This window comes from Psittacula echo, assembly GCF_963264785.1.
Source record: "Psittacula echo genome assembly, chromosome: Z".
NCBI classification, from domain to species: domain Eukaryota; kingdom Metazoa; phylum Chordata; class Aves; order Psittaciformes; family Psittacidae; genus Psittacula; species Psittacula echo.
In genome coordinates, this window is record NC_137742.1 from 18,106,711 (window position 1) to 18,250,889 (window position 144,179).

Here is a 144,179-nt window from a genome sequence, read left to right on the forward strand (position 1 = left end):
TAAAATACATAATGTTAAAGTATGTCAGCTGAAGGTCTTTCACCCCATACACTAGATGAGACAGTTTAAAATAATTTAAAAAATCTCATGAAGAATAGGACAGGTGATGGTTTAAGCTATTGTTTCGCACTGTACTCTAAATCATTACTTCAGGTTTTATCACACAAAAATATTTAAAGCTTTATTAAGCATTAAGCAGTAGTGTTATTGATTACATTTTAACTGCCATTCTTTTTTAAAAAGCAAAGGCTTTTTATCATTCACCAGTGCTAAGCCACCAAAAAAAAATCAGCTAAGGTGCTTTAGTCACAGTAAAGGTCCCTTAAAATAATGATAGGTCCACCATGTGGTGTGTTTTAATCCAAGTCATGACAGACTTACAGAGATGGTCCAAAGGCACCAATCTACTTACAACTTCAATAAAATGATAGAATCATAGAACAGTTAGGGTTGGAAAGGACCTTGAGATCATCTAGTTCCAACCCCCCTGACATGGGCAGGGACACCTCACACTAAACCATGTCACCCAAGGCCTCATCCAACCTGGCCTTGAACACCGCCAAGGATGGAGCATTCACAACCTCCCTGGGCAACCCATTCATATATATATTTATACCTTTAATAAAATAAATCATAATCATGATTTGAGTGGCTTTGTATTCTGTTAAGGTCTGCTTTGGCTAAGGATTGGTGGCTACAAAGAGTGGCAATGACTACTTTGATGGACAACTGAGGGCAATGGTGTAGAGGACAGTTGACTTGGTATCTGTCTAAAACTGCAACAGGCTTAGATAATGAACCTTAAGAGTATTTACTTGAACATTAGATCATAATATTAGATTGTAACTGCTAGTAATAGTGTTCTAGTGAAAATCATGCTTAAAGCTTTAACATTTTCCTTACGCTTTGTGTCACTGCTCTTTTGGTGGGAAAAGGTAAGAGCTGCTCCTACATCTCTCACAACGTAGTGCCTGTGTTTTCAGACTTTAATGCCACAGCGTCATTCAGAAATGACTGTGTCATTTTGAGGTGGCTTACTGGAAGGGTAGCATTGTGCTTCATGCTGCAAGAATGGAACAGTATTGGTGCTTTAAACGTTCCACTTTCCAGAGCTCACCGTCTACAGACATCACGGAGCTTTGCTGTATTGGCAACTGGCAAAAGTCCTTGAGTCTGGAGAAAGGCAGAGGTTTAGTTTGTTTTGTACTAGAGTTTTGTCTGTAGAACATAAAAGTGGAGAAAGGATTCTGGTTTTGTTTTGGAAAGTTGAGGTCAATTTTGGGCTTTGGAGGGTTTTGCATTCTTCTGTTATTTCTGCCCTTTTGAATACTCTCCCATATTCAAAATATTTGACAAATGCCATATCAGATTGCCCTGAGTTCTGTACATTCTCTACAATGGCAAATCTGCATGTTTTCATTTTTCTTAGGACTTTTAATATGTGTTTGTATGTAACAGGAACGTGTTTAGAAAATATATAAAGAAGATAACTGGGAACAGAACAGGGTGCACTGATGCTCACTGAGACATTTCTAACAGCTTTACTAATAGGTGGAAAGAGTATTTTCCGTCTTAAAATAAAAAAAAATCTGCTCAGCCTGAAGCAGGCAGAACCCATCTATGAGCAGAAATTGGCTGACATGTGCATTTGCTCAGTAACTTTCTTAGTCACTGCTTACACATTATCTGGACACTTTCACCATGTTCTTTCCCTCTCTCTTTAGATAATTTTCCCCATTCCATTTTGAGCCAGTCTTCTCACATATATTTTATGATCATGTAGCTCCACGGATTGCAATTTCTTTTTATTTACACCACTGTAAATATTTTCAGGTTCCCAGGAATGCAAACATAAAAGTTACTTGTGTTTTGCTTTTTTTACTTAATTGGGGTAATCAGTTCAGTACAATCTGAGCTGAACTTGGGACAAAACTAGAAATTACATGAGCCAATTTTCCAGGCTGAAAAAGCAATTGGAAAGACATATACTGAATTCCCTTGAGTGAGGACCATTACTTCCAAGACCAACTGTCCTATCATTCATGAAATTACTTGTAAAGCTCTTCAGAAAGTTTCTTCAAGAGGGTGGCTGCTATAATGGACATTATTATAGGGACAACAACACACATTCAGATACTGTTGCAATAATGCTTAGGGTCCCTGGATGTCAGCAGCTTGTCAATCTTCACAAATGTAAGGATCAACTCTAAAGATCCACTTCACTTTTCTAACACTTCAATTTTCACTATTTTAACCACAAGAATCCCCTTAATCTATCTTTTTCTCACCAAAATCAACCATTTCCGGTTGTAATACTACTAGAGTCATCAGTAAATCCAGTTCTGCTAAAACCCCAGAAATTTAAGAGACACTTACAATAAATGTAATAAATAACCAACCATATTTCCAGACTTCCTGTTCTACCCAGTTGATGCTATGAAACCAGATACCAGCCACATTAGTTTTCTTGAAGACAGCAGCGTTTCTTTGTGGATGACTTCACTGTTACCAAGTCTATGAAAATAGTGTGAGGCTTAAAAAGGCGGTCAAAAATCATGTTAATTGACATGACACTGAGAAGAACCCTCTGATCAGATTAAGCTGTAAGCAGAACTGTCAGCACAAATATCCTGTAACTATCTAATAACCCCCCTGTCCTGATCCACATGGGAGGGATAACCTACAAAGTTGAGGACTAAAACCCCACCAGAATAAATCAAATTCTGATTGCATCTTTTAACAACGATTAAGGGGAAGGCAGCAAGCATGACTGCTGATGTCCTATCTTGAATATCTAGGAAAAAACTTCTAGAAAAGCATCTCTTGTTGACTGAGCTGGTGTAACTTGACTAAATGACAGTTTTACAATATTACACTCTCATTTCTGACTACAGTGACATGTTCCGTATCCTGCCTTGGAAATGTCTTGATGCAGTACAATCAGAGAGATTTGGGTTGGAAAGGCACTTAAAGCTCATATAGTTCCAATCCCCCTGCCATGGTCAGGGCCACCTTCCACTAGATCAGGTCGCTCATACAGAACTGGTATCTTCTGCTGAAAAACATTAGTGAGGTGTTCCCCATTTGCAAAGTACCAGGGAAAAAGCACGAGCTGTTACGGTAAAATCCTGTTCCTAACCATATGCAAATTTCAACCAAGGACAGAGTGACATGAAAGCATTCTTGTTCAACTTCCGAACTGAAAAGTCATCTGGAAATCTCCCTTCAAGTTAAATTATTTTCTTAGAATCAGAGAGTCCTATCACATGATGTATTGTAATTTCTGTTCTGTTCCCTCCTTCAGACACAGAATCTCATCGACATAGGAATGAATATAGAATCTTTTAATACTCACAGTTTTAGCCATTTCCATGTACGAACAACAAAATAACGACTGTGTTCCTGTGTCTGAAAACGATACATGATTAAGGCAGACTTGCTAAATGAAAAAAACACTAGAACAACAGAGCTCAATAATAAATAATCCATGGGAGATGTTTAGGACTGGGTGAAAACATAAAAACCGAATTTTGCGAATAGTCTTTCATTTTTTTAAATAGTTTCTACTACACTCACATCCATTTTTATTAATTATTCACTTCGCCCTTTGATGGAAAATGCTCAGTTTTTGCACACTCGACCACCCTTCCGAGTTATTTTAGGGTTATTACTAGTATCTCATCAGTGCCCAAAGCCTGGATTAGCGCCGACTCTGAGGCACGGTACCGACAAAACGACTGCGTCCTCTCCCTTGGGTTTGAGACAGACTGAAGGGACACGGGCACGATTAAAACCCGCGGTGGACGCACAGGGACGTGAGACCCGTTAATTTTGTTTTACTGTCTCGGCGTGCACGCATCCCGGTGGACAGGGCAGGGCGGAGGCAGGCAGCGATCGGCAGGGCAGGCTGCTGAGGCTCTGCTGTCGGGCTCCCTGCCCAGGAAGGGCCGGGCACAGCAGCTCTGCCTGCGGGGCCGGGCAGGAGCACAGCTGCCGGCGAGGAGAGCCGGAGGGACCGCGGCGGGCGGCCGGCAAGAGCCCCGGTTTCCCTGTGTGTCCCCCGAGACACAGCGGCAGACGGCCCCGCTCCTCCGCCCGGGCCCGAGAAGCTCCTGTCCCGCGGCGCTGCCCGCTGCCTCCCCAGGGCCGCCCCGCAGCCCGGCTCACTTGCCATCTGCATTTCTCCGCTGCTCGGGAGGTGGCGGCAGCCTATGCTCAGGGCTGGGGAAAGGGGGAGGAGGCGAGGGCCGGCGCCGGGGCCTGACCATCGATCCCACCGCCTCCCGGTCCGCCCGCACTGCTCTGTGCATCCGCCTCTTCCTTTCCCCGCGCCGCCTCCAACGGGGGAGCCGGCGGGGGCCGTACGTGCCGGGCCGGCAGCGAGGGGAGTGTCTGCGGCTCAGCGTCCCTGCAGCAGCGCCGGCGCCGCCGCGCCGACAAGGACCGGGTGCGGGCTCCGCCGCCGTTCCTCCGCGCGGCTGCTGCGCGGCCATCGCCGCTGCCGGCGGGAGGGGCCAGGATGTGAGCGTCGGGTCGCCTTGGCCCCCCCCCCCCCGCCCCCTTTTCCCCCCCCTTTTCCCCTCCCTCCCTCCTCCCTCCTTTTAAATAAGACTAAGCCAGCCAACCAACCCCAAAACCCCAGAGGGCGTGGGGAGGTGGGGGATCCCGTGTCGCCGTCGCCACCCTTCGCTGGATCCATTGTGAGGAAATTGCTGCTCGCCGGCAGCGGCGGCACATCTGGGCGGGCACATCTGGGCATGCAACATCGGTTCCCGCCGCCTTCCTCCCCCGTCCTCCAGCCGGCCGAGCGGATACCTCCGGGCCGCCGGGGACACTGCCGCTCGCCAGCCCCGGGGTCTGTCTTTCGGACCGAGTATTAAAAGCTGGCAGCCCCGGGGGTGGGGTGTGTGGAAATAAAGGCTGCTTTTTATTTTTTTTTCCCCCGGGATTTATTTCATGGGGATGTGTTCAAGACAAGAGAGGATTCAGAAGGATATTGACGTTGTGATCCAAAAGTGCAAGGCGGAGAAGGACTGCCTGTTTGCAGGTGAGTTTCAATCCCGGGCGCCAGGTTGGCGGCGCGGAGGCTGCCGCCGCCCGCCCCGGACCGCGCTCCCCCCGCGGTGCCCGTGCCCTTCGCCGCCGTTACTGGCAGCGGGGGCTGCCGCCGAGCCCGCCTGTGCCGGCCCTCCGCTCCCTTCCTCCTCCTCCTCCTGCGTTTCCGAGAGCATGTGAGGCCAGCTGAGACGGGGAGAGGGGGGATCCCGATCGCGGCAGCGGCCGCACGCAGAGCCGTGCGGGTGCGGGTGCGTGCGGCCGTTGCCTGGCGCAGCTCCTGGAGCCGCTTCTGGTGCCTCGCTGCGCCGCTGCTTCCTGGGCGGCCCGGCTTCACCCCGCCTGCCCGGCAACACTGCCGGCGGTGAACGTGCCCCTTTCCCGTTACAAACGTCCCTTCCCACCCATTCCCCGGGGTTTCGAGGCTTCCTCGGTGATCCGCCGCAGGACCGTGCCTGGCTGCTGCCTGTTGCCGTTCCCGACAATGGAGATCCCGGCCGTTGCCATAGCACCGGCACTTGTTGCGAGGGCCTGGGGGAGATGCTGCATCTCCCCCCGTTCACCCCGACCCCCTTTCCACCCACCCCGGGGTCGGTAACCGGAATGCGCGTCCGTAAAACCCGCCTAATTCAGCCAAAATAAAGACAAGTTGTAATAACACAGTTGTTTGTCTTTCAGATTTCAGGTACTCAGACTCCACCTTTACCTTCACCTATATTGGAGGCGCCAAAAGGTACTTTTTTCCGACAGTAGTGACTCCCTTCATTTCCTGCTGGTAGTGAGGTGCAGTGGTTCAGTACCATGGCAGGCATTTTTGTTTCCTGTTGCAAGGAGGGTCAGTAAATCACCTGGCTTGCCACAAACAGAAACTGAGGAAGAGGTGTTGAGCGAGGTGATCAGAAAGGTGGTCCGGGTTGTCAGAGGCTCGTTCCTCTGAGTGGTGCTCTGTGAAGTTTCACTGTTACTCCTTGATTATTTGTGAATATGTACGTAAACTTAACAGAAACGCAGCAAAGGCATCAATGTATGATACAAAGTTAATTCATGTTAAAAAATAGGGAAAGCAACAATTTTAATAACAAATAGGCCAAATTACACATCAGCACCTTACTTTCTCACACAAGAGCCATATTTAGTCCAGTGACAAATGCAAGACTGCAACTGACCAAATTCCTGACACAGTAAGTGGAATGTCAGTACAGTCGAAGAGGCTGGAAAATGTTTTCATTAAATGTTACTTTAAATGCTGTTTCTAACAGTCTCTGAGCTTTTGGGCTTTGCATGTACATGTTTTTAAACTGTATTTCAGTGTCTGTGGTATTTGTTTTCAAAAGTAAATTACGTAAAAGCTTGAGCACACATCCTTTTTGTTTCCCTGGCTGTTAAGTGCCTTTACTTAGAAAGGTGTTAACAGTACATGCTACGTCTCTCTCTTTTATCTGAATTTTATTACACAGGGCAAGAAGTCCTGCTTTTATTTGTTAATCTTACTTCCCCCCCCCCCCAATTGACCTGTTACTTTCGGGAATTGTTTTTCTTTCCCAGGGGATGTCAGGTTAAAGTACTGTCTCCCTTGCAAGCACACCTTCCGGTGCAGACAGCACTCCCACAGCCATGGGTTCTCCCTTGTGCATGCTTGGGGTCTGGCTGCAGGATCAGACTCCCAGATGGTCCCCAGGCTGTGGAATCACTCAGAAAAGTGCTTTCCCACCTCACTACCCTGCCTGTTCCTGCTAAAGGAAAAGACAACTTCTGTTTTCAGTTCCATTTTCAGTGGAGTAGAATAGTTCACCCAGCAGCTGAAAATCATTGTATTTTTAGGTTCCTCGTAATATATACTCTTTCATTTAGTGTTTTAGTATTTATTTTGTTTTAGTCTTGTTTTAAAAGAAGATTTTGAAAGGGTTGATTCAGTAAAAATTATCTAACATATTATTTACCATGTAATTAAAACAATTGGTTTTGAAAGTTCCTTTGCATTGTTTTCTAATACAAATATTGCAGCAGGGAACCAGGAAGTGAAACCTGTCTATTGTTTCTAGTTTCCAAGCTGAACAAAGTAAAAAGCCTAAGGGCATAACTGATTGGAAACAAACTGGTTTATAAATGTTGGAACAAAATGTCCGTTCTACAAGGAGAGATGGAAGGAGGCCTTACATCCTGCAGCCTTGAATTTTAGTGGTGGTCAGCATTTGCTGTGACACTGTTTACTGGAAACTAGTCTCAGGACCTTAAAAATTCAAACTGAATGGAGAAACAAACATTACGCTTATAGAACTGGGGGAAAGTGGGTTGTTACTTAGCGCATACTTAAATTTATCACATTTATTACATACTTTCCTTTTCACATTTTAAGGACTGTTAGAAAGCATCCTTTGACGTAGGGGTTTGGTGTTCTCCACTTGTTTGTATTATGACCTAGAAAGACATTTTACAATATCCTGATTGTACAGGGATATACTCAGTTGCAGGTTTATGGTAGTGAGCTCTCTTGTGAAGTACATAAAATGAAAACCCTAAGCCTTGACTTTACTTGAAAACCTCAGTTTCTCGTGTCAAGGATGAGTTAGTCATTTCTTCTCAGAGAAGGTGCTAGCTGAGCAGCAGCATTCAGGCAAGTCTCCACTACAGGATCAACAGCTGTGATGTACATGGGAACAGTTTAGGAGAGCACAAGGCTATCTTAAGGATCTTATTCTTGCATTTGGCCATGATTCTATGATTTTTTTCTTACTGCCATTGCTGCAGCTGTGGACTTCTTGAGTGGTGACCCAATTTTTTTGACTACTGTACTCAGGAATTGTCCCTAAATGACAAAACCTCTATTAGCTTGTAGTTATAGACTTGAATATTAGCCGACAGGCCCTGTCCAGTTACTTCAGATATGCAGGCTGATGACTTTGTTTTTAGAACCAACAGGAACATGGGCTTTTCAGTATTGGCCACAGGGGTGGATGTTCATTTCATGGATGTTCAAACTGAGAAACAGATTTAAATGAGTAAGACTAGAAATAGTGTGGAAGGAAGACTACAGTATGTAAGCAGTCATTAGCCGTGCTTGGAATGAAATCTTTTTCATGCTTTATTTCCCGTAGAATTTCCTTTAGGTCAGTGTGCATTATGGCTTTGATTTAGCCATAGTGGTTAGATACAAGAGCGGAAACTGTTAAAAGAAGGCAATGTTTTCCGTTTGAGAAGGAGGATTCTTTGTCTTACTCTTGTATAAAGGCAGGTGACAATACTAGCAAGTTAAACTTCACTGCGGGTTTTCCTCTGGGTACTATACTTGCATCTAGTGCCCACTATGTCCATTTATCAGTGGCCCCAATTCATAATTTCAGCTAGATTCTCAGTAAATCAGTGTAAATCCATGAAGTCACTGTGTTAGTATTACTTCAGTTATGATGAGGACCTAAAGTCTGGTTGTATTTGCTCTTTAAACCATTAAGTTTATCTGTAGGAGATTTTTCTTTTTGGGGCCAGCTTCTTTGACTTTACCTGACTTTTTCCTTGTTGCTTGCATTGATTGCACAGCCTCTTCTTACGTTAGTACTATTCAAATATTGAAGTAGTACATGACTACACTGCAGATCAATCCAAATATATAGGCCTGATCTGGAGCAAATTTATCATCTCTTCAGTGGAGTTAACATGTATTCCCACAGAAAAGTAGTAATAGTTCAGTTAATCCTTTTGGACTGTATTTCGCTGTACTTGTTTTTTCTTTAAGTGCATTACCTTCGCACTGCCAAATTTTAGAGTTGTTTGACACTGCAGAGATGCTTCCTGGTTTGGAAAGGTTGTAACTAGCAATTCACTAGAGAAAGGACATCTTTGTGCATAATATGGGAACTAAATACGGGGCAGATTTTTTATCTGTTTAGTAATTTTTAATTTCATTGTCAGAAAGCAAAAAGTAGGGTGATGGATTTTGTACAAAGTGAGATGTCCATTTGGGTGCTGTGGCTGTGCAAGATTTATTCTTCTTTAACTATGTCTGGCAGAATATCAGAAATGGCTGGATTTTTTACGCTTTTTACTGCAGGATCTAAAAAGGATATTAAACTGTGAACATGTTGAGCTCTCTCTTTTTTTTTTCTCTATTTTTTTAAAGAATCTCTTGTTCCCCTTTTCCTATTTTCTGCGCCTGTGTGAAACATTGCTCCTCCAGAAACCGTGCAGGCTCCGAACTGCTGATCTGTTATTTTTCAAATGAAAATGTGTGATGCCCTGAAGTTGTTTTCACTTTATATGTCATTTGACGTGGTTTACATAGAAGCAGTGCTTGGTTGTCCTGAAAAAAGGTGTTTCCTTTTCTTAGTGTTTTTCTCACCCCCACTTGTCTTTTTTTTTTTTTTTTTTCCTGAGGCTAAACAAGGACATCATATCAGTCCTAAAATACCTCTTTGTTCAAATATGTACTTAACTTTCACTGGCAACTAGGGACAGTGACAATAAGACTGTGTGGAAGAACAGATCTAATACTGCAGCATATTATAAAGAAACTAGGTAAGACCTGTGAGAACTGAACATGCAGATTAATTTTGTCAGCAAAATTCTCATCTCCTATTTGCACAGTGGATTCTTGTGTTCTGCTTTCTGTACTTTAGCACAGTGATTGTAACAATGGCAGTTCTGAAGAAGCAAAGAAAGTTGAATTTTATTCCAAAGCAATTTTTTTTTCCCTAAAATATTGGTGAAATTTTAACTTAAGCTGTATTCCCTTTGAGTATTTGGCTTCTTGTATTCTATTTAAGAGATTATACATAGCATTTAATATTGTAGTATCTGAAATTCTCATGAAAACTGATGAATTAATTCCCACCTCACTGTAGCAGTGAAATATTTCATAGCTGGGGAGCTGTGCTACTGAAGTAGTAACTAATCATTTGTGGCTTTCTATAGCTAGAGACGAAAACTACTATCTGATGTCCTAGCACATTATGTCTACCAGGTGTTTGAACGACTTGGTGATAAATAGAGATAACCTTTTTTCCCCATTTAGTGGTATGCCTGATTACAACTTGCGTGAATTTCATTAAACTGCCTGCATGAGAGATTTCATTTGTGAATAATTTTGAAATTCTCATGTCGCTCTAATGATGCTGAAAGCCTTCCACATACAAAAAAAGCTTTGAAGATAAATGGTTTTGGGCTAATTGATGTGGTTTTTAATCTTAAAATTTATGTTCAATTTATATTTACTTTAGCAAGAAAGGAGAGAATTGAAAAACATTTTTTAAACCAAAATGTAAAATTGTGTCCATCAGGAAATACCAAAATGGAACACTTTTCTGAACATTTTCATTTTTTTCTTTCCAAAATGATCGATTTTAATGTCAGCATTGTTTCGATAGGTTGTTTTTAACCTAGCTCCTCTGTCAGGTTCCTTGCATGAGTGTGTTTACTGGCTATACGGTGTTTGGGAAGAGATGGTCGAACGGTTCCTTTTGGAAGCAGTGGTGGCTTACGTAGTATGAAAGTTCCATGAAAATACAACCCAAGAAAATGAGAATAAGGTTTTTATGAAATCCGTTGCTCTGAATGGTTTCAGTTTAGCTGGAATAGGTTTTATACAGGGCTTAGGAAGGGTTTGTGCGAGGACAGTTCATCTTTTGTTGCTGATGGCTGTGCTTAACTTTGTGTTGAGGTTATTAAAGAGCGTAATTTGAAAAAATGAATTCCAAATGTTTGTGCCACAAGAAAACCTCTTTACCTGTCCCTCACTCAGAATTAGTACGAAATCCTAAGCTGAGTCCCAAAATGGTTTCAGAGTTTTTGCAGATATAAACGTTAGTTGAGATAGATATTATGATTTCTTCACAAGGACTGTTTTGTGAAAACACCTAAAATGATTGTATTGACTTTGTCCAGATTAAGACTGTGTGAAGTCCAGCCATTTTAGTATATGTGTATGCGAAACAGTGGAAAAAACAAAAAAAAAACCCAACCAAAACCCAAACCCAACACTTTCCAACATCCCCTCCCAACAAACACAAAGAACAAACACCCCCTTACACCCTGCCCCCGCCAAAAAAAAAAAAAAAAAGAGTTTTACTGTATTTACAGTGTTTCAGGCCAAAGCCATAACCTTCAATTACAAAAAAACTTCTGGAAAACATACTTAGTTAATACCTTAGTACAACAGTTATGAATACCATCAACAGCCTTCCCGTATGGATATGGAATTATATAAAGTAATCTACTGGTTTAATATGGGTCTGTGAATATCACATGGAATCTTTCATACATTGTTGTAGCTCTAATAGACTTTCAGCTGAAAACTGATAATATTAATTTCTTTTAATAGGGTGTAATTCTAAAGAATTATTTTGCTGTAAAGACTTTTAACCATCTTATAGAACAAGGCTGGTTAGGCTTGATGTAAAACATCAGTAGTAGGATTTTGTAGGCTTATAGGTTGAAGGACTCATGTTTTATCAGTGGATGACAAGAACAGTGAAATTGGATGTGTTTAGGTGGCAACAGAAGAAACATAGCCTCTTCAAGAATCTCCTTGGGCTTACACTAGTTTTGTTAACTCAAGCAAACAGAAGTTTTAATTTAGTTCAGTATTGGTCTCTAGAGCACAAAGTAAGGAGTCACAATAGTCAGCCCACCAACGATGAAAGCTCTTTCACCTTTATCAGACCTATGTGCACATACTTTATTTTTTTCCCTTTTATTTTTCAATAGCAGCATAACACAAGAGCATCATTGCCTTTGGCATATAGTCCCTATGCCAGATTTTGCTGTTGATGGAGTTTTTATAGCAAACGTTAGTGTTGGTTAAAGATGCTCTACCTTCATTACTGTGGTGAAATTGCATGCAACTAGCAGCCACCAGTTCTCCTTGTTAAGGCATTTTGCTAGGTAATCTAAGAACATTTACAATTCCGTGTTTTGGCTCTTCCATTTTACTTGTTTGTTTTGGAATTCTTATTTAAAATGGTAAATTGTGAGAAGTTCTAGTATTTATTTGGTTTTAGCTATTTCTAGTGAATTAAAAGAAATGCATTCTCCCTCTGAACTGCGCTACAGGGAGTAGATGAGAGCAGGGAGAATCCAGGTTCTTTCTGTACCTGAATATGTATTTTACGCATAAGTTATTACTTGTTTTATATTGTCCCCCTTGTGATGAATAACTGCCCACTATACTGTTTCTGTGTTTAAACATAAATAGATACTAAAAAATACTACTTCATAAAGTTTAAGCCTTTATTTAAGGTGTGAAGAAACACATTCATCGTGTATTTCGTTAAAAACTGACCTTTGCAAAGGGCAACAAACACTCAGAGATAGAGTGTAAATACTTTTTACATCTCGCACTGTCTGGCTTCAAGGCAGGCACGAATGTGTGGAAGATGCTGGCCTCCCAATGTGCTAATAAGGATTAGGCATTTGCCTTCCATAAAGAGAACAGGCATTGCAGTTACATAAGTCAGGTTAAAAGTTGTGAAAGCTATCGATTTTGTTCATGGAGGACATGGGGGTGTTGGTCAATGAGAAAATGAACATGAGCTGGCTTCAATATGTGTTCGCAGCCCAGAAAGCCAGCAACATCCTGGGCTGCATCAAAAGAAGCGTGACCAGCAGGTCGACGGAGGTGATCCTGCCCCTCTGTTCTCATGAGACCTCACTTGGAGTATTGTGTGCAGTTCTGGTGTCCTCAGCATAAAAAGAACATGGAACTGATGGAACAATTCCAGAGGAGGGCCACGAGGATGATCAGGGGACTGGAGCACCTCCCGTATGAGGACAGGCTGAGAAAGTTGGGGCTGTTCAGCCTGGAGAAGAGAAGGCTGCGTGGAGACCTCATAGCAGCCTTCCAGTATCTGAGGGGGGCTATAGGGATGCTGGGGAGGGACTCTTAGTTAGGGACTGTAGTGACAGGACAAGGGGTAATGGGTTCAAACTTAAACAGGGGAAGTTTAGATTGGATCTAAGGAAGAAATTCTTTACTGTGAGGGTGGTGAGGCCCTGGAATGGGTTGCCCAGGGAGGTTGTGAATGCTCCATCCTTGGCGGTGTTGAAGGCCAGGTTGGATGAGGCCTTGGGTGACATGGTTTAGTGTGAGGTGCCCCTGCCCATGGCAGGGGGGTTGGAACTAGATGATCTTAAGGTCCTTTCCAATCCTAACTGTTACATGATTTTATGATTCTATGAGATAAACAGATTGTCATTTGAAGTCAAGAAAAGCTTTTACCCTGGCTGCAAAGTCCTTCCTTATTTCCCCTATTAGTAATCCATAATCAGCCAACAACACAGTGGGTCAAGTCCTCGACTGAAACACCACTGTGAAAGGTGACAATTTCTGAAGCGTATTTCCAGTGTATTTCAGTGTATGTAACAGTTGTGGAACTTTTGACATGACTGCTGAGCAAATAATCATAAATTGCTGGTGCTAATGAGCATTTCACCATTACTCTGGCTGGTTACAGAGTATTCCCATCTGTATTTTGTCCCAAGTTATTTCTCTGTTGTGCTTTATGTGATATAACATGATTACCATATTCTCAGCTAATTTAAATTGACAAATTGCCATGGAATTCAGTAAAGTTTTGCCAGCTTACAGCACTGAGGACCTGTCTATAATTATAGTCATCTTGTTAAGGAAATTTGAATAGAACAAAGCTAAATATAAATGCAGTATGTTATCTTCATTGACTTGTAATAGCATAGTTTAATCTATGCATGATTAGTTACATACCAAAGTGACGTTACACATTATGTGTTTGCGTTTTAGGTGACAGGTAAGGACGAATTTCATGGAAGCTGAAAGAGTGAGCTATAAATAAAGTTCTTTAGGAGTGGCTCATATTGGGGCAGAATGAGATGAGATAGGGCAGACTAAAATGGGGCAGAGATATCCGGTGACAGAGACTTGAGAAATTTTCTTGCATAGCAAACAGCTGTTCTCAGCAGTGTGGCACTTGAGTCTCAGGTTTGCATGTGGTGCAACCCTGTAAGCAAAGGCGCTAGCCAAGACACCACAGTGGTCTCCTTTTTTATTTCCAGTGCTAAGGTGAGCTTGACAAAGTGCTTACCTGTTTGTCTGCAATGTAGATGTTCCCACGGGATCCCTCTGGCACAGGGAAGGTCGTGTCCCACGGAATACCACCCCTGCACCCTTCCTTGAGAGATAATGGTGACTTTAATCTGCGTAATTTAGAGAAGGTTTCACACCAACCTTGGTGTGAAATGGCCATATCCATTTCAGCCATGCTGCTGCAGAGCATAGGCTCCTTAAAATCATCTTTCCATTCTTTCCCAATTTGCCCTTTCCCACCCTTCTTTTTTCTGGCCTTTTGTTTTCCAGAGGTGCTCTACAAAAACTGGTGGTATCTGTTGTGTTCATACACAGACATGAAATAGTTGGTATTGAACAAGTGTACTATGCAGGTTAGGAACATGGAGCAGCTATAGATCACGTATCTCCCACATTATATATATATATATATATAATATATATATAATCTTTCCAGATTATATATATATATATCCTTTTTAATAAATGCTTGTTTAGGTTCTTGGGAAGTTTCACCAGAGTAAAAACAGGTGCTCACACTGTTAATCAGAGCAATCACATGTTCGCTGCTGTTCATTATTCTGGTTTTGGTGTCTAATATGTGGGTGGCTAGGAAAGAAATCACTGCTGAAATAATTGCAGCTGCAGCCTGAGTTGTTTGATGATTTAAGTTGAAAAATCTTTTTTAGCTGGGTTGTTTTTGTGGTTTCTGTTGTACCTAAGTAGGACTGAACAGAGATGTTTAGAAATAGTATGTATTCAGAATTTTCACTGCAGATGCTGTGCAGGTGTAAAAAAGCAATTTAGCTTGAACCAATAACATTTGAATGCTCTTTGTGCATTATAGAAAATGTTTTAAATAGAACAGCAAAGTTAACAATAAAAAAAAAAAAAGTTGCTTTCTACAGTTTCCCATTTTTCACCTTATAGGCTACTTACTCTTTATAAAGCACTTTTTATGGGAGTGTCTCTCTTTGGGAGTGTCTCTCCAGTAACTATTTTTAATTCTGCTCCCCCAAATATAGCAAACCTTTTGATATTTCCGTCAGTAACAATGCGCAGTTCCTTACGCGTATGGTGCTATTAACTGTCATTCTGTACTTCTGAGGCGTTCAGTACTTGCCTTTGGAATCATTAGAATGTTCTTTTCATGGATGTGTCCCCTAATAAAACTGGTTGAGGATGACTTTTTCCCTCTATGATACTGTTTGAGGTTTTCCTTTATAGGCTTCTGCCTTGATTTGTGATGATGAAAGTGATGGATGAAAGACTCATCCTGTTGCCAACCTGTAGGTGAAGTTTCACCAGTGTGAGCTGGACTCCTTGGGTATGTTTTTTAAGGGTTGGGCTTGAAAACGGTTTGCCTGTTGAGAATATCACCAGACCCAAAGGCAGAGGATGTGTGAAGTATGCCTTCAGCACCTGTGGGACTAAGGAAATCTGTCAAGTGGTGTACCAGTAGGTACAGCCAGAGGAATGGGCCGTGGGGTCTGCCCTGCACAACTGTGTAAGTGGAGGGAGGGTGCAGTCACTGAGCATACCCTCCCTTAAGGCTGCTCTTCCACACCTCGGTTGATAAAGCACTGGGATCATAGAACCATAGAATCAATCACAGAATCAGCCAGGTTGGAAAAGACCTTTAAGGTCACCAAGTCCAACCTCTAGCCAGGACTTCCAAGGCCACCACTAAACCCTGTCACTGAGGGCCTCATCTACATGGATTTTGAGCACTTCCAGGGATGCTGATTCCACCACTGCCATGGGCAGCCTGTTCCAATGCCTGAACACCCTCTCAGTGAATAAATTTTTCCTAATATCCAACCTAAGTCTCCCTTGGCGCAGCTTGAGGCCGTTTTCTCTTGTCCTATCACGTGTTATTTGGGAGAAGAGACCGACCCCCACCTCACAACAACCTCCTTTCAGGCAGTTGTAGAGAGCGATAAGGTCTCCCCTGAGCCTTTTCTTCACCAGACTAAACCCTGTCCCAGTCCCTCAGCCGTTCCCCATCACGCTGGTGCTCCAGACCCTTCACCATCTCCACTGACTTCTCTGGACCCACTCCAGCACCTCAGTGTCTTTCTTGCAGTGAGGGGTCCAGAACTGAACACAGGATTTGAGGTGCAGCCTCGTCAGTGCCCAGTGCAGGACAAAAAGGATCTACCTGAAGTGACCATCTTTGATCAGAGAGATTTGGGAGCAGGGGCCGTGGGGCAGGGCCTGGCAGCCTGCCATGGGAGCGTGGGCTTCATCACGTGTCAGGACAAGGATGACTGGCTGCAGGCTGACAGGGCCAATCGGAGGGAGTCAGATCAGGTAAAATAAATAGTTAACTACTTCCATGAAATAAAGGAAGGGAGGGGGGGTGGAGCTGTGGTGGAACCTTTGTTGCCATCAGAAAGCTCATCAGGCAAATGGGAGGAATTCTGTGAGTTCAGTATCTTGTGAAATTTGGTAAAAAGGAGCTGGAGATGGATCACAGACCTTTCTCATTGCCTCTGCTTCCCAGAGGGGTCAGAGTCCTTCAGGTTAAGCATAAAATATTTTCTCCTGGAGGGGAGCTAAGCAGAGAGTATCTCTTTTCATGTAGTCTTTTTATGTAGTAACCTAGCATGTACAAACCTGCAGCATATGCAGCCACTCCAGACCACATCCACTGCTTGCTTGCATGTTGGTTTTAGGCAAGTGGTGTCAGCTTTCTCTTTAGCATTCCATCTTTTCTTCCTCATAGGATTTATAGCTCTGAAAACATCTGAGCTCTCCATAATGAGGTTTTTTCTTTTCTGTTTTGTTTTTTTTTTTTTTTTTTCATTTTTCTCTGAGTCAAGTCTGTTTGAGTGTTTTAAATGTTGATGCAAATGAGTTTCGCCCCCCAGTTTCCTGGTAAGCTGCCACAATGGCCAGGAGGGTGGCAGAGGTTCTGCAACATTGCTCGGGGGAGCGCTAGTGTGTGACCGAACGGAGCAGAGCCTTGTCACAGGAAGAGGTTAACTGTTCTCTTTCTGTTGCTGCTGCTGTTGCATGAAGGACTGTAGAAGAGAAATCTGGAGAGCGCAGGGGAAAGAAAGAGCACAGGTTGGCATTCAGCTCTGAGTTACATCAGTACACAGCCTGGATCTGTGCGGCATCTTTATTAAAGATCTCTTTAATAAACACATCTTTATTAAAGAGATTGTGCATTAAACATTAAAGACAGAATAAGACGTAATTTGTTGCCATCTGCTTTCATTTGCAATTAATATACGTTTAAAAACGAGAAGCACAATGTAAATACCTGTTTTCTCATTATACGTTTTTTCTCAGAATTGTTTATCATTTGTTTTTAATGGTAATGAATAATTCTGAAAGGAGGTTGAAGCTGGGTGTCTTACATATTATGGCAGTATTATTTCTTTCAGAGATAATGCCAGGTTTTGTTTTATTTTGAAGGGCTGAGAATAATCAATGCCACACCTTATTCTAGTATTTCTAAATAAAATTTAACCCCCCCAACAATTTATGCATCTGACTAACATGCATGCAAGGCTCAGGCAGGTAAAACAGTTGAGCCGTTCTGTCCCTAGTATATTGAAGTTCCTTGTTGGATGCTGCCCATGGCTCTGCAGTGGCAGTACGTGGCAGGGACATTAGCTGCTACTCAGTGAGAATCCCTTACAACTCTCAAACTTCAGTGATTTCAGTGTCTAATGATTGCAATATGCTCATGATTAACTAGATAATATACTCTACTGAAAAATCTTTGAATTATGAGGTAAAGGCTGAGTTTGCTGGGGTGATGTTGGGACTTTCCTGCATAGATTATTTCTATTTTGAAATCAATCAGTCAAAACTGCTGTGGTTTTTATTCTTGTACTTGATAAGTTTCAGGAGATTATCCTATAAGCATTTTCATTTTGCTTCTGATTGATATTTTGACTGAAATACAATATGTAAAAGGTTTCTACATTTAACCTGTTACCCTCTACCGCTAGGCTGTGTAAACGGATGAGATGAGATGACATAAGCCTAACTAAAGAGAAAGCACAGTTTGATTTCCTTGATGTGGTTATATTTTACCTTTATCAGTCCATTTATGTAAGTCAGAGATTATTGGAGTAATTGAGGCTAATGTTTAATGTTTGGCCAAATTTTATTTTACAAGAATTCCATTTATAGTTCAATTGCTTTGGTGTATTTTGCCATCTTAATACCTGTAGCTGCAGTCATCTGCATAAAGCTGAAGCAATGATACTGGTTTTATTTACACTCAAAGAACATAACCCTGTGTAGATGCCTGGCCGCCTATCTAGCTAAAAACTCTCCTTATGTTTAGACATAGTGTATATTTATTTACAGAGGCTTCTGGTACTCAGTGATTCCTTTGGTGGTATTATTTTCATTAACACTGACCACCTCGCATGGCCAATAGCATTTTGAGAGGAGAATAGCTGGTAAGTCAGCTATCCATTAAATGCATTTGTGAGGGATTCTGCTTATGTGAGATTTCATCAGGATCCTCCAACATGTAACATGCCATGTTTATATTCCTGATACAAGCATATATATTTGTATTGACAACGGGAAGTTAAGTCACTGAACTTTCAGCTTTGATAGCAAGCTACTTACTTCGCATTTCCACTAGTAAAATGGCAGATGACCCTGCAGAGGTATCCTGAGAAACAACATGGTAAAAACCATTAATCTTTTAGAATAAAATCTACAAGAACTTTATTTTCCCCTGAAGGTGAAGATGGATGAGCATGCCAAGGAAGTGCCATGCACTAGTAACGAGGCAGTGGGACATTTGCAGCAGAGAAACAGATTTGCTGGCCTTTTGAACCATTCTCCAAGTATCTGTCGAGTGAAATTTATTTGTCTTGCAGCACCTGCCTTGCAAGGTGTCCTGGCCTGTATCTGTTTTCCTGTGCATTGGAGGTGCTGGTGTGAGGATCTATCTCCCAGCAGGACTGACAGTCTGCTGAGGTGAGGCTTTGCGAAGGGAATGTCCTGAGGTGCCCAGTAGGAAAAGCTGCCAGTCTTATGCTGGGACATGGACTCCCAGGGAATTTAGGTGCTTGCTTCCTGTCCGGAGTTGTGAGGCACTAGGTATCTATGCCAGCCCTTTTCATTCCAAAATATGGCTAAATGCTTTGTGGCAGTGCTCCCTTTCCTTTGGTAGTATGTGGTCTTGCTCTAGTCCCATAGTAGAGCTACAACAGTGAGACTCCACAGCACATCCAGTCCCACAATTAGGCTTCCCTGGTCTGAAAACAGAGCCTAAACATTTCTAACAGCCTCCATGTTGTCTAGGCACCTTCTTGTTTGTCATTTAGTGGTGGAGGCTTCTAAAATTTTGTCTCACTATCCAAAAAATCCTTTTGTATGCCTGTGGCTGATTGTGTAAGACTGTTTGGATGCTGGCGTCTTGGATACAGGCTCCAGAGCTGAGACATAGGTGCTTAGGGGACATGGCTGGTTAGGAATGGAGATGTCAAAAGACTTTAAAAATCATTCAAACTTCTGTCTCCTGGGTCAGCTAATGAGTTCCTTTTGTGAAGTGAAACTCATCTGATGTCAGCTGACATAGGTTCATGTATTTTTCAGTGGAATTTTGCTCTAAATCCATCTTTTAATACAAAGTAGTTGTGAGATTCTTGCCTCACTGTGGTGTTTTGAGTAAAACGACAGTTACAGCTTCAGCAGACCGTCTGTGTGAGCCGCTGAATTGTGAAGGATACATCAAGCCCTTGTCATCAAGGATATATTTCTTCAGTGAAGAAAAATAACAGCTTGCTTTTATTTTATTTTATATTTTTCCCCCTGGTAAATTCTGTGTATGCTGATTCCCAAATATATATATCTCATTCTTACAACTTAACCTCAAGCTGCCTTAGTGCAACATGATTTATAATCAGTTTCTACTCTTGTGTGTTCTCCTTCTCAGGTGGTATTTTTCAAAAAGGTTAGAGATAACGGAGAAGGTCTAAACTATCTTATATTTCACAGATGGGTACTGCCTTGATGAAACAATGTAATCCAATCATGAGTTTATGAACCCAAGCATCTGTACTGTATGAGTGCATATACTTGCATTCAGATACTTGAAATCATGTTTGAGGTGTTCTTTAATGGAATAGGGAAAGGTGACATACAGCTGCATCAGCATGGACATCTGCAGATCTCAAGGAGAAGTGCTGTTAGGTCAATTTTAAAGCAACATGATTATGCAAGTCTTACACTGCTGTAGCTTTGGTGCATGTCTTACAACCCAGTGAATGCTGTTGTCTTTTTCATTATGAAGACTACAAATGCAAAGGTTTAGTGGCATGAGGGGATGTCCCTGGCTTCACTGGAGCGCTCTGGGAGACTGCAGGATATTGTTCTTTCAGTGCCCCACATCCAGCTTCATGCCTTCCAGAAGCAATGCAGGTTGAAAATTTGACTTGGGACCATAGCTCAGCCTAAACACAAACCCAGTCCTCAGCAGAGTGTGTTGGAGGTGCCCTATCCAGTCAGAGCCAGAATGGGGGTAGAGAAAGAGGTAACAAGGAGACAGAGAAACTGGGGGAGAACGGGGAGCTGAAGATGGCTGATACTGATACAAAGGGCAGAGGAAGAGACAAGATGATAAGCACGTACTTTGGAAGGGGAAATGGAAAGGCAGGTGTGAGCGCTTGAGTCAGAGAGAAAACGCGGCCAATAAGAGCACGTGAGGAAAAGATCGTGTCTTGGAGAAAAAGAGAGAAACCCTCTTGAGAAAAAAGGAGAGGGTTTTAAAATCAGCTAAATTCTGAAGAAATGTACCATTCCATATTGTGAAAGAGTCAAGGAGTAAAGGAAAAAATGTATTTTGTTGTTGTGTTTACAGGGACAAAACAGACTACAGAAAAATAAAATAGAGTAAAAATCAGAGCTGTGTGTAATTGTGTATGTGTTCAGTGCAGCTGTATAGAGTGAGGCAGGTTTTGCCAAAATGTATTGTGAACAGAAGTCCATATGGACACGTACATGAAACGTTACCTCTCTCTTGCCAACTATCAAATTCTTAACCAAAAACATGGGGCCTCCAGGTCTTATAAAGGTCTTATATGCTTTATTCGTACAGGTAAAATCATAGTCTTTATTAGTCTCAGAATAGCTGGCTCATTTTAGATTTTACTTTTTAAAAGAAAGAAAACTCAAGATAGATAGTCACTTAGGAAAACAGCCTCTAAGACATTAGTCTGATAAAATCATAGGACATTTTTAATGGTGGCCACACTGTGTACCGTAATCAGATTCAAATTTGGCTTTAAATTAATTTGTGTCTCTATAACTCATGAGTCTGGTTGCAAACGATAATAGCAATCACTAGATCTAGCTCCTGGCCGAACTAGCATTTTCATTTCAGGCAAACAAATTAAAACTGTGTTAATTATAGAATAGCTTTTGGATGTACACTGCTTAGGTTTCTTATTAAAATACTTTACTTTTTGGCTGCAGTCTGGGAATTAAATACTTGCATATTTGCATGCATAAAGATGAAGAAGAGGTTTGTAACATCTGTCTAATTGTCAGTGGGATTTTAAATATGGATTACAATCATGATTCATGTAAATTTACTCTTATAAAGAGGTTACAGCGGGAGATGTTTAGGTAAGGATTCAGAGCAAAGTCTGCAGAAGTAAGTGGGGATGGTGATAGGTAGCTACCATCAGGAGCTGCAGTGAAGTATGGTCCTGTTGCTGGTCCTGTAATGCGTATTTTAAAGGCAGCTCTCATGGCATTCAAAAAGTAAAAACACCAAGCAAGACTGGGCATCACTGAAAAGGTAGTATCCTTGATGCTTTTGAAACTTCCTTTTAAACTGGAGACGTATAGTCTTGCTGGGACCTGCATGAGTTAAAATGGAGACGAGATGAGAAAAGTGGATCTGGATGTATCTGAAGATTTACAGAAATACTGGAATTTGGAGACATTTGTATTGCTAGAAGATACCTAAGTTTACAGCATATAGTTATGAGCTGCCTCCTGACACTGTACCTGTTGTGCGGTGTCTGTCAGGCATCTCCCCACATCCAGTGGGATTCCTTGGGGTCAGATGTGCTATGCCCCCAAAAACTCCTGCCCACCACCAGGCTACTTGCTGGTAGGGCAGCAGGAGAAGCAGGAATAGCCTTGATGCTGTATGAACACTGCTCAGGAATAACTAAAATATCCCCATGTTATCAACGCCATTCTAGTCACACAGCCAACATACAGCCCCATGCAAGCTGTTGTGAGGAAAATTAGCTACTATCCCAGCAAAAACCAGTACATACCACGCTTCTGTACTAATAGTTTAAGAACTAGCTAACACATAAGCTAAGAAGATCTGTGTCAGTCTGTACTGACATTGGCATTTATGGCAATTTTTCCTCCTACAGGAAGAAGGAAGGAAGTTGCTAATTATTTCACAGCTCAGCAAGTCCGTTTCTCCCCTCTCTAATGACATTTAAATTGTGAACAATTTCCTTAGAAATCAATAAAGTTTGATGGAACTATAATGAAGAAAAAAAAAAAGAAAAAAAAGAAACTTATTCTGTTTTAATCTTCTCATATGCTTCTTTTCCCACAATACAAACTGTAAATCACTTTGATCCTAAATTTTAACAATTCTTACCTACCTGGGTTTGCATAACATCCATAAAATGTGTTAAAGTGTACTGAAGCATGTTAAACAAATACTTGTATCTGTTCCTAAGATTGCTTTAATTTATGTACCTCATGTTTCATATACGTATAACTGCTAAATCATCATGAAACAGAAGTCTTTGTTACAGGGAGACACCAGGGGCACTTTTCCAGGTTCAGAGAAATTAAGTCAGATCAGGATAACATTCTACATTTTATTCTTTGGAGGGTTTATTTATCTCACTCTACTTCTCCACTGATTCACCTTAGAATAAACCTTCGAGCACTTGTGTTCAACTGACATGGAAAAAACGTATGTCTGAGGGAGAATCAGGTTGAATTCAGATTTTCCTTTTTGATTTAAGACTTCTGGTCGCAATGGGAACTCAGAAACATTTAGTAGGCTTGAAAGAAAGATGAATGGCATTTTTATGCTGCCATGTTTTTAATCCATCAGTGCTGAGGCACTTTGAAGTTAAAATATATGGTTCCATTAACTGTTTTTACTGGGTAGACTTCTTAAAGAGTGCCTGATGTGCACCATTAGAGCAGTGCAAGGCTGTGGGTTACAGCTAGTCATCTGTGTACAGAGGCAGTAGTGGGAACATCAGCCTCCTGTCTCCTGTCCTTTGAAGAGTTTCCTGTTTTCTGGAAGAGGATTAAGATTTATGTAAATGGCTGCTGCCAGTGCTGTTTCTTAGCAGCATCCGTTCCAAAGTGTTTCATTAAGATCTGCTGCTGAAACTGCATGATCACTGAGGTCTGTAGGCACTCACATTTGCAGGCAGAGCAGGAGCTCTGTGTTCTGCTGTACAGCTCTGAAGGGTGAAATGTGCCTGTCACACTACTAGTCTATCCTTTGCTGGCTTGCATAGGAAGCCCAGATGTATAATCAAATATTCTCTGTACCAAAGCTTAGACTCGCCTAACCTTCCTCCAATTTAAGCATAACTGCTCTGATTCTGCTCTGCCTCTGTCTATCCTGGGGTAACAGTTGGACTTGATGGTCTTAAAGGTCATTTCCAACCTAGTTAATTCTATGATATATTGATGTCTCTAGATATATAACACCTGTAGATACTTGTTTTTGGGTTTTTTTCCAAGGAACCCGAGGCTCTTCTGTTCAAAGTAGTTCTTGATATTGAATACTTTTCCCTTTGCAAGAAGCGTTTCTGCTGCTGCTTCTTCTGCATTGAAGGCATTTTATCTTGTGAATGTTGTTTTGGGTGTGTTTGGTAGAAATGCTTTGTCTCACAGGAAATGGTTTTCATGTATCCTAAAGATGCACAGTGAATTCAGGTGATCTCCCCTAGGGAAGTTAAACCTTCCTAGGTGATTGTTTTGTCCTTGGCTTTCATATACAGGTCTACCTGTTTTTTAAAAGTGTTGTGTCTGAGCAGTGTCTGGTAGGTCTCCCTAGCTAGATCCTAATCTTTCAGAGAGCCAAAGCAGTTTTCTGGGCCATGCCCTTTATATCAGCAAAGACTTTTCGGAAACAGGTCAGACTTCCTAGCTTTGTCGCTTGACTGATGTGGGTCCTCCTCCAAAAGTGAAGTAGTGGGGATGGCAGTAAGAAGAGGGTAAATCAGAACAGGGCATCAGATGTAAGGACACAACAAGCAAAGCTGCAGGGATGCTGTCACCTCTGCCCCTTCCTGTACGATCAGTGAGAGATGGAGTTTGGGTCGTGTAATTGTAGTTTCCATGTTTCTTTGGCTTTTGTAGAGGCTACCACTCTATTTATCCCTGTGTTCCCTGGTCTTGGGCACTCTGTTGATACTCTTCCAGGTTTGGGACCATGTAGCCTACAAATCCCGAGACTACTGTTGCTGCCTCAGGCTCTGTTCTGCTTATTAACATTTGTTTCCAGAGCTTCACTTCCAGGGTGGATTTACACTCTTAACAAGAAGCTGTCAAGTGCCAGGTAAAGGAAACAAGTAGAAGGGTAAGTTCAACATGAGTTTCTTGTCTTAGTTTTGTTTAATTTAGCCCATATTGCATAGATAGGCTGACTGGATTACTTCTTTACTGCTGTGAAACATACTGTGGCCCTGGATCAGGGCCTTTTTTGCTGGCTGCCTTCTGTGTCAACCAACTTCCCAGAGCCCAGGCTGACCCCAAACTGGAGGCTTGCTAGCCTGCTGGACAGCTCTACCTCCAGCCTGTCTCCAGCTTGGCACTTCTGTCCATGTGTTCTTCCCCATGGTCCCCCAGTGATCACAGAAGGCAGCACAGAAGGGAGCCTGGACTTTTTTTTTGTTGTTATGAAAGTTACTTATTTCCAAACTTAGTACCTTTTTCAGAGAAAACAGAAGAGCCATTTTGTGTTGAAGTAACCTTACTCATAACTTACTAACTCTTAATTACTGTGGTGTTTTGTTAGCTTTTTTTTTTTTTTTTTGGTGAAAAATTGATAGTTGTTATTCCTCTTTCAGTGGAAGGAGCACAGTTCCATACACTGTGAAAGTGAAAAGCAGCTGTTAGACATAAAAAGAGAGCAGTTCATAAAGGCAAAGCAGAATTCATGTGTTTTGTATATACAGATTCACCCGCAACACTACAGACAGCATTTTCAAGTTTTGCTTGTGCAATCTCCTTCTTTATGTAAAATATTTGTCATGCTTTCATTTGCACGTGCTGTGGAATTTTGAGGCTAAGATGCCCAATGCAGATGCTCTTTTTTCCCAAGTCCTTCTGTCTTGCATGTTGCTTCTGCTGTCTTGTCTTTCTTTGGGGTTTTTGTGTCAGAGTGGAGACTTGAAACTTGAGGGTGGGGATGTACCTAGCATTATGCAGTGTTCATTTCCTCAAGCTCCAGTTGCTGCCGTCCTGCACAACAAACCCCATGCAGAATCACACATGTCCTGTGCGCGAGAGCTGAAATATAGACTGACACACTTGTCAAGGAGGAGGATACCTCCATGTAGCAGTTTTGGAGAAGGAAACCATCAGTTTCAAAGGGATTACTGTATGGGTAAGACCTTATAATGTGTTGCCAGAATAAATCTGATGACCATAGAAGATTTTTATAAAGGCCGTTTCTTGCGTATGCGTAGGTTTTTATATAGTGACTTTACAATAGAGATGTGGCAGATAGGTTAGTATTTTTTAAGCACCGAAGAGATCCTGTTTTGTACTATATTTAACTGCATTAAATATATTATTTTTCATTTTTTGTTCCACTCAGCTGTCACATTCTTAATCTTTGTATGGTCAAAGAACAAATTATCTGTGTGGTAGATTCAGTTTGTTGCAGAAAATATTTTGTTCTTACAAAAGCAAGCCTGTAGTACATGCCTGAAAGCCAGAAAAGCATTCTGTCAACTCTTCTAGTACTTCCATTTCACCAGTATTGCATGGGAGTAATGTTACTTTACTTCATAGTGGTATTATTTACTTCATAGTGATATTAATTAGTTTATAGTGCTTTATCAGTACTAAATCAGAACTGTCAAAGCTTGCCATCGTTATAATATCTGAGGTTGAGGCAGCTTGAGCAATTGCAGTTTCAGCACTAGATAATCTCTGCTCTCCCAGCTGAACTCTGTGTACTCACCTGCCATGGCTAGTGTGAAAATTACAAGGTAGTCCATTTATCTGCCTAACAAACATCATTGTGTTTTCTTTTTAATTTTGTTTTTTTTTTTGCCTTTGCTTGTGCAACATTTAATTTTTATATATGTTTTTTTTAACTAAACATGCAGTTAACACTTTTTTGTGGATATATACCTTAGGACTTGACATTTCAGTGTTTAGCTTTTCAGTGATTTACAAGAAGATAATTTCACAGTTCATGCTTGTGGCCATGCTAGTTATTCTCTCAGGGGCTTTGACGTTCCTTGATATGTCTGAAAGCTTTTCATTACAGCTCTAGAACCAGAGGGGAAACATCTTCATAACTAAGATGATCTTTTATGTGTACAGCCATCCAGATTGAAAAATTTAAAGCAGATAATGCAAATTCAAGGTTGAAATGGGGAAGATGTTTAGGAAAGCGAGGGTGCAGAGGCTGTGCAGTTCCGGAGCTTAGTTACTTGTACATAATGAACCTAGTTACAGACTGCTGCCCAAAGGCACCTTTTTTTGCCCCCTGGTAAAGAGAGATATGTGGCTATATTATATCACTTCCCTCCACCAATGAGCTGATTTGTTAGGGAACTAATGAGTATGGGTGCAGTTTTTAGGTACAGCACAAAACAGAGATTAAATGGGTTGCTGGGTCTTGAGAGAAGCGAAAGCAATGAGAAGAGGGGAGAGAAAGGGATGTCTTTCTGGTGGTGGCCCACTGTTCAGGTCTAATTAAACACAGTATGAAGCTATCCTCTCAGGGACCTAGTATTTAGTTAACTGTGAGATCTTTCAGTGCTATTGTAACTCACTGTCCTTTTTGCACGTATCTCTGATATCAGAGCATTTTGCTGTCTCTTGGTTTTAGCTTGTTTTGCTTTATCCTTTATATTTATACAATTGTCATCCCAGACATGGCTGTATGCCATACACACTCTGATAGAGAAAGCCATAGCACCCTGCCTTGTTCCCCTGTGGCCTGGTTTGGATTTCATTAGGCATGCACCTTCTGCTGTTTAGTTCCTCTGATGCCTGAGAAGAAGCAATACACGCTGTTAAGATTTGCTCCTTCAGACTCATGTTTTTATGCAGAGAGCACATTGAGACAATCTCTCACTACCTTGCTGCAGCAGCAGGAACAGACACATCTTTGCTGCACGCAAACCAGTTAAGGATTCAGGAGCAGTTCTGCTCCCATTAGGCTCTGGTTATAGCTGGCAGGTTGAGAATTCGCTATCAGAAAATTCCCTTAGCCTTAATATTAATCACTGTAAGACAGCAGTGATGTTATTATGACTTCCAACTATCTGTATCTGGTAAAGCAGGTAACTGTGATAACTAGGCAGCCACTTCCTTGCACATGAAGATAGAAGAACTGGGAAAGGAGTGTTAGACATGCTTTGGGGCTTGCCTACCTAATAATACTACTGAGAAACAGATGGACCTTCTGAAGATGATATATTCTGGTGAGAGACCTGGCTGAAGCTTCAAATGTTGAACAAATCGTTTAGTACTGAATCCAAGATATTTCTGGGCAACCCTTTTGTGGTAATCCACTTTGCAGATGTGTAAATCTCCACAGAAGATAAATGAATCATAGAATAGTTAGGGTTGGAAAGAACCCTAAGATCATCTAGTTCCAGCCTCTCTGCCATAGGCAGAGACACCTCACTCTATGATGTTGAGAAACAGTTTCAGACACCTTCGTTTAGGTTATTAGATGTTTCTCTAATTTCCAGCCTAAATTTAGGTAGTAAACCAGCACCCATCCACTTGTTCTTGCACAGATGTTTTCCTTTACATTAAAAAGTTGCTCTTTAATTTGACATTCTGTCGTAGACAAGATACCTCATCTCAGCTTTGTTTTTTCTTGGCCTCATCAGCTGGATCCCTCTACCTCATCATTCAGTTTGGGAGTGGCTGCAGAGAACCTGGGACATCACATATGATTTCAGGCTGCAAAATAAATTCTTGTCTTTGTGTCTGAGTTTTGGATTCTTGTCTTAGATAGAGCCTTTTAAATCAGTAGTAAATGTTTATTAATTGCACCTTGGACAAGTATGTATGATTTAAAAGAAAGAGACTTCTAAATCAGAGATTAGTAACTGAATGCCATAGCATCTTGTTCATGGCTTTATTTCATTTGTTCTGCTCAGCAGGAAAAGATTTCAGCCATTTAAAAAGTGGCAGCCATTAGCCTGGCATCTCATAAGGGAATGTTTGCTTTTTCTCTTGAAGCATCTGTTCTTAGTAGAAGACAATAGTGTAAATGAAGGAACTTAGTGTTCCCTAGTATTATCTAACAGTCTCATTTGTTGGACTTGACTGTTCCACTGTAACAACTTATCTATAATATAGTTTGGTAAGGTGTAGATTTACATGCGGTAGAGGTAGAAGGAAGAGCCTGTGGAGTGAAGAAGTTTCTTGGTACTTTAGTACAAATGCATGTTGCACTGGGTTCTGCTAATAAAAATTGTATCTGGAAAATCTGGTCTAGTGATTAAGGGGATGGCTGTCCTTTTATATAAAAATTAGAAATGTTAAGATAAAATTAAGGCAAGTGCAAGTACATAGGAATACTTTATAATTCACATGGTTGGTTTTCTGACTTTGGTGGGGAGTCTCAATATGAGGCATGTAGACATAGCTCAAAAATGGCTGTAGAAGTGCTTTCTTTTGATGCTAAAAAAATAAAAGCTGTACCACCATTTTTTCTTTCACTGATGTGTATTTTGTATGTGAACCCACTATGGTATGTATTGCGCAGCTATACTTGGATTTATATTTAAAGGTTACCAACTCTACTTTGCATAGTAGAGCACTGGCATAAGCTGGTTCTGCATGCTTTACTAGAGCCACGGCAATGTATGAGCTGTAGGCTAAACCCTCAGCCAAGATTCACTTTGCGTGTGTGTGTTTTTGTGCAAAGGTGTGCCTTCATTTCTCAGGTCATGTCTTCAAATTTTGTAGGATTTCTTGACACACAGGTGTATTCCACCCAGCTTTAGCTGCTTACCTGGAACTGATGATTCTGCTCCAGTGGGTGGAATTGATGTCAAAAGTGTTAATTAATATAACTCCGTAACTTTCTTGAATTAATATAGTATTTTATTCTTTATCGAATTTACTGTCTCATATGTGTGCTTTATTGCTTTGGTCATTTGGTTTTGTGGTGTTTGACTATGTGAAGGGTGAATGATCAAAATAAGCTGTTTTTCTCTGCGCGTTCTCTCTTCAGCTGTTTTGTTTTCCTCAGGGAAAAAAACGTTTTTTCTCTCTGCATTTAGAATCATAGAATCGTAGAATAGTTAGGGTTGGAAAGGACCTTAAGACCGTCTAGTTCCAACCCCCCTGCCATGGGCAGGAGCACCTCACACTAAACCATGCCACTCAAGGCCTCATCCAACCTGGCCTTGAACACTGCCAGGGATGGAGCATTCACAACTTCCCTGGGCAACCCATTCCAGTGCCTCACCACCCTCACAGTAAAGAACTTCTTCCTTAGATCCAATCTAAACTTCCCCTGTTTAAGTTTGAACCCGTTACCCCTTGTCCTGTCACTACAGTCCCTGATGAAGAGTCCCTCCCCAGCATCCTTGTAGGCCCCCCTCAGATACTGGAAGGCTGCTATGAGGTCTCCACACAGCCTTCTCTTCCCCAGGCTGAACAACCCCAACTTTCTCAGCCTGTCTTCATACGGGAGGTGCTCCAGTCCCTTGATCATCCTTGTGGCCCTCCTCTGGACTTGTTCCATCAGTTCCATGTTCTTTTTATGCTGAGGACACCAGAACTGCACACAATACTGCAAGTGAGGTCTCACAAGAGCAGAGTAGAGGGGCAGGATCACCTCCTTTGACCTGCTGGTCACACTCCTCTTGATGCAGCCCAGGATACAGTTGGCTTTCTGGGCTGCGAGCGCACACTGAAGCCGGCTCATGTTCATTTTCTCATCGATCAACACCCCCAAGTCCTTCTCTGCAGGGCTGCTCTGAATCTCTTCTCTGCCCAACCTGTAGCTGTGCCTGGGATTGCTCCGATCCGGGTGTAGGACCTTGCACTTGGCATGATTAAACTTCATAAGGTTGGCATCAGCCCACCTCACAAGTGTGTCGAGGTCCCTCTGGATGGCATCCCTTCCCTCCAGCGTATCAACCGAACCACACAGCTTGGTGTCATCGGCAAACTTGCTGAGGGCGCACTCAATCTCACTGTCCATGTCAGTGACAAAGATGGTGAACAAGACCAGTCCCAACACCAGCCCCTGAGGGACACCACTCGTTACTGGTCTCCATCTGCACACTGAGCCATTGACCACAGCTCTTTGCGTGCGGCCATCCAGCCAGTTCTTTATCCACCGAGTGGTCCACCCATCAAATTGATGTCTCTCCAATTTAGAGACAAGGATGTCATGTGGGACAGTGTTGAATGTTTTGCACAAGTCCAGGTAGATGACGTCAACTGCTCTGCCCCTGTCTGTCAGTTTCGTAGCCCCATTGTAGAAGGCCACCAGGTTGTTCAGGCAGGATTTCCCCTTAGTGAAGCCATGCTGGCTGTCACCAAGCACCTCCTTGTTTTTCATGTGTCTTAGCATGCCTTCCAGGAGAATCTGCTCCAAGATTTTGCCAGGCACAGAGGTGAGACTGACTGGTCTGTGATTCCCTGAGTCCTCCATTTTCCCCTTCTTGAAAATGGGGGTTATATTTCCTTTTTTCCAGTTGTTGGGAACTTCACCTGACTGCCATGATTTTTCAAATATGATGGCCAGTGGCTTAACAACTTCATTCGCCAGCTCCTTCAGGACCCGTGGTCTTGTCGTCAGGTCCCGTGGACTTGTGTATGTTTAGGTTTTTAAGATGGTCTCGAACCAGATCCTCTCCTACAGTGGGCCTAGGGTCTTCATTCTTATAGTCCCTGCATCCTCCTTCCAAGACTTGGGTGGTGTGGTCAGAGCCTTTGCCAGTGAAGACCGAGGCAAAGAAGTCATTAAGAACCTCAGCCTTCTCCAAATCCCGGGTAGCCAGTTATCCTGATATCTTCCAGAGGGGGCCTACATTGTCCCTAGTCTGTCTTTTATTCACAATGTACCTACAGAATCCCTTCCTGTTGTCCTTCACATCCCTAGCCAAGTTTAATTCTAACTGGGCCTTAGCTTTCCTAACCATGTCCCTAGCTTCCCGGACAACATCCCAGTATTCTTCTCATGCTGCCTGTGTCTGCTTCCACCCTTTATAAGCTTCTTTTTTCCTTTGAATTTTCCTCAGCAGCTCCTTATCCATCCAAGGAGGTCTCCTGGCCCTCCTGCTGCACTTCCTTCAAGTTGGGATGCAACACTCCTGAGCTTGGAGCAGGTGATCCTTGAATATCACCCAACAGTCTTGGGACCCCTGCCCTCTAGGGCTGTATCCCATGGAACCTTACTAAGCAGGTTCCTGAAGAGGCCAAAGTCTGCTCTCTTGAAGTCCAGGACAGTGAGCTTGCTGCACGCTCTTCTCACTGTCCTGAGGATCTCGAATTCGACCATCTCATGATCGCTGCATCCAAGGCTGCTGTGGAGCATCACATTTCTAACCAGCCCTTCCCTGTTGGTGAGCACGAGGTCAAGCATGGCACCTCTCCTTTTCGGCTCCTCTATTAGTTGCAGAAGGAAGTTGTCTTTCACACAATCGAGGAACCTCCTGGATTGCTTGTGCTGGGCCATACTGTCGCTCCAACAGACATCAGGGTGGTTGAAGTCCCCCATGAGGACAAAGGCCTGCGAGCATGAGGCTTTTCCTATCTGTCTATAGAGTGTTTCATCCACAGATTCCTCTTGATCAGGCGATCTGTAACAGATCCCCACAGTAATGTCTCCCATCGCTGTTCTCCCTTTAACCCTCACCCACAAACTCTCTGTCGACTTCTCACCCATCCCCAGACAGAGTTCCATACTCTCCAGCCTATCCCTAACATAAATAGCAACTCCCCCCTCTCCGCCTGCCGAGCTTAGAGAAAGCGAGGAGTTACAGATCTCTCTTTTTTGTGTAAGCCTTTCAGGTTCCTGTATGAAATCGATAGGTGCTCTTCTCCTTGAAATCCATGATTTCTAGACTACTTATTAAAGTGAAAGCATTTAGCCTAGCATGCCGTATTAAGTGGTGCCATGCTGTAGCTTTTGTTTCAGTTCTGCATTGCTGTGCGTTGAGGATAATTTAGCATTGTTGACACAGTGTATACTTGTGTTTTGAGTTGTGTCAATAGTATATTTCTATGTGTAGAAAGATTTATTGAGAAAGGAATTTTAATGATGCATGGAGAAGGTAGGGGTTCTGCTGATGAGCAGACTCCAAAGTAACCAATAATTTAACTAAGATTCATTTTAATGTATTTGTAAGTAGGCATAATGTGAAAGATGTTTGGAACTCTAAGACAATTGTATTAAATAGCCTTAATAGTTTTTCAGTAGTATTATAATTTAGTTATTATAGAGACAGTGGGATTTGGGCTTTGTGCTTTACTTCATTACTTGACCAACATAGCAAGTCTTAGGGGAACAATAAATATACTGCCTATACCCTCAGGCTGTGGAGAGTTTTCTGTGCTTGCACTAGCATTATTACTATTTTTTATTATTTATTATCACTGACAGTTAGATGGGAGTTGTTAATTCTGTGTCCTAATATGAATGGGGGAAGAGGCAGAATACTAATTTAGTACATAAGTCTGTGTATTCTCTTATGAGGCTTATGCATCTCATCCCTTTTAGTGCTTTTGAGTAAATACTCTATAATACTTGGAATTATAGCCTAGGGAGAATTTTAATTGTGACGTGCAATTTTCAGCTGAAGTTTGTTTTTCTCTCCCACCATGAGGCAAAAAAGTCCCTGATGGAAGTGATGCTGAGATAAGTTTTAGAAGACTGAATAAACTGAGGGGATAGAGTAGTACTAGGGTTTCCTGACAACTTTTGTCAGACTTGCTTTGCTATGTACCTTGTTCCTTAGTCACCAGCATCAAATAAAATCTCAGGGAGAACTGGTCCTAGTTGTGTACCAGTTCTTATTGCGCAGAAATATTCAGTGAAGGTTATTGCATTTCGTTCACTGTTTGGTCTTCTGTAATATTATTTGCCATGGTGAGGATTTATCAGTGGTTATATGCAGAGGTTTGAAAAAATCATCTTAGTGCCTCCTTCTAGAATATAGATAGGATCTCACTGCTGAGTTTTATGGCTGTCACCATCTGGCCACCCATCCTAGTAGAATGGAAAATATAGTTGGAAGGTAGGTCAGTCATCTGTCCCACATACATGGGTGAACCTACAATAAAGCCAGAAAAGCCACAGTCTTACGGATTATATATTTGCAAAGGTCTGGTATGAACATTCTCTCCCTGCTTACATGCAGGATCTCCCATCTAAATACATGAGGTTTAGTCCAGCTTTGCTTGGGTAGGTACTTTCGTAATACATACCTGTGCAAGACACAGGGAGTCCCACTCTGAGTTAATGTTGTACAAGTAATTTAAGCTGTTCATAATTAAATACAATTAAAGTGATTTTTGGTAATAAATTGTCTAATTAGAAAAGCTTGTAAACTCTCAGCTTAGATACTGGCTTAATGTTATTTCTTGTCTTCCTTATTGTATTCTCAGCAAGGAAGTTGCAAAGCAAATGAACATTACTGTTCCTGTTGACCTCTGGACTGCTGCTCCTGTGCCCTTTGTGCTTGTCTTACCTGGCAGCTCAGTGTGGCAAAGTTCAAATTTCTCATTTCAGCCCAGGACATTTTGCACTTGGGCTCCCATGGAGCTTCTGTATTCATTTTCCCTCTACAGTTCCTTTTATTATCTCTTGCAATGAAATGCGTGGTTGGTTTGTTGGTCATTTGCCTAGGGTGATGTGCAATGGAGACATGATTTTCAGTGGAGAAATAAATTACAAGAAATTTTTAAAGCTATTCCGTTTAGCATAATGAACTATAGCCGGTTTAGAGCACAATGCACACCAAAAGAGGAGAAATTGTTGTGAAGAAAAGGTAAGCAAATAAAATACAGAAGAAAATTGGGAAGGAGGAGAGAATCTCATAGGCAAATCAGGAAGAAAGACCTCTTATGAGAGAGAGGACAATCTTAACCATATTAGAGTGAAATGAAGTTTGTATATCAGTAAGTGATTAAAAAGAACAGAACAAAAAGAAACAAAAAGTTGCTCCTTCAGTGATTTTAAAGCAATGTAATTTGAAGTGCAGGGATCCTTAGCAAAAGTAATTTTAATAATTTCTTTCATAAATAAATGTGCACTTTAGTGTTGTAAACATAAGTTATTAAAAAAATGCTTTCCACAGAATCTTCAGACTTGTATTTTCATGGCTAACAATGCTTTCCTAGTGTAATTTTGTATTTGAAATTTAGATTTTAGAAACTGTCAAATTAATTCCACTAAATTTTATTCATATGCTGAAAATATAGTAACTTACATTTTTTGAAGTTAAAAATAGTCCTGAGTATATTATCACTCAGGGTTTTTTTACTGGATGGGGGAGCAAATTGGCATAGAATATGAACAGTATTCTTTTCAGACTGCTCAGTTCTGATAATTAAATTAGTTGGGGATTTGGAAAACAAGTGTTCTTCTGTCTGCTGGCCAAGGGTGGCAGAGACCCCAGGCTGCCCTGGCAGAGATAGCTGGAATTCTCACCAAGCCCAGTGTTGCGCTTCATCTAAACAAACTGCTTTATACTGGAGGAGAGGGAAAGGTTGTTTTAATCTTAAAAATAATTCCTGAGACAATAGGATTGTTTGCCATTGGGTTGGTTCTATTTTTATTCAAATGCTTTTTGTTTCATTTCTGTTTCTTTTATTGATCATTGTGAAGTGCGTATAAGCAAAGATACTTCTGCCAGAATCCTGATCTTACCATATCTAAATGAAGTGCCAAGGGTGAAAAGTTTATCTCTCTGCAAAGGAGGTGACAAGCTGTCACTGAAAGTACAAGATTGCCATCTACATCGGTTTGAAATGGAGGGAAAGAGAAATAAACCTTTCTCCATTCTTGCATTAGAGTGAGGGTCATGCATGGATTAAAAAAAAATCTGAGACAAGATTTTGCAGATCTTTCATATTTTGCCTGAGAGTACTGTTCTGACCCAGCTTAAAAGAAATAAAGTATAGAACAATATCCTGAAAGACTGAGGAATCATGTAAGAACAGATCTTGTGTTCTTTTGTGTTACATTGCTTTGGAAGTTCTCAACTAAGGAGAGATTGATCAGCCTGCAAATATTTTGCATGAGTTGTGAATAGCCACCATTACTGGTTGGACTTGATGATCTTAAGTCTTTTCCAGCCTAAATGATTCAATGATTCTGTGACTACTCATGACTAACAGGAAATCTGAATCCTGAGTGAAGATGTCTTGGCAGTAGTCCAGTGAAACCTGAGCCCTCTGAAGTTCTACAGGTCTTCCAAAAATAGTTCTCTTTTATTTGGTAGATGATCTGTGTTTAGCTAGCGTTTCTGTACAAGAGACTCAGACAGATGTAGAAGCGCATGGCCCACGTTTATAACTGTAGACTTATATGGTGAATGTATTTATTATGGCTATATCCCTAATCCTGGGAGATACACTGAGGGTAGTTTCTTTGTCGAGGTCAGTAAAGAATAGTAACTTGTACTAGGTTTTCTTGGCTTAGCACCTACACTTGTCAAGATTCTGGAGGTGAAAAGGTTCACAAAGAGAAACAACCATCCATATATATAACTGCTGTCAACACTTTGACTGTGTCAGCAATTTCAAGAAAATCATGCTTGGGGTGGAAATGCAGTGAAGAGAAAATCTCAGTGCCTCTTCTGAGGCACTGTTTTGCAGTTTATGTTTTTGTTTCTTCATCATATCCTACAAGTATTAGTGAATCCATGTGGTGTTACCTGCCTTTGGGTCTGCATGCAGTAAAAAGTGCCCAGGTTATTCTTATGTTGAGAAATCTGGGAAATAAATTTGTATTTTCATATTTGGTACTGACCTGAGAGATTAAGAGTGTGAAAAGGCACCTTCAGATCTGTTCTCAGATCAGGAGTGGCTGGGTTAAGGAGTTTATACCCACAGGAGACTGATACTCCATTTGTATCTTTATGGCTGCTCTCACAAATGCTCTCTGAAAGCACTACTCTTTTTGGTATACCTGTGGTTGCTTGTGAACATTTTTCTCTCTGCGTGAAAGCACCTGTCCTCTCTGTGTGAACAAACCTTGATCTTTTCCCCTTATAAATGTAAAATCGAAGTCAGTCTGCAAGATTGTACTATCTTAGAGAGAGATCTGTGAGCCATGTCAAATATTTGTTATTGGACAGGTTTAACTGGACACCTCCGTTTTCAGTGGTTTTAACAGAGTGGACCTCACACTGTGTAATGTTTAAACCTGAACAAATAAATATGCTTATCTAGCAAATAAGAAAAGAGCATAGGAAGGAATTCCTGATTCATCACAAATGACCCTAAAAAGTGACGACTTTTTCAACACAGCAAAGCATTAGAGAAAATTGTCTCAAAATAACAAGAGGCACTTGAGTTTAAATTAATATATTTCCATATTTCACTGAAAATGAGCACAAATGGCTTCCCTCTTAAGCTGAGAATGAGGCAACTCTTGATTTATGTTTATGAACAAAGCGTAGGACCTGTTGAGCTAATCTGTGTTTGGATGGTCTCCTGTATGGAGAGAGTGCTTCTGCCTCCTTCACCATCCAGAAAACTTTCTTCTTTTTAATGCTTGCGCTTTCCATGGTGGCAAGGAGCAAAGCGCATGGGCCTCCCCCTCCTCCAGCGCTGTCCTCTTCTCCTCTGTGGCAGGGAGGGATGCAGACATGGGTAACAGCAGAAAGGATGCTCAGGAGGGTTCTTCAGGTTCTGCTGGAGGCGTACTAGATAATGGAGATGTATGGGAACAGGGTGGGATGCTGGAGGGCAAGTGATGCCTAGTCCTTCTTATCACCAGATTAGAGCTTTCTGATCCCCCTTGAAATTAGCTCCTCCTGACCCCCTGCCTTCCAAAAACCTCAATTTTCCTGTCATCCCCTTTCAACTCACTGGAGTTCAATTAAGAGCCACTCTGAATGGATGGGAAAGACTGTGCCTATGCTTCTGAGAAAGCGTGAGTCAGCTTGCTCAAGGGAAAGAGGAGGAGGTGAGGAAATCTCCTTTATTATGAGTCTTCCCACACTTCCTGCTGTTTCTGTTTTGGGCACACTGGTTCAGTAGCTGTGGGCTGTTTTCTGCCCGGCTTCTGAGCGTATTAAAATTGTTCCTTCCCTAAGACGTTCACCTACTTGTCCTGATACTAGGTGTCAGCATCCCATGCCTTTCCCCATCTACAACAGAAGGGATAATGTGTATCGTCTCCACTTGAAGCAGGGCATAGTATGGGGACCCTGGGACAGGAGAAAGCCTTTGCCAGGCTTTGTAGGGTTTCAGAGTCCAGCAATGTTGCAGAGGTTTTCTGAGGTACTCTTTACTCTGAGAGGCTGTTGTGTAGTTTAATCCCATGGGATAAATATATTCTCATTAAATGCATGGGAACTCTCATCCTAACTTAAGTGTGACTGAACTCGCAACACTAACAGCAGAGAACTTTTTGCAAATAACACACCATCAATTTGAGTAGTTTAAGCAATAAAACCCCTACTTCTGCATTTATGTTTGGAAGGTCAAATTCTGAGGGTGAGCATAACAATGCTGAAATGATTTTAATATAATACGCACCTGGATAAAAATTACAAAAGAAGCAACAAAACAGTGCTGCTCAGTTCACTTGCTGAAAACATCTTGCAAGTGCTTCATTTCTATTTCGTGCTGGAGTTTAGAGCTGCTACAATAGTGACAGGAGTTAAAAAATAGAATTGCTTCAGCTCTGTTCTCCCACCCACGGACATTCTTTAGTGTGGAAAATGAGTCATCAAGAAAAGATATTTTTACTTTGCAACAGATATCAGAGAATCGTTGATCTTCAGACAACCTGTGTATCAATTCATTTACCAGTCAAAAGGTCTGATCCTGCCTCCGTCCACTTACACACATCTTACTTTCTTTTGAACTGCTGGGAAGTCACAGCAAGAGGTGACCAGCATGAGCTGCCCAGAATTCACAGACAGCTCAGATTTGGCTCCCACTTTGGCAGTTGTATGACATGGCTGACATGATGTCTGTGCCAGCCTGCCAGGTTATCCAAGTCTGTCTTTGGAAGAAACCGGAGCAAATCCTCAGCAGAAATTGATTGTCCCGGGTCCTTTTGCAAGCGCTGCCCCAGCCCACCCTGTGGTGGCACAGTGTGTCTGCCAGGACGGGGAGCACTTGCTGGCTTGGCCTCAGCTCTGTGGGATGTGAGCAGGGATGTTAGCTGCTTTCAGAGGTGGAGGCTTGCAAACAGTTTTCTGGGACGTCTTCTGCCGCAGGTGAAAAGTAAGAACTGATGTGTGCTGGCCTCTTGGTCTGAGAAAATTATCAGCTGGGATCATATCATAGAACAGTTTGGTTTGGAAGGGACCTTCAAAGAGCATCTAGCTCAACCTTCTTACAATGAGCAGGGACTAGGTCAGGTTGCCCAGAGCCACATGCAGCCTGGCCTTGAATGTCTCCAGGGGTGGTGCATCTACCACCTCTCTGGGCAACCTGTGCCAATATTTTACCACCCTCGTTGTAAAGACTTTTTTCTTTACATCCAGCCTGAATCTCCCCTATTTTAGCTAAAAACCATTACCCCTCATTCTATCATAACAGGCTCCTGAGATAGGGGGAAGGCTGCTATTTACCTTCTGAGAATCTGGCCATTAACCTAATCTGCATCTTATTTTAGAATATAAGGCTTCAGTATAATGTGTAATTATATAGGCTTTTCATCTGTAGTTTTCAAAGCATTTTGCAGAAGCAGAAGAGGAAGCAGGAGGCTCAAAGCCATGTGAAGGTGTTTTCCAGTTGCCACGTGCAAAGCACAGACCTCATCCTCGTTTGTTTTCACTGGACCATGCTTTCATCAGTCTCAGCTGTTCAAAGGCACTGATGGCTCAGCTGAATGTAACGCTACAGCCCTACGCCCACGAACCAATATTTATCACCCAAAATTGTTTTCTGTCAGGCCAATGTGACTTTTATGTGAATAGTTTTCCTCAGTAGAAGTATAGATATTTTAGTATTTACTATCAGATATTAAGTTTACACAGGTAGAACATCTGAAAGCTTTCTATATTTTTCCATGGTAACTGGTCTTCAGGAGTTTGTGAGCTGTGAGGATTATAGTTAGGATGTCCTTCACCGTAGTTCTTCCTATTTGGATATCAGATGAGGAGCTGACAATTATTTGTGTAAATCCAGCACAGAGATAGTATGTGGCAGGAGCTGCTGACCCTGATAGACTGCCAGAGGTGAGGCTCTCACAGTGCCATGTCCCCAGGTTCAGCTGATAGCAAGGCTGAGCATGTATTCCCAGTAGGCACAATATGCACACATATATATATACACCCCCCCACTGACCTCCTATCCTGCTCACCAGCTACCCCAGCTTGGTGCTTATGAGAGGCCAGGCTACACTTAGCCAGTGTTGGGCATGGCCAGTCAAGTATACTGACCTGTTTGTTGACACAGGATCAACCTCTTTTATCCCCTGTCCCTCTGTTTTCCTTTGCTTGTTCCCCTCATCCAGACCACCTTTGTCGACCTTTGGTTCTTCCCATCATAAGTGTTGGTCAGTTCCAAAGCACTCTTCCCAGACACCTCATAATGTGTCTCGTGCCTTCTGGCCGTAACCCCTTAGTCAGCAAGATGGTTGCAGGGAGCCAGTCCCACTGACCTCCTGTGTCGGGTATTAGCCCCAGCCCATGGAGCCAATTGCAGGCTCCATTGGGGTTCCCTTGCTCAGACCAGGCTATTGGGGTTCTTTCACTCAGTAGCGTGACTGTGTATAGAGATGATCACCTAACCTGCCAGTATCAGGAGGGAAGTGCCAAGTGCCCTCATTCATCTTACAGCTGTTTGGTGCTTCCCACCATCAGCTCCAGAGAGCTGCGTGCTGCCACCAGTGCTTCAGCTATACACCTTGTTATCAGAGGCACCCATGATATGTGAAAGCTGTGGAGATCTCCCTCAGCTGCTGAATCATACTGACTCATTAGGCTGTTTCCGAATGGTTTTAGTTGTCTATTAATAAAGCATCTTGCATTACTTTCATTTGTGCCTAGGCAGAGCTGAACTCCTTGAACCCTTGTGTCTGTTTGTTTAAATTAAGTATGATTTGAGTGCAAACTGAGTCAGGCAGATTTTTTTTCTTCTTTTTTTCCCCCTGTATGGCTAGATTTCTTCATAAAGCAGCCAGTTCCCTTTCATCTCTCATACTGGATGTTCACCTTGTGAAATCTTTCCTTGCTTGATCCTCTGCGAAGCTTTGTAACCACACAGAAGCAGCTTTTCCCTATAGAAATGGATTTTGGGGCTCCCACTGGTTTTAGAAGCAGTTTGATTTAGAAATGTAATTGCTAAGCATTTCCAGTTCACATCTCTCTCTACATCTTTTCAGCTCCACACATGCTTTGGGTTAAAGCATACCCACTCCTTGCCCCTCTTCCCCTGCCCTCTCCTGTAAAATAGGAGGTTGGCATGTTGGTTTCAGTTCTTCCTTAAGAAAAGAGGTTCATTTATGCCTATGGATTTGAAATAAGAGTTGGACTTGATCATCTTAAAGGTCTTTTCCAACCTAGTTGATTCTATGATTCTATTCTATAAAATGAGAGGCAAAAACAACCTTTGACTTAGAATTCTGTTTCTGTGAAGTGACCACCGAGGTCACTGAAAGATTTGCGTGACCCTGGAAAGAATAGACTCCTAAATTAAACAGCTTACATGTGTAGACCTGTAGGTGTCTGAATAAGCTGTACCTTTTTTGTTCTCTTTTTCAGATTTAGATTTAGACCATAGTTTCTGCTTGCACAAATACTTTGATGAAAACAAATACTGCTCACTGGAAACACATTGTGTGTTGAAATGCCTGTGTTTGCCTACTTTATTAGGCGCAATTACAGTATGCTGCTGCATTTCTGTTTCTCTCCTGATCAAATAAAGTAAATATAGTGCATCAAATGCAATTAGCTTCATTTCACACTTACTCAGTAGTGGATCCAGTGCCCTGAAGGATCTGCTTTTTATTTTTAAAACAAATCAAACAAACAAACAAAATTTAGTTATTTCTCTGTAATTTCATTTCTTTCCAATCACCATTTTGAGAGGCAGTTGGTTTTTATGTTAGAAAAGTGTACTATGCATTATGCTGATGCTCATTAGGTTAGAATGACTTGGTGAATTCACAGAAGGTGAGGGACAACAAATTGTTGAAGACATTGAATTTGAATTGTTGTAATTTCTCATTAAAGCTAGGATTCATTAGTAAAGTATATCATACAAGAGCAGTTTTCTTATCTGTCAATGTGATTCATGTTGCAAAGAATGTTTTTTTTTTAAAAAAAAACCCAAACCAGAAGAAAATCTATAAGCAAAAAAAGTTTGTCTGTAAATTAGTCACTTAACTGCCTCTGTATGCTTTTTGCCCTGCTTTTGCTTGCCAATTTTCTATAGCGTTGCTGTATCTGCAAGCTCTGTACTGGCTTTGCTGTTGCTGCAAAGCTTATGGCAATGATGGGTTGGTCCTTTTGGTGGGACTGTGAAAGAGCACTCATGCTCAGTAAAGTCTTGTGTAAATGCATTGTCCTAGTTACAAGAGATTTTCTATACCTCTTATTCCCAATGGAATTACCTCTTGCTCCCATTGCCTCTTACACTACTTACAGGACATAATGTTAGTAAAATTTTCAAGCTTATAAAAATCAAACTGATCAATACTCATCTAATCCTATTTGTAGACAGTGTAGTGAATGTGAGGTCAGTAAAATCTGCTTGCTCTGGGAAGCAGTCGCAATTAAATGGTGAGCTGCTGCGACTGGTGGAAGTTTGGTAAAAAATGTATAGTGCATGTTCCAAAAGTAAATCTAAAAATGTTTCTTTTAAAGATTAAATTGCTATGAAAATGCATAGAAGTTACCTTCATGTAAGTCTTTCTACTTGGTTATTTCAAAAAGGAAGTGGCAGTTTGCAGAGGAGTAGAGCTGTGCTGTCTGAACTAGTTGGAATTTCATTGCACAAGATATTCCTAGCTAAATTAGGCACATAGTGGATGTGACATTTTGATTAAATATATCCAATGACTTGAAAAAATGTAGCAAAACCTCAAGTCAACTCTAAACCTTCTACTGGGGTTGAAAATACCTGTATTTGGCAGGTGTCAGTCAATAGGGAATATTCATATCCTGTGAATAATGATAGTCTTGCCAGCATTGAAGAACTTGATGGGAGAAAGGATGGTCTTCCAGCTGGTAACCTGTGATGGAAAAGATCTCTTATTACCTGCCACTGACTGTCTGTGTGAGCTGAAAGTTCAGCATCATTCCTGGGTCTTTGTTTCCCACATATAAAATAGGAGGGCTGTCAATGGCTTTCCTGCCAAGGCATTGTCCCAGCAGTGCCTTTTGATGGTGTTTCAACAGTGCTGGGGCCCAGAGAGAAGGAATGAACAAGAGCAGTAGGTATGTTCTCTGGTGGTCCACTAACTAGAGAAGTTGGGAGTGGGGGAAGAGAGGCTTAGTCCTATTTCCTTCAACTCCATCAGGGTTCTGCTTCTGGTTAATATGGGAGGTGAAATAGTCAGTTCTAAGTTGTTGTGTGCCAGTGTTTTTTTGGTTGTTTTGTGGTTTGTCTTTTTTTTTTTTTTTTTTTTTTTTTTGAAGCTTGAAGTATTTTTGCTTACATGACTGTGTTCTTGTTAGATGTTGTTAATAAAGCCTGCTTGATCTGATTGGGTCATTTAGCTTAAACTTAGGTTAGATTTTCCTTTGAGCACTAAGGGACCTATCCTGCAAAGTGCTAAGTAAGCATCCTCTGCTTCCACAGCGTTCTCAGTAGAGGGTGGGAACACACCAAACCCCAGAATGTGGCTTAGTCCTCGTGAGGCCCAGATCACAGAGTCTAGCATCACTTGAAAATACAGTAAAGCTTTTCAGACCTGATTTGATTTGTACATCATGGATTCCCCCACAGTAATAATCTCTGTGCCTCAATATATCGTTGTGAGCATTTTGTTAAGCAGTACAGTCTTGCCGTATTTTTCAGGCCCTCTGCTATACGTGTCCTGGTGTAAAAGGAGACTATTTTTCCTGTTAATTTGTTTGGTGCAAGTGAGTGATACAGCTTTACTGCTCCATTTCACCAGAGGCAGTAATTTCAGACAATTATCCCACTTCTCTTGGGCTTAATGACACTACCAGATGATGAAGAGTGAGTGACCTTTCTACATGGAGTCAACTATCATCACTCTGCCACCGAGCTCCTGATTTTTTGTGCTGGAGGAGCAGCCTTCGAAGTAGCCCTGTAGCACCCAAGGGAGCTGTGAAAGAAATAGAGGTCTTTATTGATAGAGGTGTTCTCATGGCTTATGATCACTGGTGCGTTTGGTGATAAACAGTTGTGAGAGCAGGTGAGCAGTATCAAACTGCCATGTCTGCTTGTACGTTTTTCAGGGGAATTTTTTTGAGGTGGTTAAAATGGAGTGTACCAGCTGAAGGTTTTTCTTTGTGAACTCTCCCTCCTCCAAGAAGAACCTGAGACCCTAAATTGTTTATGTGTACATTATATTGACTCTGCCTATTTTGAACTATTTGCCATTCGGTTACCTGGTACTGTGTATGTTTCATGTATCCTGACATGCCTGAGAAGACAGTTTTGATTTGGTAACACTGGCCCAGATTTTACAATGTAGATGTCTAAATCAGATTTTTTTAAATGTCTATATTTAGGTTGCTCAGTACAGTGGCCTCAGTAAACAGGGTGACAAGCACTTGCAGCTGCATTACTGCTTCCATTGATACTATCTCTGCTGTCTGGGGCATTGCTGGCTGAACAGTTCTTAAAGTCACTGCATGTGCACCTAGCATCAGTGAGACATCACGAAAGGAGGAGTTAGTCTTTGGCGCTGGATCCTTTTATCTTTCATTCTATAGGTTAATTAGTTTTGTTACCTATATAGCATCTCATTTTTCTTTTTGTTAGTTTTCATGGCTCTGTCTTTATTAAAGGCTCTGAGGAGATCTTCAGGTTAAAAGCTCTGTATTAGGTGCAAGATTTACTGGTTTTAATCTCAGATTAGCAGAAAACTGAAGTTTTCTGGCCACGTTTACTTCTGTAGACTTCCTGGAAATAGTCAATAACAGAATCTCTGATTACAAAATTTGCTTACCACTCACAGGTCATTTCCCATCTTCAGGTTGCCTTCCAAATTATGGTGATCATTTTGATGGCTGGGTGCTAAGCTATGCAGACAGCAAGGAGTAGGAAGAGATGAAAGGAGTACATCATCTCTGACAATTTTTTATTGCAGATTTGTTGTCCCAAAACCAAGGTCTGTTACCTGGTGTGCAATAGCAAATTCACTTAGAGATGAGGTATTTCCAAATACAAACATAAACAGATACAAACTATTCCATGGTTGTGCAAAAAAGGAGTGCTAGGTGGTGTCCTTCAAAGCTAGCACACACCCCATTCAAAATTCACATATTTATACAATTCAGTTCAGGTTAGTAACTCCCAGTAATCCACCATTTACCAATTGGTCAGTTAATTTACGTAAGATTATATCACTGATTTCTCGTTAAGCATGCTCTTTTAACCTGGGTCAGGGTATTTTGACCTGTAAGCGTGATTTTTAACATTTAAGTGATACCTTGATGATGTCAATGGGTTTTCAGGAGGTACAAGTCTTCAAGGATAGTGTTTTCTGATAAGAGGTTCCTTCAATAGGTTTTCAGGATGTACCAGTCTTCAAGGATGGTCTTTTCTGGTAAGGGCTTCCTTAGCCCTGTTTAATCCACCTGCACAAGGACTTTTTCAGGGCTATCAATTCTCCTCATTAGTCAGTGTTGCCCCTGGGTCATCCTGACCTTTTAGAAGGGCCTTGTATCTAGCCAGGCTTTTCCATTATAACACAAGTCCCAGTTTTAATTATGTGTTTACATAAGTTTCAGTTATTCTTAACTATATGCCTACTGCAGATTTGCTGATGAAGAAGCTGAGATAAGGGTAAATCTTCACTTTTTTTTTTTAAGTCAGTAAGGGTTCTGCCTGTTGAGTTTTATGGGGCCAGGATTTCACTGTGTATTTTGAAAATACTGTGTTTTGACTGCCTTAGCATGAGTCTTATTTTACCAGTTTCTCAAAGACATTTACATGCTGGCCTCATAAAAGGTGCTTAGGTAACACCTAAATTTCTGCAGACATCCACAGTAATGTGGACGTTTTCATACGTTTGTGAGTACATTGAAATGGTAGATCTGTACTGATAGGATTTTCAAGGGAATATAAACAGTTTAGGTGTCTAACTGCCATTTCTGCACAATTATTGTTGCCTAATTATTTTTTAAATCTAGACTGTAAGGCCTTGTTTTTCAGAATTGCTGATGGTTCCTGCTGATTTCTGCACACATAAAAAGGTAAATCGCTGTCTAGAAAGCTTTGCAGTTACTGATCGCCTTTTGAAAATGTGTGCATTTTTTCTTTCTGGGAGGCATATAGCAAGTCACTGTAGCACAGCTGGGAATAGAACTACCTCTGGCTTTGCAATAATACAGGGGCTTCCAGAACAGTGCTTTATCTGACATGTAATTAGTTTTTTGAGAAGACAGGGATCTAATTAAGACTAGCAGAGCAATTTTTTAATTGTTATCTTTAGAAATTAAAATGGTATTCAAAATCTAACTACATGTTGGGATAGGATACTAAAATTATCTTTTGGTTTTTTGTCCTATAGTTTGCTTAACATTTTCTGTAGGAATGTCTGCCAGACTATATTCAGATTGTTTGGGTATAGTATGAAATCAGTATTGTGTGAGCAGTCATGCCTATAGAAGCATTCTTTGGCCCAAAACCAGTCCATGTATTTAGAAATTGTTCCTTATTAGATGAGCTGTTACTAAATATACCAAAAGAAGAGAAAAAAAAAAAAAATCTTCTGTCATGAAGAAGAAATCGGTGTGCGATATTCAGGATCAACTAAAATTCATGAGAGGTTAGTGGAAGAACTGTTTCAGATCTTAGCCAATGCTGCCACTTCACATGCATAAAAAGCGCTTGAGCTGAAACTCCCTGCAGCTATTATTCTGCAAACTAATGGAATATAGTATAGGGGTATGCTTTGATTTCTTTTCCGTGAGTCACGGGAGTTATCAATATCATATTCAACCTACAGCTTTGTTCTCTGAGCTACTAATGAGAAAGGCAAGTGCCATTTTACTCATTCATAACTCATTGAAACTGGCAATGGGAAACATATTTATTAGTAACCTTGACAAAGCAAATTTTATTCTTTAATTTTACTTAAGGTCCTTTTCCATCCTGACTTTAAATGACTATGTGATTAGCTGTCTACCTCTTCCCTAGGAGACTAATTCACTGTTTAGTTGAGTTCTTCATTTCTGATTTTCAGCCAAGTTACACTTTTTCCTCTAATTTCATGTGAATGTGGCTTGCCACTTTCCCTTGGGCGATCGTGTAAATATGATACACATCTTCATGTTTGCACCCTGGAAAACATGTCTCAGCAGCAATCATCACACTTCCTACCACGCTTGCTGACTGATTTGCCATACTCTGTACACCTAGCTGTCTGAACCCATTTCTGGTTTGTTTTTTTTTTCTTGCTGGCCTGTTCTGCCAGATTGGTGACTGTTTCTTGAGGATTCCTGTACGCCCCTCAGTTTATTGACAATCGTGCTCATGCTAAGGACACCCAGGACTGAATGTTGTATTTGAAGTCTGTCTGTGCTCTCACACTGAAACTGTCATATCTGAAGAGAAAGGGGAAAAACGTAATCTTTTCTTCTTGCTGTCTCATTTTGACTTTTCCATTTTATTTGCTGTTTGTGAGTGCATGCTGTTCATGGCTGTAGTATAGTGGCTGAGATGTTACAAGTAATCCCAGTGGGGCTCCAGAGGCGAGAGTTTGACCTGCTGTTGTGTTTTGTGTTGTCCTTTGCAGCACTGTAGTTCTTCGGTGTTTTGGGCTGAGGAGACAAACCCCCCTGGCATTGCGGCTGTCCACATGGCAACTCCTTTTGGTGTCCCTAACCACAGAAAATGGTGTGGGTTTGACCATATTAAGTGTAATGGGACAGCAGGATGACCCAGCCTCTCAGATTGGCAGACAATCCTTGCAGCTGTGTGGCAGAGGAATTGGAAAGAGTGACTGTCACCTTGGATTAAAGCAGGATATGGGTCTGTGGTGTATCATAATCTAGCAATTTTCAGAGTTGCTTGACACAGCCTTACTGACTTGACCAGGAGTCTGTGTGTAGCCGTAAGCAATAGATAAATAACTGGCTGTAGGTATGCCAGTGGCCCTGAATTAGGCAAACACTTCATATTGAAATGAATAAACTAGGTAGGATAATTTCACAGGTAACATGCATTGAAAATCTTGCCCTATGCAATTTTGTTATGTTGAATATGTGCAAGAATATGCATTTTTAGCTTAGAATATTCCCAAAAGCTAGAGTATGATGTTCATATTCTATATTTGGAAGGTAAATATTGAGTTTGTATTGATGTCAATGGAAGCTGTATGTATGGACCTTACAGAAGAAAGTAGGTTTAGTCCTTAAATACAGTAATACAGCTATACCAAGAAGCATTGGGGACTTAATTGGGGGAGGGGAGAAGGAAGGGAAAAATTTGAATTCTGTGAGATACCTCAAAGAACTGAAGAGAAAGAGCATTTAAATTTGTTACTTTTTCCCTGCACAGCAGTGGCTGTCACACAACTCATTAGATAAACAAGCAAAATGCCAACTAATTAATGAATGTGTTGTGTGTTACAAGAAGGATGCCTGTGACTTTTCTCCTTTGCCCAACACTGCATGTAAAGCAAAGGAGCCGTTATGTTTGTTAGGGACATGATGACCTTAAACAATGAATGTCTCCAGGGATTTATATGGGCCTTATTTTTGTTTTTAATGATTGGCAAGATGCTGGAATTAACAACTAAAATGATCGGGTAAAACTTTCTATGACAAGATGCTGTCTTCTGTTGCCTTGATCACTGTAAGTGTTTCTTTTGCAGATTGCCTTGGTTCTCTGCCTTGGGATAATGGTTGTTTCTTTTCATGTTCTTTTATTTTTGTTTTGAAACTAAACACAGAGGTTTCATACAGGAGTTGGTCAAGGGGTTTCTATTCAATTAATCTGAATTGAAAACTGAGTTACTAGAATTACAGCTGCAAGAACAGCCTTCCAGAAGGAACAATGTGGACCAAAACCTTGTTGCTTTAAAATAGTGCTTAACTGTCTCCAAAAAGAAATTGACAGCAATGCTCCAAGATGAAAAAGAAGAAGCTGAACAGAAGAAAAACTTTCCCTCTTAAAATCAAATCAAAACAAAACAAAACAAAAAATCCCAACAAAACAAAAGTGTAGATGTTTATTATATATAGTTATAGATGTAATTATTAGGTAGTGGAAGAAGATGGACCCAGCTGTGGAAATAAGGTGCCCAAAGGCTATGGTCATATATTCTGCTCTGGCTGAACTGGATCAAGAAGTTACTGTCCTGGGTTTGTTCTGGGCTCTGTGTTCTAGGGAAGACTGAAATTGGACAAAGAGCTTTACCAGATGATGAAGGGAGAATTCAAGCCAGTGAGATCAGTGGAGAGAAGTAAGAACACAAAACAGGGGTTTAAAGAATAGCCATGTTAAGGGGCATCTGGACCTGATCAGACTGCAAGAAGAGGTGGCTTTCGTAGTTCTGGGTGAAATGGTCTGATTCTGATACAGTCTGATTGTGGACAACCTAGCTTTGCACACATAGCCATATTTGGATGTAACTCCTTCTAGAATGACACACAGCGCACACTATTTTTTTCCCCAAGTGTGCTCAATTTGCTTATTTCATACGTGCTAATTTTATTTTTAGGAGTGTCCTTGTGTTTATTGGAGTGATGGTTAATCCTGTAGACTTAAGTACATTTGCTAGAAGTTGCCGTGCCATTTTCATTGGATGCTTTGCAAAAGGGAAATGGTTAAGCTTCAGTCTTCTGTATCTCCTTTATTTGAATAACATGCTAAATCAAGCAGGGCTTTATGAATAATGTTCACTATTTGATTCAAATGCACTTCAGTTGTGTGAAAGGACCAGTAGTGCGATTATTCTTAGTGACAAATGCAAACATATAATAACTTTGACTCACTGCCTTTGTTACTCCCAAGTTATGTCATGAAATGAAAGCAGTGCCATTTTTGACGCATTGACACTGTTCATCTCTCTTTGGAATAGTTCTAAGTTGTCAGCAACAGATGTGCCTGGGACTTTTCGTATGTCACCACACATATGCGTTCTCCAAAATCCAGAAGAAAAGATTACTCAGAGTCACTTGTTATTCTTTTCTGTGTAATGCGTAATTGCTGGATCACCATGGGGAGTTTTGATGTAAAGTGAAAGGAGCATGTGTACAAATTTCACATCTTGCAAGCACCTGGCTGGAGCAGCAAAAAGTGGCAATGACTGATGCTGGGTCATCAGTTACTGGATCACTGGGGATATGGAAACTCATTGAACTGATGTGTTTAAGAAGGAGATGTAAGGCGGCCTGAATATCTGAAAACAAATTGCTGAGATGCAGGCATGCACATTTGAAATGTTTTAAAGGGTACTTCAAATGCAGTTTAGAAATCCATGAAGCTGTTTGAATCAAGAATCAAAAAAAAAAAAAAAAAAAAAACCAACAAAAAAAACCAAAAACAAAAAGAAAATACATTTTAATGTAATATAGTGAGATTATTCTTGCTGCTCATGATTAAAAGTCATTCCATGACTGTGTTAATATGTGCATGAAAGCTTAGGTCTACCTCCTTTTAATTTTTGTCTTATTTGTGGAGACTTCTAATTCTCTTTTTCTAATAGTGTTTTTCAATGATTGTTATTTTATAACATCAGGTTTTATACACTGCTTAAAAAAAGCAGGAGGCCTGTGCTTCAATAGGTATAGCACTGTGTGAAACAGCATAAAGCCTGTATATTTATTTGTATTTTAAAAGGCCCTATGCAAACTTTTACTTCAGAACCATGTCAAGTAACATGCTATCTTCTGTATTTCTAACTAACGGTGAATCTGTTCTGTATTTCTAATTTGTGTGTTAGCCTGTCTATCTGTTAGGAGATGCACGTCACTTTGTGGTTAGTGTTCTACGCAACAGGAACTTTTTTCAGTTCTATTTGTAGTTTTCTCAGACTGCTGGGACTGTATTGTAAAGGCATCATGAATGAATGGAATGCAGTACTTCCTGATTTGTATTGGCTAATAGTATTTACTTCAGTCATTAATGTGAATTGCAATATAACAAAATGTGCATTGTGTTATTAAAAATGTACATTTATGAACTAATTTTAAGGTTCTCCATATTTTTTTTACTAAAGACATTGTGAATGCTAGCAATAGTTGATTACAAAATGTACCTGATAGGAAAATTCAGAATGCAGCCATATTTTTTTTTGTATATTTCTGAACATGAGCTTCAGTGGAGCACTTCCTCAGCTGATGTATGCTGGGTAGGACGGAATCTTTCAAAAGCTTCAGAGTGGAAGAGCAAAGTTATTTTCCTGTATTGCAATTGAATTGTTTTTTAGGAACCTCATTGAAAGAGAATTGAGTGTTTCGTAGCACAGTAGTCATACATGCCAAGCAATGAAATATTTTGCTAGTTCACTTGTTCATAAATTGTCAAAAACCCTAACATTTATCATTCCCTTATGAACACCAAAAGGAGAATTTACATTGAGTTCCTGTGTCCTAGCTGTAGCACAGTAGTTATTTTTGCTTATTTTTCACCTGCTTTTATGGTTCTTTTGTTTGTTCTGTTGTCAGCATAGAGCAAAATGGTAGTCTAAGGCTGTGACTTGCAAGGCTTGTCTTTTGATGGTATCCATTAGGCAAAAGAGATCTTTTAGCGGTAGAAAATTACTGCTTCTGGCTGCTGGGTCTCTTCTGCTGTTTGCATGCATGTCATCTCTGTACAAATTGAAAGAAAGATTTGATACTGAAGCCTTCTGCAGTGTGTTTAACTATTAGTTTGGAATTGTAATTTTCTTGAGAGAATTTCCTCATTCATAAGGTCAACTACGGGGGGGGGTGGGGGAAGATCAGTGGATTTATTTTCCTTGTCAAGTACTGCCAATTTTTTGTGTAAATAGCCTACCTAGTTTTTCAGGTGGCAAATATCTGCGTGCCTTCATCTCCTACCAATCCTCAAAGCACTCGTTCAAAGGTCAGATATTTCAGGAATGCAATTTGAAAGTTTTGTTTGAATGGAATCTCACAGTACATTTTCTGAAAATCACAGTTTCCACCCTGTATTTGTGACATGACTTACTGCCAAGCTCTTATGTTTCAGACTGGATCTCAGACTGGTTACTAGAAAAGAGTGTGGCCTATGTGGTGGAATCCTTTTTGAACTAATTTTCTTCCATTTGGGGAAGAAGGCCTGTCAGAGGCAAAATAACATGAAGAGTCAGGTTTCAGGATCAAATGGTGGTCTTGTTGAACTGCAAAAGGAGGCTAAAGGCTGTGAAAGTAATGGGAATCCCCTGAAGAATTTGGAAGTAAACAAAGGTATATGAAGATGGGAGTAAGAATATTTTCTGTATAATTAGTGGACATTCACGTTCTGTTGTGGCATTTTATGTGTAAATACTGAAGGTGAGTAATAATTTTGGGAGTTGATAGCTAGAAATTGGTAAAATAATACAATTTCAGTTGTATCTGTTCAGTTGGACCTTATTCTCATAACTTCCTACTGCCTCACCTAGAAAAGAGTAGAAACATCAAGTCTGTATCGTGCTGTGCTTTCAGAAATACTATACAGGTCATTAAAAAGGCCCTTTGGTCCAAAGTTTTCACCTCTGTAATTGTATTTTTCTTATCAAGGTTTTCACTAATCTTTTCTTCAGTTCACCAACTTGTTTAAAAGTTGACAGTGGCATATAATCAGTGCCACAGTAGCATTTAAGCTTACATATTTGTCCACCGATTACTTTGCTGAGTCTTAGTATTTTTCTTCAGGTATAAAATTTTTTGAATCCTTTTAACTTGTTACATTAGTTTATTGATGAGCTAGATCTGGGATTTTGGATGCTGTAAACAAAAAATAATCTTTTCCAAATTTTGTAGCTCCAGATGTATTAAGAAAGTCCTATTTAATTTTTTCTCAGGTCTTGTTACAGATTGCCATTAGACTACCAAAAGATTGCATATGACAAAAAATCTTGTTTCCTTTCTTCAGCAAGTTTGCAAGCTGTAAAGTTGTAACATTAGCACATGGAGCTCTGGCTCTATTAGAAACAGCTAAAACTGGAATAGAAACTAGATCACAATTTCCACACTTAATAAGGCAGTAAGTCAGCTGTTGGCATAGGACAGAACTGGTTGAATTGTCATAACCATTCCATAGGCATAAATCTTAGACTTGCAGCAGATGCTTCACACTGTTCCTGCTGTGCAAAACAGCTGGAAATTCAGCCTAAAGGATTTCTTTACTTGAGAGAAACTACAGGTGGCATGGAGTTGAGATAACGTGAATATGATGGGAAGATACACTCCAGTCCTACGTACTGGCTCCAGTGTCACTGCTGTGGCTTCAGGATGCATGTCTGATCCTGGGATTTGTACCATGATCAGTAAAACCTGCAGTCCAAGGCACAGGAAACAATCTTTCAACTTTATTTGAAACTGGTTGTTTTCCTTTTTATGAATGTGTTTTGTCACAGTAATGTTTGCGTTCATGTCTTTTTCAGTTTCCATGGACATTTTTCTTTGCCCTGGAAATTTAATTCTGGGGTAATACTTTGCCTCATAGTAGAATCGGTTTGGACTCTGTACTCCTTTTTAACTAGATTTGAGAAATACAGTAATGTCAAATGCAGGTGAAGCTGCGTGTTCTGTATTAGATTGGAACAGTTTAATCTGAAAAACAGCAATCATCTGCTGGATTCCCATCAAATTGATGAATTAGGTCTTAATGGAGATGGACCTTTGCAGGACAATCTTCCTGAAGAAGGAACAGATATAGTTAAAACATTTTGGAAAATGCTTGCAAGGAGTCCCCTGTGAGGAGAACTGTTCCTAAGCTAAGGCTGTGGATCTGTGTGTTAATATTACTTCAAGCAATAAGAAGTTTACATTAAAAACTCATAAGCAGTGGAACATGACAGCTCTCACTGATTTCTCATATGATGCTTTACTGTTTGTTAAACAAAAAAAAATTTTACTAGGCCATTTCTAGTACAAAGCTTTTTCTGAGCTTAAGGATCGAGAAATGTGTACCATAGGATGCCTTTTGCAGAGGACCTAAGCAGAATAAAACAGAAATAACACCATAATTGAGTCTTTGTTTATGGCCAAGAGTTTAACGATGTTCGTGTAGCTATAGGAACATAAGTGAATGAGCAAGGACGATGGTTGGCTGGTTTGAATGTGTTTATAGGAATGGAAATAAATTATAGTGCTATAAGCTGTATTTATAGCAACGCAACTGCAGTAGGGTTGTACAGAGGAACAGCATTGCCAGAAGAAAAAATCACATCCCTCACTGGAATAATCATGTTGTGTGTGGGGGCCAGGCCTAAATTAATTCCAGTTGCATTTCTGAGTACTTAAATGAGAAAGCTGCTTCAGTAAAGGCTTTCTTTGGCTCTGATGTGATTTAACACTGAGAGGCATTGAACATCTATATCTTCGCTGAAGTTAGTTCTGTTTATGGTGCTTTAAGCCATCACAGGCCTGTGTTTCTGTCTTGGCTTTGAATCTCATTGAAGTCAGTGGGAAAATGCTTGGGTGGCTGCAGGATAGGAACCTCTTAAGAGACCTTTGTTAGTCTGGTGTATCTTACTTTCTGACAAAGCAGGTGCACAGTCTGTAGGAAGCTGTTTATCCTGACTGCAGAAAAGTACGCCCAACTGTGATCTTATATGACAGTCACAAAACCAAATTTTGTTCTTTTCAGCAGTTTTATTTGTGCTTTTTGCTCCCATAACCTGCACATAACTAACATAAGATGACAAGCCCAAGCAAAGCACCACCACTTTTTTCTGGGAGCTCAAACAAGCCATTTATTCTCTTCAGTAAATGGGAATGGGCAGTCTAAAAGGCTGTCCCCCCACAAGAGCTTTCTCTGGCATAAATACTTCACTAATACTTCTCTGAGCATGCTGGTCTGGGGACATATAAGAGATGACAGCACAGAGATCCAAACATGTGCTGAAGATGTAAATTTAGATTAAGACAATTAATTGTGGGGTTTTTTTTGGCATTTTGGGTTTTAATCTTCAGTTCATATCACCTTTGAACACTTCCCTCTGAAGTGGCAGCTCAGGCTCATCGATTCCATTGCTGTTTCCAGCGTACTATCATTTAATTTTGGCTCGGCAGATGATTTTCTGTTAAAGCTTTTCAGATGGAGGTTTGATCAGATTTTGATGGGTTTTTTTTTTTTCTGTAAGGAGACTTTTTATTACTAGGATCAAAGAATAATCTCACTTTATGTGTTTTTTACCTTCCTTTCTCCTCTGTGAGGATATTGATTTTAGTAGTGAGACCACTGCTGTATTCAGTGGACTCAAGATCGAATCCTGAATTTGCCAACGGCCATTACAGATCTGATCTGAGACTATTTCTAGCATGCATCTTCATGAACCTTTTCATTTTAATTCCATCTCACAAGACATACAGTATATTTTTTCTTAGTAGTTTCCATTTAACATCACCACAGATGCCAGCTGCTGCTGCAACAGATAACACATGATAAAGAAGGGAGACACACTTCCATAGGGTTTCTGCACATATATGCATAATTATGTGGTTGGAGGACCTGTGCAGACTAGCTGGTCCACCTGTCACTCAAAGCAGATGTTTGAAGTCCAGTTTCAAAGTTTGATGAGGTTGCTGGGGGCCTCACCTGGCTGAATTTTTAATATCTGCACTGATGGAAATTCTGTAACTTCTTCAGCCCCTGTTCCTGTTCTCAGCACAGGGGACTTTTTTTATACATATGTGGAATTTCCCTTCTTTCTTGTGGTTTTTAAGTTGGATCGAGATGTTCTTTAAATTAGAATATGGAGTTAATTCTAGAAAGATGATTTTTTTCGTGGAATAAAAATTAGTACTTGAAGATAATCCTGTATAGCAATTGTCAAGCAAACCCATATGCATCAATTCTGCAGGCAGCGAAGAAGTGTGCAAGCAGTCAGTGTACAGAGTAAGACTAAAGTACTTCTTTTGATAGTAGAAGGAAGAAGTCATGGTTACAAACACAGCATCTAGATGATGGGGTTTGGTAAGAACTGGTTAGTTACTTCATGGGGGTTTTATTGGTAGGGTTGGGGGCTTTTTTGCACCACAGGGCAAAATTCTCCACATATGACTGCACTGAGATAATAACTTTTCCTTATATTGGAATATTTGCCTATTTAAAATGTGATATTTTATGCCATGACAGATTAATTAAATTTAAATACCCAAATCTTTAGAGAAAATGCTCCAAGATGTGGGGATACAGATGCTGCCTATTCCACATATCTGAAAAATAATTAAAAGAGAAAAATCACTAAATGTTGAATATACACAGTGGTGGGATTTAACTCTGGCTTGAGTGAGGCTGTCAAGAGTTGTGGTTAAATCTGTTGTCAATTGTAATAGACACACTGTCTGCTTCTATCTATGAGAACGTTTGCAGCTGTTGAAGAAACAGACATCTTTGCTTCTTAGTCAAACAATACATAAAATGAATAGATGGTGTGCAAAAGCAGGTGACAGAGCTGTGCAGTAATTGAGTTATGGAAGAAAGTGCGAGGACCTACTTTTTCATATTGATCATCTCCTACTGTCACTGGATTATGAAAGTGGAACTCATTTAGTGGAAGACCTTGAGAAAGAAAAAGAAAAAAATCATACCTGTTTTTTTTTGTTGTAGTCTACGTGGAAGCTGTATTCATGCAATTTAGAAATATCCACTGAATCAATTTTCAGAGATGTACAGTACATACCAAAATGTATTGAGGGCTGTGCCATCCCGCCTTTGTCTGCCTGCTTAATTCACTACAGACGTGAACACATGCCATATATTATTTAAATGTGTAAGTTGATACTTACAATTTATAGGATTTAGAAGTGGAAAGAACATGAATTATACAACGGAAAGCTTTCAAAGTGTTGCACAGTTTTCAGTGCTAAATGAAGATGCATAGTAATGTTAAAAAAACATCAAAAGGAGTTGGTGGGTAGTTAGATAACAGAGCTGACTATTGCGCCTCTTCCTACTCTAAGCAGTGAAGGTCTCACTGAATGGTAGGTAAAGCACATGTGGGCTGAGCTGGAGGATCAAGATGGTGTGTTTGTATGACTGTTTTCTGATGAAACAGGTTCAGGTAATCAGTGTACTGAAGCTACCCTCTAGTGTGACCATGGCTCTTTCAAATTTGGTTTGAACTCACCTTGACAAAGAGGTTCAAATATCAAATAAAATTGCCACAATAAATATATGGGTTTGTTGACAGGAAGGAGGCCAAACCATCCAGAGCCTTTTCTAAGACTGAAGTGAGACTAATGTATAAGTGCTCTAGCCAGCAAGAAAGGCTTCCTACCAGAAACCAGATGCAGGAAAAACTGGGCTTTTCTAGCTCTGGTGTTAAAAGAGTAATGTTGGGGTTTTTTTAACTGTAAGTACAGATGTTTTGAAATCTTACTCTAAAGTGAATATAGTGCAGTCTTGATATTTTTTTAAGAAGGTTGAAATCAGAATGTGCCAATTTAGTAAAGTGAGCTTTCAAAATAGGCATGACGTAGAGCCTATTTTTTTGCTGAGCACTTCAAAAGCCATCAAAATAGCTGTACCTTCTGTCCTGAAAACTGTCAGGAACCTATAAATAAACATAAAATAATACAGGATCAGGAAAAAAATGTGATGCCAGCTGTTAATGCTGTTGTTATTAATTGCATTGTTTGTTGTTTTTTTCTTTTCACAGTGTATCCTATTCAGTGCATGTCTCTGAGGATTACCCAGGTACAGTGCAACATTCTTGTCCATGACACATGTATACATGTTACCTCAATTTGCTATATTCAGCTAAGAATACCAGAAAGGGTGTTGATGTCTTCCAGGTGCATCCTTGTGCTAATCATTTTTCATTAGTTGGGTTATTTTCAGTCATGTCTCCTTTTCAGGCATCATTTATCACCTGGGTTGGGGTGAGAAAACGTGGTTACAAGTTTACAAAGGTGGAAGCTTGTGATGCTTTCCCTGTCTGGAACCAACAGTGGTAGGAGTGAGAAAGCACCCAACTCCTCTTTGGCATGCTAGATAAGGCTTGATGTTTCAAGAGGCTGAGCAGTCTGGAGCAAGGCCAGCAAAGCACTTCTGAGTTAGACCTTAATGAGACTACTCACGTTTTTCAGATTAAGCCTGCAGGCTGTTTATCGATGCTTTGCAGGGTCAGTTGGAGCCAAGGGTTTGTGTATGGGTGTGTTTTTGGTAGAATAAGCTTGAAAGCTGTTCTCAGCTGCTCAGTTCTACCTCCTTTTCATACTCTGAGCTGAGCTTAAAGTCATTTGAGTGGCCAATCTAGACAAGGGGAATTACTTATATGAAAGACAGCCAGGCAAGAGCAAAAGCTAGTTTTTCAGCTAGCTTATTTATCTTCACAAATAAGACAGTATATGTATCTCAGTTGGCACAGAAGTTAGCAGAAGCAGGAGAGGGAAGTGGGGATGAGGGCAGACAGGCGCTGTGTAAGTAAAGGTATGTAGTAGTACTGTTGGATTGCACCACATTGTGTATTTTGCACCTGGGTTATTTAATAGTGTAAGTAGTATGAATGATAGGAAGCCCTCTGGCCTTTTTTTTTATCATTATCTATAGTATCTCTGTAATATCTCTACATGAAATATTTTTTGTCTCTTTTAGAATCTCTAAAGAAAGGAGACTTCAGTTGTCTTCACTGATAAGCAGTAGACTATGTTTGAAACACCAGAGTGCTTGAAGCAGATAGAGAAATAAGCATCAGCAGTGATGCTAAGTACAACGATTTATATGAAAGAATGCTAACATTCTTTATGAGAGATATTTTATTTACCAGTAAAAACTGGAAGGAAAACTGCTGCTGCTACCAATGTATTTAATATGTAGTAAGGGATGAAACTGAGATTCATAAAATATGCAGTCATACCTGTAATAAGTTTATTTACTGATAACTCCATTGACCTGACAATGAACAGAGGGACAAATAGTTGAAAGAAAGTCTTCATCATACTTATTAACAGCTTGTTTTATTATATATCACAAAACTTAATCTCTGTTCAACACTAACTAAATAGCAAGCTGGAGCACTGAACAAGCCATTAGTCCCACAGCACATGAGATCTCATCTCCTGCCAAACTGTTCTGTTTGACAGATCAGAAACTTCTCTTACAAATGTTGATTGCAGCATGAGTGCCTCTAAACCCTAATGAATATTCTCTGCTATCACCCCTATATTTGAAAGCCAGATAGAATTTTACACTGTAGCTAACTTGTGGGGGTGGGAGGTTGGAGGGAAGGCTAAACCAGCTGCATCTGTATATTGGTTAAAATCAAACTCTTCAGGGCTTTGGAAGACCTGATTCCATTCATATCTCAAGCTTTTGCAGGATGTGTGTTTGCTTTGTGATGAAGTGGTGTTCGGTTTGTTAGGAATGATAATGACTCTTTGCCATTTTACGGCTTTGGTCATAAAATAGTTGTTTTGACTTTGTGAGACAGATTCTTTGTCTCCGCACTTTGTCTTAAATCTCTAACTGAACATTACTGCTGACTGGCTCTCTTCTCTGGTATGTATGTTACGGGATGTTTCAGGAACATGTCAGGCTGGAAGGCTGTCAAGCCTGGGAAGCTCTGTGCTAATGTCCTCCTTGGCTGGAAGGTAGTTGATAGAGTTGATAGGTGGAAGCTAGTTGACAGAGTTCAGAGCAGCACATGCTCATCAAATTATATTTCTCACAGAATAAATCTTTACAGATCATGTTTTAAGTCCATTAGTGCATAGCTATACCAAAATTCTATCCTCTGGAAAGTAAGTGTGTCATACACAGTGGATCAAATTTGGAAATCCAGGAGAAAGCTGTTGGGATTTATCAGCAAATAAATTGCTAATGCATGCAATAAATATATGAAAATAAAAGACATTAAGTTACTATGCAAATGATGTTCATTCAGCCAAAAGTGATACCACCAGAAGTAAATTTTAGATACTGTAAGAAGAGTTTTGGGTAATGCATATAGCCTATCTGGCTGCATTGCTGGTATGTATGCAGTATCACCGCGTTGGCACTGATAACGGTGTGTAGTTATTACTGAACTGCTCATAAAGCATCAAAAGATTATAAACAGCTGAACATTAAATCATACCTAGGGGAACCATAATATGACATGACAACTTTCAGTAATGGAAGGTGTTTGGAAGTTTCATAATTATGAGCGAAAGGTAAAAATATGCTCACAGAGGCACCTTGAAGAATTTAATAGGAATAGTGTTGAGATAGTAATGTCCCAAAGTTATATCTACATTGCTGAAATTGTGAAAATATCACTGAAAATTTTAGAGGCAGGTAATAACAGTTCCAGCAAAATACCTCTGTAACCATCTTCTCATAACATTGACACCACTGGGGAAAATAATGCACCTAAGGAATAGTTACAGAATATAATGTCAATGAGTAGACTAAAGTCCCGTTAATATGAGTGGATCATGGCTCCTGCGAGAACCATTACAGCAGCAAGCATTTTGCTAATGAACATACGTTCAAAGTGATACGTGTGGCTGCCATAAACCTGTAGAACTCCCATACTCTTATCCCAGTGATCTGTGGGTTGCACACATATTAATCCTTTTCTTAGGCTTCATGAGACTGCAGCAGAGATGGAGAGAACCAGTTTGGCAGTTGGTTTGCTTCATCCCTCCACTAGGTCCAGACACTAGGTCCTGTGCTTAAACAAAGAGGTGTTCTTGGGTGTAGTGTGTTAGAAACTGGATGTTGAAGAAAGGAAACAAAACCCAGTATCTTAATTTCAAGTTTCATTAAACTGATGGAAGGAAAAGAAAAAAAATCCCTAACCGCTGCCAAATAGAAAAGGAAAGCAAAAACTTGGCAGTGAGAAACATTATCCAGCTGCCAAGAAAGAATGACAATGGACATAAAAATATTATTAAAATCTATAAAACCTGTAATTGGGCAGCCCTTTTTTCCCATATATGAATATCTTGGTCATTGTCTATTCTGTACAGCATGTATTGTTGTTTTTTCTACTTTTTCATGTAGCAGTAAGTTCTAGGATATGGATTTTCTTTTGCCAATCCATACATATGGCATTAGGCATGTTTAGAGTCAAATGGTACTTTCTGTTATTCTAGATCAGTAGACACTATAGCAGTAAGTTACATTCCCAAACCTAAGAAAGGAAGGGGCTTGTGTTACTTATACCCAGAGCCATCCAGCACAGTGGGGCTGACACTGACAGCGAGGTGGAGCATACCAGCAGAGGCAAGGCAGGAGTTTGAGAGGAGGGTGAGATGCAGCTATCCTGGAGGCATAATTCACAGCCTGTCCTGCTGACAGGCAGAAGTGGGAGAACGAGTGATTGCTGGCAGAGGGCTGAAGGGTCTCCATTTCATTTGCATGATGCTGTGGCTTTCAGACACCTCCCTGTGCCAAGCGCATAGCTGAGCAAACACAGACTGAGCTGATGGAGCAGGCTGCTGTGCCCACTGGAGCACAGTGCTCTGGGGAAAGTGGTGTCAGCCTCCTGCAGCAATTGCCTGTATGCTATGTATATATGTTGAGCCAAAAGCACATCACACACATTACCTCGTGGCACAGCGCAGGGGTGGAAGTAGGCGAAGGTGTTGGGATGGTGTCAGACTCGGTGGATGTGTGTGACTCTGGCAGGGAAAGCCCCAGGCTCCTGTCTGTGTGGCAGTGCTGCTGGTGGTCTGCAAAGGCAGTGTGGCAGCACCAGGGCTTTGTCTTCATGCAGGATGCTGAGAACCTCTGTAATACAAAGGGTGATGTGTCTGAATTTATTGCTCAATTGATGTTTCAACATTTCACTGGAATCTAAGTGAATCACTGTGGTCTAAGGCTTTGAGATTGCATCCATATGCTTAAAATTACGTGTGAGTTCACGCACTTTGCTGATATGGGACAGGAGTGTTTGGAATTATGATAGATCAAGCCCTTGTTTTACTTCTTTTATTTGCCTCTTTATCTATGATTATCTTAATTGTTAGTCTTTCTGCTCTAGAGCATAAGTTTTGATTCAGCCCGGATCAGTAGAAAACAAAATATTATTACTTTCATAGGCAGTTCAGAATTCACTCAAAATTAGCTTCTGCAGATAAAAAGCTTGCTGCTCCTTGTTTGTTGTTTCTAAACATTTGGTTGGAAAGCAAAGGAAAAGAAAACCAAAGGAAACCTCACCACACAGACCCCTCAGCCTAATCTGTACATTTTTAAGACAATTTGGGATAGACTTTCCATATTCATAGCCATACTTAGTATTTTTGTGAAGTGGGAGGAATTATTTTTTTTTATATTAATCAGGCACAAGAAAGGTTATCCACTGATTAGAAAATACTTCAAACAACCTTTATGTGACTAGGCAAAATGAGGCACAGGTATTTTGCATAATGGGCTGTTAACCCAGCTCTGAATGCAGCCTTCACTCTGCACAGCAGATCTAGCTTGTGTTCTAGTGTCAGACATAGCAAAAAGCGTAAAACATCAAATTCCAGGGGTTTGATTGTATAAAATTTGAGTCTGAATCTTTCATCCTTTATCCTTTTGGTATTTTTTTTTTTCATTAGCAGCCTCAATAGGAAAATGAGGAAGGTGATAGTGCTTGGCTTCCCCAGCCATCTGGGAAGTGGTTCCTTATGGTACAAGGGTGGGACAGGCAGTGTGGGAACAGGTTGGCAGAACACAACCGGGCTTCACCATGCACGGGTGTTTTTCTTTTGCAGATAACACTTACGTTTCCAGTTCCGATAATGACGAAGATGTGTTAGTTACAACAGAGCCAATTCCAGTAATTTTCCACCAAATCGCTACAGGTAATCTTATGTCCCAAGTGTTTTATCAAGTTCATACTTTGTAAGGAAAGATAGGATGTTGCCTGCCCTTAAAGGGAGATATGTTAATGTGTGCAGTTACACAGTTTGTGATTTTCTCACATTCTGCTGTAGTAAATTGTCGTGTATTTCATAATAGAAGAAATTAAAATATTTCTTTTGGGGATCACCACGATTGTGTAGGCAGGATGTATTTTATTCTTTTAATGTCTTGCATTCTGTGCTAAAGCAATTCTCCTTGGATATAGTTAGAGGTGCTTAATACTTCCCAATTATAAGTTTTCATGCTTGCTTGCTTAAAACTTCACTAAATCTTCATGACTGGGGATGAAACAGTCTATAACTATCATTGTCTCTCATGAATTATTTCAGGAAATTTCAAACAAAATGGTCCAGCTGTTTCACTAAATTAGACTATAAAAACCAAACATATTTTTTCCAGAGATTTTGGGAACCTCACATTTGAAATTGTCTCCATACTTTTAAAAAGTGTTTGATACATGAAAGGGTATGCTTCTCAGACATACAGGCATATTTATGCAATATATAATCAAGATTTGTGCATACCCCATAGAGACTTTTCAGATTCTAGCAGACAAATTCCCTGATGATTTCAGGCTGAGGAGAAGCTGCATAGAGCAGTCTTAATTCTGGCAGTTCTTCAGATAGGAACACTTGACTTTGCAGTCTTTTTATTATTATTACAATGCTTTAGGGCTTTTAGGGCGTAACACAAAATTACTTTGAATTCCACTGGAAAAACAGTATGATCTTCAGTCTCTAATCTCATTTTTACTGATGTAAATCAAGAATAATTTTATTAAAGTTGGTGCAGTGGCACCCAAACAAAAACTGGCCATTATAGTCAGAAGATAAATTTTACTCTCAAATATTTCTGTAACTTAAGAAGAAATAAAGCCTGTAATTTAAAATAGAATAAAAAACTATGTCTCGTGTAGAAGACAATATGATTTAATTTTGCTGAGGGAGTGTGATTTTTCATTCTTTAATAAAATATACAAAATTAATAAATGACACTAAATTGTAAATCACAGACTGGGAAAAATAAATCTCCTAGGTGGACCAGCTGAGTTTCATTTCACAGTTAAAAATATGAGTATTCTGAGATACAGGGGCTTCTATTTCACATTTTTCACAAATTTTCCTATTTTCCCTTTTTTTAAAAGAATTAAGAAAAACGAGTGATGTCAACTATTGCTTATCCATAAAATCAAAATTACAGAGGGAGAATGGAGAGGTATGTATTTCTTGTATCACATTTTAACAGAAGCTTTTTTAAGAAACCACAGAAAGTAATAAAGTGTGAATGTTTACTATATCATACCAAATGTATGCCTGTGCAAGCTCTACACATTTCACTTGTTATAAGATGGAATAGTTCCCTGAGTTTCATACCTAGATTAACCAGTGAATCACTTAGTTGGGATAGGGATGCTCCCATCCTAGGAAATACGGTTTTCACATTTATTTCATTTTTTGTTCAACATTGGTATAGACCCCATCTGCCTTAAAAATACATCTCTTCTGGAGAATTAGATCATGATTCCATTACCTTTTAATCTACTCTTTCACATAGCATCATATCCCATTTATTAGCTCACTGCTTCTTTGTCTGACCTACAGAAGCCCTGCTCAAAGCTCTAGACCTCTGCATGACTCTATTCACCATAAGTAGTGTCTGGGGTATTTAGGCCTTCCAGTCATGGTTGTATTTTTGTTGTACCTCTGGTATGAGTCACTCACCAGTCTCACAGAGACATTAGCTCAAGCACAGAGTGGCACTACAGTGAACTCCGCAGGGCTTGAGAGTGTTACAGGCTCAAAGAAAGTAGTACCACATAGGCTCCTACCCCAAACAGGAATTGACCACTGTATCAAGAATAAAGACTTCCCATGGTAAGGTTGGTTGCTACGTTTCTTGATGACTGTTTTTTAAGCATCTATGATTGATCCTGGAAAGGAAAGATAAAGCATGGCCAGATACGCTGAAGTGTATGGTTGGGTTTTTTAGTAGATGTGATCTGATTTGTTGTAAAATGCTGCACTGGAAGTACTTTGCTTCTACTGCCTTGTCATTGTATACAGAGCTTGGTAAACTAGAAGAGTTCAAATATAGGAAGAATTTACCTATTTGGTTAAAAGCCTGAGATATATTTAGCTTCGATGTGACAGAGTTTGAGCTTTTATTTTGTTTTAGTTGAACGTTGAAAGAGACACTTACATGTGACATTACTGGGGAAAAAAAAAACTTTAACACTGACTATTTCTATTGGCTAGAGGTTTGGTTAGGGTAGGATTGGTTTGTCACTGTTCTAATGTGAGAGTTTCATTTCTCTTGGGTTTGTGTTGAATTTTTGTTCTGTTGAGTTCTGTTTTAACACACACTTCCCCTTGAGCTAAGCTTATTATAAACAAAGAAGACTAAAGTCACTTCATTTCTTTTCAAAGAAGTAGAAGCAGATTTTTTTATGCCTTGTCACAGAAAATTGCTGTGAAATTGGCTGAGATACAGTTTTTGTTCTATAAATGTGTACAGTGAATAGAGCTGGAACTTAGAAGCAAAGGTAGGGAAATAGGATTAGAAGCTCTGACCATAGAAATTGATGATAGGGTATATTTGACATTTATGACTATATGGGATTTAGGGGTAACTTTAATTCTTTGATTTATGCATCTGATTTCCATTTCATTATAGCAGTTCTGTGCAGAACATAAGCACAAAATAAACAGGGAGTATACCATGGTCAGGTTGAATTGAAGAATTATGTCTTGAACAGGTGTTCTTTAGGGTATCCTTATCAGCATAAGGCCTAGAAATCATACATGGATTGTGTGAAACAAGAACTAATATCTTCAAGCAATTATATGATTATAAGTAAAGGTTCCATTGGTGGGAAGCAGAATATAACACTTCAGCTCATGCTGAGATGCAGTCTGTACAAGGATCAGTACTATTTACTTGAGTGCAATTACAGAGCAGCCTACTTAGAGTAGGTTTTACGTGAGTAAGCATATTACTTATCCTTCATTTTCAAGGTCTCAGATCAGAAGTAGTCAGAAAATTAAGTATGAACTTCTCTGGCAGCAGGCTGGAACTTCTGTTAAAAATAATAATTAAGCAGCAATCTGTCAGTTTTTCAGAGAAAGGAATTTAAGAGATCCCATGCTTGGATTTGATTAGCTTAAACTGTTCCAATTGATTTACCAGAATAAAGTAAATTAAAATTTTATTAGGTCACTGAAACACCAAATTAAGTCCAGAACCTGTCTTGGTGGGTAGATTATGCTTTGTTTAGCAAAAGAACAGAGTGAAGTATGCCTGCATAGTCTACTGAATTTCCCAGTTTCATAAAATACCATGCTGTGTCTGTAGCCAGACAAATTAATATATGTCCAGCTTATTTTCAGGGTATATTCAGGTACCCAGTTCGTAGGTGCTTATTTTGCCTGATACTTCACTGTTCTTAAAACAGGCCTTTAATACTTATCTGGAAAAATGGTACTAAAAGATCTCTTAAGAAATGGTACTATGAGCTTATTGGTAAAAACATAATTCCTTTAGTTATAATTAGAACTATAAATGCAAGATAAGCATATCGCTTGTATCATTGTTAACTATCGTTTTCCATTAAGGAGTCACGGCACAACAGCACAGTTGAAGAAGACTCTGAAGGAGATAATGATTCTGAGGAGTTTTATTATGGTGGACAGGTAATGGGGGAAATTTTTGCGCAAGTTTCAATAGATCAGTCTTTGAAAGCTTCTGTTATTCATTCCATTGTAAATTTATTATAATAATGAATTTCTTATGTTTATTCAACATCAAATAGAACACCATGGGTATATATACACAGTATTTCATAGCAGAAATATTGAATATGTTATACTGTATAATTATATCAAATTTAAAATTAGTTTGTTTACATTTGCAGAGCTCTTAGAATAGAAAACACGGGTAATCTTCAGAACATTTGAAAATAGAGGCCAGTTACTTACTTCCAGGAAATAGATACTCACTTTTTAAAGCTTATCCTGTTACTGATACAAATGGGAAGTCAGGCTGGATCCAAGTCTTTTTCCTTCTGGAGGAATGTCATTTTGTAAAGTCAAAACCACTGCAATTTAATGATGAAAATGGTTATTAAAAAACAATTTTGATATAGGCAATAGTCCATTCTTTTTCTGAGATGAACAGTTAAATTTACCTTGAAAAATGCTACTTATTTTCAGATGAATATACTGCTCAGTGTCTTCCCTTCTTGTTCCCTCAGCAGAATCAGTTATTATTACATTCTCTTATGTATTGGGAAATAAGATCTCTTAATCTCTTTTCCTTTTACAGTGTCAGTAGAGCGCTTCATGCTGCTAGTCTCTTTATTCAGATTTTTCTAATATTTTTAGTCTAACTCTTGCCCTAAAGGATTCATTCCTCGCTTGTGCTATTAGAACTGTATATTTCAATGAACATTTTAATGAATTATTATTGTTGTTTGTGGAAGTTGTTACTGCCTCAGCCTTGTGGCTGAAGCCATCCGTGCCCTGGGTGCAGAGCCAAGGCAGCAGGAGCATGCCAGCCGTGCCAGCCAGTTGGGTCAGTGCAGAAAGCGTGGGATGCTGATGAGCAGGACATCAGCGAGCCTCGTCTTTTGCAGAGCCAACAGTGTGGTGGGGTTTCAACACGAAATATATGTTGAGTTGCTTTATTCTAACAAAAAACCCCAAGCTTACACACCCCTAAAAGGCTGTTAAAAGTGAAACTGGAACTGAAAGACTGTATTTTCAGTGTCAGAAATAACTGACATGGGGTATTGACTCATGGTCGTTTTAGAAATGAGTGCAGGAATTGCTTCCTTTTAGCTGCTGACTCCTGCAGCCCCACAGAGCACAGAGGAGGACCATGTGCACATGCTTCAGTGCAAACAGCAATGTCTTACTTTAATCTTACCTGAGAGAAAAAAAAATCTTCTGATTTTCCCCTGTAGTGATGAGTAGTGTGTACCGGCTCCATTTTTCAACTATGGCAGAAAGGGCGGTAACCTGAAGGTGAAGGAAAAGGCAGCAAACAGTGCTTATTTCTTAAACCAGCGCTAATGCATTTGGTAAAGGATGCCTTCCAGAGCCCAAATGAATGAATAAATATTAACTCTGAGATACAAACACAGAGAGAAGTACATAATTTTGCAAGGTGTAGGAGAGCTGTGTAATAGACAGTACTGATTAGAATTTAGTTGCCTTATATTTGAAGTATGAGCTACATTATATTGCATTGTCATTTTCTAAAGGTAATACATTTAACTGAAGGAATTACAAATGGCAAAAACTCCCCAGTTAGGTCAGCAGTAAAAATAAAATATCAGATGACTATGAATGTCTTGAGTATAGGATATTCAAAAAGCAAAACAAGGAGAACAAACAAGAAGACATTATAGAAGGTATATCTAACAAGAGGGGAAAAGGGAAATTTTGAATTTAAAATTTCATGGTCAAAACGACAAAATTCTAAGGAAGACCTGTAGAATTAAAGAAAATGTTGAGGACTCAGAAAATAAATAAGGAAATATGGTAATGAGCATAGTCCTTTGAGAGATAAAGAAAGCGGTCCTTTTTCAGATAAAGTAATTGTAAGTGTTATTAAGTGAGTACCAAATATGTTCCAATGACAAAATAGGTGACTGTATATGTGGGGAACAAGCAAGGCAAACTGCTTCATTTGAGACAAGTGTCTGCTGTGCCCATAGAGAAAGGGGACAAAAATTCTGGCTTTAGCAACTAGAGGAAAAAGATGCCAGTGTAACTGTGTGCAATACAGTTGGGAAATGCGGAGGTCAGGGATAACTCTTACAATTTCTAAGTGTTTACAGCTGGAAAGACAAGAAAGCATCTGATGATGAAACAAGGACCATGGAAGATGAGAAATGGCATTTGATGGGCAATGAAAGCAAGATACAATCTTTTGGTCCTAAGTTAAATGTTTGTGTCTGTTTCCTAAGCACCTGCTTGTAATCCTCCCTAAGGATTTGATGGATAAATACTTTAAAGTAGCTAAGTGGTTCAATAGCCTAAGACTGATTGATTTACAGTGGGATTAAGGTTTGTAAATCACTTAATCTCCTTTAAAAACATAACCTTTTGTCATTAGGTGGGACAAAATAATGTACATCGGTCTCAGATTAAAAATGGAGAGTTTCTAATCGCAGACCTTTCAGATACAACAAAGTTACAAGATTTTTTAGCTTGTATATGCACTTTCTCTGAGACTGTTAATTCTCAATTTGAATCTAAGTTTTCTACATTTGCAAATGAGAATAAGAGATTGAAACAGTTATAGAGCTTCCTTTGGTGCTCTCTCTCCTGCTCTGTTGTGCTTCAGTTACAGGAATACTTGCAAATGCAGATACACGAAATTTGGCAGTCTCCTTTGCATACATAAGCATGTCTGTAGCACTAATTCAGGGGTGGAAAATATCATACTGTGGTCTTACAATTATTGTTGCCTTTTTGAGTTCATAACCTCTTACCATCAGAAAATAGATTGGAGAAAGCATTCTATTGAGCAGTTCAGTGTTCTGCATAGTGTTCCTTTTGGATTTTACTATTATTGATACATAGACTGATTAAAAATATGTGGTGTAGGTCCCACAAAGGTAGTGAGTGCACCACAGCTACAATTTGTGAAACGATTGCTGTGCTTTCTTTGCAAGTAGGACAGCCATTACTTATGCATCTTTAAAGAATTCATCTTTGCATGTAAAAAGGATTAGTTAGCTCCTACATAAAGTGGGAAAAAGAATATAATAATGGTTTTCTTTTTATACTCTTCTACTTGAAAAATTGTTCTGACATGCCTGCCCAAACAAAGGAGGGAGACTTGGCTTATATCCTGCTGGTCATGAATATCATTGATACCACTGATAAACATATGCCACTGGTATGCTGATGAATTCTGTGCCTTATATTTGAAGAGTTCTAAGTCTAATCAAATAATTCTTTGCTAATTTTTGCATGTAGAAAGTGATCAGCTGATTACTATTTTAATTCTATTGAAATCTATTTAATTAGATTAAAAAGTACATCTCTAGATATCAGAGCTGCAAGTGTTACTGCACTGGTCTACAGATTTGGATGTACAAATGGAAGAAACAGTACTGCAGTTAGATACGGTTGCTGCAATAGCAAACATTCTCTGCAGGAATTCCTGTATGAGGATATACATGTCTAAAGACATCAGTTACACTCTTGTGCTTTGCTTTCTGCATTTTTTTGAAGCTACGAGCCAAATCCTACTCTCATTTCTGAATCTGTCCAAATCCAGGGAGTTCATCAACTTTTGTGGAATTACTGTCATTCTAATTGTTGTAAAGAAATAGAATTAAGCTCACACAATCGAGAGCATATTGCTTAACAGGGAAGTAGTAATAGACTTTGAACAGATTGTTATAAGTCTAAAGAGGTATTTTGGTCCTTGTGAAAGATAGGAGGATATTAATTACTTTGACATCCTACAGTCCAGCCAAACCAGCTCACAAGTTTTGCTTATTTAACTAAAAGAGGGAGGATTCAGACTGTATGTAAGGAAGAAATTCTTTACAATGAGGGTGGTAAAATCCTGGCACAAGTTGCCCAGAGAGGTGGTGGATGCATCATCACTGGAGATACTTAAGACTAAGCTGTATGTGGTTCTGAGCAACCTGATCTAGATGAAGATGTTCCTGCTTATGGCAAGGCATTGGACTAGATAACCTTTGGTGGTCCCTTCAGACCCAAACTATTCTATGATTCTGTGATTCTGTACTGCAAGCACTAACATAATGTTTTCAGTTTTTTATGTAGAATTTGAAAAATATGGGAATAATTTCTAAATATATGTTTCTTTATACCTTCTCTGGTAAAATACTAAAAATGAGAACGTGTTCTTTAATTTTCTTTTTTCATTTGATACTGTTGCAGTGGTGGATAGAATACAGCCAGTTTGTCGACTGAAAATGTAACTTAGATGCTGTGACGGTATATAGAATACATTCATGCTTCTCTTGTTAAGCCCAAGCCATTCTGTGTCTAATACATATGACAGTGTGATAGCAAGCAAGAGGGATCAAACCTTTGGCCTGTAGTGGTTGAACTGGGGTGATATGACTGCTTAGATCTAGTTCTTCTCCTACTTACCGGTTTTAAAAATGCAAAAGTGCCCCAGAACTGATCCCAGGACAATATAGGACAGAGGATGAGTCATTTGCAGCTTCTCTTCCCACAAACAGGAGTGGGACCCTCAAAAAATTTGATGCAGGAGTGGGACCCTCAAAAAATTTTGATGCAGAGATGCCTGCTTTGCAAATCTCATTAATTAGCAGAGTTAGGCCACGTACATGCTTCAGCTTGTCAGCACAGTGTCTTTTCTAAGCATTGCATTAAGGAATCTTAATGCAGCATATTTTTGCAGGAGAAACTTTCAGGAGCCTACATCAGGTGCCAGTAATGAAATAAATAAGAACTCCCAGGATATTTTTCTCCCTGACAGGTTAGCTATGATGGAGAACTTCACAAGCACCCTCAGCTGGAGGCTGATTTGACAGCAGTGAGAGAGATCTATGGACCTAATGCAGTATCTCTCAGGTATGTTACCGATCTTTCCATATTGTGGAACCTTTAATGTTTAGGAGACTGAGTTCTTTCTGGACCTTCCCTGACTGCCAGAACACAAGTCTCTTCTGGTGATTTCTGCATATTGTATGGCAAAAGCAAGGAGCATTGCTGGCAAGCAATGATGCTTTCTTGAGGGGGTGTTGGGGTAGTTGAGTGCTGATATAACTGGCTGTGCTCAGGACAAGCCCTGGCAGCCTGTTACAAAGCATCATTGTGTTCTGCAGTTCAGTTGGTATTTGATCGGGCTGTTGTGTTTTGTTGGAAATTACTATTCAGTATTACTGTAAACCCTTGTTAAACTCCTGTTCTGTCATATCCTGTCTTTTGTCCTGGAGGTGAACAAGAGGAATTATAAGAGGTTTAGTAAATGTTTTCCCTAGGGAAAGATTGAAAGAATTGGATTTGTCTAGTCTGGAAAAAAGAGAAGACCTAATAACAGTCCTTCTTTCAAAGAAGCTGTTTGTAGATAGGAGGAGTGATCAGGTGTTCTCATCTTGAGAGAGACAATGAGAAACTAGCTGTGCTAGCAACAAACAAGAATTCATTAGGTTTTAGGAAAACTTTCTAACTGTGGTAATCTAAAGTATCCGACACAAGGAACTGGTGGAACTCAGTTGCAGGTGGATTGCCCAGGTTAATTATGCCAAAATTCTGTTAGACATATATGATATGGCATATGGCTCTATGATATTTTTATTACACTTCTGGTCTTTTATAACTTCATTTTCCATCTCTGTAATCTTAATGATTTCATTAAAATAGCACATAGGCAAGATATAGCAGATCTGTCAGATGTATTACAGAGAAAATCTCAAAGTTGTTGTACAAACCAAGTAATTAGATACAGAGAATATAATAAATTTAGGCATACATATATTGCAAGTAGCAATTCCCATTAACCTCTAAACAATAAGTTCTGTTATTTTTGTCTGAGAGAGCATGTATACAACTAAGGTGTGCTATGCCTTTTGAAATGAAATGGAACTTCCATTACATTTCGAGGACCTGGGGAATTAAAATCCAAATAGTTGTGTATGGGCTTAGGAGATGAATGAGATAAATGTTTAGTTGGCAAACTGATAACTATGAAATTGAGAACACCTTGTTGATACACTCCCTCAGGCTCCTAAAACTGTAATACTATAGGTAACCTTTCAAAAACTTAATGCATCTAATTTATTTTATCAACTATTTTCATTGGAAGCAGTGTGATCTCATTCAGCTCACTGTAGTAAACACTGGCATCTGTGGCTGCTTTTGGCATGTGAAAAACTTTCATGCTTCTTCCTACTCCATGGCAGTCGAAAATACTTCTAAATTCTTGGAAGGGAAAAACACATCATTAAGCATTGTTTCAGCCCTCTCCTGCAGCTCCACTTCTCTGTGGAGAGAAGTTTGTCTGACAGTGACACCCACTAAGATGCTCATTTCCTAGACTGTTGACCCTCTTTTAGTAGTCTCTTGCTGTCATATTGTCATAGTCTCTTGCAGTAGTCAACTGCACGTACAAAATATATACCTTCATGCTTTTCACAACTGCCCTTTGAAAACTGGCCACCAGAGCCAGACCTCTAACCAACTGATCCAAACTTCAGTATCTATTTACATTGCTTATGCAGTGATGGACAAAGGACCTCTGGGAGCTTCAAAATCAAGATGTGTTCATGGAGCTCCTGTAGGAAGCAGATCATAAGCTGCAGCTGCTATAAGAAAACACAATTTCTTCCTCACTTTCAGCTTTCTTCCTCCTTTTCAGCTTAAGGAAGTAAAACTAGAGTCAGCATCTTGTGTCTAAAATCCATTTCCTAGGGTCATAATAGAGTGGGGGCTCAGAGGTTTCAGTGATTATGGAAATTCTGCAGTTATAAATTACTTTTATCTTAGCCTGTCTTCCACTAATATTTCTGTGTTTCATTAGTTTAACTGTCCTCCTGTTTAATGTATGAAATTACTCTTGTTCACAGCCTTTTGCATCTCAGTCATAACATTAGTCTGCTTTCCTAAATATTATTTAAGACTTCATAAAGATCTGTTCTTTGGATCTTCAGGAAAATTCACAAAAAACCCCTGAGGCCACTGGTGTATAGAATAGTGGCTAGGCCGTTCAATAGGTGGAAAATTTGTGTGTTTCAAAGCCAGGTTTTTAGTGAGCTGTAGGAGGTCAGTGAGCACCTCTACAGCTTTGGGTGAGCTCTGGAGCAGCTCTCAGGGTAGCTGGGAAGCCTCCAGATAACACAGTCCTGACCAACAGTTTTCCTGCCCTGTGAGTGCCATGTGTGGACATATCTGATCTAGAGAGAGACTTTGCGTTTGCCCTTACCCATGAGAACCATTGGGATGCCAAGGTTTAGCAGAACGAGTTTCCTCCACCAAGCTTCACAAGAGGTTGAGGCAGGCTAGGTCCTACTGGGGGCTGAGAGGCCATTTTGATAAGTCATAGTTATAGTCACAATATTTTTGTATTTCAGAATTACCTTGTCAACTTATTTATGCACAACTGCTACTATGCAGTTAGTCTAGTTTAATAGAAAAGTGTGGAAGTCACTGTGAGAACAAGCATATTAATGCAGTGTTGTAAAGAAAAAAAAAATAGTGACTTGAAGCTAATCTGTGAAAAATTGAGAGTGATTGTACTTTTCCAATGTTGTCCACTTAAGTAATTTATATGAAAATGAAAGCAGGTTTTTTATTTAGGTTTATGAATGAATGTCTTCTATCCTTGTTCAGAAGTCTTCAAGTACTTCAAGTACTTCCCCTTCAAGTTCAAGGAGGGCAATAGAATGAGTCAGAAAATAAAAAGCGGAGAAGTCACACTTTAAATGTAAGATTTCAGATGCCAACGAAACACCTATGAGCATAAATTAAGTCTGAACCTCAGGGATCCCAGCAATACTACATATAACAGATAAAATAAGGTAACTATTGCCTAGAGCACGTTACAGGGCAGTCCTTATGTTTTGACAAACAAATGCTTGAATGCATAAAAGCAGTCTCACAGGTATAATATGCCACCCTCTAGGATATGCTGCATTTGTCGTCAGTGATTTATCACAAGCCTGTCCTTAGATTACTGGCTGTTAACCTGAAATACTTTCGCAAATCAAATAGGGTTTTCTTTTGTCATTTATAGGAGTAGCATGTTATTATAGATATGTTATATTATTGTTTTCTTGATTTATTTGTTCAACACATGAGACAAAAATATGTAACAGCAATGGAGAGAGAATTTGGGGGAATTAGTAGAAAAAGATTTAGCCTGTTTAAGCAAAATCCACTGAAAAAGTCAGTGCAGCAGTCAGTCACCCACTGTGAATATTGATCCAATCTATGTAAATGTGCATTTTATAACCATTCTGATTTTACAGACAAGATTATCCTTCATAAAATCTTCCCTGTTGTAAGTACTCCTGGGCTGAGTAGTATCTTAAAGAGCTGTAATGTAGTGTAATTCTTTCTTTCAGGGAATATGGAGCCATTGATGATGTAGATATTGATCTGCATATTGATGTTAGCTTTCTTGATGTAAGTAATCTAATCACAGTGTTACATAATGAACATTAATACCCATTTAATTCTCCTACAGACTCTCTGGACAGCCACCTAGACTTTCCTTTTTCGGAGTCTTGATCTTCACAAGTGGCTGTCACATTGTTGATTGCTACTTAGTGGAAAAGTTTCCTTTTCCTTTTATGACCACATTATTAAAATGCTTTATAGGCTTGTGCATTTTCTTTCAAGCATGCTTTGTGTATGATTTTTTAACTGATAGAATTGAATTACATTTATTTTTTTGCTGTCCTAGACATTAGTTAGGAGAAAGCAGTTCATAGAGTCCTGGAGGGAAGAAGACTAGAGCAATCCTGTGTGCTTATTAACATCTGCAGCTGACAAGGGAGAAGCTTGAGAGACAGAGGAGACACAGGACAGTGGTGCTGTAGGCAGGCAGCATGGCTTTTGTAACAGTTATGCTGTCATTAAGTCCAAACTTACGTCATCTGTGCAGTAGCCTCCAGCCCTCCAAATAGAGAATAAAAATCAGTGCTTTTAGGGATGGCACTAGCTTCTGCACACATATGTCATATTATCAAGTCAGCACAGCACATAACATAGTTGTTCTTGGGCTTTTCTAAAATATAAAAAAAAATCTGATCATACCTTATTTTAATCAGTCTAAAGGACCGGAAGTTTCCTTTGCCCTATGTTTTGGGATGAGTTTCCTTTCCATCTTTATTTGCTCCTTTGCTTCTCAGCTTTGAAACAGTATCTCTTGATAGATGGAAATGTGTCTGCTTGTACCCTAGATGTAGTTGTGTATAAAGCTGTGCTGAATTTAAATGAGCATACTTAAGAACTGAAAGCAGTCTAACACTACTCTTAGGGGCATCAGAAGGCCACAGTTTGTCCTGAGTCTCTAAAGTTAAGTAGATTTTCCACAACTGGGTAAATGGATGGATAGTGTTTATAACAACCCTAAGGTATACTGACAAAATGCATCAGTTCCTCATGATGGCTAATGGTGTCTGTTGTTTTTTTTATCTTAACCTAGGAAGAGATTGCTGTGGCTTGGGATGTAATTCGCACAGAGCCTATAATAGTGCGATTGCACTGTTCACTTACACAGTACTTAAATGGCCCAGGTTAGTCACCTGTGTATTCTTTGTATGCCTTGTATGGTGTCTTGGTCCAAACCATGTAAATGGTGATAGATACTCATTCACTGTCAAAACTTTGACCATACATGTGCTTAGATCTACTGCTAATCTACTTGAACACAGTCCCACTAGCATTGAAATTATACTTATATATGTTTGCATGGCTTAGGCCCTCAGTAATGACATGGACATCTAATTTAAGCTTTCATAGATTGATTTTTGGAACTTGTTTTCCTTATATCCTTTGGAATTCAGCTGCTTCCCCTAGGAACCAGGATTAAGGAATAAAGATCTACAGTTTCTAATATGTGATTTCATGATTTGGAAAGTCAGGCATCATCTGCACAGACGAGATATCACTGGTAATGTGGACATGCACAGACCTGTGCAGCACATTGATATGCATTTTTTCATACACCTTTGAAGAATCAGGCCATGATAATTACCCTTTCAGCTTCTGATTTCTGTATGACTGTGAAATTTGGGAATCTTTAGATTTGATTAAGTGAGTAAACCTTCCTCATGAGAGTAAAACTGGTCAACTTTTGAAGAATCAGCTGAAGATTTGAAAACATTCATATGCAGAATTCAACTTCAAATGTATTTTTACAGTGGGAAGTCAGAAGTAAGTTGCAACTCAGATCATAATTTGCCTGGCTTTGGAGGCTTCTAGTACAAGCTGTCAGTTCAGGCTTATATCTGTGGAAGAATTCTGCCTCCGGAAAATGAATAGATATTTCCAGTCATAATATGTTTAGAAAAATCTGTCCCCATGAGCTATTTTAGGATATGTTGCCTGCCGACACTAACTATAAGCTATATTCTGCTCATTCAAATAAGCATTTCAACACAGCAATCTTTTTTACTTTTTTTTTTTTTTTTTTTTTTTTTTTTTCTTGACTTTGGTCTTTTTGTCTCTATTGCTTTAATCTTTGTTTGTAAATATGCAGATCTTAAAATTTGTATTTGCTATAGCAGGCAGCGGAGTTAGCATTCAGAGTATTTCTATCAAAATGTAATTTAAAAAATAAAAATGCAGCAAATAAGAGAAGGTGAAGCGTGAAGAGCAGCATGCAGTAAGAAATGATCTAGTGAAATGAGAAGTAACATCAAAATATCTTCTGCACCGCTGGCAAGGTTAAAATGGGAAGCTTAGTTCCCAGTCCTGTAGCTGACTGATTGTGAGGAGTGCCTGAGTACCAAGAAAGTCAAGATCAGGGCCAGAGGCAAGTGCTTCAGGGATACTGGTTTTATGAGCTCAGCTGCTGTTGCAGCCATGTCTCTTTATTTATCAGAAAAGCACGGTGAGATCCACCTTCTTTTGTGTTTAATTCTCTGTGAATTCCTCTCTCCCCTTGTTTATGTTTTTTATTGAGACTACTGTATAGCTTTATGCTACATTTTTTTCTCCTATAGTACTTTCTGTTGATCAGTAAAAGAAACAGAAATGCAGTATACTACAAAGGACAATGGGGGTGTATTAGCACCACCTTGTAGCTGTATGGTATCTTGATTTTAGTCAGTCATTCTTCTAGTTAATAGCTTGTCTATTCTATTGTGGACAGTTCCTCCCACATGCCTTAGAAAACTGTCTTGAATGAGGATGAATCAGCTATTGGAGGTACTGAGATGTCTCATCTGGCTGTAGAGCTTAGTAGTCTAGATGTCAGAGTTTAAGACTGCTGTTCTAGATATGATGCTTCTCATTGAAAATATCACCCCACCACTGTGTATCCTGAATTTAGCGATCTAAAGACATTGCTACCCCTAATCAAATCATTCTTTCCTTTTGAGAAAGTCATCAGCTTGTTTTTTAAGGAAGAAATCATATTTTAATAATAACATCAGAGAAAGGCTATCTGCAGGGCTTTGAGCTACATGAAATTAGACAGCCAGGTTAGATATTTCATATTTTAATTTTAAACTTAATTTATTAAAGCAAAATTAAAGGATAAACTTTGACATTCTGAATAAAATCAGAATAATACAGATTTTTAAGTACTGATTTATTTTTTCTAATAAGATTTGAACCAACCCCATTTTTTTTGTTTTCATTCCTTTTTTATTTTACTGTAGTCATTACCATCTTATGTAATATGAAGTATAAAGTCTATTTGTGCTTGTACATGTTTTGGCTGTTGTCCTGCCTTGAGGACCTGAGGCACTCTCAGCAGTGCTTGATTCCATCTGCCACTTTTATCTAGTAAATGTTGTAAAGGACTTTAGTAATACCAGGAGCTAATTTCCAGCTTTCACCACATACAGTTTCAGTTTTCTGACAGATGAGTATGGATATACCAATGTTAGGATGGGTCCTGAGGAAAATTTAGGGTAATCCTTGGCCACTGGAATTCATATACCTGGCACTTAGATGAGAATTAGAGATCTTGTATTAAAAGGCTATCAGAAGGAAAGCCCAGATACTAATTAATTCAGTTTATTTCACTCTGGGTTTCCTCGTAGTCACAGGAACTGTACTGTGTAAAGACTACTTCCTTGGAATGAAGTTTAAGAGATAAGGGGAGATGAATTACCAGTCCAGATACATCTAATCTGATGCTGCTTTCTAGTACTTGAATATTGTAAAAAACGAAGATATGCTTTTGTAAATAAAATTAGTGGGAAGAGGTAGATCTGGACGAATTCAGTTTCAAGAATACTTATTTGTAAAATTACAAATTATGTTATCTGATATTCCAAAAAGGACCTTTCATTTCGTAACAGACTTCGACGACATGTCCACTTTCACCATTACTTCAGTGGCATTATCTATAGTAAAAGTCCAGCTAGAAACAGGGCCCTTATATATGACTTTCATCGTTATAAGTTCTTGATTATTGCTGTAAGTTCATATATCAACAATATCTCATTTTTCTGTAGTGCCAACTGTGGACGTATTTCAGATCTCTACCAAGGAAAGATTTGGGCTCGGACATCAGCTGAAAAAGTAAGTCTAGAAAAGTGTAAAGCCCTGTTTTTAGGCAAATACTATACTCTTTTAAATTCCAGGACCATGTCAAGTAGCATAAAGTTTACAGGTTGTCAAGTTGGTGAAATCAAAGTGGTTTGAACTTGTTTTCTTTATGTAAAAAATAACAGGACTTGCCTTTTTAAGTTCAGTTTTGACAGTTGTTCAGGAGAACCTGATTTGTGCTGCCTGCCAGGGTTTTCTGTCACTTTGCTGCCAGTTAGAAAGTAAGCTGCAGAAGTTCAAAAGACTGTAGCTGGGAGTGTTCAATTTCATGTTTCTGCTTAGCTGGTGAAGCCTTTGGAGAGGAATCTTTTTGAGCATCATGCTTACCCTAAAGGGGCTTTCGTGGTGGCCTCTAGGATGTACCACAGTAATTAGGCCATCTGCAATTTGAGGAGAAGAGAGAAGAACAGTTGGAAAACGTAGAAGTTTTGTGTGTGCATTTCATGGCACAATTCAATTTAATAGAATTTTGCTGAGTCATCTTTTCACATGTGCTTGTGTATGTGTAATAAAATTACAAGAATTTAATATCTTTATAAGGTTTAATATCTGACCATTACAACATTAAGAATCCCTTCAGAAAAAAAAAAAACAATCTTTTTCCTGTTTTATGTTTAAAGAAATACAGTACCTTACAAATGAATCAATGTTATTAAAATCTGTATCGTACATGACTTTAAAGGAAAAAAATGAAACATTCTCTGAACATCAACTGCCACTTTAAATGTTTCAGTACTTACACTGGCTCTGATTTGTGCACCGGGTAATTACTGAAGGTTCCCATAAGACATTTTCAAGGACATAGCTGCATAACTCACAGGTGAGCAGAAGTCAGAATACCCGTCAATCCTATGGCCCCTCATGGCTGTGACAACAGGATATTCATCTTTGAAGATTTACTGAATTTTCTGTAAACTGCCACCCTGACTGTATCACTCAAAGACTCCCACTGCTAGGTTAGTCACAAAGTAATTTGGCTTGGAAGGAAGTGCTGGAGGTCACCTAGTGCAACCTCCTGCTCCAAGTAACACAAACTTCAAAGTTAGATTAGTTGACTCAGAGTCTCAGGCAGTTTAGCTGTGAAATCTTCAACCTTTGTGGATAACCTATTGTACTTAACTTCTTGTGGATGTCTTCTATGTAGAGGCTTTATGGTTCTTAGCTTTCCTTGCTGCAACTTGTCACCATGGACTTTTGCTGTCCATCTCTAAGAAGTGTCCGGCTCTGTCTTCTCTGTAAATCCTCTTTGAGTAGTATAATATTCAACATCCCTACCTTCATGTTTGTGCCTTAGGAGAAGTTGTGAATGCTCCATCCCTGGCAGTGTTCAAGGCTAGGCTGGGCAGAACCTTGGGTGGCATGGTTTAGTGCTAGGTGTCCCTGCTCGTGGAAGGGGGTTGGAACTAGATGATCTTAAGGTCCTTTCCAACCCTAACTATTCTATGATTCTATGACTCTACTTGAGCAGCGTGAGTGTTCTAGTCTACCTTTGTAGTCCCTGGAGAGACAAAAGCATGTAGTTGTGTGTGATGCCTTTGAATCTGTTGTATATTTCTATAAGAGACATACCAGCATAAATCTTGCAGTGTTGTTGACATAGACTGTACTAAGTAAGAGTTCCATGTAAATTGATTTTATGTGGGGAAAAAAGCATCCAGCCATCAGTCCAGATACGTGCCTATAGAGTGAAGACATTGCATCATGTTCCCTACATGGTGAGCAGAGAGACCCTAGTATTAAAGTGAGTTATGTCTTGGCTAGGATGAGAAAACCTTTTGTTTTTCCTTGATTTGCAGAATCATGCAGACATTTGTTACACAGCAGTGGAAGAACAGCAAAGAGAAATCTAATGGTACGCACAATAAGAAGGTGTCTGACAAAAAGGTGAAATCCCCTCTGCACATCTTTTCTACATTGCGCAGGTAATAGCAAGCAAAATTAGCTTTTACTATCATATAGAGTTCTAAATCCACAGCAGACTTCACAAGGTGAAATGTTGACTTCTCTCCACAGAGAAGTGCTCTATTTATATCTTACCTCATGGGTTTCCAGTCCTTGCCTTGCGTGATATCAAAAGTGAACTAGGTACTGCAGCTTCTAAGACTATTTGAAGGCAGGGGATTTCAGTTTCCTGCTCCCTGAAACAGCCATGTTTAATCTAAAATTCAAAGTAATTAATTTTATTTTATTTAACTTGTATTTTTATTAGCTCGGTAGCATTTGGCTATTACTTGAATAGCAAGAATGTAAGCATGAGTGATATATACAAGTAATATACAGTTGTGTGTATTTTTAAGTTTTTAAAACTAGAATGGTCATTAATGGAAGACCCTCTCCGCTGTTTGAGTACATTAATGTTCACCACTTCTGAAATGCAGGCAGAGAATTTTGAAGAGCAAAGGCATTAAAACCAGAAGAAGTAGCTTGTGAATAGTTCATTTGAGTTTATTATGACTTCTGCTACTTACTCATACTTTTTAGTGTATGTAAAATCAGACTCTGATTTTACGTTTTCCAGGAATATGACTATTTTGTCTAGCATTTTTTTCTGCTTATGAAGGGTTGACACATCACTCCTGTGCATTTGAATTGAATTCTTCTTTGAACATTCATTCTTGTTGATGAATTTTGCCATTCTACATTCCATGTATAAAAAAGACGAGTACAGCTATCACTAACATTGAAGAAGGGAAGAATGCCAAAGATAACAAAAGATTATTTGTATTTTCAAAGGTAGAAAAGGAAGATGGTATTATGAATAGAAAGCTTACCCATTCCTTACTATATCAAACACCAGTGCCTGCTGCAGGCTGTAACTTGAGGTTTGGTTTTAGTCATTAAGGGCGTAAAAAAGCCAGCCCAATCTCTCTCCTCTTGATCTGGCTGCTGCTGCAGTGCCTGTCCAAAAATGGCTCATCCCAAATGCAGGGACCACCCCTCTCCCTAGAGATCCATCCATACCTCCTGTCTGCAAGAGAGTGGTAGTGAGCCAACTGCAACAGTGAGTCAGCAACCACCACGTGCATCTTCCACTGTTGCCACTTGCTAACAGGGTGAGGAAATCTGCCAGCCTCTTCCCTTGGGATTTCACTTCTGTTTGATCCAAGCCCAGACAATACTCCAAAGACTGGGGTTGCTTATGAAGCATAGAAAAATGATTCAGCATACCTGTTACATGTTCTTGCTTTGCCAAGGACAGGAGAATGTGAACCTTAGAGAAATGTGACAGTTCATGTGAATGTTGTTTCATCAAAACATTTTGTTCTTTCTGCATTCATAATTTAGGTCCCTCACGTCCTCATTTCTGGTGTTAGAATTTTTCTAAAACAGGAAAGAAGGGAGTCAAATTATCTTTCACAAAGCACCCAGATTCTTATGAGGGTTTTAAAAATAATGTTCACCTCAGCTGAGTTAAATCTGATTGATTGCATGCAAGTTTCATTGCTCATTATGTCTTCCATTGGATCTGGACATAGGATTTGTTATGCTGTATCCAGAAGACACTAACTTTTAATGGGATCATGCCATTGTGATTATATAGGAAAGGTAGATCTTCATATGGAAAATTTGTTATAATCTTACAGGAAGTATGTTCGTTTCATTTCAAAGATGATTTCCTGAATAAATGGTTTGTTTAGAGACAAGGATTTACAAATAGCTGTAAGGATACAGCTGTAACTTCTCTTTAAGTAGTTAGTCATCTTCTGATCGATGAGATTGTGAGTAAGGAGTAAGATGTCTATTTGGTACTGGAAAGTTATCCCTAGATACAGTTGTTCATTTTTTAATGTTGGGCTGCATTTATCACCAGTGAAATACATAAAGACAGGTAACACTTAAAAATTTTTACGTATGTGTGGTCTTGCTTAATTTGCACAGGATGTTGATTATTTTCCAACATTCTCCTCTTCTTTATTTTCAAGGTCGCCAAGTTATCCTCCGCCTGGCTGTGGTAAAAATAAATCAAAACTGAAGTCAGAACAGGATGGCATCTCCAAAACTCACAAGCTACTTAGAAGGACTTGCTCTAGCACAGTGAAGGCGGAGGATGTATGTACCACAAAATCCCACAGAACCTTTGGCCGCTCGTTGTCAAGCGACCCGAGGGCTGAACAGACAATGGCCGTTAAATCGCACAAACTGTTGAACCGATCTTACTCTGCGGCTGTCAAGCAGGAGGAGTGCATTGCTTTAAAGCCTCATAAGCTGTTAAGTAGGTCGTGTTCTGGGGATCCTCGATGCGAGCACAACAGCACCTTGAAGCCCCATAAACTTTTAAGCAGGTCCTACTCCAGTAATCTTAGAATGGAAGAATTGGATGGATTGAAGAATCACAAGTTACTCAGCAAGGCCTACTCCAATGCCCCTAAATCATCCAAAATGGAGCCTTTCAAGGAGTCCACCATAGCAGAGAGCAGGAGGCTCTCTCTTACCTCAGGGCTTATTGGTATCTTAACACCATCTTCATCATCACCTGCACAAGCTGCTGTGCGTAATAATTTATTTTATTCTGCTTATTTTCCTCCTGTTGTTTTCCAAACATGCTCTTATTCTTACTATGCAAATGCATTAATACTTACGTTAGTGAATATATTGGATATATTGAATATAGTGAAAGACGAGCAATATAGTCAGCTTCTTAAGGAGGATTTAAACAACTGTGCATGCACATCTATTTAAGTTACAAAATCAGAATTTGCTTAGGTCAAGACAGAGATTTTATACATAATATACAGCTCAGTGTACAGCTGCTGGCCATGGGAATAGTTCAGTTATCCACTTCCTTCTCTGCCTCTTCTCTTGCTACAGGAAGAAGGGAGTGTGCATCTGGCTTTGTTGTACAGGTTTTCTCTCATTTCCTTCTTTCCTTCTTAGGGAATGCAGTTGTGATTCAGCTCACTTCTTGCACATTTGTGCGTTGTGAAAGGTTAAATCTTCAAATGCTCTGGTGACAGACAGAGACTGGGGAAGGGATTAGGCCTACACTGGCTCTCTTTCTTTCCTGAGAGATGATCACTTAAAAAAACAAAGGGTAGCACATATTATGAAATTTAAGAAAGAGAAGACTGAGCTCTGAAAATTAATTTTTCTGCCTCTTAAAAGATGGCTTTTATACTTTAGAAGAAAGAGTGGGTCTGTCTGTACTCTTTCAAGACACCAGTCAGTTTTCTGTTATATTTGGGAGGAGGCACTTAAGAGATAGTTTTCTCCATTCCCTTAGCCTGGTTGGTACCTTGATGATCTCAGCTAAAAAAACCCACAAAAAACCAATAAAAGCTGATTCTTGCTTAAAATATCATACATATATTCAAAATAGTGCATTCTGAATAATGTAATTACATTGCGTGTCTCATGGTTAATTAGTTTAATAAGCTGTGAGCTATACTAATTGGGTCTAAAAGCAATGATATACTATCACAAAACCCTTTATATATGTGCTGTGTGGTTGGTTCATGTAATGTGCACAGTAAAATTGATATAAGGTGAGCCAACAGACTTTTTACTTGTCACAGTATAAAGATGCATTTTTTTCTGAATCAGCAGAGGATGTCTTAACATGGCAAGGCTTTTCTCTCCTGAAGTTAATAGGAAAAATCCCATTGGTTTTGAGAAGATAATGAAGAGTTGACTAAGTGGGTTAATTCTTGATATCAGCTTATAAGGAAGAAGAACAAGCCCTGCTTGATAGTCTGTAAAAGCTACCAGTAATTTATTGTGAGAATGCATTCACTTTAAGGGAAAATTATCACATACATGGGCAGGTGCAGTTTGGCTGATGTTACAGGAAGGGTGTCAGGAGTCCATTTCACATTCTACATGCAGACATTAGATATACGGGTAGCCTGGGTGCCTGACTGCGATTTCAAGTCAGTGGAATGTGGAAGTCATAAATAAAGACCCTAACTTCTCTTAATTTCTCAGCTAAAATATTTGAATCTCATATATGAGTGCCATTAGGATGGTTCCTCAGGAGAAAAAACGAAGAAGTTGCCCAATTAAACAGTTAGAGAAATTTAAAAAAAACCCAGCCTACAAACAGAAACAAACAAAGCTGTAAATGGAGCTGATCTGACTCTTATTCAAAACTAGGTTTAACTGAAATAAATTTCAGCCAAGAGGGTACTTTGTGCTTTACTGACTCCTGTAACAGAAGTTGCTTTTAATTTATGTTGCTATGTGTTGAAAGAAAAAGGCAGAAAGAGCACGAATGGGATCTGAGCACAGAGATCTGTTAGCATGGTGCGTACAAAAGTGAGATCTTGGTAAATAGAGAAGAAAAAGTTTTCCAGCTGTTCTGAGAGTTACATTAGTCTTTCAAACCTAAGCAGATAGCCCATATTTGGATAGACAATACACAGTTAAAATTTAATCAAAGTTACCAAGTGCTAGTTTATTAGAATGGATTGAAGGCACCAGTGTTTTAATTTAAATTAAAGGTTTTGGGATGCCAAATAGAAAACTTCATCAGATTTAAGAACTAAAAAGAAATGCTAAAAGACTACCTCACACTCAGCCGCAGTAGAAGGATTATTTGTAATGGCTGGTTTATGGAAATGAGGGATCTTTTTAGATGCAAATATTTTAATCAACATTTTGCACACCACAAAAAAAAAGAGAAGTTTTACGATTTCCTTATAATTAGTCTGCCAACACTGAAGTTGCCTCAACTTTTCCCTTGCAGCAGAATTGTGGTGCAAAATGCATTCCAGTACGAGACCGTGGCTTTCTTGTTCAGGTATGATATCATATCTTACCTATTTATGAAACACTGTGGAGCACAAGCTGACTGTTAATTATTTTTAAGCAGATGTTGTTATTCTCATTTTCATTGTTCTCAGACTATTGAATTTGCTGAGCAGCGGATACCAGTATTGAATGAATACTGTGTAGTTTGTGATGAACCCCATGTGTTCCAGAATGGCCCTATGCTGAGGGTAAGTGGTGTGCTTGTTGGGATAAACAATAAGTTTCATAATGGACCATACAAACCTGTTACAAAACTATTGAATTATTTCAGATGCTTTTCATCCTAATATCCTTTTAAGATGCAAAAATGTAAAGCAAATTAGCTAGATCTTTCTGTAATTAAAAAAAATGTCTTGCAGCCAAGGGAGACAGAAATCAGGTTTGTTTAATATCACAGAAACATAAAGGGGGGCTATATTTCACTGGACATGACTGTGCTAGTCACAGCCAAAAAAGATAGAGAAAGTGCATTAAAGTGCTTTCCTAGTCCTCTGGCATTCTTTTAAAAGCTTAGTGTCACCTTACTCCTGGAGCGCTTACCAAGCCATGACCAGGGTATTTGGATACACTGATGTTAATGCCACAAGGCTGTGAAGTTCTGACTGTCTTTTGCTCATGGGCCACAGGAATGAGCCATCCTCCATAATGTGGTAAAAAAGTTAGTAGAAAGAGATATTTTGTGAAATGTCTGATCTAGGAGTGGCCTAGTCCAGGGGCAGTGTTGCGGTTCAGTACTCCCAAAGTCTGGCCAGTTAGGCAGCTCTTCCTTCTTTTCATTCCTGTATAGCTGTGAATCAGGAATTTTGCTTGCTGAACGTTGTACCCTCTCATGCATTTGGTGAATGCATACAGTGAAAAAGAGTTAGGGTTGGTCATGAGAGACACACTCTGCCTGGAGCTACTGGATCAGTGCAGCTTTGTGAAAGATTGTATTAGAAGAATAAAATTCTCACCATTAGGACTGATCTTTCAGTTTAGAATCATTCTTACTTCACCTGTCCAGAATCCTATGGAATCCCGAGTAACCTGAAGACATGGAAAACTGTGTAATACCAGTGTGCGAATGGTCTCACACCAATTCACATACTTTCTCTGCCAATTTCTCCACAGTGTGGTGGGCAATTGTTGACTGAACCCAGGACAGCAACTACAATTAGATGAAGCAGACATCATCTGTGATAGTTCCATGAAACTAAATTCAGAGGAGTTATTGCTTACATAGTAGAAGAAGTCACTTCAGTGTCATCCCCTGTTACACTCAGTGGCACCATGATCAGGCATTCTGACTGCAGGCCGGTTATGCAAATAGGCTGCTAATAGGATTTGCAAAAGCATCTACATTTTCAGTTAATGCTGTTTTAAGTCATAGTTAAAGCTCTGTACTTTTGAAAATCCTATCAGGTAGTTTTTCGCCTCTTTGAGCTCCTATCTACAAAACCGAAGTTTTCTGCCAGGTTTATCAGCAATCAAACTCTGATTAGAGGCCTGGAAAAAAGGCATCAGTCCCTTGTTCATCTTTGAATGCACTGCTGTGCATATTACCTGTGGTAGGATGAGATAAGACAAAGTGAGTAATGTTTGGATAGTGACTAACATTTGTATAGTAGAATTATTTAAATTATTGGGGTTTATCTATTATCCTTGGGACAAAGCAAACAATGGATTTATTCCTGTTCACATGATGAACTACTGAAAAAAAATAGAATGGAAAGTCACCTGCTCTAAATTAAAACAAAAAAAATTCTTCTTGCTGTTCCACTTTAGAGATTAAAATCCCTCAGAATTACTCTTTTCTGTCTTCGGCTTAAAGAGGGTCATTTTAGTTATCTTAATCTCAAACGAGAATTTTTGGTACTTCAGAAGAAAGGAAAGCACAAACATGTTTGCCACTAAACATATATTCCCTAGTGCCCTTGCAAGCAGAATGACCTACCTAACTTTGCAAAAATGAAAGGGTTTCATTATATAACTCAGGGAGAAGAAGATAGTGGGAAGAAATGTAGCATGCTCTGTGCATGCTTGAACGACTCAGTAAGCCATATAGAACCATTAATGTGTTTGCAGTTCTGTAGAAGGTGAGAAAGAATCTCAGTTTGAATTGAGCATGAGCTTGCCAAAGTGTCTTAAGGGGATTTATGCTTCACTGTACTGACAGCTGTGGCAGAAGCAGCCTGAAGTAGGCAATTGTAGGGTTTATTTACATGCTTCAGCTGCACACATACATACATGTATATACAACGTATATTAAAAGAATAAAGAATGAGCCAACTGAAAGAACACTTTATGTTTAATACTGCTGCAATGGCAGACCTCAGAAATAGAGTACTATAGTAAGTAGAAAGCAGGGGAGTTTCATTTAAGGCAAGGCCTTTGGTGCTTAATGGATCCAATATTTATTAATCCTGGCTTTCATAAAGAGCTTTAGAGCGCTCATACTTTGGATATGACAGTAGCTTTGCCAGTTTTCATAATGATCACAACCACACTAAGGTCTGCTTATATTTTTAAATTCTGAGTCTAGATCCTGCTTTCTGCAGATGTCTGTATGTCAAAGTCATGACTTGAATAGGCTCTACGTGTAGCTGGTTGTATCATAAGAGGTGCCACAGACTAAGTAGTAGCTCTGAATGGCTCAACAGACTCTCCTTTAAAGAATAGTTCCTCCACATAGATGCACACAGTGTCATGTCTGGATGTACCTTTAATGATGAGTTTGTTTTCTACTTTTTGGACCTTTTTTTCAACAAGAAAGCATATGAAGTTATAAAAGCATAGCAAAATTATTTCTTGAGAAGTTATTTTAAAATGCATTTAGCCTTGATTTTCTGGTATGTAATGGAGTCTTACACAATTGCAAATAAGCCAGTAAGGAATTTGATTCTGCAACCCTCTAGTAGGTCAGCCTAACACCTTTCCAGAACTGTAATGTAGTTAAATCATCTTGAAATGCAGTTTAAATAATTCAACAATTGCCATCACACAATAACTACTTTGTTGTAATACTGTAAACTCTCTTACCTTGGTGTAGGTTTTTTTTTAATCATTTGGATAATTCAGATGTCTCATCCTCAGGACAGCTGAAGACACCAACTAAAACTGAGAGATGAAGTTTTTCCTTTCTGCAGCTTTGCTTGACCAGCTGTGTTCCTATCTTAGTTATAAAGTATCCTTAAATCAGTCTCTCTCAGTAAAAGCTTTCTTCTCAAAATCATGTTTCTTTTTCCTAGATATTTTTTTCCATGGGGTATTCTGGTTTTAATATCTATTTCAATTTACTTTGCTTTGTTGAAATCTTGACATCTTCTTTCCCATAAGAGCAACTCTATTACAAGATGTGTCTTTTTGTATAGCTTAATTTAGACACTAAATCCACATGGCAGACATATCAATGTAGGGAAGATGTCTATTGCAGAACAGCTGCATAACACAGTCACATACATTTGGCTTTATGCTCTTACAGTGGACACCTGCCCTGGTCCAGAGCCCGTGATACTAATCTAATCATGTAAGTGTTCAAATGTTCCCTGCTGGTTCAGGAATCCTGTTGTATGCAGGAATCTTTGGATTTTTCAGTCTATCTTGGTCACATATTAAGGATAAATAAAGAGGATACCTTAGTGACTTACTAAAGACAAATAAAGACAAAATTCTTAGATTTCTCATGGGGATTTCTTTAAAGTATGAATCTTTTGGAACAACCAATTTTCTTCTGAGCTCCAAAAGTTTCCCTTGGAACTCAGTACAGAAGACCAGAATCACAGTTCCTGTGTGTACTCCAAAATTATGTGTGTAGGTAAAAACACATTAGGTAGATGGGTACCTTTAAAACAGAAACCTAATGTTCTTGCAAGGAACTGCAGCTGTATTACTGTGCGGGGGAAGGACAGATGTTGTCTGGAATGGAGGAAGAAGTCTTGCAAACATACTATAACACATTATGAAGCTGCAACACTCTTTCTGAAGTTCTGTGGTACATTGCTTCATTCTGTCCCCTTTTTTAAAAAAAACCAGTAAAGTAGGCAATGCTTTCCTGTATTTATTAGCACCTTTCCCATGTGAGATGAGGATGAATGTACTTTCTCATCATAGCATTTTTCTTTATTATGTATTTCAAGACCATAGTGGGACTTAATGATTATTTACAGTGCACCCAAAGTTATAAAAGCTAAATGGGATGTTTAGAGACACACAGGTACATAGAATACTACCAAAACAAGCAAATTCACAAAAATCACTGTATGCATGATTGTAGTCTTTCTGCAAAACACAGGGAAAATTCAGTGAATACATGTATCTTAAGAGGAAAAAGAATTATTTAATCTCATGCATAACATAGACCATACTATTCATGAGGTTATTCCTAACAGTGATCTGAATCCTACGTATTTCAGTCTTCATAGAAGGATTAAAAAACAGCTTTGAAATCATTAGCAAGGATTGGAACTGCAGCATTTAGATCCAAATAGGTTCCTTATCTCATGTAATGAATCACAGTGCATCCTGCTGCAAGGCGACCTGTGCTGCACAGCTCTCAGGAGCAGTGTCATCAGTCTCTTCCAAAGTAGCTCTTTGCTCAGTTTCAAAAACCAGTGGGAAGTACAGGGTCAGACACAGGTTTTGTGCTGAGGAGAGATGGAGAAGGGAAGCTTGGTAAGCCTACTGAAAACAGCAAGAATCTGCTCATTTGAACCATTTGCCTCGTATTACTGTCTTCAAATTTCTTATCAACAGAGAAGTTGTTTAGATAAATGTGACATGGGCTCTTTTTGGAATTAATTGCTAGATTTTAATTGCTTCAGTAACATATTTTGAAATGTTTTTTCTCTGTCATTTTCAGTTGGTGAATCCTTCACGTATATGTTGTTAAAACACCTAAATAGATTATTCTGATTTCTGTCTACCTACCATACTAGACTAAATATTAGATGTAAACTTAGGAAATTTTAATGACTTCCACAAAGCCCTTTCTGAAGTACTGAGATGTTTTTTTATGGGGCATGTGTCTCTATTGAAAAACCCCTGAAACTGGAGCTTGTTTCATCCACTGTCTTTCATTGGCTTTTGAAAATCTCCAAAGATGAAGACTCCACAATGTCCCTGGGCAACCTGTGCCAGTTCTTGATAAAGCTTTAGAGAAAGATAGAATTAGCTTCCTCTAAAGCTTTAGATAAAGTTTAGATAAAGTTAGTCCTCTATGAGAGAACAAAAGCACCAACTGACCTCCAAAGATACTTTTCAACCACATGATTTGGTTCACCAAGCTAAATCATGTATCTTCCAAAGTAGATATAATGTACTCAAGAAACTTAAGCATTATTTGGTTATATATTAAAAGGCTATTAACTTTTTTTTTTAATGTCATATGAATTTTCTCTTGTTACTCTAGAGCTGATAATAATATTTTAGGGAAGGACTAAGTTGCATTTTAATAATGCAACAGTTTTGTTACTATAAGAAATATAGCAACAAAAGAGAGATATCTTGGTTTAGGAATTCAGATGTACTTTTATTACAGACATTTAAATATCATGAGATCAGGAGCCATTAACAAAAGTGGTCATTGTATTTAAGGATCTAATTAAAAGAAGTATAGTAAAAATACATTATCATGTATTATATTCGAAGACTGGAGGAAAACAAATGTCGTTCATTTCAAGAAGGGGAGGAGCCAGAGAGCTACAAGCTAATCACCCTTAGCTTGATTCCTGGGAAGGTGATGGAGCACCTAAGTCTAGAAGCCATTTACAGGCACATTAAGGAAAAAAAATAATCAGGAGTAGTGAGCATGACTTCACCAATGGGAAGTCATGCTTGACCAACTTGATTGACTTTTATGATGATCAGTCTACTAGATGAGAGGAAAGCAGTGGATATTGTCTGCCTGGACTTCAGTAAGGCCTTTGACACTGTCTCTCATAGAAATGCTGTTGATGCATGGACTGAATGGTGAGATAGTGAGGTAGACTCAGAATTCTCACTGAATGGCCAGGTCCAGAGGATGATGATCAATGGTACAAAGTCTAGCTGGAGGACAGTAACTAGTGGTGTACCTCAGAGGTCAATACGGGGCCAGTCCTATTTAATTTCTCTATTAATCATGTGGATGATGGTACAGAGTGTACCCATAACAAGTCTGCAGATGATACAAAGCTGGAAGAAGCAGGTGATACTCCAGAGCAATGGGGTGCCATTCAGAGGGACCTTGACAGGCTAGAGAAATGGGCTGACAGGAGTCTCATGCAGTTGAACAAGAAGAAGTGCAGAGTCCTGTACCTAGGGAGGAACAAAACTAAGCACCAATATATGCTGGGGGCCACCCAGCTGGAAAGCAGCTTGGCAGAAAAGGAGTGGGGGGGTCCTGGTAGACACCAAGTTGAATGTGAGCCAGCAATGTACTCCTGCAGTAAGAAAGGTTAATGGTATCTTTGGCTGCATTAAACAATAGAATTGCTAGCAGGTGGAAGGGAGTGGTCTTTCCCCTCTACTCAGCACTGGTAGGGAGTCTGAGAGAGCTGGGAATGACCAGAGAAGGGTCAGGTGTAATCTTGGTAATGTCTATGAATACCTGGAGGGAAGGTGGAAAGATGATGGAGCCAGGTGCTTTTCAGTGATGCCCAGTGACAGGACAAGAGGCAGTGGTCACAGACTGAAACACAGTTGGTTCCATCAGAACCTCATTCAGGAAACACATTTTTACCTTCTTCACCTTTTCTGAAGGTGACTGAACATGGGAGCAGGTTGCCCAGAGGGCTTGTGGAGTCTACATCTGAAAAGCCATCTGGACATAGTCCTGGGAAGCTGACTTTCAGGAGAGCCTGCTTGAGCAGAGGTGTTGGACTGGATGACCTCCAGAGATCCCTTCTAACCTTAGTAATTCTTTAAGTCTGTGATCATATTCAGCTTTTACGTAGTATAATTTGTGTGGTTTAATGTCTACCTTACTGTATGCCTTCCCAAATTCCTCATTTACAAATATTAAAGCCATTGATAAAACATCATGATTGAATGGATTTCAAAGACCTGTGAGACAGTTATACAGGAAAACAAAACAAAACAAAAAAATAATCTCAGAATATATTCAGTAAGGTAAGAAAAAAACCCCTCTCTCGGTATCAGTAATTTTTCTTGCAGTCAACAAGTCTCATTACAGTGCCATCTTGTGTTGAAACCTGAGACTGAGGCCTCTTTAGAGCAAAGCAGGAAACAGTAAAAAACTCAGCAAAACTAAATATTGAAGCTACTTTCCCTGGAATTTGTACTCTGGTACAGACATCTCTGCTGCTTAAAGTTTTGCCCATAAAATATGAATGGTAAAATACTGTAAAACAATATTTGAAATACCTACTGTTTTTATTTTGCTGTAAAAATAAGTATAATCTGGTAATTCTGATACATGTGTTCTTACATGAGTAAGCTTTTATTTTTAGAATGTTTTTCATCCTGAAGTGCTCAGTTATGATTTATTCATTAAGGGTGAAATTTTGGTCTTGATGAGTTGCTGGTGACTCGAAGAGGTCTTGGATTTGTCTGTCCTTTGAATATATGATTTTTAGCCGTCTCTGGAATACACTAGAACACAGCAGCATTGTTGTTCCAGAAATAGTACGGCACATGCAGTTGGGAGGTTTTTTTGGAATAGAATAAATGCTATTGGAGTATGGAGAAAAGTGTAGGTGTACAAATACATTTAGCGGTCTGGAGTTTAGCCAGAATGCTTGTGGAACCAAGATTCTTGTGGAACAATGCTGTAGTCCTTCTTATTACTACTCCACAATATAGGCTTGTTTTATCTCTTTTTATGAAAAAAGCCTCTCCAGTTACAACAAGTACTTAAGTAGAATAGATTTGAATCACTCCTATTTTTTACCAAGAGTCAAATCTCTTACCACTGTGGTATCTCCCATGTCTTTAGCAGCATGATCCATGTATCACTTGAATATTGTGAGATTACCTGATAGCTTTATAGTAAGATAAGGTATCAGAGAAATTACTCCTGCTCTCTGCAGTGTTTATACCTATGTAGAGATTATAGTAGCTTGACTTCATTGAGATTATAGTAGAGAATAGACAGGATAGACTTTTCAGTTGGAAGGAAGCTACAGCAACCATCTAGTCCAACTGCCTGACCACTTCATGGCTGACCAAAGGTTAAAGCATGCTGTCGAGGACATTTTCCGTATGCCTCTTAATCACTGACAGGGTTGGGGCATTGACCACCTCTCTAGAAAGCCTTTTCTGGAGTTTGATCACCCTCTTGGTAAAGAAATGCTTCCAGTCTGAACCTCCCCTGATGTAGCTTTGAACCATTCCCACGCATACTGTCACTGGGTACCAGGGAGCAGAGCTCAGCACCTCCCTTTCCAGTTCCCCTTCTCAGGAAGCTGTAGGAGATCAAGGGGATCATCCCTCAGCCTCCTCTCCAAACTAGACAAGCCCAGAGCCCTCAGCCTCTCTTGACAGGATGTTCCTTCCAGCCCTGTCACCAGCTCTGCTGCCTCCTCTGGACACACTGAAGGACCTCCACATCCTTCTTAAATGGTGGGGCCCAGCACTGCCCACAGTGCTCCAGGGGAGGCTACACCAACACTGAACACTGTGGCAGAATCACCTCTGTTGACCAGCTGGTGATGCTGTGTCTGATGCACCCCTGGGTGCGTTTGCCCTCTTGGCTGCCAGGGCACTCTGCTGGCTCACATTGAGCCTGCTGCCAACAAGCACCCCCAGATCTCTACCTGCAGGGCTGCTCTCCAGCCACCCCTCTCCCACTTCAATCTTGTGCCTGGCATTACTCTCTTCTGTGTGCAGAATCCAGCATTGGACTTGTTACATTTCATCCCATTAATGGTTGCCCAATGCTGCAATCTAGTTAGATCCCTCAGTAAGGCCTCTTGTCCCTCAAGAGTGTCAACAGCACCTCCCAATTTGGTATCATCAGCAAACTTGCTAATGGTGCATTCAACTTCCGTGTCCAGAACAAAAGATATATTGAACAGAACTGGCCCTAGAATTGAGCCATGAGGAATAGTGCTGGTGACCAGTGGGCAACCAGGTGTGTAGCTCCATTCACTACAACACTTTGCACTCAGCCCTTCAGCCAGTTCTTCATCCAGTGCACAATGAACCCACTCACCCCACAGCTGGACACCTTGTCCAGAAGGATGCTGTGAGGGGCAGTATCAGAAACCTTACTAAAATCCAGAAAAACCACATCCACAGTCTTCATCCACTAGGTGGGTGACTTTATCATAGAAAGACATCAAATCAGTTAATCAGGACTTCACCTTTGTGAACCCATTGCCTGATGATTGCATTGTTCTTTAAATGCCTTACAGTAGTATGCAGTACAATTGTCATTTTGCCAGGAACTGAGGCTAAACTAAGAGGTCTGTAGTATATAGTAGTCTGTAGTATATAGTCTATAGTAGTTTGACTTAATTTGAAAAGCCAGGACATGGGTGTACTTCTTGGTAATTGTTTAGTTTTAAAGCAATTCCTAAATCAGTGTAAGTGGGTAAATACTTAATTTGATTAAGTTTATTTTTAATAAATGTTTTAGTATAAAGCAAAAACCTTTCAATCAAGGTTATTAAAATATAAAGGTGAATTTAAATTTTAATAAATCACTTTCCTTTCCTTTTCCTTTTCCGTTTTCCTATATTCCCTTTCCCTTTCCTTTTTTTTCTTTTTTCCCTTTTCCTTGTCTTTCCCTTTCCTTTCCCTCCACCTCACCTCACCTCTCTTTTTATATTTTTCTTACATCTTCAGTATTATTGCTGCTGTGTTACTTCCTCATCCTTCTGGTGAGTGTAACGAAATGAAAGGGAGAAGCTCCTCCTATGGAAAGACTAACAGTTACCATGGTTGAAAGTAGGAAACAGAACAGAGAATTGAAGTTACATCTCCCTGCCCGTTGCTTGTTAGGAGGGAGATGGTTGCTAATACTTTTACCTTTTCCATTTTTCACATTTGCTGTAAGTCAGGCTGTGAGCCTTCCCTGAGTTTCTCTTTTTAGATCAAGAGTTTTTAGGTATGTTAGTCATTCTGTAGCCTCATTAGTGTATGTGTGACATCCCTCAGGATACAGGAAGAGTTGGCACATTGCTTTTCTGAGCACAGCTGCAGCACACATCAGAAAGAGAGATCGGTATCAGCTATGAAAGTTTCGGCTTTTTTTAATTGAAAGAATGTCTGGAAAATATTTTAAGTACGTATCAGTCCAACCGGAATATGTCATAGTACTTAGGTGGCCTGCCTATGTGCTCTTCACAGTCACTGCTGCAGGAAGTGACACTCGACTGTGACATGCAGAAACTCTGATTGAGACCTTTGGCTATTGAAGTGGCTATATAGCTACAGGGTTTGGGTTATTTTCCCCATTACACTGCAAAGCCAAAATATTCAGTGTGCAGAAAGGCTCTTAAAATACATAAAGTCAAAAGAATTGTAGGCTCTCACAGTAATGTCTGTTCCTCTTTTCAGAGCTCAAATTTTGCTGTCTTGCTTTTCCTCGTATCTGCAGTTCTCCAACCTTAAGATCTTAGCTTCAGTCTCAGCCTGAGAGAAGAAAGGCTTTTCAAATGTCAGACATAAGCACAATGACTATTTTCCTAACTTGCCTCTTTCAGATTCTCATACATTTCTGGCATCATAACAGAGAAGGGAAAAAAAAATAAAAAAAAGAGCAAAGATGACAAAAAGTGTTCCTTTTGCCATCCTAAAGTCTCAGAATAACTTACTTTGTTGAGGTTGTAAACAGAATGTCAAAAATTAGTACTTTCTTAACACTTTGCTTCAAGGCAAGCGTGGTTAAACCTAGATTGCTCTGCTATTCCAGGGAGTCTGTGTATACTGTTGATTATGATAGTCAAGGTAGTGCCCCCATGCTTCCAACTAAGCAAATAGTTTAACCACCTTCTAAATAGGGTTTAAACCTAAGAATAGTGACAATAATAAAGACTTTTTGTCTAGCTTGCCATGGCACAGCGAATTGAATCATGTTAGGCTTTGTCTGCTGCCTAATGCAATGTAACATAGCAGATAAAATAAATCAAATGGGTGACACTCTATTAGACTTGAAAGATGATAGCTCTTTCAAAACAACTGATGTGAGAATATGTCAGTGCAGTAGACTTCAGATATTTATTGAAGTCTTGCATCTTTGAAACCCAGCAAATGCAAATTTTAAGGGCTATGAAAGAAGTGACTACAAATACAGCAGTATGCTTATTACTGACAAATCTGTTGCCTGAAACAGAATTCAGCTGAACTTTATGTTTTCTTTGTGTGCTCCATTCATTTTTTCATTTCTGAAAGTGCTTCCTAGAGATGTCAGCTTGAACTTCAAAGCATACTGCTATGAATGCTTTAGTGATTACTGTGGTAATTAGACTAAGAATTTTAGTTACTATAATTCAGTAGTGCCTACCAAAGAGCATTTCAAGTTTCAGTGAGCTAGGATTTAATAACACATATTCAAAGAAGATGTATCCAAAAAAACATTTTTATTGTTTCCAACATTGCAATAAAAAGTTGCGTATATTGGGGCCAATTTTAAGGAAGGTTTTAGTTTGTGTTTCTTTCTTGTATTTCTTTCAACTGTTTGTTCATTTTGAATGCTTAAAACAATTCAATGTGTGATTTGTTACTTGAGCCTTTAAAAAGTTGATCTGGTAATTACCTTCTGGTAAATAAGCATGGGATTGCTTTAAGGGTTGTAACCAATTGCGAAGCCTATGAAGTCATGCCTATTCTCTTCATGTAAAGGTGTGTTCTTTTTGTTTCTGATTTGTGTGCTTTATGAAGGCGGAATGCTCAATTCTAACTCAATATGCAGTTTAAATAAGTTTTTTATTTGGTCATGTTGATGGCATTGTGAATTGAATCTTTCAAAAATACTGCAAAAACCTGGTTCAACAGCAACTGTTGTTTTATTATTTTTTTAATATCTGAAAGAAGAGTGGAAATGCTTTCATTTATTAAAATAACATGTGGCCTTCCCAAACATGGTCTTTGTTTTATACAAACATAATGCATTTTCTTAAAGCTTACAAATAAATTGTTAAATTAATTAAAAATTCAAAGTAGCTTTTTTAAGAAATCTGCCTTCCAGATCAGATTTTCATGTGTGTTCTCAACAGCAGAATAACAAGCTGTGATGGACAATCCTGCATTTATGAAGGGAGTGTGCCCTCATTAGTTTATGGATTTGTTCTCCATTAATTTTAATTATTTAGGAAGTTTCCACCATCTGATAGGATAGAATTAAGGGCATTTGGGTACTATGACTGTAATTTTGTTTTTGTAATGTTTGGATTTCTCTGAAGTTCAGCTTCTGTGAGTACTTACAAGTTTTAGAGTTCTTCATACTTGTTCTTTAGATTATTAAAATGCTGCTCTAAAGTATCTTCCTCAATATTTGACATGTATTCATAATTTGAAATTAACGTTGCAGTTAATATTTGGAGAAAAAAGTCAACATTAAATGTCTTTGGGTTTTGTTGTAGGTGTTACAAGATAAAACCAAGAACCCAAAACTAGAACAAAAATACAATTAACTTTCTTTCTCTGTGTAGCCCACTGTTTGTGAACGGGAGCTCTGTGTATTTGCTTTCCAAACATTAGGAGTGATGAACGAAGCTGCTGATGAAATTGCAACTGGGGCTCAGGTAGAATTATCTAATGCTTATTATATGTCTGATTTTCTGTAGTACACCCAGTCTTCTCAGTCTCTTTTAGTACTTATTTTGACTTGTATTCCCCATATGAGTACTGTTGGGTAAGTATTATTTATTCATCTACTGTTTTATGCATGGCATTTTCAAGTAGTACTAACGAGGTGTTTCCATTGTTTTGCTTCCATGTAATTAGAGTAACCCTGTTTTCTTGGGGTTTTGTATTCAATTACGTCACCTGGATTGTTGATAAAGGCAACCATTGTCATTCGGAGATAATTCCCATTTATTTTCACCTAATGAGCCATTACTACTCTTGCAATTAATAAGCTACTTCCTGTTAATGGAGTTGGGATGCAGCTATCCACTGAGCATCTGTTGTTTTGATCATTAAGTAACAGTGGAAGGTCCTTACTGAGGTTGCTACATAGTTCTTTTTCTCTTTTTTCAAGTATTAAGAATTTAATAGAAACTTGCTTTCTGACTCCAAGTTGGTTTTTATGTATTTATAGCCATATCATCATTTTCTTTAAAAAAGTATTTTAAAGTATGTTTCGAAATCGCCATTTAACCTTAGATTACAGTAAATTCAAAAGTTAAAAGATCTTATGTTTAAGATCCTTTTAAGATCTTAAAAGTTTATATATGTTACAGAAAAGTGCATTTCTCTTATTTCCTAGTCATATGTCACTGTGCATTTGTGTGGTAAGCAATGTGTTTTTTTGGAAGAGCAAACGTTTGGTTCAGTTAACTTTAATGAGCACTAGTGAGTCTAGACACTGGAAATAAACTATTCAGGTAGCAGCTTGAATATTGCCTGTGGGCATACCCTCAAAGGAAGCAGTGCTCATCAGCTTCTTCACCTGAGGATATGACTGTGGGATCTGAACATCAGCTCTTCGTCTGGTGTCTGAAGACTGTTGCATAGACTGTTAGAAGACTGTTTGTAACATCTAGCATACCAAACATTGGGATACCTCTGTAACCTTGTAGGAAATTGAGAGAAGTGTACTGATGAAGCCCTTCCTTTTCCTCAATCTGCAGTACTCTTAGACCTCAGCTGTGGGATATCCTGGTTTGCCCCAACCCAGGTGCAGGACCTTACACTTTGTCCTTGTTGAACTTCCTGAGGTTCACATGGGCCCACTTCTTGAGCTTGTCCAGGTCCCTCTGGCTGGCATCCCATTCCTCAGGTGTGTCAACCACACTAGTCACTTTTGTGTCACCTGTGAACTTGCTGAGGGTAGGTTTGGCCCCCCTGTGTGTGCCATTTATGAAGGTAATAAAAAGTACTGGTTCCTTTGACATCACATGTCACCAGTCTCTATCTGGACATTGAGCCATTAACCAAACCCCCGCTTTTTGCCTTAAGGTCTATCCACTTGAGAAGTGTGGGAAGAGAGTTTGACAGTGAAGACTGAGGCAAAAATGTTGAATACCTCAGCTTTCTCCTCATCTTTTGTTACCAGTTTTGGGGGCTGTGTTTTCTTTGACCTTCCTCTTCTGGTTGACAGACCTGTAAAAGCCCTTCTTGTTATTCTTTGAATCCCTTGCTAAGTTCATCTCCAGCTGCGCCTTGGCCTTCCTGATCCCATTTCCATACAACCGGGTACCATCCTCACACTCTTCCCAGGATACCTGCTTTCACTGCCTGTGCATTTTCTTCCTGCCCTTTAGTTTGACCAGCAGGTCTTGACTCCACCATGCTGGTCTCTTCCTTTGCTTTCCTCTCCTGATTTCTTACACCTGGGGATGAAGAGCTCTTAGAATCATAGAATGGTTTGGGTTGGAAGGGATCTTAAGATCATGTAGTTCCAATCCCCTGCCATGGGCAGGGACTCCTCACACTGGATTGCCCAAGGCTCTGTCCAGCCTGGCCTTGAACGCTGCCAGGGATGGAGCATTTACCACTTCTTTGGGCAAACTGTTCCAGTGTGTCACCACCCCCACAGTAAAGAATGTAGTGAAGGAGCATAAATATAGATTCCTATTATTAGAAATCACATCCTGTTTTTTTCTGCTGCACTTTCACACAGGAGTTTCCTAAGGTATACACCACTACTTTGTCACTCCCAATTTTCTGATAGCTCTTCCTTAACAGTAAGTAAGGGGTTGTACTTCCTAAAATTTTCAAGCCTGAACTTGCCTTATTTTAGTCGTATAGTCAAAATGCCTGAGAATTAAATGTCTTGATTTGTTGATAGTTCAGACTCCTTGTAATCTCTCTGGAAGAGATTGATGTCATAAGAGGGAATTGTCATCAGCAAGTGTCATCTTGTCCTCTTTGAAAATGTTTTAGTCCTTACTTACATACTTCAGTACCTACTGTTAAGGAAAGGAGTTCAGGCCCAGCTATAAGGGTATGTACTATATCCACAGCACTTCCTGTTAACAAAGGACTGCATATACAAGTTTGTATTGTAAAGTTTGTATTAGACTTATCTCCTAGTTGAAGTTGCTCTGTGTTCCACCAGTTCAAAACCACGATCTCAGGGGAAATCAGGGCACAGTTTCCCCTATACAGGGTAATATGCAGATATCGTGGTGAGAGACAGTATAGAAGTCAACAGTTGGTTTAAAAGAGGGCTTTGGCATGGTGTTCTAAGAATTGTGCCAATTTTAAGTCAAAGTCCCATAATGCAAATCATAAAGCAAGACAACTTCAAGTAACTGTATTAAGAGACGTGGACTCAAACAACTCTTCCCCAGCCCTGTTTTGTAACTGGAGGCTGAGAAGTGTTTCTGAGAAGCAGGGCATATGAACTGAGGCTCAGTTTCATGGTAATACATTTACACAGTTGCAAGCCTGTTGCCTGACCTGGCTGTGTATGCAGACTCCTGGTCTCCTTTGCAAATGCTAATGCAGATGCCCTATTTTGAAACATTCATCACACAGATATTATAAACTGGAAAGTAATCAGAGCACCATGAAGGAAAGGATCTTTATTTAAATAACTTCATTTTTTAGTATATGTGAGATACTGATTAACTGGAACTAAGAGAACATTTTTAAACTGATGGAGAGAATTGTCCATTCATGCTAAAAGAGCAGAGGAGAATGGCAACATCATGATGCACCACAGCACAGTTCCTTTTCCCTTTTATCATGATTATTATTTTCATTCTGCTTCTCTAAAGAGCCATCTTTTTTTTTTTCTTCCAAATAATCAGATATAATGGCAGGTATGTAAAAACCTCTAGGACAGCTTGAGCTGTGAGATGAGATATGACCCATGTGGAGTTGTGCAAGGAACCAGGGATGCTTATTAAGTACAACTCATCTCAGCTTTTCCTTTCTTGCATGGAAAAGTCTGTTTTCACATAGGAATGTTTTCAGAAGGCACAGAAAAAGAAGAGGGGAATGAGCTAATTTGCAGCTACATTTTTATGTAGCATCTGAATTTCATTGTAAGCTGGATTTAGGTTTCAGAGCTGCCAGAAAGCTGCATTCTTTCTGGTTTGTGGTTACTGTATTCTATTTTGAACCTCTGAATTATGAATTTTGGAACAACTGTATATGTGCCTATGTGCACACATGTGAATACAGCCTTGTGTACACATTACATGTATGATCTTATGGTGAAATCTTGAAATCATAGATATTGCATGTTGTAATTTTGTATTATAGGATGGAAGGAAGATTTCCCAGTGTGAGCCTTGCAAACAACTGTTAAATCGCTGCATTGTTCTGTCTTAAGCAGAAGCAATGTTTACAAGTCTTTCTGTGATTACAGTCTTAAGGAAAACATCAGGCAGTGGTATAGGTTTCACAAACCTTTCCTCATTCATGAGCAACTTCTTTCATTGGCATCTACTGCACAGAGATATACAGATCCAGCATGACTTCATTCCCCTAGAGCATGAACTTCATCCAGGAATTAGCACATATATACAAGAGAAAGCAGGACTGCAAGCAATGAATTTGACATGATAATAACATTTAGGACCAGGTACTGCTCCTACTTATGCACCTGGTATAAAACATCCGGGCTGAACCTTAAGCCTGTTGAGGTCAATGGAAAAATTTCAGTCCTAAACTATGTCCTGTCAATAACAGTTTGGGTAATATAGGTAACAGTGAAATATGGTATTGCTAGAATATATTAAAAAGGCAGACTGGAAGATACAATATGAAATAACATCTATTGAATATTTTTTTTATACATAGGTGGTTGATCTGTTAGTATCCATGTGTCGTTCTGCGTTAGAGTCACCTAGAAAAGTTGTCATTTTTGAGCCATATCCTTCTGTAGTTGATCCTAATGATCCTCAGATGCTGGCCTTTAACCCCAGGGTAAGTAGTTACCTTTCACTATATCATAGCTTGGTTTTGGTCATGCATGAGATTTCAAAGCAAAGCCTTTTTCTAGAAGTCTTTACTATAAGAGATAGAGCTCCAGAACATAGCACAAGCATGTGGCTATTTTCATGGCTTTTTTAATCATCTCTGAGAAGGTATTTGAGTATAAACTGTAAGTTGTGTTCGAAGTTATGTCAAAACCAAGACATTCTTTTAGGGTAAGAGTTCTAGATGCAGAATTTTATATTCTTTGTGTCTTTCAGTGTACATTGAACACAAAGAGAAAGATGGCCTTTGGGAGATGTAGACCATGTAAACTAGGGGAGTTCCAGCCCATCTCTTTATTCTTAAAGTGGTTATTTCTGTCATCTCATTTTCTCCTTGCAAACAATTATGTCATTAAATGTAATTTTATTAAATGTTGACATAATAGTCAAGTTTTTACAAGCATGCATTTTGAAGTAAAGAACTGTGCTTGCATTGTGTGGTTCTCAGGCTGCAAATGCTGCCTCTCAGTGCAGCTCTCAAGAAGGTGTGAACCATTACATCTCACTTGAGCCATTACACCCAAGGGTGTAAATGAGAACTTTGGATGTCCTGCATTGGCATGCATTTCACTTTTTCTGAGCAAAGGCCAGTTAGCAGTGGTTGTTCCTCAGGAAGGAGTGTTTCCTGCAGCATATGAGAAGGAAGACTTGCTTGGAAGGGGACTGATAAGGAGACAGCTGGTCTGGTAGCTGGGCAAGGTGGGAGTTTGAAGCAAATGAAGGAATATGGAAGAGAGTCACACCAGAAAAGGAATGGAGAGAGAGCTCCTGAGCTGGCAGGGCCCAAACTGCCTCCCAGCTTCTTGCCAGCACAGGCGAGGTGAAAGTCCATGGGCAGAAGTTGGCAAGACCCAAAGATGGGGAACAGGGAAGCGTGTGTTGGAATTTCCAGTGAAATTCAATCATGAAAAACAATCACAACAATAATTGAGGAGGGTGGAATTTTCCTGGACTATGAATGAAAGAGTCTGTAAGGTGGAAGGAAGCTAGTGGTTAGAAGAGTTTGAAAGGATTGGTTTGCTGACCAATCCTTTCATCCTAGCTTTGGTTTTATACACACTCAAAAGAACTGGGGTTTTTCTAGAGCCAAAGACTAACATTCTTTTAATTTATTTGCTTATTTTATGCTACATCAGAAGAAGAATTATGACCGAGTCATGAAAGCACTGGACAGTATCACTTCAATTAGAGAGATGACACAGGTGAGTTTTTTAACCTAACTTAATAGCTATTTCTAGAACGAGGAAGATGTTTATATTACCTGTGTTGGGTGGGGAAGTCAATATGATAATCTCTTTCCTATAGGGTTGTAATAATATTAAAATAAGTTTTAAAAATAACAGATGTAGAGTATCCATAATGGCAGTCAAATAAAAGTGATGAAGTAGAACTAAGATCTTTTGAAGTTTAAATAGAAGTTAATAACAGCAGAATGGGACATGTAACGAGATAATCACTAATTGCTGGAAATACCAAAGACAAACTGGGCCTTTATTTCCAAAGCAAAAGCAATTGATTTTGTGATAGTGTTTTGAAGGATAGCTTTATTTCTAGTATAGCAAAATTCTTGATCGGCTAAGTATTGCTAGGGACTTAGAAGGTTAGGTCTCTTGGGACTGCTGCCATATGATTTCTCAGTATTCACAGTGGGACAGATAGCCGTACTTATGTTTATTGTTACACTTCTCTTCCCCAAACAGCCCACCTGTTTATGACTGATTATTGAAATCTCTCCCATGTACCTTACTTTTGCAACTGGCGTATAACTGTAACGTCACAATTTATAAATCTGACTTTATATGTATTTGTGAAGTACTTTAGGATTCTGGAATGAAGAATCATAGAGAGAAGCAAAATAAATTAAATATTAAATTTCACATACTTCTGTTACTTAATGTAACATCTTGTAAAAATTTAAAAAGCCATTATCTCTGTTACCTAATATAATATCTGGTAAAAATAAAAATTACCACTATTTTACTTTCTTTAGTGTTAAATAATTCTTGGACTTTGTTTATATGCTGATACTGTATCTTACCAGTTTATACCATGAAACATTTAAAAAAATGGAGTGGGTTATCTTGGAGTATTTTGAAAGACTTAATTCTGTGAAGTTCCAGTCCAATTTCTTAATCCAAGAACCAAACATAAATAGATGTCTTCTGCTGTTTTCCCTGAGACCACCAATGTTTGCTATAAAATAGTCATTTTGATGCTAATTATATGCTTATTATGTTACTCCAGGCAATATAATTGCTATATTAATTCTTATTGTTGTCAAAACACATTTATAACTCTACAACACTAAATATCAGTAAAACTGTGAATCGAGCCTAATAATGGATCCCATGTATTCATTTTAATAGATGAAATCTTGGGCAATCTAACATGCAGAATTTAAGCTTATGATTTCAACTATAAATAAAGAACATAATAACTCTTTTCTAGGCACCTTACTTGGAAATAAAGAAGCAGATGGATAAACAAGACCCGCTTGCACATCCTCTTCTACAATGGTATGAAATTGACTCACATGAGATGATAATTATTAAAGTATCAAGTGTAATGAATAATCACTTCACCAGTGTGATTTGGTATAAGCTCACTGTAAGAATTAACGTTAGGGTTGACATTTGCAACTGCAGGTGTTTCTGAACTGTTTCTGGACATCATCTAGGCCCTATGAAAACACTGGAAAGACTCCAGCTTGTTTGTAAGGCCTTTGAACTTATTTTCTAGTCAAGATTTGGTCTACTTCCGTCTCACAGGCTCAAAGGGCTGCAGCTGGGTGCTTTGTGGTGTCCATAATACATTTTTAAGAAGAAAAGTTCTGTTTGGTTACCATGTCTAATAATACATCTAACTGTTTCTTTTAGGGTTATTTCTAGTAATAGATCACATATTGTGAAGCTACCAGTGAATAGGGTAAGTGTCGGTGGGTTCTTTATTATTTTCTCATTTCTCATGGCTCCTATTAGCATTTTAGGTGGGAGAGTCTTCTAGCCAGATGTAGGTGTCTACATTCAAACTAATCACATGAACTCCATCAATAGACAAGGGTGAGAAATAGGCAGTTTCAGTTCAAAACTTAGAGAATCATGTTGTGAATATCTGAAATATGTCAAAGGAATAAAGTTCATAAAAGCCTATTTGAGGTGAGTAGCTCAGATACAAGTGTCTACCTTGTAGTCATCTGAAATTGGGTGAGAATAACTTCACTATTTGTTTTGTTACTCCACAGAATATTAGATACAGTATTGTACAGAAAGCAGTGTACACAAGCACAGTGTACCTGGATATAACACATATAAGTACATCTCAAAAAGAGGTCTTGAATTTTAGAAGGATGGTGCTGCGATTCATTTCTGAGTGTGTGCCTCTGATGCTCTGATTAAGGGCATAGTAATCTGCAACCTTTTAGATCTGAACCTTAGTTCAAAGACAGCTTTGATCAGAACACTATGATGAATTTGTTCAATTAATTATCTTACTAGAGCCATATTAGGCTGAAATCTGTTTCATTATCTTCCATAGTTTTCATAAACTGAGAAACATTTTTACTGTTTGATTTTAGGTTAAAACTATGGTAATAAGACCAATTTCAACTTGGTTCATGTAGTTACTGAGATGCAGTCATGTATTGTGCAAAATAGCATGGTATCTTAAGAACTTCCGTTCTGTAAATATAATGCATTTATGTTAATCAACTTCTTTTCACTTGTGCACTGTTATGTTTTACAGCAACTAAAGTTTATGCACACTCCCCACCAGTTCCTACTTCTCAGCAGTCCACCAGCCAAAGAATCCAATTTCCGAGCTGCTAAAAATCTCTATGGAAGTACCTTTGCATTTCAGTAAGTGTATATATTCGTACTAATCCAGGGTTATCAGAATACCATGCTATTTTTTCATTCTTGCTGTTTAAGGTTTACATCTGTGAATTTATTGTTTTAAAGGATTATTGATTTCATTTGGCATTTTATGCTGTGGATTTTAATGTTTTATTTTTTATTTTTTTAGTGGTTCACACATTGAAAACTGGCATTCCATCCTGAGGAACGGCTTAGTTGTTGCTTCCAATACGAGGCTGCAGGTAAATAGTAAACTAAATAGACTTTAGCTAACCTGTATGCTGGATTAGATACCAGTTTAGGCACATTTCAGGGGGTGTGGTTGTGGTAGTCATATATGTGGAAAAAAGGATGATTCCATTACCCTCTTCTTTCCTGGAAAAGGTACTTCCTGATGCAATTAAAGTGAAATAATGTGGCTGCTAAAATGGCTAGAAAATCCCATTGCTAGAATCAGTGCTTCAGTTTTACACTGCAGAGCAGCACCTCCAGCATGCTTAGCTCTTAACTGCTTAAAAGCTGGGTTTGAATGAAAGTTTAGAGCTACCTAAACTATCTCCATGTTGTAGGATCGAAAAGCATACTAGATTCACAGGACCTGGGTTTGCAGCATCTTCTCTTCTCCTCTGGTTTCTTTGGAAATGGAAATATGAGTGTACTGGCCAGGAGGGAGCTATAGCAGACTTCAGTGTGTTTTCTTGGACTGAATCTTCAGGAGACCATTGTTGAAGAGCAAAGCAGACAATACCGGAGGGACTGGGGAGCTGTAACTAAGTGTATTTTAGCATCATGCCTTTGACAGCTCTGGATCCTTGGTACCTTGAAGGAGGATCGCAGGGTGCTGACTAAGGACTGGGGTACACAGGAAACTGAAAAAAAGAAAAATCGAAATCTCTGCTATTTCTCTTAGTGGTTTGGGTGTTTTTATTAGTATCTTTGGAAGGTACTAAAGCAAGCAGGATCTACACACAAAAATTCGTCAAACCACTTTGTTTATGGTTGGGTTTTTTTTTTGTTGATGGTTGAAATACTGGGAATAATAAAGTCCAATTTTATACAAGTGATCATTTTTAGATCTTTCACACACCTAAGGCATATCCTGAACCCAGTTCGTATTTACCCCGGTACCGAACAGTCAGCAAGTTACCAAGAGTGCCTGTACAACATTGTAGTATCTGGAGGAGTGAAATCATGTATGTGTGTTCCTGTGAGAGCTCTGGTACATTGCGGAGACAATGTAAATACCATTGGGTCAGAGGAAAGAAGTAAGAGTAAGTGTGACTCTGAAGCCCAGTGGTCATAACATCTATCAGACAAGAAAATGATTGCAGGGCTAATAAAAACTGTTCACTTTTGCTGCTTAGCCCAAGCTTCATGACATGAAACAGTGATGTTGGTGAAGAAGAGTCTTCCCTTTCCTCTATTCTTTTCAGACAGATAGTAGTTTTATTGCTAAAGCACAGTCCTGCAGTGATGGGATCTATATGTCTGAATTAACTCAGGCAAAGTTTGATTGAACCCATTCCTACAGTACTCAGGCTGAACTAGTGACTAAATTTTTCTGTAGCATCTGACCAGTGTCATCACTATCTCTTAATTTCTTACCTTAAAGAAAACAAAAGCAGCTGTTGCTGCTGTTAATTCACAGAGGCTGGCTTAGGCTGTGCTTCCTGCCAAGGTTTTGATGTGACACACGTTGAGCTTGCTCATCCTTGTTAATGCTGAGGTGTACCTGCCTATGTACAGAAGCACCCTCTGTAGACATTGTCTCTGGTAATGATACATTTAAAATCAGAAAATGCAATTTTATATATAAATCTGATGTTTGGGTATTTGGATATGGTGCCCAGAACATACAGTATTTTGGCTGTGTATTTGCAGCGTGATTTCTTTAGCATTTTCTTTGAACACTGTTTATTACCAGGAAATAAATTAGTGCAGTGGGACAGATGCTTATTGACATTACGTCTTGCTCCTATCATTATTTTGTCCAGATAACCAAATTAATGTTAAACAATCATTTTGCTTTTTTCCAGCTCCATGGTGCAATGTTTGGAAGTGGAATCTACCTTAGTCCATTGTCAAGCATATCATTTGGTTACTCAGGTGATACTTATAAATCACTCTAAAGCTGGAGAAATATAGGGGGATATTTTAGTCTACTGCTTTTCTTACCCAGCTTCACTGTTTACAAAACTGTATTAAATTTTATCTCTGTAGGCTGCAAATTAACTTATTAAAAAAAGGGAAAATCTAAATTCCCTTACTAAATACTATCCTAATTGTCCAAGGTGCTGGGTATCTTGAAACTGTTATTGAAGAGTAGCTAATACTAGATGCTGTGTATAATGGAACAGGTCTTGATTATGCAGTGGGAATCCAGCTTTTTGTATATTGTTTTTTGTCAGTATCTGCCTAAGTCCATCTAACATGGACAACAGATATTCATCAATAGATGTGTTCAGCTGTGTATATTTAAGACTGTTCCCAAGTATCACCACGTCAGGATTACAAAGAAAGTACAGAACAGTGTGCTTACTTTAGCATAAGAAGGGGATGGATCATAATTTGTCCCATTAGTAAACGCAAAGTGAGTCATGCAGAGTTTTCCACATAAGAATTGAATCATAAATAGAAACATAATAGAAACAAGATACACGAATGTGTATTTAAGAAACTTTAGAGATTTTAAGATACAGTGACTTTTTCCTTTAGGTATGTTGTGTTTATCATTTACACACATATGAAAGTACTGGTGTAGTGGAATGCATGTTTTTGTGCATTTAGATAATTTTGAGAGTTTTAGTTATGCTTTCAAATTTTCAGTATTTTTAGGTAATGTCAAAATTCATTTCAAAAGCTCAGCATTTTTTACTACTATTTATTGAATTTCAATATCAATAATTTCTAAATGCACTTTTAGCTTTTCAGAGATGACTCGAGTATGGAAACTTTTTAGAACTCTCTAAAGTTGCAGGTTTCAGTATCATTATGTGACAAAATGGCCAGCCGGCCAGCATTGCTTTGTCAGCTTCAGTGATTTTTCTCATCTTTTTACTTTTCTTGGTCCTTCCATCCAGTCTTCTTTAGAAAGGAGGCCTGTGTTGCTATGAAGTATGTCATACTTGATGACAGTGAAAACCACAGAAGAATCCTACACTCCCTTTTCCTTCGAAGAGTTAAATTTCTCCATGATTCAGTCTATGTTTGCAAACTTCCAAGAAATATGGGATACTGGAAAGGCAAGGAAGCCTGTAGCAGCCAGGATACAATACAGGAATTTTATATAAACCAACATGAGGAATAGAAAAGAGATCTGACGCACAAGTGTGGTCTTTAGTGGACCCAGTGTGGCTGACAATTTAATACTTTTATGTGTAGATAAATTAACCAAGATAGACTTTAAAACTCGAAATAAATTAACTACTCTTAAAAATTAATCAGGCTTCCAATAAGTCTAGATAAAGTTTCTGTTTCATTCTCTATACTTAACTTTGCTTATTATGGTATTTATATGCCAGAGTATTTTACATGACTTTAATATTCCTAGGGATGAACAAGAAGCAGCAGAAGGTGTCAGCTAAAGATGAACCAGCTTCAAGCAGTAAGGCCAGTAATACATCACAGGTACAGTACAGCAACCATCTCTGAAAGACTTACAGTTTTATGCTTGGGAACTTGAGAGCTGAAAAGGAGGTAATACTCCCTTTGTGAGAGCTAACAGTTTTATTTTATTGAACATTATCAACAACTTCAGAGATTGCAAACATCAACTACAGCCAAACTGCTTTAGTATCAATTTATGGAGTGTACTCCAGGTCTTTTCTGTGCGCTTCTTTTCCAAGCAGAAGTATTTGGGAAGAGAAGGAAAATGAAATATGGATTGCATTATAACCCTTAGTATGTCGTTGCTTTCTGAGTTCTGGACGTACCAAAAAAATGAAGCAAAACGAATTGAGAGTGGTTAGTTATAGGAAGTCAGTTTTTCTTTTTCACGGTTTTTGCATATTAAACCATTCCAATTCTGCTTTATCTAAAGCAAACTTATAGCATTTGTGTTTAGGGCTAAATTTTGAGAAAAAGATCTTGAATTTGTCTCCATAGTTAACACATAGAAACTACAGAATAATCTCACTTTGGAGACAGATTGGTATGTAACAGCAGAAGCCCTCAGAAATGGAAAAACTAGTAAATTATCAGGGTAGTGGTCAAAGAATTGGTGGTCAAATTCACCTTTTTTTTCTTCTGCTGTCCATTTTTCTATAAGTAACACTTGTAAATTTCTAATGGTATTACACATTCTGTAATAATTAGGAACTTTTCTTTCTGGATAAAGGGGTTCAAATCCTGCCTACAGTAATCCAATCAAATAACATAAATGTTTTTAGAAATTCTGTTACATTTAGAAATACAATAGAAAAGTTTTATAAAGTCTGCCTGTGTCTTTGTTCATTAATAACCCACTGAAGATAGCAGCCCTCTCCTTTGTTACTCTTTCACTTAGTTTGTCTTACTGCACTAATTAAGTTTTCTCATGTTTTTACATCCCAGTCACAGAAGAAGGGACAGCAGTCACAATTTTTGCAAAGCCGTAACTTAAAATGCATAGCCTTATGTGAAGGTAAGCTGAAAGCCCTTGAAAAACTGTTATAGTCATGGATACAGTGTTACTGGATGCTAATCACTGAAACCTTTAGTTCCAGTATTGGTTTTAGGTAAGACGCTACTGGTGGGTGTATGAGTACTTACTTAACAGTTGACCTTTGTATTTCAGCTTGGAACATTTCCCTCTTCAAACAAATCTGCACATGCTGAATGAATATGTAATAATCATGTGCATATAGTGACTGATCATTTGGTCTGACTTTCAAATGTGATTATATACGTAAACCATCAAGATGACACAAGTCATGGCTTTTACTTGAAACACTGACTTCTTGCAAGGTCTTGACAAATGCATGAAATACCTAAAAGTCAGAAAAAACAGCTTTTCTATTGAATTTCCAAATAATTTCTCACTGCTCAGGCAAATAGACTGTTCATCTGGTAAGCAGTCTGTTCTCTCTGACTGCTTCAGAAATTTTGTGAAGTTAAAATCTGGTACATACTTGTAAAAGTATTTCTTGAATTGAAAGAACTTAAAAGAAGTTCTTTGAAAATTGACTTGAAAGACTTAACTATTCTCTTACTAACTAAGGAAACCTCAGCAGGTTTGGAGAACAAAGGATTATGAAATCTGAATAAGAATTGTACCAGTAATTGGTAATTAGTCTCACTGGCAAAACAAAAAGAAATTATACTAAACTCAGTTTGCCCTTCATTTGGAGCATTTGTTTATTTTTAGAAGTAAAAATTAAGGCAGTGGAAAAGATATTACTTTCAAAATGAAAGCTTTAAGATATACTCACTACTTTTTTAGACGTATATATATTTTGAGGATGCTAAAGGGAAATATTTAACGTGATTAAGGAGATGTCAATCAGCCTGAAAATTCAATTTGAACTGGACAGTTCAGTTTAGTTTAGTTCTAAAATTTTTAGAAGAAGATATGAAATAAATCTAGTGTTTAGTAGAATTTACTTGGCCTTTAATGCATGAATTTTCTTAAAAAAAAAAAAAAATTGCATCTTTAACAAGGACTTTTTAATACCATTAATCATAGCCCAGTATATTGGCTATGATCCCTCTGCAAGGCCTATTGTCCCTCGAGAGTTTCAGCAGCACCTCCCAGTTTCGTATCATCAGCAGACTTGTTACTGGTGCATTTGACTCCTGCATCCAGATCATCGACAGAGATATTGAACAGAACTGGCCCTAGAATTGAGCCATGAGGAATAGTGCTGGTGACCGGTGGTCAGCCAGATGTAGCCCCATTCACTACAAAACTTTGCACTCAGCCCTTCAGCCAGTTCTTCATCCAGTGCACAATGAACCCACTCACCCCATAGCTGGACACCTTGTCCAGAAGGATGTTGTTTCAATACATTTATAGAAATCTTTTCAAATACAGATTGATGGTATAGCTTCTACCTATAAAATCTACCTGCCTACCCTTTATTTCAATAAAAAGGTTTCTTTTCTTTATTGTCCTCATTCTGCTGGTAAACAACCTATCATCAAATACATTTCTATTTTCTGAACACTGAGCAAGTTTTAGCAAGCTTCATGATCCCCTTGAGTCATAATTTCTTTGCTTACTTTTTTAAAAAAAATTTGGTAATATTTCAAATCCCAGATATGTCATACCTCAGTTTCAGGCTTTGTCTTTACTGTCTTTTTTTTTTCTTTGGCTCAGCCACCATCAAACAGAAATATCTCTGTTCCAAAGTCTGATTAGTTGACTCACATCCTCCTTAACAGCCCTATGGCCATTTAAAATCAGTTTTTAATACATAATACTTTTTCATTTTTCATTCCAGTTAACAACTGGCTCACATACATCAGACATTTGTGTTTACTGGAAAATATAGTATATTTAGGAAACAAAGATTAAGTTCATCTCCCTGTTTGTACTAACAGCCAACTCAGATTCTACACCACATTACAGACATGCATTTGAAAACTACACTTTCCCAGAAGGCTATTTAAAGTATATAAAAAGGCAAATCTTTTAAAGTGGTATTTTCCAGGCATGTTTTCATCGCAATGAAATTTATTCTTTCCCCAATAGTGATAACTTCATCCGATCTGCACAAACATGGAGAGATATGGGTAGTTCCCAATACGGATCATGTGTGTACAAGATTTTTCTTTGTGTGAGTACAAAATTTTAACATTAATCTTCAGTTTGTCCTAGACCTTTTCCCCACATTCCCTCCAACAGATGTACTTGAAGTAGATAAAAGATGTTTCTTCCTACTTCTTTTCAGTATCAAGTTTTTATCTTTCTCTGTATGTACTTTTGTTAGGTTTAGGAGCTGTTTTGTTACAGAATAAATGAATGGAGAGTTACTGATTTTTTCCACTCTGTAGCAATACCTCATGTTACAGTAAGCCTACCCATATATTGTAAAATATCATTTCTATTCGATTGTATGTTTTAAAGTTGAGGAATTCATTAATTCATTCCTGTTTATGGTGTGAGCTTTTTCCTCTTGACCCTTTGGGTCCTAGTGGCTTACTCGGCATCAGGGTTTCAGTGACAGTGGCAGACTTACCCACCCTTCACTGTAGAGTTTGGGATCTCCATATGGTGGTGAAGTGCAGCAGTACATTTTAATAAAAACATATTAACATAAGTAATAATCACTCTTGATTACTGAATGAAACAGTCGTGGATGTTTTTAGGTAGCTTAATAAAACACTAATTTGATTTTATTTTCTTTACTTTTTTTAGTTATGAAGATGGTCAAGTGGGTGATACAAGTATAAATACACAGGAACCAAGCATTCATAAAGAGATTCTTCGAGTCATTGGCAATCAAACTGCTACTGGTTAAAAGGACCACTCTTATTTAATTGATGTGATTTGGAAGCCTTCCTCAGTCTCAAAGCTGGATTTTGAACTGAAGAAGATGCAAAAAACTAATTTGTTATTATTAAAAGCAAATTAACCCTTTGAATACTTACTGTTTTCTTACTTAGTATTTCTTATCTCATCAAAATACCTGCGATGGTATGAATTAGCAACTGTAGGGGTGCAAAGTCTATTAATATACTACAACTAATAATAATTAAGCAGGCATTTGGGTTGCTCACAATAAACAGACTTTAAAAAGGAGTTTTGTGCTGATATTTTTATATTAAACTTCAATTGGAGGTTTTAGTACTGTATACTGGTATTTTAAATTTAGAATGACTGAATTACAAGTGAGAGAGAAGATTTTATAGCGGAGCACCTGTATTATGCAGGATACTTTGCAATAAGTAAAATATTCTCATATTTAAACATAATAAAAGGTTGTCTGGAACATATCAAATTAAAGAGATTGGTTACCTGCAGCTATCTTCGATTGATTTTATTTACACAAATGCAGCTAGGATTTAGAGTCAAAGCTAAAACAACAATATTTTTTTTATGTAATGGGTGCAACAAAACAAAAAGTAACAAATGTGATGGTGTATATTTAGTTTTCTTTGTCTTCTCTGGAAACACTGTCTATCCATTAAGCTTAGCAAACATCTGGAAATCCTGAAGCTCTTCTTTTTTACAAATTTGGTTTTTGTATACTAGATTTTACAATTCCTTGATATCAACAAGATTCTTTAATGCTTTCATCATAATTTCAGTGAAACTGGTCTGTGGTTGAATTTAGCAACATATTTAAAAGTACGTGCTTAATTGACTTGATTGTTCACACATCAGAAAAAAACAAAAAAAAAGTCAGTCAAATTTTTACTGATTTTCTCTGGTGAAGTATTTTTATTAATTTATTCCTAAGGGAAAACAGCCCAATTTAAATCACTCTGCCCTTTAAGTTAAGAACTTTTTTTTCCAAGTGAGCATGATGACAACACAGATAGGGAGGGACCCAGTCTCCAAGTCATAAGGCATATCCTGTGCCCTCATCGGTGCCCTTGGTGGCCCTCACGGTAGCTGTTCTGGAGCATTAATCACCCCCTTGACTATGGAGAGCAGTTCAGTTTACTCATCTGTGCAACTATTATAGGCCACCTCAGAAAGCAAAAATAGACTGAATCCTCTATTATGCTATTTTTGTAATAAAGATACTGACGCACAGGTATATTTGGTTTTTTTCAAACAGAAATACATTAGATATGTTGTAATGGGTGATTCCTTCTTCCTGGTTCAAGGTACACTCCCTTACTACTTGCTGCAATTGAGGTTCCCTACAATTAGAATAGTATTATTGGGCCTAGGAGCATATACTTGGACATGTCTTTTAGCATTTGCAACTTATTTACTGGGGACTTCAGTTTTTCCAGGTTCACATTCAGACTTGTAAAGCCAATCCTGTTTGCATATCCCTATTTTGCTATTGAATTTCTGTTAACTTTCACCCCCATTTGGTGAAATCCTAGATTGAGAATCACTACTCTAATTGTTATCTTTTGTGTTGGGACAAAAGTAACTTCTTGAAACAAAGATTCCTGAAATTGTCAGTCTATGTAAGGACTGCCTTAGGTTGTGTAACTGCACAAAATCACTATAATTCAGAAGTGGAGCTGAAAGCCCGGAAAGATCATCTCTGTATAATTTGTCCTGCCATATTTATCTAACTGCAATGGTTTGCATAACAAAAAGAAACCAGGAAGCAAGTTCACAAGGATACCCTATGTTGACCTGCAGGTCTTATAGTGCCACACTCTAGGAGGCCTTCTCAAAAAACTAGTTGAAAATAAAGGTGATCATGAGTGAACTGGAGAAGCCAAGTAAGCAGTGATCTTCCCTGTCCCATCACAATGCACCAGTGTCACAGGTGAGCCCCTTGAAGGAAGAAAACTGGAATGTAGGTATGACAGCAAGTCAGCCTTGGTTTGCACAGTGGGGTCATAATACCGGCCGTGAATGGTGTCCTCATTAAGTACATGGGAAAATACATCTCTGGCAAATTTTAAGACTACTCAGAGGTTTGTTTTAAATGAATGAGCAGGAGTAAGGGACAGCATGGAGGAAAGTAGGGCTCTGAAGTGTATGGAGGACTTCCTGTTGTAAGATGCCACTTCAGGGAATACTGAGGTGAATGACTTATGCGTGGAGGAGAGTGGCCAAGAGTAGAAGGCAGAATGTGATGAGCACAGGTGTTATAAAGCAGTGGTTGAGGGCAGAACTTTTCAGGGAGAAAGGATGTTCTAAAGGGACAAGGGGGTTGCTTGTAGGAATGAAAACCAACTGAGGTGCCACTGCGGTGCCACCAAATTACTGATAGGCAGCATCAGCAGATCAGGCCCCACATGGTGCATGGCAGGAAAAGGGACTAGGAGAGCGTAGTTGCAGTGTGGGGAAACATGGGCATGGGGCAGCACCATGCCCAGGGAAGCTGGGCCACGTGGGAAGGTGTCATGCTGCAGAGGACAGTGCAAGGACACAAGCCCAGTGTCACATGCAAACAGCAATTAAATTAAACCAAAATTCACTCCATACACAGTAACTGAGTCACTTTTTTATTTAGCCAATATGTCAACAGAATACTTCTTTTAAAGTGCTATATTATCAGCAGGTGACCAGTCGTCTTCAGCTCATTTAAACATAGTATTAGTTTTGATTTTTTAAAGGTGAGGGGAAAGAGGGAGGCTCTTCTGGGGTTTATTACTCAAAAATAAATAACCCTTCTATAGCAAATCTGAAAGTTTAAACAAAGACTTTATCACAGAGAACTTGAATGAAAAAGCCCAAGGATGAGATTTTCCTTGAAGAATTTTTCCCTTGTGGTTTTATCCAAGGGCGGAAGTTGCATATTGCCAAATTCTTCCAAATACTTGCATTCACATGTATTCCAGGGGATGGAAATGAAAAAAAGCCATGGTCATCTGAGTAGGGACTCTGTGTTGTCCCCAGAGCCCTTGCATTTCCCTTCTTCTATTACCATGCATACATATTGGTGAGAAAGCAATCTTTCTAACTCGCACTGTAAAGATGCAGGCTTTCCACAGATAGCTTTTAATCAAAGAAAATAGAGCCCCAGGCTCTACTATCTCTCGTGGCAGAAATCTCCATGAACCCATTGCTATCTAGCTGTGACCATGTTCAGCATGGAACAACCAAGGGAGTTCTCCGGGAAAAACTTTTTTCTACATCCCACAACAGATTACAAGCTCACAAATAAAGAAGGTTTGACACAAAAATTATGTTAATGCCTTAATGTTGCACCCTAATTATGAATTGACATATTGAGAATGGAATCAAAAAATATGATTTTTAACCTTTCTTGAAATTCAGGAAAATATTTAGCATTCAAGGGGTTAAGCAATTTGAGTTATCTTCTCCTATGATATGAATCAGCATAGCTCTGTTTTCTTCAGCAATCCTACAATCTTTTGATAACCTGTCATTGGCTCCATAATACTTACCATAAAATGACCAGTTTGTGTAATATTCTACATAATATTTTACAGAAACTAGTTGATGACACCAGGATTGTTTATGCATACATTTTTCTTCTAAAGCCATTGAAAACCTGGTATTAATGCTGTATAATTTTAATATTTTAACTGTTGGTACTAAAAATGTATCCAATGAATAATGCTAAGATGATGCTTTTGTTAATACAAATACAAGATCACTCCAAATGAAGACTTTGTGCTTAGATCAGTTATCATTTGCTTCTAGTCCACTTACTACTGCAGAAGCAATTGGAGTACTTCCAATGTGGCTGAGTACAAAGTGCAAAAAAACTCTGGAAAGGGACAACTGAATGTAGAGATAAATGATTTACAGACAAACACTAAAAATCCCCCTAAAATATAAAAACTATACTCATTTAAGTATTATATTAGTTTCTTTGCTCTAGAAAATGTAAGTCAGATAGACACAAAGAGTATAAGCCATGACTGACAGGGAGGTAATGCTATGGGAGCAAAAGTGCTCTGCCACCATAGCATTTTCACAACAGATGGATCTGGGGCCAGATCCTCTGCTGTGCTGAGCACCCATCAGAAGTGTTGAGGGTCAGACCCTTGAACAAACATGGGTAGTTTTTGTACCAGCTACTCCTCACTCTCATGTCATCTTTTTAGAAGCCACTGAGGCAAAGGGCCATTGTGATGGGGTCAGCGTTCAGATGTGAGCAGAACTCAGCTTCTCCTTGATTGCATGATGGTGAGACAGCCCCTGTGGTGGAAGGATGAAGAGAGGAAACTACTGGGAGGGCCCTGGCAGTTGCATCCAAGCCTCACCATGCACAGCCCCTCTGCCATCTGCCAGTGCAGGGGCAGCCTGGAATCTGACTGGCCGCATATCCACTGGTCTCTTGGGACATGCAGGGTCCTATGGTGATTTATTTGCAAACCCAGGTCATTAATCTGGTGTCCTGTGCAATTTCTTTGTTACAAACACTACCTCAAGGTGAAAGACGAGCCTGTTGACTAAACTGAGCAAGGTCCATTGTCTGGAGCAGTTAAGATTAGGTGTAGCACTGAAAGTTGTCAGAAAGGATCTTGCGTCTAGTCAGCCAGGGCTGTGATAATAATCAGATTTATTCCTTAAAGTGCTCAGAAGTGGTGGAACACTTGTGTTTCAGAAGGGGATAATTAAATATTGTAAGATTTACTCAAAATAGGCAGTTCTGCATGCATGGTGTAGTACAATATGCACAAGGATGTTGCCAGTAGTTTGAATTTCCAGATTTGGCTTTGGAAATGCCCAGTTGGAAGGCGCTGGCCTCCTCTGTCTATCCTGGGGTAGCAGTTTCGTATCCCTGCTCACCGGCTGGAGGAACAGCCACTGGCAAGAGTGGGGGAATAAAACACCTTGAGCTGCTGTTTCATAGTATTTTGATTGCATGTTCCTGCTAAGTTTCAGTCTATCGCAGAACAGCTACGACGTAAATTACTACCCATTATGCTTTACGCTGGGATTTGGTATACATACTAGGTATAAGACTTTTGTAAGGGAAACAAAGAAAAAACAAAGAAAAAAAATCAAGTAGTTTTTAGAAGAACATATTTAGTGTGTCAAAAACCTGTTGAAGAATAGACTACATTAAACATTTACCAGCAAGTCATTAAAAACAGTCCTTTGACCCAGACATTCAGTATAATTTAATGCTCTAAAATAATTTTTGAACTTACCCAGGATGTATTGTATCTTTGAATTTTAAGAAGCAGACACTCCTTTATGTAAACATAAAATATGCCTATGTTTCTTTTAACTCTGCAGCCTTTTTTTTCTCCAAATAAATTTATTAAATTCCATGCACAAAATAGTACTGCAGCCTGCTATTTAGCCTATGGTGCCTTAGAGTTACTACAAATATTTAACAAAATGTATATAATGTAAATACTGCCAGCAGATCGCTAAGGCCAAATATTTTCTCTATTCACTTTTTACTGCACTTGCTTTCTATTGCTATTTAAGCTTCTTTTATCCAGCTTTGTAACAGTTATAACATTGTAGCCAATGTAAATGTTTACTTTCAATAAATCAGAATTTGTTCAACAAGCACTGTGCATTTGGGCACTGTTTTGAGAACTCTGTTCGAAGTTAAACAGTCATCTAAGAATTAAACCATGTTTGAAGCAGTTTCTTGACTTCAGCTAACCTCAACAACATCTAAAGGTTATGCCATACTTTCACGCATAGTATTGGAGTAAGATTTTTCTTCAGTGATCTCTTTAAAAACACTTAGATGAACAGTAAAAACAGCTTTCCATGCTGTGTTTATCTAAATGGGTTACACAAATGGTTAAAAATAGAGATACTGGAATTAAAGCAGTATTTTGCATGTACAATATCATATAAAATGCATGAGGATGTCTAAAGATGCATTTTATAATGGCTTTTAAAGAAGTCCTCAATTTTTCTGTAGAGCTGTTTTGTCATGAAAACACAGCAAATATATGACAAACCATGTTGTACTCTCATATGGGCATGTTTAAAGTATAAATGCACATCTGCAGCTCATAAAATATGCAGACATTTGTGGGACTGGTTATTAATTCAGTGAGTGTACTATTTTTTTCACTGCCTGTGAGTTCATTTTAATTGTATGGGTGGATATTAACGTGAGTCTTTCGAAAGTTTTTGGTTTTGCTTTGTTAAATTTATTATTCTGTTTTCAAGGAATTTGGATTGGAAAAGTCAAAGTAGGACTATTATTTTGAATGCTCTTAAGTATCTTACACAAATGTAACTGTGGGAGAGAGGAAAAAGTACATCATTGCTACCCTAAATGACTTAGATTTTGCCTGTGATTGGAGTGTACAGGCTACAGCTTTAATTCTGTAATGCAGGAGATATTCCATATTTTGAGGAAGTTTGAAGAAACAGTGACTTCCAAACTTGCAAAACTAAATTAGTGGTGAAATCTCAGACTTCACTAAAGTCAGTACCCAAAGACAAGCACAACAGGCAGGACTGATATCGCTTTGGCTTAACTGTTACTCCATTTCCAAGTCCTTGAGTCACAATCTCTCAACATGCATCATCAGTTTCCAATTTAGAAAGTTTATGCCATATTGTATTCACCTTTTGAACAGTTCAGTGTGGGATCCAAGAGATTAATAATCCAAACATTAATTGACAGCAAACCGAAATCATTGCAACAGACAAAAGCTGCTTTCAAATGCACACATTACCTTTTGACTGAGAAAGAGCAGAAAATCTTCTAAGAAAATACGGTCACTGGAAAAAACATGTGCTATATTCATTAAACTCTGTTTGTACTCTTGACCGTCTTCTTTTTTGTGAATTACTATGGAGTGCAGATTGCAGCAAATAATTTGGCACTGGTCACACAGCCTGGGCCCCCTCCAAGAGGGATTTGTCCATCTGAAGTACTGGGAGATTGCTTAAATAGAGCTGCATTAAATGAATGAAGGCAATAGTAGCTGAGGGCCAAAATTTTGCTATGCCCCAGCTCTCAGCACAGTTACAGCTCTTCAGTTGCTAGAGAAAAGAAATCTGAAGTAATATAAGAAAGGCTTAATTTAGGTCTCAGTGCCTTGCAAAAGCCTAGTGTCAAAATAGGTGACAAAGAGGAACAGCACATTAAAAAAAAAAAAAAAAACAACAACAAAACAAAACAAACAAAACCAAAAACAAAACAAAAAAAATGGCTTTTTTTTATTAGGCTACATAATAGCTCCCTCAGGATCATTTTCTGAAATGTGGCAAATGTTTTCCATTCACATTCAAGGGAGAGAAAGTGTAATTCAACACATGAAAACTGAAGCCTCTGAACAGGGCATAAGAGCCTTTTAGTAGCAACACTGGATGTAGCAAGCCCCTGTGCAAGGCATCAGCTATTGGATTTCAGCCAGTTCCAGAAAGCTGGCATTCTGCAAAATGCTGAAGCGGTGGGAATAACACTAGCAGCAGGAGCAGCGACTGCTGCAGAAGCAAGAGCAGCAGAGGTCTCAAGAGATCACGTCTGGAAAAAAATACAGGAACTCCTGGCTTAAGGTTTGCTCAACAAAAGCCAGAGCTTATCATCAGCAAAGCAACTCTAATTTGTAACCTGTAAAGAGAAAGCTTTCCATTGTTTGGGAGAAATGAGGGGGTTCTCTTAAAAAAAAAAGCTAGTTTTCTTCAACCTGCTGTCCTGTAGCTGTATAGCTCAGCCTAATAACATGCTTGGGTCAATGTCCCACACTATTTGTATGGAGTAGACTTACAGCAGTAGCGACTTTCTTACAGATCTTGGGCAGAATGAAAAATGACTTGGTTAGCTGACAGTTCCTTGGACCCTATCTCATATTTTATTTACATATTCTGAAGGAGTCTGTACAGGTAAAACTGTCCAGGAAGGGAATAAGTGACTGATACTTTCCTTGCCGGTTTTCAACTCTGATCAGATTATCTTTCCCATGTGAGCTGTTGAACGAATTATTTTGATGACTGTTTAAGAAAAAAACTTGCTGCCTCCATCTCTCCTAGACAAATAGCTTCAGGCTTGGGAGTACTTCTGCTTGTATACACCTACCACAGTTAATTCAGTAGGAAGTTAATTCAGTATGAAGTATGAATATGATGATGAGAGGACTCAGAGCCCAATCAAGCCAATTTAAACTTATACGTTAATGTAAATATGTAAGTATATATTTAAAAGTAAACATATGTGCATCTACATATGAGAATATAAATAAAAACACTTCTGTTAACTCAAAACTAAGGATCAGGATATCACTGTTTACAACACTTTTGACAAATGCAGTGCATTACAAATGCAGTTTCTGAATACCCTAATGTGGTAGTGCTTGGTAGGTCTGACTGGCCGTTCTTTCGGCAATTACATGTTTCACTAGAGGCTTTTAAATTCTTGTCCATTGGGACTTCCAAGTGCCCAGGCATGCCTGCTCTGTACGTGTTAGTGTGTAGCTGGCATGTTGCTCTTCATGCAATATTCCATCTGTGTGAAATTGTATTATTCCACTACTTGGCCCTTTATTTTCTTCTGCAAACTTAGATTTCATGCTTGCCATGCTAATCAGTAGCACATAAATATCAAAAAGCTCAAGTCTTTTATGTGGCTGCTGAGCTGCTCCTACTTGTAACATGGTTTTTTTCTCCTTGAAGAGTATCTTGATATATGGCTATTGTTTGTGAAGGAAACACCAAGGTCTCCCTTACTCCCCTGTAGTATCAACATTTCCTCAGATGCATTCAAACAATGTATGCTTTGGACCTTTTCATCTTTTTTTCAGTTGTATCTCTTCACAGCACCAGTAGCATTTGGTCCATTTTATGCCCTGGTTACAAAGGATGGGTGCTAAACAACTTCCTAAAACTGAAGTTCAGGCCTTGTTTTGCCTTTTTTTTTTTTTTTGTTTATTTATTTTTAATGTAAGTCTACAATAGTCTCGTCCACTACCAAAAAGTTACACAAAAAGAGAGGACTTGTTAGGGAGATGACAGTTTAGCTGTTTGTTACGTTGTGCAACGATTCCATATTCTCTATAGCTATGCTAATGTGACCTGAATTTCTCGTCCAGTGCAGTTCTCCCTGTCACTCACTCTTTTGGTCACACAGCCAGCTTTTTTCAGAAAAGCATCAATTATTAGCATTAAAATACAATACTGAGGACATTTCAGTGAAAATGCAAAAATGTGCACCCACAAATAAAAGTATTGAAATTACAGTTCTACAGTATGAAAAGCATGTGTACAAACTATTAACTTATACATGAGAACAAGAATGTGTGGCTGAAAGAGTATGCCAAGAAGGATGCTGTTAAAAGCTAAGGAGTTCCATATACACAATTTCCTATTACAGTTTCCTTTCAACTAAGCAAAATTGGCAGTGTAAGTTTAAAATGCTCCCTACCTGTAGTTCTGGCTCCAGCTGTAAATAGGGTTCAGCTTTGTTTGCTGGTCTTTCTTTCCCAGATTCTTCTTTTTCTGTGTAGTTATTAGGAAAGTTTACTGAGATCTTAGTTACTTTAAGGAATTTTATTGATCTACTAGATTCACCTCCTTGAACAGTTTCCATCAATCGGTTTGAAATGGTCTTTTCCATCAATAGGATAGCATATGCATTTGCTTCCTTTCCACAGAGATTTTTTATGATTGTAAACCCAAGGTCCATTTACTTGAATCTAACTTTTCCTTAAAGGATTGAAAGATTTGATGCCATGTGTATATGAGATTTATGATGAATTTTTTTTACTTGTTTTTTTGTAAATGAAGTTTCCATGGCCTGAGCAGCATATGCTTTGCTATAGTGCAAAAATTTATGAACTGGTCCACATGAGGACTGATTTTGGTTTTTGGCTTTTAGGGTATCATTGAACCACTGGGTAAAGCTAAAAGTTCTGGCTGCTCTAATCTAATTCTATTATCTGTAAATCATGTTACTTTGTGTAAGCTGTTCCCTTACATTGACTGGTCTGTGGATCTTTATTCACACTTATTCTTGCCAACTTGCTAAATGCAAAGAAAGAAACAAAACTACAGCAAAGCCATGTTTCTGGTCCAGGCTGACTGGAAATTGCATAGGAGTTTATGTAGGGTAAAATTGTGCAAGGGATTGTTCTAGCAGTTTTACAAGCCTTACAGTTGCATGCCCAGCTATGATCTCAGGCCTGTTCAATTTGCTTATACAGGCACAACCATTCTGGTCAAACTCAGGAGGGTTTTTGTCTAGACCTAGATCTTTGCACTCTAGTGCTAAAGATGTTCTTTGGTGGAAGATTACGTTTCTTAAGGCACTGCTGTGCTTGCTTTTCACTTTGTACAGTTTCCTTTGGGGAAAGCAAATGCAAAATGGATGAAGGACACTATTATTTTGATTTGTAGTGTCACTCCTGAGTAAGTACAAGTGATTCCATAGCATTTAAGTCAATTATGATTCAGGCCTCTAAGTAGATTTCAGTATCTACAATAATTACCTTTGTTTTCTTTAGCTATACATGCAATACATACACATGCATATGTCCTTTTTAATTTTGATTGGCAAGTTGGTGTCTGAATACTGGAAACTGGGGACAGAGATTATCTAAACTTGCAAAGACAGCTGAGCAAGTAGCGCTTAGTCATGAGTGATGATTTATTCCAGTGCTCTGCTGAACAGAGACTACTGAATCCTGTGGGTGGTTTTAGCCAATGTCTACCGGAAAGTTAAGTCTCTGTGATCAGAACAGATTCAAAACCAAGCTTCCTGAGGTGCAAGGCTTGTGGTTTAACATATTCCATCCCACCAGCCCCAAGACAAGGATTTGATTAAATACTTGTACTTGCTTACTTGCTCTGGTTTGGTTTTTTTTATTCTTTTTTACTTTTTTTCACCAGAAACTTCTCTGGGAAAATAACTACATCCAAAAACTTTTCTAACTGTAAAAGCCATTGCCAGTTAATCACAGCTGTGTCAGTTTAAAGATGTGATTTCCACAACTTAGTCCTTTAGATTTATGGTGCTCTCTATGATTTTTATTTTTCCCCCGCATTATGAATGCCTCATTTCTCTTGAGGGCTGTAAAAACTTGAAAGGTATAGTAGCAATATGCAATGCAGACTTCCTTGCACCCTGTTGCTGGTCTGCATAAAACCTGAATTGAGGTACCCATTTCCTGCAGTGATTAATCAACATAATGTGATCACTTGATGAAAATCATGCCATAGTTGTTAGATATTTTGAAGGGGAATTTCGGATTGGTTTGGGGTTTTTTTGTTTCCCTGAGACCTTTCAGCAGTTAAGTTAAATTTGTTCTTTCTCTGCTGTTTTGAGCTCATCTCTTTATCTTTACTTTTGATTTGATTTGTTTAGGTCAGGATGTTAGGCCAGCCACCAAAATGGGCTACTCAACTGAGGAAGCCATTTTACTTACAGGATTGTTCCTACAGCGTCTATACTGGACCCGAGTGTTTGTGTGAGAAAGCCTGGGCAAGAACTGCTTGTCCAAGCTCATTTTTGGTGGCCAGGGTTTGCTTCCTGCAGGGCACACCAGAAAGTATGCCTAGAAATTTGTCAGTTCACAGAAATTCCTTCAGAACTGACGGCTTTCTTCAGTCACATCTGAGCCACAGGGTCTTCCACCTTCTCCTATTTGCCTACCTGCATTTGCCCCGGTCTCCTGGACCTTCAAGCTGAACTACTTTCTTTAATTCAGCTCCAGCAGTTCCAAAGGCACACTTAGGGTAAAGCATGCATTCTTGCTCAAGAAAACACTTAGTTCCGTGCTCATGATTTAAACATTTTTATAAAGTTAATTTTTTCAGTGCTGTGTTGGAAGTACAGCCTGTCATGACCACAAAAATGATCAGAGGGTTTGGAACACCTCACCTATGGAGAAAGGCTGAGGGAGCTGGGGTTATTCAGCCTGGAGAACAGAAGGCTCCAGGAGACCTTACAGCAGCCTTTCAATACTTAGAGGAGACTTATAAGAAAGATGGGGATAAATTTTTAGCAAGGCTAAAACATTTTAGTTGCAGTAGGACAATGGGTAATGGTTCTAAACTAAGAAAGAGTAGATCCAGGCTATATATAAGGAAGAAATTCTACTGTGAGAATGGTGAAACAATGGAAAGGGTTTCTCACAGAGGTGATAGATGCCTGTCCCTGGAAACACTCAAGGTCAGGTTGGATCAGGCTTTGAGCAATCCGATCTAGAGGAGGGTTTCCCTGCCCATGGCATGGATTGGAACTGGATGAGCTTTAAGGTCCCTTCCAACCCAAACAATTCTATGATTCTCTAGGCAACACCTATCAGACAAGATCACCTTGTTATGCCCATGTTACCTTTCCTGGGCAATCTCTGTGGGCTAAACACCCATCTCCTCACTTTTCCCTGTATTGCCTAGACAGTATTGCTTCTGTCTCTTGTTATTCACCTGCAAAGTGGCCATGCCACTGGGATGCAGGCCCTGGCCCAGCATCAGATGAGCTGACCTTTTTACCAGCTGGGTTTGCGGAGAAGTCACAAATCACACTTTCGTTTTTCCAATTATTCTTCTCCTGTGTAAAAGATGTAATCTGATAGAATAATAAGCAGAATGTGTAAAGTCTCTGCTGGGCTTAGAGAGTGATACTTCTGAGATACAACACCCGCACTGCAGTAGCAAAAATATAACAGGCTGAGCTTTCAAACACTTGTCAAACTCTCCACTCACCTCAGAATAATTAAATTTGGATTCTTATCAATGCTCTGTGAGATGAATGTGCTATAGTTTCCTTCACAGGCACCTGAAATATGTGTATGTGTACTAAACTCAAGTCAGAACCTGCCTTCTGCATGCGCATACAGCATTTCTGAAAGAGATCAGCCTCAAAAACTAAGAGATGCATACAGTGTGTCATACGTAGCGGGGAATATCACTAACAAGCTGTGCCTGTGAGAGTAGAAACAACTTTTGGAACATGATGCAGCTCTGGGTCAGAGGTGCAGGAACAAGTGGTAGCAATTTAACCTCTGTAGGAGGTGCGATTTCTTTCCTCTGTTCCAAGAACCCATTAAGAAAAGACTGCAGGACAGTGGTTTTCAACTCAAAACTGGTGCAGAGCTGCATCATACCAACACTCCAAAAGAAGATAAGCACAGTGGCATAGAACCACATCCGTAATATACACCAAAAAGAATGCAAATCCTTCTTTAGCTTGTTAAAGTAATTAGCAGAATAAAGGCAAGCATTTTCTGGGCTTTGTCATTGATTGCATGAGCAGAGAGGAAAACTCTTCCTCAACAATAGCAACAAAATGGTCCCCGAGGAAAGCAGTCTTGAGAACAATGCTGAGGTTAGGTTCTTTCAGCCCCTTGCTGGGGACTCAGGCCTGAGAGTCCTGAGCTGTATCAGCTGTCAGTAGAAAAGTCCAGGAGAGAGGAAAGCTTATCTGTGAAAGATAAAACCATGATTTTATAGAATGAGAGCTGCAGAAAAGTGAGTATACAGACAGTGTGTTTTCTACTAGCAGTACCAGTGAATGAGGGGATTCTGGGGAGTGTTTGGGTGGTGAAGTGTGTGTGCAGTGTTTTGTGCCCAGTTGTTTTCCATATAAATGACAGTGTTATATTTAAAGTTGTCCTTTTCTCATAAAATTAACTCCAATGAATCATTCTCATAGAACCTTCTTTATTCATGTTTCTGAACTTTGTAAATATCCCACACTGAAAATAAACCTGGCTACTGGAATTCCTATATAAACCTGGGGTTTGTAAAGAAGCCAGAATAAATGGAAGTCATGCCAAACAAAGGGTGACAGACGTCCACCACAATCTGGTCTGTTCTTCCCAGTGGAGCAGATAGGAAATTGAATTATCTCAATCTAAGGAAGAAACCATAGGTCAAAGTCTCCTACTGGTGGTAAACTATAAAGCTCTTTTATAAAGCCCAGTGCCATCTTTGGCAATCATTAAAAGAGAAAATGAGACGCTGTTTTTCTAAAAGAACAGATATAACACCCTCAGTACATACCTTCAGTGCTCTGCATTATAGAAGTATTTGCTTGCAACTGCCCAGGAGGTATCTAATATCTGAAAAAATACCATCTATTTCATGTTTTCTGAATTGCAAATATTGGTTTGTATATCAATTTATGATGTCTTTTTATGAGGTGCAGCTTCCTCCACAGATTGGTGTAGAGCATAGCTTCTCCAGTTTGACTATTAAGAACCAGCTATCATAGTTATCTCTGTGATTTCTGCCTTGTAATCCCAGCTTTTCCAGACCTTGTTAGACTTCTGAAATTTTTCTAGGAACTGAGTATTAACCGGTAGGGAGGGCAAAAATGATGAACCATATATTTGAAGGTCCAGTTTTGAAGTTGTTTATTTCCTTCTCTCAGAATGGACTCATTCATAACTTTAAAAGCAACTCAGCAAATTATTTGTTCCTATTACCTGAGTATTGTGTTTTGTTTGCTTCCTTAAGGAATGACATATTAAAACCATATTATTTAACTCTGATATCTTGCATAGTTGCAATATTTGTTACCCCAGAGGTAATAGAAAAAAAAAAAAAAAAAAGGAAAGAAAAAGCAGCAAAATAAGCATTCCTAGGTTTCATTAGATATTTTTATCAAAAGAGAAATTATGAGATGTGCGACAATAGTAGTTCTCTTCCAAATTTGCTGAGCTGCAGGATTAAATCTGATACTATTTCCATTCCTTAGTGTAGATTTTGGTTATTTGCTTTCATTTTTATTACTGCAATGAATTAAGTAAACTGATAATTATCATTATCAGCCATGCTGAGGCATTGAAAAGCTAAATCAGATATGGCATTTGGCCACAAGCTATATAGCCAAAATGCATTTAATGTGTAAGCACTTAAGTACAGGGGGTTTTAAGGATCTAGGGGCCCTGAGGTTTAGATTTTGACTTTAGAAATCTTTGATAGTGCTCATCAAGCACAAATGATTAACACAACTTCTAGGCTGGAGAAGGATACAATAAATTATTTGTGTGAATAACTGAATATTTACTTTTCATGTCTGTGAAATGGACAGTTCAAAAATCTGTAATGTTACTTCATCTTCCTTTAGCTTTAGACTTGGGAGATCTGGTTCTCTTTGAATATGAAATTATTCTTTTCCCATGTTTTTCAGGGTGAGAATAAGGGTTGTCTTTCCATTGAGATGTCATCTAGAGTAGGGCTGCAAGAGGATTTTGGTTAAGTTCATGACATGGCATATAACCTGGACATCTGTATTTTATATAGTTTACATTTCAAGAGAATACTTATTTCACAATATTTTTATTTTATTTTACTTTACTTGGAAAGAACACTAGCAATGGTCTATTAAAAATAAAGAAAATCATCTATATTGGCATGAATATTGGCATGCCAGCAACTGTTAAATGACTACACATTTGTATGCATTAAACCCTGGCAAAGAAGAAAAAGGCTTTCCCCATGGAAGGACTGGCCCTGAGATCAGAATGAGAAGACACATGAGATGAATTCAGCAAATCTGACTTGCCAAAATGTGCTACCATCTCATGAGGTAATTAAAAACCAGTGATATACAAGACAGCCAATCCCAAACACTCTCTGGATGTTCTTTGTCCCTATATTCCCCCTGATTTATCCTTGCTTCTCTCTTTACAGGTATATAGATAAAAAGATATGTACATAAAAAGGAGAGGAAAGCTAGACTGCTAGCAAAAGAGACTAAAACTAAAAATAAACTTTAACTGCTTGGACCTGATAGCCAAGGCATAAAAGTAGATATGCCTGTTCATTTTAAACATATGCTTTTCTGGAGCTATTGCAGAGACCATATATGTACTTCAGCATATTTCTGAGGACACTGATTTAGCCACATGCTCTATATGGCTTGATGGCAATGCCATTAATATATTTCCAAACACAACTGTGGTATTTTAAATAAATCGTATAAATAGTCCCCAACATGTACTGTTTGTCCCTCTTCTTCCTTAATTAGAAATGCTTGCTGTCCCCAGGATGTCTTAATAGTGGCAGTGCTTTGATTTATTGTAACATCTGATTCATTGATAGATATTTCTTTTACGTACATCTTCACTGTTGTTAGCCAACTCACAGCCATGAATGTATTGACTATATTAAGATTTATTTACAGTACTTGTAAGGGAAGTATTATTATTGCCTTCCATTTTAGAGAAAAGGAAAATGAGGCACTCAGCAATGAAATTTCCTCTGGCACAGAGTACTACATGCTGTTCTATAGAAAGCCAATACACTCAAACAACAACTGTGATTATTAATGCAAAGGTAGAGGCAGAAATAGGCTCATAGCGCAAAGAAGCATCATAAGGCAGTAAGCTCTTGATTCTGGATATCTGGGTGTCTGACTCAATGAGGTTCCATTTGTGCTGAGATTCCTGAAAGCTAGCATCATGCAATTAAACATAATTAAATAGCCTAACAAAAACTTCAGTGTGTTCTCCTGCCTCTCAACTGAGCAGCAAAGGAGCTTCAGGTATTTGTACTGGGGCACAGGCATTTGGGTCATAGCTCTATTTAGCACCTTACCCTTTATGAAGAATGGGTACCAGCCAGTGTCATGCAGCAGAACGGATCCTTCTGGCACATCACAGAAAATGAAGACTCTTCACTAAACTCTGTACTTAAATAATCTTACAAATGACAGTAAGGTCATCAGTTATTAATTGCTTTGCGCCTAAATGAGTGAGATACTGAATTTAAAGAAAAGTAAGGGAAAGAAACAGAAGAAGCAACAAAATTGTGGTCTTCTCCTTCCCTTCTTTCTTCCTAATAAAAAGAAGAAAGAAAGAAATGTTTTCTTTCAGTTGAAAGAAAAGAACCATTTCCTCAGAAAAACTGAGTCACAATGTCAGGGTCTGCTACCCTGGGAGCTAGCTCAGGTGCCTGGCTATTTCCTATGTGTGAGAAGGTTTCTAGTGGCAGTATACCACATTACTTAGAAGTCACTGCAAAACACTATTTCTGGTTATTGCAGATACAGGGAAAAGGAGGTGACAAAATTTTATCTTGAAAAATATGCTGAGAACCAGCAGGACATCTTAAAGGAAGCCCTGAAAACACAGTAAGAGGCCATTTCTTAGACTTGTTTTTCAGCTTAGCTTATAAATCAAAAGGGCGTCCTCCTGTCACCTGCACAGCAAGCTCTGCTAACTACCTGAGCAACGTGCTCAGGGTTAGATGCTTGACTACTTCTTCAGCAAGAAAAATCTCTGCAGTCTGGCAAAAGGTCAAGAGTGAAGTTTCTAAAAGCATTTGGTGTCTAAGAACCTGAAATTCAATTTTAGCAAACATTTCTTCATCTTTGGGGATTTCAGCAGAACCGATTTTCCTCATGTTTTATCACCTCTTGGTAGAAGCATGGAAGCTGCAGCCAATTTGGTGCTAATGTACATTGCAATATCTGATTTCTTATTGCTCTAGAAATTAGATTGCACAGGAATGTTTGGAAGAAAAAGCAATTTTATTGGAAAGTGTCAATTCAATAGAGCTTAAGGATGTTTTGTGGTGATGTCATCTGTGAATTAATGTCAAATACGGACAAACTGGTACAATGCCAATGCACTGCCAACACACTGCTGAGGAGCCTGTATTTCCAGTTCTGTCTCCTAGTGTCGTGGCAGCCAGCCGGCCCCAGCAGTGCTAGGGATCTCTGATTCTGGAGTGGTCCTCTGAAGCAAAGAAGTTCCAAGGATGCTCAGGGGTCCCTGGCATTCTGCCATGGCATTAGGAAAATGGAAACTTTGGAGGATCTCAGGGTGCGGAGGCTCAGTGCCCCAAAGCCACATGCCTGGAGCCCAGCCCCCAGCCTGCTACAGCATGCTTTGTTATTTATTAAGAGTCATTGGAACACACCCACACCTAATGCTTTATTTCAGAATTATTTGTGTCAGATTTTCCAATCTGGTAACAATTTATAACATTTATATTTTGCTCTAAGAATGAAAACTTCCCACAGAGATTAGTGCTGAGTAAAAATTCTGTCTTTGAAGCAGAAACTCTTCTTGAATTTGGTAGGTGTCTATAAGAATGTTGAAAATTTGGGCTATCTACAATGCAGCTCAGGGCTCTGGGAGAAGGACATCCAAGCACTGTTATAGCTCTTTCACTGCCACTCCCATAGCCAGTATTTATGTAAGGTAAACTTGTGCTGCTGGTAATTATTACCTGATGGGTATCACACTCTTTTATTTTCCCTCCCTACGCTAGTCAGGTCATCTAAGGATCATCTAATCAAGCTCTCGTAAAACAGTTCACATACCTTGTTTTCAAGCCTGCAGAAGTCAACTTGCCTTCACGTTTTCTGCCCCAAACAGGAATGTAAGTTGATATAATGTGCTATCCCAAAACTGTGAAGAGAGTAATAATTCTAACTTGTGTTGCATTCATTTGTAAGCAGTTTTCCAGCCTGCATGGAATACATTCCTTTTCCTGCTACTAACTCTTGTTTACTTTATAGATATATTGGTTTTCTGAAAGAAGAACTTTGATTTCACAACTGTTTTTTCACTCCAGTTTATTTCAACACTTGTTAAAAAAAAAGTGTCTCTGAGCAGAGCGTCTCGGGATGTTAGTTTGTGTGACCTCCTCTCTCTTAGCCATTCACATGTTGTCTTGTACTCCACCTCCTGACCTGTCGCTGATCTGTTTGTGAGAGCATCAAAAATACATGGCATTGATGACAATTCTTTTTAAAAATTAATTTCAGAGTCACTGTTGTACAAAATTTGTGCAGGTAAAATGCAGAGAGAGGCCTTGTGATACTTAACAGAATCACCTAAATGAGTTAGAAGCACTGCAAGGAGATAAGGCTGCTTTTGTAAATTCTGCTAGGAACAAAGCTAGCTACTTTTGTAATAGCCTTTAGAGCCTGATCCCTTTTCTTCCTCCAGACATGCTTACCACTATTTCCTACATGGCTCCATTTTGAAATCTGTGCTGATTTCTAATGGCTTTTGTAATATAGAGTTGCTAACTCCAGACAGTCCCATAACATCAGCTGCAACAAGTTTGAAAGTAGTAATTGGACAAGTAATCCTTCCAAGGGAAAGCAAATCATGTCTGGTTGTAATTGTCTGAACAGTTCTTATTTCCCATTTTGTAAAGTGCTCGAGATGCTTTGGCGGACAGAGGGAAGTAGATTTGCTAAAAGGCAACTCACGAATCTGGCAGAGACGGATCAAAATAATTTTGCCCCTAGATGAAAAGGAAATAAAATCACACTCAGTTCTTTAGCAGGTGTACACTGGGAATAGGGTGAAGTTACCTGTAGATTTTATCTAAAGGATATGTCTTTCTAAAAATCATCTATAAGGCCTGTTACAAGGCTCACAGGGTAAAAAACAGTAAGTCGTGCTATTCAGGAATTCAGATTAGATGGGAATGTCTATTTTTCAAAATATTAAATCTAGAAAACTGTGTATTAGTCTTTCACTCTTTTTGTCAACTAGTTAGACAAGTGGTAAAAATTGGATCTCACAAGTTTACTGATGCAGACATCTGCCTAGACGTGGTTAATCACTACCAGAATGTGCAAGAACTTGCCCACTAGGGCCATTCCAAGCCCATTGACTGTGAAGCACAGTCTTCAGGGGGACTGCAAGTATGGGAATGCAAAATGAATGAAAATATTCCTATGTATAACAATTCGTGTAGGAGTAACTTGATTTGCTTTTCATGGGAGAATTCATCGTTAATGAGACAACCTTGTCCTCAAAGATGAATAATGAAGTGAGAAATATCCCATTATTTGCAAATTACTTCCAACAAGAAAGAAAGTAGTGGGTAACTGCAGACAGTGTTTTGAGAATATCAACTCTGTACTCCACTATAGTCTAGAAGACAAATTAAATTATGGAATTAGCAGGAAGGCATTTCAGAGTGAACCATGGATCACTGCGCCAGGATCACCTGCATTCTCTACACTGTTCAGATACTGAGATCTACACATTTTATAATAGAGCTACAAATAATGCAGGACTGTGAATACATACCTAGAGGCTCCATATGATAAACAGGCTTTGACCTTTCGGCTTGAAGAAAAAATGTTTTTAAGGGGAAAAGCTATGTAAAGTCATCAGCACCACAGAGAAAGTGAATGGAAATTATGCATCATTATTTCTTATAATACAAGCACTACAAGGCATATAATAAAACTCACAATGCTACTGTGAAACATATTGCCACAGGTTGAGGAGACTAAATATAATAAATAGGATTAGATAAACTAAGAGAGGGTAAATCCATCAGATGATACAATGATCCTACTTCAGTCTGAAGCTCAGAAAGTGCCTATCATTATAACTGAAAGCCAAGGGAGTAAATTAGGAAAGAAGAACCCCAAACCTCTGTATTTGCCTTTGCTTCTAATACTCTTCCCTGTATGTCTGCATTGCTGTAGACAGGCTACTGAGGAAAAGATGGACTTTTGTTTGGTGGTATTTTCTTGCCAAGTTGTACATCTCCTTTGAAAGGAAAGATTTCATAATTGTGCTGGTAAATGTATATAGAAATCTATGTTTTAATTATTACATAGTTTTTGATGGACTATAGAGAGGGAAGCATGGAAGAGAAATGAAGGAAGCAGCTAGTAGCTGCCACAACAAATTGATCTGGCTTCAGTTGAAATGCAGGGTTGACTGCTTTCTTTTGAAAATCATGTGTGCGCACACTTTCAGAACAATTATTTTATCCAGTGGCTCACAGACTGATCTGTTTTTAAAATATAATATAAAAAGAAAACACACAGTATATTTCAGAGACAATTAATTCCTAAAGCATGATGTGGATACATCAGGTGTGCACCCACTACACACAAGCTTCTTGGCACCCATACTAATGTAATTCCTTTATTCATGCTTTTTATATAATCTTTTTACAAGAAAATAACCATTCAGGTTCCTGTCTGCTAATTCACCTTCCAGCTCTAACGTTGCCGAGAGGAAGCATGATCCTGACTGATTCCCAGCAGACTTTGATGTCTTCCTGTGTACTTTCACCTACTGCAATTCACTCTTTATTTTATTTCTCTTTCCCTCTCTTCTTTTTCCCACTCCACTCTCTCTAAACTCAAACTGGAATACAACTCAATTAGCTAAACATGCCATGGCAGAATGCATAAGGAAGCTTTATCTAAAGAAGCGTAAACACACCTACTGGCTGCATAGTGATAAAGTTCTAGGCCTTGCTCAGACACACAAAGCCTGGTACTTGTTTTCACATTATGTAAAAATAAAGCAATCTTTGAAATGCCTCATAAAATAATTGCTTTGAAAGGGCAAGTTCGCATGTGTTTTAGAGACACTAATCCACATCCACATTAAATAGTGATATGAAAGCAGGAAATATAAAGACCTATTTATAATAGACCTGTAACATTAAATGCATAGAACATGTCACAGTTACACTTGAAGATAGGAACATATATGGAGGAAAAGTTTGAAAATTAGCAGGAAAGTGGTTCAAAATTTTAAGCCGATATTAAAAGGGGAGTGAAAACTTCTTTGTTAAAAAAACCCACATGAAACACAGATTGTTATAAATTGAAAATGCCCCTGATTCTAAATCCTGGGATAACTCAATACAAAATGGATTACAACAGACCAAAACAAAAAATCTAAATAAGTGGTGTGTTCCTGGATTTTCATAATGCATACTCTAAGGGAATATGAAACAATGGGGTGATTTCACAGCTCTGTCCAGTCAAAACAATGGACAATATTGTGAATGCTCTTAAGCAGCCATTGCTCAGTTACAGCAAAACACCTGAGACACATTAAAAAAAGTACTAGAAATTCTTATTTAAAATATGGAAAAGATTAATGATTATGACAAAGAAAATTACAAAGTGCATTTTATCTTTGCAACCTCTGTGCAGTGCCCCTAGGACTGTCCAGGGTTTTGCATGGCAGGAAGAACTGTGATATGCTGGTGGCTGCCAACCTACCTTTGCAGGAGTTTGATGATGTCTGCTGAGGTTTGTACACTGCCTAGCACAGTGAGATCATTGTGGAAGGTTGCAACAGTAAGAGAAATTGTAATAATAGGAGTAATAATACAAATAAGAAGAGGAGAAGTAGAAGTAATAGTAATAATAATTATTATTATTATCATGTGCTTATGTTTCAAAAGGAGATCCTAGAGCCAGAAATACCAATATTTACAGCTAGTATCAAATAGTAGTAATAATACTTCAATAGTATCTCTTAGAATAGAATCTCTTTCGGATTCTTCTCAGAACCCACTTCTGCCTCAAAGATTCAAAAAAAAAAAAGCCGAAACACATCATGACAAAATAACAAATAGCTCTGACAACCCAGGACAGAAATGGTGATCTTCAATGAGCATATATCTTCCTTTGCTTTGTAAGGGACAATTGTTCATAGGATTGGTGAAAAGCCAGCTATTGACTTCAGCTCACGTAAGGCAGATCCTGAATTGTTTCCAATAAACAATTACATTAGAAATCTCTTACTAGACCAGCAGAATTCTAAGTGAAAAGTGCCTTGCAGTTGGTGATGACTCCAGTAGTGATACTGGAATTACCCATGAAACCTCAAGTAGCTGCCCTGGGTACTACTATGGCTGCTAACATCTTTATTACTAAATTGCTGCAGTCTGGAATACTGGGCAATGACTGTATCAGTCTCATTTCTACATCTATTCAAAACAGTTGAAGTTTCTTCAGAAAAAAAGTAGTCTTGATCATAAGAACAACAAAAAATTTCATACTTTAGAGACATTGCTTCCAATTATTTATGCCATGCCAGCACTCATTAGCTGAGCTGCTACCTAAGTTACCCGGATATGTTTCAATAGTTGAAATATTTGCATGTATAAAGACTGTAGCATTTCTCCTTTATCTTGGGGGTCTTTTTTAATTTTTATTTTAATTTAGCTGGGACTCTTCAAGTTCCTGTGGAAAGTACCAAGGCAACATTTCTGCAGGAAAACTGGGAGGAGGGAAATGCTGCTAGTAATGTCTTTGCATTGACTGTATTTTGTAATCCTGTTTCTTGCGTGGACCTCAGCTGCAAATACTATAGACTTTTTCTTGCTTGTGACTCACCAAATCCCCACACATTTATGGACTTTGCTTTTAGTCCATTAAGGAGAGAAGAAACCTCTTCATAAACCTAAACGACCCAACCCTGTAGGTTCTTCTGCCTTCTCGATTATTCCTATCTGGCAGTTTACTTCTGTATTTTTAATACACATCTAAGGCAAGTAAGCATAATTCTGCCAACATGGACAGCTGCTGGTACATTGTGATTCATTTTTACGGTATGAGTCATTGTAAAACATCCTATTTCTTGAGACATCATCAAACTCTACCATCAGACTATATGGTCTGCTTTGGTATTTTATATACATGTTTCTTACTAAGCATCTGTCGTGGTTTAAGCCCAGGCCGTAAATCAGAACCACGAAGTCCACTTCCCCCCCCCCCCCCCTTCTTCCCTCTGCTTCTGGAGGGACGGGGAGGAGAATCAAAAGAATGCAGCTCCCATGGGTTGAGATAAGAACAGTTTAATAACTAAGGTATAACACAAATCACTACTGCTACCACTAATAGTAATAATGATAAAGGAAATAACAAGCAAGAGAATACAACCGCTCACCAACCAGTACCTCACCCCCACCCCGCCATGATCCAGCCCTTCCGGGAACTCTCAGTTCTACCTCCTGGGCATGACGTGCTGTGGTATGGAATACCTCTTTTGCTAGTTTGGGTCAGGTGTCCTGTCCCTGCTTCCTCCTGGCTTCTCCTCCTCCCTGGCAGAGCATGAGACTCACAAAGTCCTCGGTCAGAGTAAACATTCTGACCCACAACTGAAAACATTGGCTTTATCAGTATTATTCCCAGGTCGAAAGTCAAAACACAGCACTGCACCAGTAGAAAAAATGACTGCTACTGCTAAACCAGGACAGTATCCACCCCTTATTCCATACCATTCACGTCATGCTCAGATCCCACACTTTCAATATACCCTCACTCTCATCTCAGTGCACTGTTATCTTAGTGCACAGACCAATCCCTATAAAGCTGCTGAGTCCATTCGGTCCATGATGGTGGGCTCCATCTCTTGTAACAGTCTTTCAGAGCAGGAGAGGCCCATTGGAAAGTCCACCCCTCGATCATGAGTCCATCTCTATGTTGCATCTCTGCCCTGATGGATGGGCTCATCAGGCTCAAAATAATTCACCCTCCCCTGCAGCAGTTTCTGCAACTTGTCGGGGACTCCACACAGCTGCCTTCCATCTCCGACGCTTCCAAAGCACTGGAGGGGCCCAGTGGATTAGATACTCGCCCATACTGTCCCACACACCGTGACACTCATGACTGTCCAGCCTTGGGGAAAACCTCTCGATCCCCCTGTATTGTCTAAACCCAGACAAGACCCCAACCTGACTCTGCTTAACTCTCGGGATCAGACAAAATGGTCGTGGGTAGAACACACTCTGTGTGTGTGCCAACATGCTGATCCCCATCACAATCAGCAGGCAGGTCCCAAGGGTACCCAAAGGCCATTCAAAACCTTCAAAACTCTCAAATGATGCTGCTGTACTTGTCACTGGGGCTGGTGTAGCTGCTGTGCTTGAAGACTTTCTCACCACCAGCTTCTCTTTTTCCGAGTCCAGATCTTCCTCCTCTGCCTTGCTGGGAAATGCTGCGGGGTCTCCTGCATCCTCCTGGGGCTCAGGCTCATGGGGCTCGGCGGGCTGCTGCCAGGGAATGCTCTCGGCCGCCTCGGGGCTGGGCTCGGCTGTGGGGCTCGGCTCCTCCGCCGCCTCCTCCCGCTGCTCGGCAGCCGCCTCCTTCCCCTCCTCGGCAGCCGCCTCCTTCCCGGCCTCCGGCCCCGCTCCCGCCGCCGCTTGGTCCCCGGGGCCGCTCTCCCGGGCCGCTTCGGCCGCCGCCGACTCCCGGGGCCGCTCCCCCTCAGCTCCCCGCAGCCTCACAAAAACGGACGCGAGGACGAGGGCCAGGACAGTGAAGAGCAGCGGGACGGCCAGGTACAAGTCCACGGCCACGTCCATCCCGCCCTGCTGCCGGAGCCCGCCCGTATTACAAGCCATTACCATAAAGTACAATGAAACAAGAACCTTAGCCCAAGGCCCACACTTGATAAACACTAACACAGCAAATACCGGCTCCAAGCAAGCTACAACATACAGAAACTGTGGTATCAAAAAGAACAACTTTGAGAGCCCATAAATCAGCATTGTGCCTCAGTCAGATCTGTTGTTATCTCAACCCTTCCTGCCCCACGTTGGGCGCCAAAAAGAACTGTCGTGGTTTAAGCCCAGGCCGTAAATCAGAACCACGAAGTCCACTTCCCCCCCCCCCCCTTTCTTCCCTCTGCTTCTGGAGGGACGGGGAGGAGAATCAAAAGAATGCAGCTCCCACGGGTTGAGATAAGAACAGTTTAATAACTAAGGTATAACACAAATCACTACTGCTACCACTAATAGTAATAATGATAAAGGAAATAACAAGCAAGAGAATACAACCGCTCACCAACCAGTACCTCACCCCCACCCCGCCATGATCCAGCCCTTCCGGGAACTCTCAGTTCTACCTCCTGGGCATGACGTGCTGTGGTATGGAATACCTCTTTTGCTAGTTTGGGTCAGGTGTCATGTCCCTGCTTCCTCCTGGCTTCTCCTCCTCCCTGGCAGAGCATGAGACTCACAAAGTCCTCGGTCAGAGTAAACATTCTGACCCACAACTGAAAACATCGGCTTTATCAGTATTATTCCCAGGTCGAAAGTCAAAACACAGCACTGCACCAGTAGAAAAAATGACTGCTACTGCTAAACCAGGACAGCATCTACAAAACATCTTATCTCTGGCACTGCTTACTTGCCTTGTAGAGCAGTCCATGATCTATGAAACAGGTTTCTCATTATTCTGTTCTGTCCGTACCACTCTCTTACACAACAAATCTGGATGTGTCTGTAATGACCTCTAGATTCTTACTGGCATTTTAGCTGCTTTGGCTTCACAGGCCAGTGATGGGTGAACACCATGTGCCAATAATGGTTATCTAGCACACAGGTTTTATAATGACTTATTCTGAAGTCTGCAGTAACAGAAATTATTCTTTTTACAGATGCTTTCAGTCACAATGTTTTTTGTTAACCCATGCTGTGATGTTATCTGCAACCATATCTACAACCAGAACACCTTGTTTTCAGCTGTTTTGTTATGCCTGATATTTAGATACATCTTATCCTTTGCCTAATCCCTTTTGCGCTACCATCTCTGTAACACAGATCATCATGTTTGGTCTGCTTTGTTCCCTCTCTTCTACAAGATTTAGTGATGTTTTGCCATTAGCTTTGAGCTGGGGGTTAAGTTCTGTGCAACTTTATCTAATGCTGGTTTTTTTTGCATTGTAGATTCTCCTGCTGGGGGAGACCTGCAGCTTTATGGGACTTTTTCAGAAGAAAAAAAATTATACAAGGCAATATTCTAATTAATAGGTCAGGAAAATGTTGTCTGAGCAAAGAAAGGTTAAACTGCATGCAGGAGTCAAAGGCTTAACTTCTCAGATGTTAAAGGCTGTGTGTGTTGCCCCCATCATACACACTTTTAAATACATTACCTGGAACATATTAACTAGCATGTGGCTAATATGCTAATATGTTAATATGACTGACTGCACTTTTAGGTCTAAAAGACTCTAATTATGGTATTGGTAGTCTTATTTCATAGAATCATAGAATAGTTTGGGTTGGAAATCATGTAGTTCCAACCCCCCTGACATGGGCAGGGACACCTCACACACGACCATGTCGCCCAAGGCTCTGTCCAACCTTGAACACTGCCAGGGATGGAGCATTTATCACTTCTCTGGGTAACCTCTTCCAGGGCCTCACCACTCGCACAGTAAAGAACTTCCTCCTTATACCTAACCTGAACTTCCTCTTTAGAGGATTCTGTACAAATGTCTATCCTTAAATACTAATTTGACAGCAGTGTAAGAGATTATGTTTAATAATTAAAGCATTCATTTTGGAACATTTGCAATAGGTAAATTAAACTATTTTAAGCAGATTGCTAAAAAAGTAGACCCCTTGAAAAATTAATTCTGTTTTCTCTGTCAATACAAAACCACACTTAGCAAACATGTACCTATTGGTGTGACAAAGGGCAAGCCGATTTAGCCATTCTGCAACGTGAGATATTGCTTCTGTCATTTTCATGTATACCTTAGCTTTAAATGATCATGTGACAATGTTCAAAAGTTACAGAACACTGGAACCTGACCAAAATTGCAGTGAACTGTTGCTGCCAGCAGTGATCTACTACCCCACCACGTGGGAACATGATCAAGCAAGTTTCTGGATCACTGACAGGAGGTCATACACACAGAAACTCTGCTGGCTGTGGTGAGTCAGGACTTGCAGGGTCCAACAACCATTGTTCACAGCATGCCATTTGTTATATCCATTTTGGCAAGTCTTCAGGTAATAGACACCACTTCCTTATGCTGGAAACTGGCAAAACCCAACTTTGTGGGCTCATTCAAATATCAACTATGTTCACAGCATTTATTTTAGGCCTCTCATGTAATATCTCTGAAAAATTCCAGCTAAGGGGTCTTTCTGATTTGCTGGTTTTCATTAAAGTGTTATTGAGAAACTCAGCACCACAGTAATAGTGTGACAAAAAATCTTGACATTCCTCTGCAAAATTTCAGCTACTCAAGCTGGCAAAGACATAGAATCATAAAATCACAGAATAGTGAGGGTTGGAAAAGACCTTAAGATCATCTAGTTCCAACCTCCCTGCCATGGGCAAGGACACCTCACAGTAAACCATGCCACCCAAGGCTCTGTTCAACCTGGCCTTGAACACCGTCAGGGATGGACCATTCACAACCTCCCTGGGCAACCCATTCCAGTGCATATCCAGTCCATATCTGTGATCCTCTCAAACAGCATTTTCTACAATGCAAATTCATTGTCTAAGGTTATTTTGATGTCATGATATCCTTTCATTGCTCACAGTCAGAGGGAGAAGTTTCCATGGATTGATCTCTGTTCTTGTTGAGAAAATCAATTTCTGTGATTATGCAATGTAGTTTACTACAGTCAGAGAGACTTTAATGAAGTTATTTACAATCCTGTTCTGCCAGTATATAAATATAACCTATTTATTAAGTTCTGTGAACTGAAGATTGACCTAACCTCTTCCTATTTCACCATGAATTTTCCTTCCCAAAGTAAATCAGTTATGAAGTCATTGTTTTTGGCCAGTGAATCCAGAAAAAAAAATGTTCGTTTATTTTGCTGGTATTTCTGACTGTTGAATGCCTGCCATTGAAACTCTTTAGCAATTTAGAGTGTGCGGAGAGAAAAAACGTAGTACTTTAGGGTCTCTGCAAGTTGTTATACCACTGCAAATGTGTGTATCTTTTCCACTCTTACCATTGATAGTGTTACAGTCATGACATTTATAGCAGTTTTGAAGATGGCATCCACCACTTCCAAAGATCCCTCACTTCATAGTGCTGCCATTAATGATTTTCCAAGTGTCATTCCCAAGGCTGACAATGACAAAAGTATTAACTGGGAGTCTCTTGAGGGATATGAGAATATCTTCTTAAAAAGCTGTAACAAGCCAGTCAAGAAAACAGGACTGAAGACACTCCTTCTTGCGCTTAGCAATAAGGTTGTGTTTGGTCATGGAGTTGTTTGTTCGTTTTGAACCATGAAGGAAATATTGATGTGTTCCCATGGCATAGGGAAACTGAATTACGATTAGTGCCATCAAAATGAGAGGATTCTAAGAGCCAGGACTAGAAAGGTTTTCCTATAAATTGAGCATTCATTTTAAGAGGCAGTAAAGAGTGAGACAGTGTGGTGCCATTCGATGCCTCTAGAGGCTGCATTTAAATCTTTTATTTCAGTTTTAATTGCATTATTTCATGCATAATTTGCTTCTAAAAGGCTAGGACATTTGTAGAATAAATACTAAAATTTAGATTGCTTTGTGACAAGAAGGAAAGAAGTATTCCTATAGCTGGTTATTTATTTCTTTGTTTAGTACTTCACATAATACATCACTTTCCATCTGCATCTGCAGTGTATTATAAAGTAAAAGCTTTCTTTTTTTTTTCTTTTTTTTTTTTTCAAGAAAATGCCCTTTGTAGATGGTCCCATGTCATAAGAGACTTCCTTAAATAACAAAGATGTTGTCATCTGTCAGGTACTCTGACTACTCACAACATTATTGATTGAGATAAAAGTGTAAGACAGTTACCAGAAAGTGGAAAACTGAATCAGAGGCTGGGGAAAAAAACTGAGAATTAATTTAAAATTATCAAAGTGAATCATTAGGCCTGTGCCATAAAGTATCAGTCTGGGGAACTATGACCTATTCAAGGTTATTCCCAGTGTCACCTATGAAAACAGCAGAACTGATTAATGTCAGCAGGTGCTGTGCTGCAGTCTGGATTAGGTCTGAGGAACAGTATGTTCAGATGACTTTTTACAAATAAGGCAGCAATGTATATGTCTATGTGTTATTCTGCTCTGCTAAAACTTTAACATAAATTAGGCCAAATTACCAATGTTACTTTACTCCTCTTCACCCCAGCAGGCATAAGAAGAGCCCCACCTGCCACTCCTGCTGGTTGCCCTCAGCATTGGAGACGAACCTGAAGGCTGAGGCTTTAAGAGCTGTCCACCAAACACTGCTCCAGAGTCGTAGCTCGGTGGTGCTCACAGAATTCTTTAACTTTTATGGCAATAAAATCTAAGTCAATTTATAGGATTTTTTTCTTCCTGACTTTTGCAATAAGGTCTGAGCTGGTGGTTTTTTTTCAGAAGAGTATCTCTTTCTTCAGGGACTGCCATGCTGTCTGTATTGTTTGAGGATACTCAGGAAATCATCCGATTCAACAATCCTTATTCTGACAGTGAGCAACCAGATTAATTCTTTTGTTAGCGATTTGGGAGTGAGGGCGGGGGGGTGTATATGAGGTTATTTAACGTGAGCGGCATGTAAGAGTCAACATAATTACCTACTCTCTGCAGTCAGTGGAAAAAGGTAAGAACCTCTACAGAATAATTTATCCCATCCTAAACTACAGACATTTATGGAGATGAGTCATCATGTGGAGGTGCTTATTTATTTTCCATGATTATGATCTGTTTCCAGATGGGAATCAAACCGAATTCCAGGTGGAAGTTGGATGCCTAGCTAACCAACCAAGTAATGTTTTCAAGAGTATCTAGGCACTTTAATCACATATATTA

The 144,179-nt window shown here is 39.3% G+C and overlaps 1 protein-coding gene across 2 annotated transcripts; it reads left to right on the forward strand.

Moving 5' to 3' along the window:
• Positions 1–4,956: 4,956 nt before the first annotated feature.
• On the forward strand, positions 4,957–113,874 carry PARP8 (poly(ADP-ribose) polymerase family member 8; the record flags this gene model as incomplete). 2 transcript variants are annotated; one of them, XM_080638213.1, is made up of 26 exons in its annotated part: positions 4,957–5,047; positions 5,734–5,788; positions 57,396–57,433; positions 62,425–62,514; positions 63,720–63,790; positions 66,187–66,264; positions 71,069–71,163; positions 74,655–74,715; positions 75,740–75,830; positions 78,726–78,792; positions 80,616–80,741; positions 82,743–83,307; positions 85,505–85,555; positions 85,659–85,754; positions 98,139–98,231; positions 102,406–102,531; positions 103,721–103,786; positions 105,033–105,100; positions 105,461–105,509; positions 106,326–106,438; positions 106,605–106,677; positions 108,472–108,541; positions 109,986–110,062; positions 110,987–111,056; positions 113,106–113,190; positions 113,772–113,874. In XM_080638213.1, 26 exons carry the CDS (start codon positions 4,957–4,959, stop codon positions 113,872–113,874), a joined length of 2,568 nt encoding a protein of 855 aa, XP_080494339.1. The 2 variants fall into 2 exon arrangements, with proteins under 2 accessions (XP_080494339.1, XP_080494340.1); XM_080638214.1 differs by lacking the exon at positions 102,406–102,531.
• Between the last annotated feature and the right edge of the window lie 30,305 nt (positions 113,875–144,179).